Source organism: Microcebus murinus, chromosome 3, assembly GCF_040939455.1.
Source record: "Microcebus murinus isolate Inina chromosome 3, M.murinus_Inina_mat1.0, whole genome shotgun sequence".
In the NCBI taxonomy this organism is placed as follows: Eukaryota; Metazoa; Chordata; class Mammalia; order Primates; family Cheirogaleidae; genus Microcebus; species Microcebus murinus.
Genome location: NC_134106.1, coordinates 90,095,813 through 90,239,991, shown reverse-complemented (window position 1 = coordinate 90,239,991; position 144,179 = coordinate 90,095,813). Strand labels below are relative to the sequence as shown.

General features: G+C 36.0%; 1 protein-coding gene across 2 annotated transcripts; it reads left to right on the top strand.

Moving 5' to 3' along the window:
• Positions 1-31,657: 31,657 nt before the first annotated feature.
• On the top strand, positions 31,658-118,898 carry RAB28 (RAB28, member RAS oncogene family). 2 transcript variants are annotated; one of them, XM_012737586.3, is made up of 8 exons: positions 31,658-31,920; positions 36,530-36,626; positions 41,713-41,801; positions 56,589-56,718; positions 105,142-105,245; positions 110,152-110,229; positions 116,651-116,745; positions 117,962-118,898. In XM_012737586.3, the coding sequence occupies exons 1-7, from the start codon at positions 31,846-31,848 to the stop codon at positions 116,738-116,740; spliced, it is 663 nt and encodes a 220-aa protein (XP_012593040.1). In that variant the 5' UTR covers positions 31,658-31,845; the 3' UTR covers positions 116,741-116,745; positions 117,962-118,898. The 2 variants fall into 2 exon arrangements, with proteins under 2 accessions (XP_012593040.1, XP_012593039.1); XM_012737585.3 differs by lacking the exon at positions 116,651-116,745.
• Positions 118,899-144,179: the final 25,281 nt, after the last annotated feature.

The following is a 144,179-nucleotide window of genomic DNA, read 5'->3' as shown; positions in this document are numbered from 1 at the left end:
GGAGGCCGAGGCTGGCGGATTGCTCAAGGTCAGGAGTTTGAAACCAGCCTGAGCGAGACCCCGTCTCTACCAAAAATAGAAATAAATTAATTGACCAACTAAAAATATATATACAAAAAATTAGCCGGGCATGGTGGCGCATGCCTGTAGTCCCAGCTACTCGGGAGGCTGAGGCAGTAGGATCGCTGAGCCCCGGAGATTGAGGTTGCTGTGAGCCAGGCTAATGCCACGGCACTCACTCTAGCCTGGGCAACAAAGTGAGACTCTGTCTCAAAAAAAAAAAAAAGAAGAAAAAGAAAAAAAAAAAAAGAAAATGAGTTGATAAAAATATTGATGTCTTCAGAGGAAGAAAGTGTTAGTACAAAGTAAAGCAAATTTTACATTTTAATTAATTACATATGAGCACATATAAATGAAAAAATTAAAATGTGGAATGGTATATACAATATTTGTATTGAGAATGAATGAATTGTATATCAGTTTCCTATGGCTGCTGTAACAAAGTGCCACAAACTGGGTGACTTAAAAATCACAGAAATCTGTTGTCTCAGGTCTGGAGGTGAGAAGTGCAAAATAAAGTTGTCAATAGAGCCACATTCTCTCTGAAGCCTGCAGGAGAGACTCCTTCCTTGTCTCTTCCACCTTCTGATATAGCTCCAGGCATTCCTTGGCTTGTGGCAGCATAACTCCAATCTCTGTTTCTGATTCTAAAATCGACTTTTCTCTGTGTGTCTCTCTCTGTGTTTTCACATGACATTCTCCTCTCTTTCCTTCTCATAAGAACATCTGTTACAATGAATTAAGCACCCACCCTAATGACTTGATCTTAACACCATCATCTGCAAAAATCCTATTTCCAAATAAGGACATATTCACAGGGCTACAACATATCTTTGTGGAGGATGCAATTCAGCCTGTCACAAACTGCATGAAAATATATGTTTCATTATTCAGTAGACAAATGTTTTTCAAACTGTGGATGTGATAGATCATATTTTCCAAAGAGTGCTACAACAATGTTTTCTATCCCAGGAACTCTTCTGCAGTGTGTCCTTGCCACTCTCCCATTGATAGATGGAGTGTTATTTTTCTCCCCTTGGATCAGGGCCAGCTTTAATGACTTGCCTGTATCCAATAGAATGCAGCAGAGGTGATATCAGATGACTTCTGAGGCTCTGTCAGAAGTTTGCAGCTTCTGCCTGGGTCTTAGGAATGTGTACTTCCTGCTCACACCTTCCTGGGAGACTCCCTCTGGGAATACAGCTACTATCCTGGGAGAAGCCCAAGGCACACTGACAGGGGACAAATGCCAAAAAGGGATTTTTGACAGTGGACAAAAGAGAAAGAAAAATATTTGTTGGGGGAACAAATTCTAGTTTGCATAGTGAGCTGGAGGATGATAAGAGGAATTTGTTCTTGATAGACCACATATAAGAACACTGGCAAAAACAGAAAGTTTAGCAGAGTGATTAAGAAGGAAGGCTCTCAAGATAGATATGGCTTGGTTTGAATTTTTGCTCTGATATTTTAATCTGGAAACTTGTAAAAATTTTACCGTGACTCCGAAATTCAGTATTGTACCTATTTCATAGAGTTGTTAAGAGATTAAATAAACTAATATGCACCACCTAGCAAAATGTCCAGTCCATAGAATGATCCCAAATATAGACAAGTTAAAAAGTAGAATACTCTATACTCTAGTTTAATTCTAAACTACTGGTAAAATTAGTTGGTGTGGAATTATATTTTAAAATGACTCTCAAGAACCCTACCCAATCTCTGGTGTACAAACTATGTATATGACTATCCTGAGAGAGTCTCTCTCAGGATTAGGCTCTGTTCTAAGGTACAGTTGACTTTATGAACAGAAACTTATTCTGGGTAGACCTAAGCTAATCAGATGAATCCTTAAAAGGGATTGGATTCTTCTTCATTAAAGGGATTCTATGTGTGAAAGGGATTCAACACTCTTGCTGGCTTTGAAGATGGAGAAAGCTACATGATAAAAGGAAGTGAATATTTCATTTCTACATCTGCAAGGAACTTAACTCTGCCACAACCACATGAACTTGAAAGAGGACCCTGGGCTCCAGATGAAAAAAGTAGGCTCGTCAACACTTCGTCTTAGACTCATGAGACCCTGTATAGAGAATCCAGCCATATTATGCACAGATTTTTAATCAGCAAAACTGTGAGCACCAAAATGGGTGTTGCTTCAAGCCGCAAAGTTTGTAGTCACTTGTTATGTACTGAAAGAAGACTAATATAGTTGAATTTCATAATTGATGGGAACTTTGGAAGAAAATGACTATGTCATTTTGGAATTTGAAGCAGATATTGAGTATGGCAGGCACTGTACATTATAAGGAAACAAATTTTTAAACATTCAAGGTAAAGTATATATAATCCCATGATTTAAGACTGAAAAAAACCTGTTTCAAGAGATAGGAGTGAGTCATGAAATTCTATAAGATGTGGTATATGTATACCATGGAGCACTCTTCAGTTATGAGAAACAATGGTGATATAGCACCTCTTGTATTTTCCTGGATAGAGCTGGAACCCATTCTATTAAGTGAAGTATCCCAAGAATGAAAAAATAAGCACCACATGTACTCACCAGCAAATTGGTATTAACTGATCAACACCTATGTGGATATATAGGAATAACATTTACTGGGCATCGGGCAGATGGGAGGGGGGAGGAGGGGATGGGTATATACATACATAATGAGTGCGATGCGCACCAACTGAGGGATGGACATGCTTGAAGCTCTGACTCGAGGGGGGAGGGGGGCAAGGGCAATATATGTAACCTTAACACTTGTACCCTCATAATATGCTGAAAAAATAATAAAAAAATTTTTTGATAGTTCAATTGTGAATCACACTAATGGTGATAAAAAGAAGCCATTTTTAAAATGAATATTCACATAGAGAACTTTCTGAGGACCTTAAATGTAAAAAGAACATGTGAAACACAAAATGGAAGGAGGGCCCATAATAAAGGATAAAAATGAAATGCATAGAACCGAATTGTAAGAATATGAGAAAGACAACAGAGTAAAAATTTGTTTCAAAATTTAAGTTTTAAAAGTATGTTTGGAGGTAGAAGCAATATAAAGGGAAAACAAACCACCCAGCAGAGAGATGAGAAAAGGTTAACAGATGATAAGGGAACAACTACTCAACATCTATGGTTTTGCTCAAAGAGAATAACTTTCATTTAAATATTGAACCTGATGAAATTTGTCCTTGGTGTTGAGTGTCTCTCCTATATACCGTCTTCTTATTTTCTTTTGCTGTATGGTCTAGAATTAACAATAAAGAATATTACTTTTAGTGAGGGAGAACAAAAATCAAGTACATACTACATATATGTATTTAACTATATATATTAATAGTTAACAAATAATAATTATGAACTAGACACCTGTGTAAAGACTACAGATATGACAAAACAGAATATTGCCAATATTATCAGAACCTTGGAAGTCCCTCATAAAGTTGGCACCATCACATCACCTCACTTCTCCCCTCTATAGTACCTACTCTGTTTTGTTGTTTTTTTTTTAACTAATGATACTTATTTGCTTTTCTTTAAAGTCTTGCCATGTATGGGTGCTTCCTTATACACTATAGATTTATATTCCTTGACCTTAAACTTTATGTACATGGAATAATTCTATCTCTGTGTTTTCTTTTATGACTTGCCTCTCTAGCTCAATATTGTATCTCTGAGTTTCAGTAATATCAGGAGTAGTTGTAGTTTTCAAAAAATTATTTTGTAGAATACCATTTTATAATATACATCAATCTGTTGATTCTTTAGGGGATGGACATTTTTATTAGTTTTGGGCTATTTTGAACAACGTCGCAATACACCTTCTTGCATATATTTCCTTGTGATTGTGAGCAGGAGATTTCCAAGACTTAACTAGAAGTGGAATTACTAGATCATAGTGTGTGCATCTTCAACATTGTTATAAAAGCTAAACCAAGAACGTTATATCAAGTTACATTGCCATCAGCAGTGTATAATAGCACCTGTTACTCTACATTCTCTTCATGATTTGTTATTGTCAAACTTTAAAATTTTTTCCCATCTCTGGGTACAAAGTGATAACTAGTCATTGTTTTAAATTTACATTGCCTTGATTTCGAAGGAGGTTGATAAAATTTTCATATGTTTATCGACTATTTGAATTTCTCCTGTTTTGAAGTACCAATTCCAAATCTGTTGCTCGTTTGCTTATTGATATATGTACTATATATTGTGAATACAAGTGAGTCCTTTTTTAGTTTCTTACTCATACTTAAAAGTTCTATATGCACTACAAATACTCCTCATTCTGGTTTGTCTTTTCACTCTCCTTATGGTGTCTTCTGGTAGAAGTTCATGGTTTGATGCAATTTTATTTATCATGTTTTTTTGTTTATAGTTAATATTTATTTGCTTTAGTTTATAAAATATTTCTTTCTTCTGAGCTCATAAAGATGTTTTCCCTATATTAGCTTCTAAAACTTTATAGTTTTGCTATTTATATTGACGTCCTTAAGCTACCTAAAATTTGTTACGTGTAAGGTATGAGATATGGGGTTCTGTTTTATTTTTCTTTTGTTTGAATAGCTTATTGAACTCCTTTTAATAACAACCTAGGCCGGGTGCTGTGGCTCACGCCTGTAATCCTAGCTCTCTGGGAGGCCGAGGCGGGCGGATTGCTCAAGGTCAGGAGTTCGAAACCAGCCTGAGCAAGAGCGAGACCTCGTCTCTACTATAAATAGAAAGAAATTAATTGGCCAACTAATATATACAAAAAATTAGCCGGGCATGGTGGCGAATGCCTGTAGTCCCAGCTACTTGGGAGGCTGAGGCAGGAGGATTGCTTGAGCCAGGAGTTTGAGGTTGCTGTGAGCTAGGCTGACGCCACGGCACTCACTCTAGCCTGGGCAACAGAGTGAGACTCTGTCTCAAAAAAACAACAACAAAAAAACAAAAAAAAAACAACCTATATAATTTCAACCTTTTGCTATGGAAATTTTGAAGTACCATATAAAAATAATCTTGTACATCTTCTGTTAGACATATTCTTAAATGCATTATTTTTATTATTGTGAACGTTATTGTTAAAGTTATCTTTTTCTTTTCACTTAATTTTCTAGTTTGTTGCTAGTATATAGAACTGCAATTGATTCTTGAATATTGATTTTTTTTATCTAGGAGACTTGCTAAATTCACTTATTAAAGTTAATAATTCATCTATAATTCTTTTGGATTTTCATTGCATGTAATTATATCAACTTTAGATAAAGAAAGCTTTGTTTCTTCATTTCTGATCATTATAATTACTTCTTTTTTGGAAGTTATGTTGCTAGCTAGTATTTCCAGGACATCAATGAATAGTGTTAGTAATAATGGGAATCCTTTTCTTCCCAAATCTCAAAGGGGATGCTTTCAACATTTTACCACTAAGTAAAATATTTGCTGTAGATTTTTATAAATTCCGTTATCAGGTTAGGGGAGTTCCCTCCTATTTCTAGTTTGCTAAACAGATTTTTAAAAAATCATGAATGTATGTTGAATTTTATTAAATTATAATCTTTTACTCCATCTGTTGAGATGGTCATAAGTTTTATTCTTTAATCTTTAAGTTGTATATTACATTGTTTCTTTTATTGTGTCAAACCAACCTTGCACTACTTCATTACAACTTTGTTTTTAAGAGACAAGATCTTGCTACGATGCCCAGATTAGAGTGTAGTGGCTACTCACAGGTGTGATTGTAGCATACTACACTAATAACTCAAACTCCTGGGCTTAAGGAATCTCCTGCCTCAGCCTCCCAAGTAGCTGTGACTAAAGGTGCATGCCACTGTGCCTGGCTGTGACTTTAAGCCACTTTATTCCATTTATATACAGTTCTTTCTTGAACTTACATGTTACTGTTGTCATGTATTTTAATTATACCCTTTCAAACAGCCCAGGATATTATTATTAATATCTTATATACTCAATGTTAACTTATGAAGAGCAAATGCTTCATATTAGTTTACCTTTTCCCTGCCTAAAGTATTTCTTTTAAAATTTTCTTTAGAGTCAGTCTAATGATGGTACATCATTTTTTGTTAGCCTGAAAATATCTTTATTTTATCTCCCTTCTTGTACAATATTTTTTCTGTTTAGAGAAATCTACTAAGGCTGTTATTTTCTGATAGAACATTGAAGATTCCAATAGTTTGACTTCCACTGGGGCTGTTGAGAAGTCAAGGTTAGTATGCCACTTCTTCAGTGACAACCTTTAAGGTCTTCTCTTTGTCTTTGAATTTCTGTATTTTCACAGGATGTCTGGGTATGGATTTCTTCTTATTTAACTTGTTCAAGATTCATTGAGATTCTTGAATCAGTAGATGAATATCTTTCATCAATTTTTAGAAACCCCTCCCTTTTTATCACTACAAATGTTGCAACTGCCTTGTTTTTTTTTTTTCACTGTGTTCTGGAACTTAGATTCTATATTTGTCAGATATTTTCACTTTATTCTACATCTTTTTCAACATTTGTTTTGTATTTTTCTTCTCTTTTCTTTCTGTACTTCATTCAAGATACTGTCATCTGGAGCATCATTTAATTCACAAATTCTTTTTTTTTTTTTAAATCCATTTCAAATCTTTTGTGCTTTAAATCTCAATTATTTTATCTTTCATGTTAATAAATGCTACTTGGGCTGGGCATAGTGTAATCCTAGCACTCTGGGAGGCCAAGGCGGAATGATCCCTCAAGGTCAGGAGTTTGAAACCAGCCTGAGCAAGAGCGAGATCCCATCTCTACTAAAAATAGAAAGAAATTAGCCAGACAACTAAAAATACATAGAAAAAATTAGCCAGGCATGGTGGTGAATGCCTGTAGTCCCAGCTACTCTGGAGGCCGAGGCAGAAGGATTGCTTGAGCCCAGAAGTTTAGGGGTAGTGTGAGCTAGGCTGATGCCATGGCACTCTAGCCCTGGCAACAGAGTGAGACTTTGTCTCAAAAAAAAAAACAAAAAAAACCTGCTATTTGATTTTTTTAGATCTGCTATGTTATTTTTAAATAAATTCCCCTTCACTATAAATATATTCAAGCCTTTTATTTCTAAAGATAAGCACAATTTCTTCCTAATATGTATTAATAATTTCATTGTACTAGTCATTTTAGATCTGTTTATGCTGTTCGTGGTTTCAGCTGATTGTCATTTACAGGGCCTTATTTCCAGGTGTTCAGAGATATCTTTGTCTGTGAACTGCCCATTTCTCTTAGAAAATTAATTTTGGATTTGTTGTGGCATAGGGTAAAAGTGCCTTCCTGCTGAGATCATTGTGTTTCTTCTGTGTGGCTAGGGGCACTAAGATTGGAGACCCATTTTAAGCTAAATAGTTGGCTTGAATTTATCAGTTATATATATGGCATGTATCTTCCCTCAGAGTTTATCTTTTAACTTTGTGTTTATAGTGTTTTTTTTTTTTTTTTGGAGACAGAGTCTCACTTTGTTGTCCAGGCTAGAGTGAGTGCCGTGGCGTCCTAGCTCACAGCAACCTCAAACTCCTGGGCTCGAGTGATCCTTCTGCCTCAGCCTCCCGGGTAGCTAGGACTACAGGCATGCGCCACCATGCCCGGCTAATTTTTTTATATATATATATCAGTTGGCCAATTAATTTCTTTCTATTTATAGTAGAGACGGGGTCTCGCTCTTGCTCAGGCTGGTTTTGAACTCCTGACCTTAAGCAATCCGCCTGCCTCGGCCTCCCAAGAGCTAGGATTACAGGCGTGAGCCACAGCGCCCGGCCTATAGTGTTTTTTAAAAACTGAATTAAAGGGTTTTTTTTCAACTTTATGGTAGACATTAGCATCTTCTTTTATAGTTTTATTTTTTTTATGTCTAAAGAGCTCTTTCCCTAATCCAAGTTATAGTCCTTATTTTCTTCTACAATATTTTAAAGTTTTGATTTTTGTATTTGTGAATTATTTGTATTTATACTGTGAGGTAGAAAATTTATTTATTTTTTCCTTATGAATATCCAATAGTCCAAGCACCATTTATTAAATACATCATCCTTTCCTCACTGATTTGAAATACCATGTTCCCGTGTATGTCCAAGTCTATTTCGGGGCTCTATGTTCTGTTCCACTGATACCTTTACCTCTACATTGCCTGCAGGCCTTGTTCTTCTTTTTCAAAATTATTTGGCAACCAAAATTTAGGATCATTGCACCAAGTACCACATTAAAAATAGTTTGAAATTGAATTGCAGTTGAATTTATACAGATTTTGTGTAGATTTGGGCTTATTTTTTATCATAATAACTTTTTAAAAAATATTGAGTCTTTCCATCTATGAATATGGTATATATTGTCATCTATTTCTTCAATGATGTGTTATAGTTGTTCCACAAAGTTTTTGAACATATTTTGTTTCTCATTACCTTATAATTTTGCGTTTCTTTGTGAATGTCATCTTTTTGTTTTTCTTTATACTTCCTAGTTGATTTAGCTGGTGTTTAGAAATATCATTACTTTTTTGTATGTTTATCTTTTATCCAGCAATCTTAATGAGCTCTTTTTAGTTATGTGAGTTTATTAGGAGATTTTCTTGTCTTTTCTATGTAGGCAATCATATCATCTACAGAGACAATGTTGTCTTTCCAATGTTTATTACTCTTACAGTGCTGAATAGAAAAGATAATGGCAAGCTTCCTTGCTTGTTTATTCCCAACTTAAAAATGCTTCAAAAGTTTTACCATTTAGTGTGATGTTTACAAAAGGCTTTGAGAGTTTTTTTTTAAAAAAATCAGATTAAAAAAGTTCCCTTTTAGAAGTTTTCCTTTGTAATTACAAATCAATACAGATTTTGTTGAACATACTTTTGATCTCTGTGATTTTTTATGACCAGGTTGATTATTTCAGAAATAATCAATTCAATGTACTATATAAAAATATTGATGACAATCCTCATTGAAAAAATGTTTGATAAAATATAGCATTTACTTAGAGTTAGGACTAGAAATGAAATTTTTAATTTTGAAAACTTTCTGATATCTGGACAATACAAGGATGGATACCCACCATTAACACTGCATTGCACTATAGGTATTATTTGTGTCTATAATCTTTAAAGAGTTAAATTGTTCAGTCTTTTTATGACCTAAAATGATTTATGCCTGTAGTTTCAGTTCTATTTACTGCTTTAATCTTCTGATACACTATGATTTGTACCTTAAATTCTTTTTTATATTTTCTATATTTAATTTTATATGTATATAGTAAAGGAAATTGCCTCAAATCAAAAGCTTATAGAACTATTTTAACTAGAACTCTGATTGATAGGTATAGTGGGTTGAATGGGAACCCTCCTCCAAAAGATGTGCTCATGTCCTAACCTCTTAAACCTGTGAATGTGACCTGATTTGAAAATGCATCTTTGTATATACAATTTAGTTCAAAGTTTTAAGACAAGATCATTTTTGATTATCTGGGTTCTAAATCCATGATAAGTATCTTTCTAAGAGACACACAGAGGAGGAACCTATGGGGAAAAGGAGGAGAGGGTCCTTCTCTGAAGATGGAGACAGAGATAGGAATAATGCAGCCAGGAGCTAAGGAGTGCCTAGAGCCACCAGAAGCTTGAAAAGGCAAGGAAGGATTTTCCTCCAGAGCCTTCAGAGGAAAGTGCAGCTCTATTGACAGCTTGATTTTGAACTTACTGCCTCTAGAACTGTGAGAGAACACATTTATGTTGTTTTAAACCACTAAATATTTGGTAATTTGTTATACCAGCCCTAAAAAAGCCTATCACAGTAGGCATTCTTTATTTATTCTGGTTATTAATTATTTTTTAATAATTAACTATTTATTAGTTAATTATTTAATATTATTAACTATTTAATAGTTAATAGTTAACTATTAAATAGTTAATTAACTATTAACTATTTAATTATTAACTATTTTAAAAATTAACTATTTTGTATGTTGCAAACCTCTTCTATGGTCTCCCGTCTTTCTTAAATTTCAGAATATCATGGGCGTACAAATGTTTTGTTCTTCCATCCTTGTGATGCTTCACTTAGAAGAATGGTCTCTAGTTCTATCCAGGTTGTTACAAAAGGTATTAGTTCACCGTTTTTATGGTTGAGTAATACTCCATGTATACATATACCAAATTTTATTACTCCACTCGTGTATTGATCAATACTTGGGTTGTTTCCACACCTTTGCAATTGTGAATTCTACTGATATTAACATTCAAATATAAATGTCTTTTTTATAAAATGTCTTCTTTTCCTTTGGGTAAATACTCAGAGCGGGATTGCTGGATCAAATGGTACATCTACTTTTAGTGCTTTCAGGTATCTCCATACTACTTTCCATAGGGGTCGAACTAGTTAGCAAACCCACTAATAGTGTATAAATGTTCCTCTCTCCACATCCATGCCAGCATTTGTTGTTTGGGGACTTTTTGATAAAAGCCATTCTCACTGGAGTTAGGTGATATACCATTGGGGTTTTCATTTGCATTTCCCTGATGATTAGTGACATTGAACATTTTTTCATATGTTTATTGGCCATTAGTCTGTTTTCTTTTGAAAGCTTCTGTTCATGTCTTTTGTCCATTGTTTAATGGGGTTGTTGGATGTTTCGTTGCTGATTTCCTTGATTTTTTTTGTAGATTGTGGTTATTTTCCTTTTATCAGATATATAGCATGCAAATATTTTCTCCCATTCTGTAGGGTGTCTATTCACTTTATTGATTGTTTCCTTGGCTACGCAGAAGCTTATTTTTTATTTGATCAGGTCCCATTTATGTATTTTTGTTGTTGCTGTCATTGCCTTCAGGGTCTTCTTCGTAAATTCTTTGCCTAGGTTAATATCTGTAAGAGTTTTTCCAACCTCTTCTTCTAGAATTCTCATAGTTTCATGCCTTAGGTTTAAGTCTTATCCATCATGAACTAATTTTTGTGAGTGATGAGAGGTGCAGATGTTGTTTCAGTCTTCTACGTCTGGCTATCTGATTTTCCCCAGCACCATTTATTGAATAAGGATTCTTTTCCCCAGTATATGTTTCTGTCTGCTTTATTAAAGATCAAATGGCAATACAAGGATGGTTTTATGTTTGGGATCTCTGTTCTGATCCATTGGTCTAGGTCTCTGTTCTTATGCCAGTACAATGCTGTTATGGTTACTATAGTCTTGTAACATAGCTGGAAATCTGGTAAAGTGGTGCCTCCCAATTTTTTCTTTTTGCTTAAAGTTGTTTTAGCTATTCAGGGTCTTTTCTGGTTACATATGAAGGATAGAATTATTTTTTCTAGATCTGCAAAACCTGACATTGGTACTTTAATGCGGATTGCATTGAATCTGTAAATAACTTTGGGTACTATAGACATTTTAACAATGTTGATTTTGCTGATCCAGAAGCATGATATGTCTTTCCATTGGTTTATATCCTCTGTGATTTCTGTGGTATTTGTTGTAATATTTCATTCTTCATTTCTGATCGAGCTTATTAGGGTCCTTTCTTTTCTGTTTCTGGTTAATCTAGGGAAAGCCCTGTAGATTGTGTTCACCTTTTCAAAGAACCAACATTTTCTTTCATTAATCTTCTGTATAATTCCTTTGTTATTGATTTCATTTAGTTCTGCTCTGACCTTAGTTATTTCTTTTCTTTTGCTGGGTTTGGGATTGGTTTGCTTCTCCTTTTCCAATTCCTTGGGATGATTCATTAGATTGTTGATTTGTGACCTTTCTGTCTTTGTGTATGTAGGCATTTATCACTATGAATTTTCCTCTTATGACTGCTTTTGTTGAATCACACATATTTTGATAACTCTTATACACTTTGTCATTTAGTTCAAAGAATCTTTTGATTTCCATCTTAATTTCCACATTGAGCCAATAAGTATTGAGCAGTAGGTTGTTAATTTTCATGACTTTGTATAGAGTTGAGCATTTCTGTTGGAATTGATTTTAATTCCACTGTGGTCTGAGAAGATACATGGTATAAATTTCAATTTTTTAAAATTAGTTGAGACATGTTTTGTGGCCTAGGCTGTGATCATTCTTAGAGAATGTTCCATGAGCTGATGAGAAGAACATATATTCAGTTGTTTTGGGTAGAATGTTCTGTACATATCTTGTAGGCCCATTTTTTCTAGAGTTCCATTTAAGTCCATCATTTCTTTGCTTATTTTCTTCTTCGAGGATCTGTCCTATTCTGTCAGTGGGGAGTTGAAGTCCCCAGTTATTTCAATGCTTCTGTTTATCATTTTGTTTAGATCAAGTAGGGTTTGCATTATGAATCTGGGTGCATCTGTGTTAGATGCATACATATTTAGGATTGTTATGTCTTTTTGTTGAATTGTTCCCTTCACCATTATATAATGACATCTTTGTCTTTCTTTACTTTTGCTGATTTGAAGTTTATGTTATTTTATATGATACACTACATTAGCTTACCTTTTGGTTTCCGTTTGTATGGAATATTGTTTTCCATCCCTTCACCTTGAGTCTGAATGAGCCCTTGTGGTTTAGATGTGTTTCCTGGAGAGAGCAGATACTTGGCTTGTATTTTTTTATTCATTCAGCCAACCTATGTCTCTTGAGTGGTGAATTCAAGCCATTCCCATTTACTGAAAGAATTGATACGTGGGGTGGATTTCTGTTCATCGTATTGAATAGAACTTTATTGCCTTGTTTTACCTATTGAGCCATTGTGGTATCTGGGTCTGACCTTTAGCTTTTGAGTGATTTTACACTGGTGGGTGTCTGTTATGCTAATCAATGTATAATGTAGAACTGAGTACTTCCTGCAGGGCAGGTCTAATCTTGATAAATTATTTCAGTATTTGCTTGTCTGAGAAAGTCTTTATTTCTCCCTAATATAAGAAACTTAATTTTGAAGGATACATAATTCTAGTCTGGCCATTATTCTGTTTGAGAAGACTGAGAATGTGGCCCCAATCCCTCTGGCTTATAAGGTCTCAGTTGACAATTCTACAGTTAGCCTGATGGGTTTTCCTTTGTAAGTTACCTGCTGCTTTCACCTTATGGTTCATAGGAGGACCTCTTTCATGTTTTCTTTGGTCAGTCTGATGACGATGTGTCATGGCAATTGCCTCTTCACAATAAATCTCCCAGGGGTCTTTCGATCTTTTTGTACCTGGGTATCTAGATTTATAGCAAGGCCAGGGGAAGTTTCCTCAATTATTCCCTCAAATAAGTTTTACAACTGTGGTGTGTTTTTTCTTTGTCCTCAGGGATGCCTAGATTCTTATGTTAGGCATCTTTACATAATCCCATATTTCTTGTAGGTTTCATTTGTTCCTCATGTTTCTCTGATCTTTCTCTTTGACTGACTTATTTTACTCAAAGGTGTCATCTTCAAGCTCTGAGGTGCTTTCTTTTGCCTGATCTAGCCTATTCTTAAGGCTTTCTACTGTGCTTTGTACTTCCTTGAATGAGTTTTTCACTTTAAGAAGTTCTGTTTTATTTTAAATAATACATTTTCCTCAGTAAATTTTTCATTCATTTCCTGCATTGCTTTTGTGGTTTCTTTGTGTTGGGTTTCTATTTTCTCTTGCATTTTATTGAACTTCCTTACAATACATACTCGGAATTCTTCATCTGTCATTTCAATCTTTTCATTTTGGTTGGTATCCATTGGTAATAAGTTATTTTTCTTCTCTTGGGAGTGTCCTTTCACTCTGATTTTTCATGTTTCTAAAGTTCTTTCACTGATTCTTTCTCATCTGGCCTCTCGGTCAAGACCTGAAGGTGTTAGGCCTGGCTTATGAGCCTGTCTGTTGGTCCCCAAAGATTTATCCCTGAGCATGCCAGGGAGAGAAGCACTAGTCCTGAGTTGACTATGAGGTGTTCTAGCAGGTTTGGTGTGCCTCTTGGATTACCTGTGACCTGCTGTCTTCACCTCTTCCCAACAGCATTTAGAGAATTATGTCCCCCAGTTTACTCTTCCTGATGGAATGTGTTACTTGTGTGAATCAGCCACACTCTGTTTGCTTGAGTCAGAAGATTCTATGATGTGCTATAGCATTGTTCTCCCTGTCATTGGTTGATGTTTGTGTGATAGAGCTAGCTGCCATGATGCTCTTTTGTGTCCGTGTTAGACTCTGGTACCCCAGGGGGAGTACTTGAGTGCCCCAAGCTTTAGAAGGGACCTTGTAGCTCCCAGGGGGTTTCTTGATCTCCACCACCACTAAGGTAGGGAGGAAAAAGGCAGTTCATGGCTAGGTTGTGGGAGCCTGAAAGGCTTTGCCAAGCCTTGGAGGGCTTAGAAGTTGCTTTTCTGGCCACTCCGGGGAGCTGCTGATAGGAGGGTCCAGGCAAGCTGGGAGGGCTGTTCATGGGGGAGAAGGCTAAAGACTTGTATTCCAAGGTCCTGGGCTTGGTTCTTTCTACCCTTATCCATTAGCACAGTTTTTCTGTGGGGAGTTGTAGGCAGTCCCCCAAAGGGCCACTCCTTTTACCCCTTCATCCTGTAAAATTGAGTCAGTAAATGCTGTAAAGGGCATGGAAATTGACCTCCTTGTCAGTAGGAGGCACTTGCCATAGGTAACAATCTGCAATGTTCTTTTTGGGTCCTGTGACTGTCTCTAGTCTCTCAGAAGAAGCACTCAAATGCCCCAGTTGATGGGTGGGGCCCTGGAACTTCCCACTGAACTCTTATTCTCTGCCACAGCAGAGGTGGGTGGGGAAGCATGGCTGGGCCGGGCTGGGTTGGGTGGGCTTGCCCTCAGGCTGCACAAAAGCTGGCAAGATAGATGTTTTGGCAAGGGTCAAAGGTCTGCTTTCACTTGCTGGGCAGAGCCACTAGAGAGGGACTGAAGTGGCCCCACCCAACCAAAAAGTCTGCTGTGGAAGCAGCTCTGTCTGAGATTCACAAACTAGCAGTCTGCAGTGGGCCTCACTGTTCTCTTCCCTCCTTTGCTCCACAGTCTTCCCCTAGCATCTGCTGGCAGGCTGGAGCCCAAGACAGCTGAGCTTTCCCATGACTGTGTTGTGGGCTTGGAGGTTCCCCACCCAGGATCCCAGCCTGAGCTGATAGTGTGGCCCTCTCATGGGGGAAGTGGTGCCTCACCAGCATGCCACAGTTAGCCCTCTGCCCCCAGATCTGCCTATGTGGGCTTCCTCACCTCCCAAAACCCAGAAGTTCAATCCCTGACCATGGCAGGGAAAAGCACATGGGTCTTAAGCCGTCCATGGGGTGCCTGAGCAGGATCATTGTCCCTCCACATTGGGCCATACCCTGCTCTGATGGAGTCACCAGGCAAGCAGCACCAGAGAGGGACAGCGAGCAGGGAGTTCACAGTCTGAGCACCCTTCTGTCCACTTCAAGACCCCAAGAAGAAAGGCCTGAGCTCCATTCTCCATGGAAGCCTCAATGTGGTAGCTCACTTGTCTCTCTCAGTAGCTGTGGTGGGGGAAATGAAGGGGAGAAAAACAGTCTGGCTGGAAGAAAGCTAGCACTCCGGTCATCTCCAACCCTCTCTCTGGGAGGCAGTCTGCCCAGGATGTCCAGGCTCTGGAGTCATGCAGATCACCCAGGACCCACTGAATGCCCATGGCTCCTGTAGTCTGGACCTAATTTGGGAAGTGTCTGTGTGGGAATGAGCAGGATGCACCTAAGGAGTTGAAGTGCCCTGGGGAGGCCAAAGGTGTATAGTGGGTGGGGAGGCAAGGTGGTGCCTGCCATCCTGGCTCAGGTCTATGGGGGTGGAAAGTGTCCCAAGGGGGCTGAGAGTCTTGTGCTCTGTCCACAAGAAGTTCCTAGCTCACTGGCTGCAGCAGCCTCTGGTCTTATGTGGGCAGAAATTCTCTCCAGCAGCTCAGGAAGCCTTCAACTGTCAGAGATGTGAGGAAGAGAGAAATAAACCACTTCACCTGCCCTTCTCGCTGGTCTCCAAACCTCTCAGGGGTTAATCTTTGCCAATACCTTGCTCCTTCTTATTCTGCACTGCAATTTCTTCCTGTGGAGTCTCCTGGAGGCTCTGGCACCCTTCCTTCAGACCCACATCCGATCTATGTTTTTCTGTCTGTTCGTTTTTTCTCTTTCATTTAAAACTTCTCCTTCTTATTGTGATGGTCTAGCAGCTGGTGTCTCTCTGGTCAGCCATCTTGCCCAGAATCCCCACTTGACTCTGGTCTCTTGTCTTTTAATGTGGAATAGGGAGAATCGTCATCTTTTTTTACACAATAAGAATCTCATTGTCCAAAATAAAACAAAACAAAACAAAAAATAAACAAATGAAAAAAAAAAAACTCATTGTCTTTTAAAATGTTTTTTTTCCAGAAAGATTTGAATTTTTTTAAAAATTAAGATAAAAATATTCCTAATGGTCTCATGGAAAGGTACATTTAGTTAGACACACTTAAAATAAAGAAGTTAACATTGTTTCTTGGCATATATACAAATCAATTTCATATTTGATATAACGTTATTGACAGTATCAAATGAGGAAGAACTGAACTTTCACATGGAACATGAATACAGCATTTTAGAAGAATAGAAGAATCAAGGAGGGAAGATAAATGTATAAGAGTTATGAAAAGGTTGCTGAAATCTATACATTCAGCTAGTGTCCAGGTGAAAAATTCTGTGTGTGTTTCTGTGTTTGTGTGTGTTTTAAAGTGCCATTGTTTCTAGTATTTAAGATGTAGCCTTTTCTAATTCCCTGTATCTTATGTTTCTCAGTATGACATATAAGTTTATATTTTCCTTTGGAATGACTTTAACTGCAAAATCTCAAATAATATGTCTCCACTAACTGTTGATAGATGACTGTTCCAGTAGCTCAGAAATTAAGTGCATTATCTAATACAAAGAAAATCATTTTCAAGATTTCTAGGATGAGTTTTAAATTGCGTGTACTCACTGAAAGCACGGATCTTCCCCTGCCATGGGTCACCAGTAGGGGACCTGCACGTTTTTACATCATTAAATATTTTTCTCAGTAACTAACAAGAATATTGGTCTTTATGGTGAGGGCTTCAGAGGGGAGAAGCAGGAGTCTTTTTGCTTAGTGTGTCATACAGTGGAGCTCAGAGATAGGTATTTTTCCCTCTAGTCCTTCAGCTGTGACCTAACTACTGGAGTTCAGCTTCAACATAATTGCAGCACAGCAAGGAGTCCCTTCTGGAAACCAGCTGCTTGATCAGGGATTCATTTATCAGGGGGATTATGACTCCAAACATTTTTCTAGACTGTTGTGGCCATTTAAAGGGGAGAAAAAAGAGGAGTCTGGGGAACTAATTAGGAAGGAGTGGCTCCCCTCAGAGTCCTGACCTTAACCCCATTGAGAAAGTATGGGATTTACTTTACCTAAGTAAGGAAAGAACATAAATAGTTGGGGAAAATGCTTTGTGCTATATAACTTCTAGCATGCAATGAATTGGCCTGATACAGAGAGAAAGAGAGAAAAAATTTAAAAAACACAGGACCAAATGCTTTAAAAATAGCACTTAAATGCATCATCACACATGATATTATAATATTTTGCATTTTCCTGGTTACAGAAAAATTAATTAATTTGAGTCTGTGATTAGCATATACAAAATATAACAAAGTTTTTTCCCAGTTTTTGGTAAGTTGTGGAGTGTTACCACAATGAATCTAGGTGTCACTTTCTATTATTATTTATTATATTATAATGCCTTTATCTGCATTTTAATTCCTTTCATTAGTTCTAGAAAATCCTCAGGCTTTAATTTATTGCTTCTTCCACATTCTGTCTCTCTTCTCTTTCTCCAGCTCTAGTTATATGTTATAACTTCTCATTGTATTCTCCATGTTTCTTAATTCTGCTTTCATTTTAAAAATATATATATTTAATAAAATTTGTGTTACATTCTGGGTAATTTCATTATATCTATCTTCCAGTTACAGAGCTGTTTCAAATGTACCATTTAATCCATTTACTAAGATTTTAAATTCAATGATTGTAATTTTCAATTCTGAAAGTTCCATTTTTTTAAAAAAGCAGAGTTTTAGTTTTTAAAAGTCATTAGTTTTAGTTGGGAGAAATTTATAGAATTTGTAGTTTGTAAAAGTGCTAGAATCAGAATTTAGTTTCTTCTTAAATCTCTGGTAGTACATGCAAAGTACATGCAAAGAAAATAAAATAACCAGGAAGTTCAAATGAACAAAACCAACAAGTACATACATATCCTTGTATACTTACAGAGTTACTTTTTAAATATTTAATCTTTTGCTTAAGATGCCTGTTTATTGTGAGGAGCATGCATACAAGATTACCAAAATGAAATGCAATAAATTCTTATTGCAGACTATACACATGAGTTTAAAGAATTTAGAAAGATTGACACCTAGCCATGTCTGGACATAGTGGTTTAATGAATGTAAGGGACTGATAGTTGATAAGTCTATTTAGTATTGTTGAAATATACCATGGTTTGCATAATACAGATCCTCTTTATCTAGTATTTATATTTATTTATTTTTATTCTGTTGTGATGACCCCTCATAATACTAAATCCTCCTGGGTGCGGTCAGTTGCTACCACCACACACATTGTAGTTCTTTAACAAGATCAGAAAACCTGAAATATCTATGCTATCTAAGGCTTTTATTGAGAGCACGGTGCTGTCGTCTCCCTTGGAATTCTTTAAAATAGCAGTATTTAATTTGATCTTCATAGTACTCTTGTGAGGTCTTTTATTTCTATTTTATGGGTAAAAAAACTGAAGCTAAGAGGTCTATCCAAGACTTCCAAGTTAGTAATAAGTAGAGCTGAAATTAAGTCCATGTTTTTTTACTTTCATTATACTTTTTCTAGTATATATCCTTAAATAACTTTTATGAATATGCCATGGAGCAGCAGAGGGTCAAGTAATTAGGAAAATGTGTGCTTTAATCCATTATATATAATAGAAATTAAACCTTTTTTTTTGGAAAAAGCTAATTAGGCTCAGCCTAAGAGAACTCAAAATGTTTCCTGAGTAAATGACAATGGATTTTCAAGGTAATTTCTTTTTTCCTACTTATTTTGTTCATTTCTACATTACCTTATTTCCTGCTTTATTTTTTCCTCCATTTCCACTGCTTCTTTCAGGGATTTATGTTCTGTAAAGCAATTAATAAATTACAATTTATAAATGAAATAATTTATAAGTTGTAAATAGTTTATAAATTATAAACTAATTTAAGATCTACTTCATCTTACTTTTGTTGGATTAGTATGAAGGAAGTTAGATAATGTACGTCCTAGTTCTTCATGAGGTGTGTGGTTCACAATGGGTGCTGAAGAAAAGAAAAATTGGGAAATTCTTTTATTTGCAAAGAGCATACCTACTAATCAAATGAAGTCATAGTTCATCTTTGTATCTCTCATAGCACGTGCCTGTCAGGATTCTTCAGAGAAAAAGAACCACTAGTGTGGTGTGTCTATGTGTGTGTGTGTGTGTGTGTGTGTGTGTGTGTGTGTGTGTGTGAGTGTGTGTGTAAGAGAGAGAGAGAGAGAGAGAAAGAAAGAAAGAAAGAAATTTTAAAGAATTGGTTTATGTAATTTTGGACACTGGAAAGTCTGAAATTTGTAGAGCAGGCTGCTGGCTGGAAACTCAGTCAGGATTTCTAAACTGTTGCTATCTTAAGCTAGAATTTCTTCTTCTCCAGGAAACCTCAGTTTTTGAACATTAACCATCACACAGCATGTAGTATATTAATCCACGGCTTTATGTGTACATGAACTATATACAATGTTTTTATTGAATTCATTTACATTTCTTTAGGAAAATGACTCTCCCGTATCACACCAAACTTTATTCATATTTAGTCAGAAACCTTACTCTATCTCCCCCTTCACTCACCTTGTAAAAAAGATATTTGGAAAATATTAGCGCCACTGGCTTAACTGGATAACCTGCCATCGTGAATTCTTTACAGACAAAACTCATTTGAATATTTATGTTCTAATGTGTTTACTTGATCAAAATAAGACATTTTAATAATAGGTTCTAGCATACATTTAGTGTTATACACAGCATACCATATGTGTATTGTTGATAAACTTCATAAAAATCCTATGAAGTAAGTACTATTACTATAATTTCTGTTTTTATAGATGAGAAAATTGAAGCTCTCAAAATATAGATTATTTGTTCGAGGTCATAAACATGACTATAAATGAAAATCAGATCTATTCAAATCTAAGCTACTGTTTTAACCACTATGCTTGAACATCTGTTCATAATCTTATGATACACTAATTTGTTTTAGTAATAATGACTAAGGCACTGAGAAAGCTTTAAACACATTGTGAATCAAAATATTTGTATATCATAAAACTGAACTCTCCATATATTTAGGGGCACACTGAAGCCTTTTGCATATGAGCCCTTCTGTAATGAGGATTTAGATATTAGAAATCAGTTTCTTCACTATGTGTAACATTTCTTTCTCTCCTGGAGTTTTTTAGTTTTAAAGCATGGTTTCTGAAATGATGTTTTATGCAATATTAATTCCATATAATATTAGTAAATATTACTTGGGGAAAGGTTTCTTTGGTCAAGTAAGTTTGGGAAATTTCCAGAAACTTATTTGGCCAAAGAACCCTTTTTCCAAGTAATATCAGGTTAAAAAGGTACAAAGATATTATTTATTGCAATATTTCTCTGACTATGATCTGTTTAATTGTATTGTCACTTTCCAAATGTGGGCTAGCTATAGCTGTTTTCAAACTTTATTTGAACAGCAATTCATGCAATCAGTGTCCAAAGAACTTACTTTTGGGAAATGTCATCCCAACATTAAGATAACATTTTATAATAACACCCCACTTGTCTGAATGTCTTAAACCTAAATTTACCCACACAGATAAACTGGAAACCCAGATGACACAGCTAAAGGATATCATAGGTAATGCAGTTATGCAATAGAGAGGTCTGTAAAACAAGGTTTCAGAAGGGATCAAAGGAAGGGATATTGTGACTTACAGAACATTTGTAGCACTGCCCTCATATGGACTCTGGAAATGAGAGTTTCCCTAGAATCACTGAATTCTTTATGCTGGTTCTTGATGGTCAAGGAAATTCACGTCCTGAAAGCTCCCACAATCAAGCTTCAAATAATATTTTGCATTTGTACCACAATTCCTATTTTTCAAAACACTTCTACACATATTACCTTATTTAACCATTCCAGCTTTGCCAGTGAGTTCTGTTAGGTCTTTTTTCACAGCTGTAGAGGTGATTTGAGAACTCTCCTGCTCTACAGATTTTTAGTTTTGTCTGGAGCTATGCTTTAGGAATCAATGAAGCACATCCCCAAGCAATGAGGCAGAACTGTGGACAGCTGGAAAATTGCAGCTCACAAACCAGCTTGGGGTTCTGTTACAAGTAAGAGTTTTTCTTTTCAAACAAAGGCATTTAGATGGTTATTAAACGAACAGGTTTTGTATGTATTAGCAGAATTTACTGCTAATTAATGTGATTAAAATGACCAAGTCCTTTTCCACCCACTGAGAAAAGGACTGTTGTTAATATTAGTCTTTCATTATTGTTGACCTATTGATTAATTTTCTTTTCCAATTTCAAATCAAATTTGTGTTCACTGTAAAAAATCCATACAATACCAAAATGTAACATGAAAAAAGATAGCTTCCTATAACCTCACTGCTATTAATACCCATTCATAATTTGGTTTGTATTCTTCTAGATTTAATTTTATATACATTTACTATCAACCATATATGTATTATTTATAATTTTAATGTAAGTAAAACATACAGAAAATTGTACAAATCTTAAGTGCATATTCTTAGTGAATTATAATAAGCTAGACACACCCATGTGACCACCACCCAAGTCAAGAACTAGAACATTACCAGTAATTCTAAAGCTTCTCAATCAGAGGTAGCTATTACTTTGCTAATACTAGTGGTTTTTTTTAATAAACTTTATTTTATAAATGGAACCACAGAGGATGCTCTCCTTAGTTTGGCTTCTTTCATTCAATATTATATTGATGTGATTCTTTGGTATTGTAACATATAACCATTCATTCATTTTCATTGTTGCATAATATCCCACTGTGTGAATATGCCACAACTGAATTATTTGTATTTATTTATTTATGTTGCTGTAATATTTTTATTTTTTTATTTTAGCGTATTAAGGGAGTACAAGTGTACCCCCATGCCTCCCCTGCAACTACTGATGGACACTTGAACTGGTTCCAGTTTTGGGGTTATGCATAATGCCATTATGAACATTCTCATACATATCCTTGGATGTATTTTTTAGGGTAGGTACTAAGAAATAAAATTGCTAGACTACAGGATGCATATATTCAGCTTTACTAGATAATGCCAAACAGATTTCCAAAGTGGTTACAGAAATTTCTGTTCCTATGAGTAATGCATGGACAATTTACTGGCTCCACATCTTCTCCAATACTTGGCAATGTCAACTTTTGAATTTTAGCCATTCTGGTGGATATGTAGTATAGCTAATTGCAGTTTTAATTTCCATTTATCTGATTACTAATGAAGTTGAGAACCTTTTCATAGTACTGTCTATTTTCTGAAGTGCCTCTCTAGCTTCATGTCCAATATTCTATTGGGTTATTTGTGTCTATTTCTTATTGATGCAGGTGTACTTTCTACTTCTAGACACAAATATCTGTGAGTTATATGTATTGAAAATAACTTCTCCTGCTCTGAAGTTTTCATTTAAATTTACTTAAAGGTATCTTCTGATGAGCAGAATTTTAAAATAATTTTAATGTTACTCATTTAATCCACTTTCCCCTTAAAGGTTGTTTTGTGTGTGTGTATGTGTGTCTCCTTTAAGAAATTTTTGGCCAGTCCAAAATATTTCATGTAATCTTTTAAAAGATTTCTCACCTTTATACTTAATTTTATGAAATGGCTAGAATTGATTTTGATTTTTGAATATGGTATAAGGTAGGATTCAAGATTCATTTTTGTTCTATATGATATCCAATTGGCCCAAGACCATATATTGAAAAGAAAGTCCTTCTCTCACTCACTACTATGGAGTGCCAACTTTGTGATGAGTCAAGAAAAAACATATATCTTCTGGAACTCCAGTTACACATTTTGACCATACTCTATATGTTTATCATATTTTCTATGTTTTTATTCTATTATTTTTGTGTCCTTCAGTTTGGGTATTTTCTTCCAATTTATTTCTACCTTATTATTCCTCTCTTTAATTGTATCTAACCAGTTGTAACACTTATTTATTTATTGGGTTAATTTCAGGTATTATATTTTTATCAGTAATTTCCATTTGATTCTTTTTTATAGTTTCAACTTCCTTGACAGAATTCTCAGTCTTGTTGTTTAATACTTTAAACATATTAGGGTCTTAAAGCCCATATTTTATATCTCCATTATCTGGATTCCTGTGGTATATCTGGATTCCTTTTGTTCGTAAATTCTTTCGATTTCAAGTCACAAAGTTTTGCTCCTCATACTACAAGTTTTGGACTGAGTATCATATATTGATTATGGAAAATTGTAAAGATAGTTTGATATTATATTCATCCAGAGAGACTGTACCTTTGCTTCTCTGGTTCACTTAGGGACACCAGCAACCCCCAGATCATCTTAATTTAATCAGAAATTAAGATAACTCAAAAATTGGCTTCAGTTCCCATGGAGACCATCTATTTCTGGTACATCCACTCTTTCTTTTAAGATGTTGCTTTTCAGGGGCCCAATCTAAAGAACAGGGGTCTAATTTACTAAGACCCCTCCTCCTTGATGTGCCTTTAATTCCATTGGTAAGCTCTTCTCCTCCCAGTTTTATGAGGGTGTTAAAAGTTCTACTTATCTTCTCTATCTCTCAGCTCTACTTTTTGAATCTGCAGATACTGTCTGGGAAGAGTTGCCCCCAATGCTGCTTTTTGAGCTTTTATCCTCACCTAAATTTTAGCCCCACAATTTCTCATACTATAATTTATTAGCTCTCTGATAATTTCAAACAGAATAAAAAATATTATGTCTAGATTTTCTAGGTGTCCTCAGTGGGAAGATTGGTACAAATCATCTAATCTATCTTTGCTCGAAGTTTATATGATCCTAATAGTGCTTTTGGCTACATGGATGTGTAAAATTTTATATACAAAAATTATTGGTCTTTAATTTTGTGACTTGAGCTTCATGCCATGGTTAGAGGAGATATTTCCACGTCAGATTATAAATACTCATCTACTTTTTTCTAGTTTGTTATGGTTTCATTTTTAAAATATGCTTTAATTTCGTGCAGAATTCATTTTGAAGTGAGGAATGAGGTAGATACTCCATTGTTAGAGTGCAGTGGCATCATCTTAAGTCATTGCAGCCTCAAACTTCTGGGCTCAAGTGATCCTCCTGCCTCAGTCTCTCAAATAGCTAGGACTATGGGCATGACACCACTTCCTGCTAATTTTTTTTTTTTTTTTTTCGTAGATATGCAGTCGATCTTGCTCAGGCTGGTCTCAAACCCCTGGCCTCAAGCAATCTTCCTGCCTTGGCCTCCAACAATGCTAGCATTATAGGCATAAAGCACCACCCCTAGCCCAGGATACTTAGTTTTAAAAATTATTCCCGTGTTTTCCCCACTGATTAGAAACACTACCATTACTAATCAGTTAATTTCTTCATACATTGGGACCTTTTTAAACTTTTCTGTTGAAAGAATACATCTATCTACTCTGGTGTCTATTCCACACAATTTTAATTTTGGTAGTTTAATAATATTTTTAAAAACATCTTGAAGTTCTCATTTGTTTTCAATACTTAAAAGATTACACAGGCATCATTTTTCTATTACATATATAGAAAATAATTTAAGATATAAATAAGTTACATAACATGATCAAATAATGAATTTGTACAACCACCATCTACTATGGTTCGAATGTTTCCTCCAAAACTCATGTTGAAACTTAATCACCAATGTGGCAGCATTAAGAGGTGGGGCCTTTAAGAAGTGATCTGATCATAAGGCTCTGCCTTCATTAATGGATTAATCCACTCATGGATTAATGGGAGGGAACTGGTGCTTTATAAGAAGAGGAAGAGACCCCTGAGCTAGCACATTAGCACATAAGCACACTCAGTCTTTCCCCGCGTGGTGCCCTGTACCAACTCAGGATTATGCAGAGTCCCCACCAGCAAGAAGGATCTTACTGGATTCAGCCCATCAACCTTGAACTTTTCAGCCTTAACTGTAAGAAATAATTTGTTTCTTTATAAATTATTCAGTTTCTGGTATTCTGTTATAAACAACAGAAAATGACTAAGACATTAACCCCCAAAATAAATAATTATAACCCGTATCTCCCCCTCTGTTCCTTTTCTGTTTCATCCACTTTCTTTTTTTTTTTTGACAGAGTCTTGCGTTGTTGCCCAGACTAGACTGAGTGCTGTGGCGTCAGCAACCTCAAACTCCTGGGCTCAAGCAATCCTCCTGCCTCAGCCTCCCAAGTAGCTGGGACTATAGGCATGCGCCACCATGCCCGGCTAATTTTTTGTATATATATTAGTTGGCCAATTAATTTCTTTCTATTTATAGTAGAGACGGGGTCTCGCTCTTGCTCAGGCTGGCTTTGAACTCTTGACCTCGAGCAATCCTCCCGCCTCGAGCAATCCTCCCGCCTCGGCCTCCCAGAGTGCTAGGATTACAGGCGTGAGCTACCGCGCCCGGCCTTCATCCACTTTCTTTTACCATTCTCTTTTTGGATTTTTTTTCATTACACACATACATACATATATATTTACATTTAATTTTGAGTTCTTGTTTTAGAGCTTTATAAATATGGTATCATACCTTGTGAGGTCTTTTCAGATTAGCTTTTTTTTTCACTCAATATTGTGTTTCTATGATAAACCCACATAGCTGTAGTGCGTTCATTTTTTTAATGCTCTATAATATTTTCTTGTGTGAATATGCCAAAATCTATTTTTGAAAGGCTTTTGGATTATTTTTCTAATGCAAATGAGCTTATGACAATTCTTGCACATTTCTCCTGCTGTATATATACATGAGATTTCCAGGGTGCATGCTTAGGAGTGGAATTGCTGGGTCACAGGTCATGCAGATCTTTAACTTTACGAAGTAATGACAAGTTGTTTTTCAAGTGGTTGCAAGTGCTCTCTACAAGAAGTGAATAAGAGTTCCTGTTGATCTACATGCTCCTTAACAATTGGTATTGTGCCAGTTATAAAGGTATTGGCTTTAACCTCCAAACTTACATATATTCTGTACTGACTTAAGATGGGGCTAATACTTTCCAAATTTACATTTTTCTTTTGCCAGCTTGCTTCCTTTTAGTTTCTGCTAATGGGGGCCACAAGAGGGAGTTTGGAAAGTAGGAGGAGGCAGAAGGGGCTTTCTTCCCTGTTTGCTTGGTATTCCTATTAGTGTTCTTCCAAAAGTGGCATTTTGCCTGAGCAGCAGTAGCTGGTTATAGCGGTGATTATTGCCACATTCCCTGAATCAGCCTCACTGCGCTCATTTAGAGGCACCAGAAGCAGCTGAGCAGGGTCCTCTCCTTAGGGGTGAGTTCTAGCTCTGTGGGACCCCTAAATATTGGATCTACCAATGTATGGCCAGTAGCAGCCAATGCAATTTCGTCCTCACAATTCTGGGTCTCGGCCCTTGGATCCTTCCTGCATATTCGTAAAGAACAGCAGCAGCAAAATTCTGGGTCTCAAATCTCCAAGCCTTCTCCTTTCAGCTTCAAAGTTATGATAACCCAAACCTCTTCCCTTTGTTCCCCTAGTCTAAAAGGTTGTAACTGCTTCTTGCAGTAACTTTGTGCTACCCCGTTTTCCTTTTTGTTTTTTTCTGCCTTTCAACACCTTGTAACCAATTCCCTGTATTATTTCTGTTTGTTAACCTACCTGTGTGTTTTTTATTTTCTTGACTGATGAAGAAATTGTTGGACTTTTTAGTTTTTGCTAATATACTAGGTATGAAATGGTATCTCATGAAGACCCTTTTTGTTTTTCTGATTATATTATATTAACTTATATTTTTGTATAAGTTTATTCACCGTACGTTTTTTCTTCTCTAAAGTGTTGTTTCATTTTGTTTGCTCATTTTCAAAAAAATTCTTGAGAATTTTTTTTCTCAAGGATTTGTAGCTTTTTGTAGATTCTGGATACCAATAGGCTATAAGCTTTTTTTTTTTTTTTTTCTTTTTGAAACAGTGTCTCACTCTGCTGCCTGGGCTAGAGTGCGGTGGTGTCCGCCTAGCTTGCAGCAACCTCAAACTCCTGAGTGCAAGTAATCCTACTGCTTCAGCCTCCTGAGTAGCTCTGACTACAGGCATGTACCACCATGCCCAGCTAATTTTTTTAATCTATATTTTTAGCTTTCCAGCTAATTTCTTACCTATTTTTTTTTTAGTGGACACGGGGTCTTGCTCTTGCTTAGGCTGGTCTTGAACTCCTGAGCTCAAACAATGGCTATAAGTTTTATATATTGAATATATCTCCTCCTAGTTTGTGGTTTATACTTTCACTTTTTAATATGCTTTGATGAACAGTTTTTAATTTTAATGCAATTTTCTTGAATTTTTTCTTTTATGAGGAACTCTGTGTTTTGATCAAGAAATCCTTCTCAATCCTAAGATAAGATAGCCTCCTCCTAGTATTTTTATTTTTCACATTTAGATTCTTATTTAAATGGAATTTATTAATTTGTGTGTATAATGAAATGTAGAATTCCAATTTTATTTCTTTTCCAATATGGTTTCCAACTGTCACCTCTTCCCTCTTTGATATACTATTATACACACACTCTGTGATTTATCAAAGTTTCCATGATTTCACCATCCTTCTGTTCAACCTTCATTATCAATTTGATATTTGTCCTTCTTTCAATTTCAGTAGAATTCATGTTGTTCTGATAGGGTTTCCTTTCAAACTGATGGCCTGGGCTTCTTTGCGCCTGAAACTAGATCCTGTTTAGCCAAGTTATAACAAGTTTACTATAAGTTATTTTGGTGTAAAAATTTTTTTGAAATTTATGCATAGATTTTCATAATATGGACTTTCTATGAACTTTTTGAAGATCTCCTGTATTACTGTTCTGTGGCTGTTGTAACAAATTACCATTAATTTGGTAGCTTAAAACAACATGAATTTATTTTCTCACAGTTCTGGAGGACAGACGTCCTAAATCAATGTCACTAGACTGAAATCAAGGAGTCAGCAGGGTTGTGTTCCCTCCAGAAGTTCCAGGAGAGAATTTGTTTTGCGTTTTCCAGCTACTAGTAGCTGCCAGCATTTCTTACCTTGTGGCTGTATCACTGCAGTCTCTGTCTCTATGTTTATATTGCCTTCTTTTCTGTCTGGGCCAAATCTTCTTCTACTTCTCTCTAATAAGGATACATGTGATTGCATTCAGGGTCTATTCAGATAATCCAGGATAGCCTCCCCATCTAGAGGCTTAATTTAATCACATCTGAAAGATGCTTTTTTTTTTTTTTAAAATAAAAGAACAAAGTAACATTTATAGATTCCAATGATTAGGGCCTGATATCTCTGCATGGCTATTATTCAGCTTACTAGACCTCTCTACCAGTTTATACATTCCATGGGAGCAGAGTCCTTGTATGTTTTGTTCACTTTTGTGCATCAGTGCTTAGAAGAGTTGTGAATAAGAATCCTAATACAAAATAGGCATTCATTAAACATTTATCACATTAATCACTAATTATTAATGAATCACTCTGAACATCTTCCTATAGAATGGGGAGATTTTGTTTTACTCCAGAGGACATACCTAATACCATTAGCTGGAATTTATAATTATAAACTTTGGCTTATCATCAAAGAGATTATTCTAATGACCAAGCCAATCCATCATAGTCCAGGTTGCTTCATGAAGGAATAAACTCCTTGAATATTGATGTATTCAAATAAAATTTGGATGATTATCTGTCAGGGATGCTAGGGAATATATTTTAAAATTAGGGTTCTAAAGAAGCCTAATTTCTTGAAATGTCTAGAATACTTATCTAAACCTTTTGTTTATTTGTTTTAAAACCACAGAAAACCATTCTTCTAGTCTATGACCCTGTTATGGGTATTATACCTGAAAATCTACACAGACATTTCCTTTCCTGTGGATCAGTTCTATTTTTCTTTAGAATGTTAAAGTACCATACTGGAAACTCTCAATATTAATATGGTCCTCTATGCAGAAGATATTTTTCTTTTTAATTTTCAAAAATGGCTCTAAGTCTTCACATTCTAACTTTAAACCCAGAAACTTGCCATATATGTGTAAAGTAGGGTCACTAAAATAATGCAACTGACTTCTTGCTTTATATAGCAATACCCCCCAGATATACCCATATCCACATAAAAGTTGTCTTTCCATCAGGGCAGTCATCTTGGAAGTTGATGATAAGAATACTGCAAGTTTTCTTCTAGATTTCTCTTCATATAATTCCACACATGAAAATCAGTCCTATGACTTTAGCTGAATATAGATTTTGGCCAAAGTAGTATAGTTGTGCCAGTTGGGATGTTTTTGTTTGCAAGTAATAGAATACATCACTACAGTGTCTTAGTATTATTTCCCATAACAAGAAGCCTAGATGACAGGCTGAAGAAGCTGTGGTAGTTCCAAATGTCCTCTTTTCACCCAATAATGAAAGCAAGGGAAGGGAGGAGGAAGGCTCTTCTGCATCTCTCCTGTTTTCCTTTTCTTTAAAAAAAAAAACCTGGGGGGGGTAGGGTTGGGGGATATCTTTTTCAAATGTATCCCAAAGGACACTGTCTTCTATCTCATTGGTCAGGTGGATCACATAGCCATCTCCATCAAGGAAGGGTGGAAAAGCAAATTTCTGGCATTTTAACTTTCCGCATGGACAAGAATGGGTTAAGTCTGTCCTCACTAAAAAGCAGATTCCTCAAACCAACAATAATAAAGAAGTTTACAAAGCCTTTCACATACTCTCTTTCTTCTGATTCTCATTAACAAATCCAGTGATTAGAAAGGTTGGTGGTGGCAGCAGTAGTGGGAGAGTGGGGAAATAACTGGGTGCTAATACCAACTGGGTACCTTTTATCGTGGCCCAGACATATCTGCAGATGAGGAGACCGAGGCTCTACATAAGAAACTTGTCTAAGGTAACATGGCTAGAAAGTAGTGGTGCTTCCAACATGGTTAATGATGATGATAAGGGTGTTAAATCACACTGGTTAATACTAAGTGTTTACTACATGCCAGGCATCATGATCTGTATGCTACTTTATACTGATTATTTCATTTAATTCTCAACCCTACAGAGGCAGTAGTCTATTTTACAGATGAGGAAATTGTGGCTCCAGGGAACATATGTAGGAAGTGCAGGTCGGTGAATACAACTCCAGTGCTGCCTCCAGGGCTGGGCATTTCGTTAAACTGTCCTGCTTTCCGATTCTAATTCCCATATTCTCTCCAGGGCCATTGAGTCTGAGCTAAGTTTCCTGCAACTTAAGCTTCCTCATCTGTAAAATGGGTATACTTCTACGTACTTTTTTGGATTCCTATAAGAAGTAAAGGTAATAATCCATGTAAAGTGATTAACAAGACAAACATAGTGGGCTTGCATTATTATTGTAGAATTTATCTCACTATATTGTAATTTTCAAGGATGCCATTTACTCACCCTCTTGAACTGAGATCATTCAGGGCTGCAGTTATCAAATTTTTCGGACTCAGGGTCCCTCCATACGCTTAAGAATTACCGTGGAATCCAAAGAGCTTATGTTTATGTGGGTTATACCTATCTTTACTGCATTGAAATTAAAATTGAGAAATGTTTAAACACAGAATAACAAGCACACGCCCCCTTAGCTGTGATGACGTCATACACTACGCGTATTCTCCGGAAAACTGCAAGCTTGTTAGAGAATGAATGTGAAAAGGGCAAAGAAAGTGTCTGTATTCTTATCAAAATTGTTTTGACTTTATCCCCGGACCACACTTTGAGAACTGCTGTCCTAGAATCCGAGGGCTACGGGGTTAGCGCTTGGTAATGCTCGATGAATGAACGAGAAACCGAGAGTCTGAGAGGCCTCACGGCCGCCACTGCAGCCTCCCTGCAGCCTCGGCCCTTAGCCGCCCGCTTCTCCGGCCGGCCGCGCCCTCTTCCCAGACGTTACTCTTCCGGCACGCGAGCTCCCGAGCCCGCACCAGCTCCAGGGGCCTCTCCCCTGAGCGCTCCGCGGGGCAACCCACGTCCAGGGTGCCCGGACAGACGCCGCCCAGCCGCCTCTCCGCGGACTCCTGGCTTCCATGGCAACCGTGGTGCGCAGCCAAGGCGTCCCTCCTCCGCCCCCCTCGGGCTAAACCATTCACGTCAGGGACCTGATAAAGTGGGGAGGGAAACAAGGGAACTGGATAGAACGCCTACGAGCTACTCTGCTCCCATTTTTTCCCACGTAATCTGAAAGATACACTTCTATTTCCCCCCTAGCCGACCACTTCTGCAAAGAGCGCATCGGCTCTTCTCTCCCGCTCGAGCGTTTCCCCCAGCCCCGGGCGGCGAGTGGTGCGGCTCTCCAGGGAGCCCCGCGGTCCTCGCGGGTTGGTGCCGAGGCGGGGGCGCGCGCCCGACGTGACGCGCAGGGGGCGGGACCCGAGCAGGGGGGAGGGGCGGAGGGCAAGATGGCGTCCGGCGAGTAATTCTCTCCAATCCTTCCAGCGGCTGCTGAGACACCGGGGCGGGGGGTCCTGCCCCCACTGCTTCCCTTCCTCCTCTCCCCCGCCCCTGGAGGCCTCCTCCTTCCCTTCCTCACTCCACCTCGGGGGGCGGGCCTGGTTCCCGGGACACCATGTCGGACTCTGAGGAGGAGAGCCAGGACCGGCAACTGAAAATCGTCGTGCTGGGGGACGGCACCTCCGGGAAGGTCAGTCCTCAAGCGGGCCCGCCGTCCCACGCCTGCAGGAACCCCGGCGCGGCCCCGGCGCCCCCCAGCCTCTTCCCCGCCTCCCGGCGTCGTCTCGTTAACCCGAGCCCTGGGGCCTCTAGGCCCGGGCCCGTCTGGTTAAGACCTGGGGCCGGACACCAAGTGGGCGCTCGGTGAAACCCGACGAGAGCTATCCAGCGCCCCCTTAAAAAAAAAAAAAGTCACTTCCCAGCTCCCTGCCTTCACATTGCGAACTCCTTCAAGACTCTGGCCAGCATCGCGCCTCCCTGGGCAGCTTTGCAGCTTCTCGCCTCTCAGGACTGGCAAGGATCTGCCAGGGCATCTTACTACCTCCTTTTACTTGCAGACCGGGTCACACTTTGCTCCTCCCTCCCTCTCCCCCTCACCGTGTCTGATGCCTCCTCTGTACTGTGAGCTCCCAAGAGGTTGGCTCTGGAATCAGATTCCCTGGGTGAGGATTGGGGCTCCATCACTTACTGGATGGGTGATTGAAGTGCAAATTGCTAAGCTGTTTGTGCTTCATCTGTAAGATGGGTATTGATGGGGGCCACCGCGAGGGGAGAAATGAGGAAATGCACATTAAATGTGAAAATACACATAAAACTGTGAGAACACAGTGTGCACTTAATAAACGTTGGTTGCTGTTTTGGTATTATACCTGTTCATCATCTCTGTTCCCAGCACAGCACCTGTGCGTACAAGCATTCATTCAACAAACGTTTGTTGAACTTTTCTTCTGGGCTGGATGCTGAGGTAGAGCTGCCAGCATAGCAGAGAGAATCCCAGCCTTAAAGTCTAGCCCCTTGTGAGGGCCGGTTGAATGAATGGGTGCGTGAGAATGTCAGGCAGCTAGTCAGTCCCCATTAACTCCTCAGCAGGGTTTCTTAACCCATGGTTGTGGAACTCCTGAAATGAAGTAAACGTTGCCCGGTACTTGCTTTGGGAAAAGGGAACATAAGATCTCAGAGGGGTCTATGATCCCTTTTTCCCAAATAAAGTGAAGAGCCCTCCCTTGGGATGCCTTCATACCTGTGCTTCTGTCAAAGGTGCCAAAACTCTTTCTGGGAATATTGCTAAAGTTTGTTTTCTTTCTATTCCTCTCCCTTTCCCCAACCATAGTCTTCAGAAATGTAGGTTCTTATTCCTGCCAGTTTCCTGTTCTCAGCTTCACATTTCCGTGTTGCTGGTGTAGTTTGGACCCTGGTTTCTGTGGCGACGACTTCTCTTTGCATTCTCCCTGGCAATTGGCATTGAACAGCTGCTTCTGCCTTTGGTTCTGACGTTTGAGGGCCCCTGGGAAAGATGTCATTCACATGCAAAATTTCGAGTATTCTGTGTATTTCTTTCTTGTCTTCCCAGATACTTTGTTATCAGTTTTTAATAATGAGGAAAACAACTTAATATGCTCTGATTGTGTTTAAACATTTTGGGGAAAAAGAGAACTTGGAGTCGTTATAAAGTATTATATGGATTTTTATGCTTAAATTTTTTTAATGATTAAGTATATAAGTAAATCAGCATTGTTTCTGACAACTTAATTGAATAAAAATTTTACATTACATTTTTATAATTTTCTTATCATTTAGGTTTTCTTTTGAAGGATGCCTAATTTTTCAAAATCTTATTGCACAACCAAATTTATTTTGCATTTAAAATCATAATGACTATAACATAATACATTTATAAAAAGACACAAATTTTCCTGTTATTCTACATGTTATTATAATTTTTTAAACTTTTGTTCATTTTTCTTCCAGTATTTATCATACTTATATCACTCAGTTGATACTTGTTCATAATTTTGTATCTGAGTTTTTGCTTTAGTCTATCATACGTGCTTTCCCTTTATTGCTTATTTAGTGTGAATAATTATGGTTTTTTCATCTCTGTTTAAAATTCTGCTTGGTGTAGGGTAAAGCATAGTTTTTTCACTTCCATAATGTTGAATTAGGACTATCTTTCTGCTTCAAAGAATAGCAGTGCTATTTTTTATGGTGCTCTGACTTAAGTCTTCATCATCTTGACAAAATAATCTATTTTAAAACTGGAACAGCTTTTTCTGCCAGAAATTTCCTGACATAAGCATCTGACACCTAATCTTTCATTATTTTTATACCCCGCATTTTTTTCCTCCGTACCTTATTCAGCTCTCAAATTATTGGCAGCTACAAACGTTCCTATTGTTTCCTTTACTGTCCTTTTCTATGAATTGAACCTCTCTTTCATCATTGTTTGTATCCCGAGGTAACTCTTAGCCATTTTTTCTAGTATTAGTTTTTTCCTACTGGTTCTAACTCTGGCATTTTTGTACACACTGATAGAAGCAATAGAATATTGAGATGACTACTAACAGTTTCTTCCAGAGAAATTTAGCTCCTCCTTCTAGTAACATGTGTTTCTCTTTCTTTCCTGTTCTGATTCATACTTTTGCTTTTCTTACACATTTTCTCAAGTTTGTTTGAGGCAAAATATTCTATTTTGTTATCTTTTCAGTGTTGGTAAATGTGGTATGGTTGTATAAAGAATCAGATACAAATATTTCAGATATGGTATCTGGTTGTTCACTTCATACATATAGTTATTTAAGAAGGGTATTTATACAGTGACTTGTGAGAAATCATTGAATGTGAAAGATGGCATGAAATCTAAATTATTGAAGAGGAAGTGACCCCACTGATTCAGTTGATTCTCTGTTTAATTTTTTAGCAAGATGTCAGGAAATAGTATAATAAGAACTTATTTTAATACTCTGTGTGATCCAATGACCTATACTTTTGACACTTTATACTCTATTTCAATTGAAAATCATAACTTTATGTTTGCCTCAGAAGCGCGAGGGCAGGGCTGTTAAAATCTAGATGTCCTTTTTCTAAGAAAAGAACCTTACTTAGCATTTTTATGAATATTCCTAAATATAAAAATATTGAACTCTGAGAATCTTTAATGAGAGTAAAAAATTATCTTAAATGATATGATTATGATGATGTTACATGTCTCCTCAATTTGTCTTTGATTTTTAAGTGTTTCAGTCATCTATATATTAAACATTTTGAAATACCTGTAATGGTGTATGTAGTGATAGTTACTTCTCTCTAAAATTCTGAACCTGTTCACAGATGATTTTGTGCTCTAAGTTAGACAAGCACAATGGCATAATTAAGGTAAATGAAAAACAGAAGTCTTTAAAAAGAGATTCTGACCTTTTCAATTCTTATCTCTCAGTTTTGGTATCGTTACATGCTTCAAGGATATTTTTACATGATTCAAGGATGTAACATGTAGTGAGTTTTTTCTAAATGTCTCCCAGAACATCTTTCATATGGTAGTACTCAATAAATACTTGGCAAAATATCCTATACATTTATTACAAAATAAGGATATACAAAATATTCTATACATTTATTACATATTTTTAAATATTAAAAAATTTGGAGTGAGGGTGTGCATATTGCCATTTGTGTGAAAAATGTGGTTTGATGTAAAAGGAATTTTAGATCATGTTAAAAGGAATTGAAATATGACCAAGTGTTCTTTTGCACTGCTGTACTTATATCAAAATTAACTATACTAAGCTATCCTGAAAATTTTATCTTAGTTTTCATTAAGAGTTGACATCTAATTTTAACTTTTAAAATTGAAAAAGGGCTATTTCCTTCTAAGTTTGGGAGTCTATCTTGGCGAACATAAAAGTTTAATGAAGCTGCCTTTCTCTTTTTGGGGGGGAAGTTTACAAATAATAGTGAATTTAAAATGTTTAAGAAGTCTTTGAGTTATTGAGTTATTTTAGTTACCAGAATGATTAATGATGATTTTGCTTTGATAAGAAATGCTACTCTCAAAGTAAGATTCAGAGTTTTTGAATAAAACTTTGAATTGTTATTAAAAAACAGTAAATGTATATCTGATGTGGTTATATCTTGTGACTTCTTCATATTATGGTTCTTGGATAGAAAATATTTATTGGGCCTGCTAAATATTAATCTTAAAAGTACCAACTTCTTTATTTAAAAGATGCGTATTATCACAATCATTCTATAGAATAATTTTCACTTAACATCTTTAATGTAGAGAAAAATTAGACACTTAGGTTGCTTTTCTTGTGGGACAAAAGAAAAGAAATTCTGTAAGCAGGTTTTCCTTTCCTTAATTAGTGCTGCTTATTATTAACTGAAGATACAACTACCCTCAGATTATTTAACCTCAGAAATGAAACTTATTAGTGTTCTCTGAAATTTTTATTGAACTTATGTGTAAGGTTCTGATCTTTAAGTATGTTGTTTTCAATTTTTCTGTTGATAATTCTCAAATTCTAATTTACAGCAAGGAGAAGGAGCTTGGCAATCAGGGGATTTAAAGAGATCTAACTGATTAGTCTGTTGTCCCCACGGATAGCTACTGGCAAGTGAAATTTATCTGGTGGTATCAAGTCCCTCCTCCCCTTGTAATTGATTAGAACTGCTTAAAGTTGCTTGTTGGATTAATTGCAGTATAAATGTTAAGATTACTTAATAAGATTTAGTAGTGGTTTTATGTTTACATTTCTTAAACAAAGAAATTAATTTTGATATTCTGTGCATCAATTTTTTAGACCTCCTTAGCTACGTGTTTTGCTCAAGAAACTTTTGGGAAACAGTACAAACAAACTATAGGACTGGATTTCTTTTTGAGAAGGATAACATTGCCAGGTAAGAGACTAAAAAGTCTTGACATAGAAGACTGTATAAATCTTGCAATAAGTGGCATAAGGCAGAAATGTGTAAAGTAAATTTTGGGGCTCTTTTGCATGAAAATATATGTAACCAGTAAATTTATCTTAGAGAGGTTAACTTTCATCAAAATCTACTGTGAAGACATATTGTGCATGGGTATGAGAAAAAGCTTTTACACTCCCCCACCCCCTCACTGTTTTTGGCTTCTATACATTTTTCAAGAATAAACAATAGGTCCTTATAAAATTCTAAAAAGCTTTTAAAACATTAAATGCTATGTATTTGTCAACAGATATTATATTAACTAAATGTGAAAAGATTGGGAAGGATTATTTTTTAAAATATTATTTTGTTTCACCTCTGCTTCAGTTTTTTGTTTAAATGTTGGAACAGAAGTATAATGTAGCTATGGAACTACTGTGCTCTAATATGTGAATGCTGTTTTATGCAAGGCAGCATGAAATTGCTGGCATTTAATAGACCACTAAAATTTAGGGTCCCTAGGCACTCATAAAAATACAGTTTGAGCATTCAAGATGTTTCAGTTCACCATGCAAAGAAACTATTTAGATGCCAGTTGCAGCACATTTTGGGGGAAATACAGGGAAATAATAACAACAAAAAAGAGTGGTTTATGTTTTAAGTTAGTTTCTGAACAATTGGGGCTTTAAAATGCTCTATCCATTCAATTTCAATGGTTAAATTATATGTTTATGGTATTTTATTAAAGGCAGTTTATCTTGATTGACTTTAAAAGCTGTCCATCCCTCTCCTCTGTGAGGAAACACATTTGAATAAAACAGTTGCAAGGGTAATGTAATGTCAGATTCATATACTGGAACGTGAGTGATGTAGTGGCAAGGAGTTTAATAAATTCCAATATTATTGAAATATGTTAAGCTCTGAAACACTCCATCTATCAGACAACTCCAAATGAAAGTTTTCGAGCAGCTAATGAAAACTCTTGGTAATTGGAGGTATTCTTCATATCTTATTAGTAATATACTCTGTTATATTTTGTGATGGCTTGTACTTGGCTACCAAAGAAAAACAGATTAGGAGATATAGCATGACAAAAAAATTCCAATTTTTCCATTAGTAAGTTTTTGTTCAACAAGAGGTTTGTTCATGAGAAACGTGTATTTTGTTTCATGTGTATTTTCTTTTAATGTATTCAAAACTGCAAATCTCATTTCAGTTTTATTCTCACCATTATGGATAATCATTGCTACATTCAGAATATTTACAACAGTTACTAGAAGAATACATGTATAAATCACATAATATACATGCTGAAAACTTATTTTTAAAGAAATAATTTTTTTAGATATGAAGTTGTTATACACAGACAGCTTCACAGTAGTATTTAGTTAGTAGCTGTTTTGTTTTGATGCTTAATTGGCAGAAGCACCAATTTTTTGTCTCATTGGTTTTCATTTTTCTGATTTTTTAGTTGAAAGGCTTAAGTAAAAGAACAAGAACCTACTCAAATATTAAAAACAAAGACTGGTTTTAGACATTTTATACATGTGTTTATGTGATGATTTCTGACCTGTTGCAGAGTACTACCAATTCTAAAATTTTGATTACTTTGTAAAAAACAATTTGAGATTCTTGAAATCCAAATTTACAGTATAATATTTTAGACTTAGTATTTAAGTTAAAAAATGACATCAGGACATGTATATTCTTAATGTACATTTTAATTTTTCTGATTAAGTTTTTATTTTGATGGGCAGAGTTCCAGGAAAAAAAGTTCTATATTTTTTAAAAGCACTTGGTTTTATGCTACATAATAGAGTCAAAATTATAGTCAAAATTTCAGTAGGAAAAAATTGTTTTAATTTATCTTGTTTTATCTAATTAGTAGGTATATTAAGAAATGAGGTGAATAAATTACAAGGTTTATAGTATATCCTTTATATACTTTAATCCTAATTTTAATTCATTGTAAGTATCAAATGTAGGGTGATTAATATTTGTATCACTTACTAAGTAAAACATTATGGGCAGCATTATTGAATTTATAGTAAAGCAGCATAGTTGATGAATTTAGTGTTTGTTAGTAGTCTTGTTAAGTCTTCTGACCAGTCAGATTATTAGGGATGTAAACCTCTTGTCCATCTATTCACATTCTCTTCGTGCAGGTTTTCAAGGTCATTACTTTGGAAATATTCCTCCATTTTAGTATATTTCATGATCCGGTATGCTGTATAGTCTGGCTGCAACCACTGTGCAGATTTTACTGCTTAAAATAGTGTATCTGTTAGTCAGAGATTCTGCTGATAGAGCTTCTTAAGAGCCTTAGTCAAAATACTTTCAGGAAGCTTGTGGGTACAGTCCAGTAAACAGCGTTCTACTGTGAAAAGGATTTCTGAGTCTTTAGTACAAGAAGTGGGCAGACTTGTGTTTTTAGTTCCATCTTGACTATGCAGCACTTTAAGTAAGGTTAACCAAGGCACCAAGTGTACTTTTACAGGGTCACTGTTGGATCCTCTTGGTGGCTTTGATTCATACCAAAAGCAACTTACCTGTGTTTTGTCACCTCATTTATTTTATTTTTTCCTCTAGTTACATGCCATTTCTTACAGAGGAGCAGGAATTTTGTAGCATTTTGCATTTGGGATTAGATTTCTGACAATTTCTTTAATGTTCTTTATTAGACAGAAATTTGCATTAGAGGGATTCTTGATTTAAAAAAATTCATAATGTTTATTTGAATATTCTTATATAGCTTTATAGGAATGTTATCTTGAAAACATACTAGGAGACTTCATATGTTTATTCCTGCAAAAATTAAAATGAATATCGATTTGTATCATATCTTTTATGTGATTTTTGTTCCTCAAATAGGGAATCCACATTTTATTTTTAATTTTATGTGTTAATAAGCCTACAATTCAAATGTAGAAGTTAGAAAATATATTTCTAGATATATGAAACAACATGAAATTATTTGTTGAAGCTATAATGATAGTAATTTTTTTCTAGCATTCTATATTAGTGGATTATTAGTAGTACATAGCTGTTTTTATTTATGAGTCACTAAAATTTATGTATTTAAAAAAAACAAGCAAATAACAATAGCAAGAGTGTTTATTGGGAAAGGTATGGATTTAAAAAGTACCCTTAACACATGAATATGAACTTCTTAGATGGGAGACAATTTTGATTATAGTCAGAATTTGGAAACACATAATGAATATCATGTTCTGAAAGTTATAGTTGCAGTGTTCACAATACCTAATTCAGGTAGGATCTAAGTATCAGAACTTAAAAGGAAAGAAAAAAAGTTGTCTTGATGCAAGATTAAGTGATAGGGATTATTGGCCTTGAAGAAATGGAAATAAATACCTTTTAATAATTATATTAAATTGTTGCCTGAAATCTTACTCTGTGAAAGTTAGTATTGTTAAACACTGTCTTTTGAAATAGGCAAATGACTACAAAGAGTTGTGCAAGTAAAATGAATAGACCACTGCCCATCCAGGAGGGGCAGGGGCATCTGAAAGTACTTTAAATACTCCTAGTAATGGCTAGCCCTTTCTCACCTGCTTAATTTGAGACAGCATTATAGGAGAATGATTTTATCTTTGAATCTCAAAAAATTTAGGTTTTTAAGAAATTGGGTTTGTACAAGATGTTGAACAAATCTTAGTCTGTGACATTTTGGTTTTCGTATTCATAGAGCTTTAAGAACGTTTTGGTCATTACTCTGTGAGCGTTGAAAGTGTGTGTCTGTGGGAATGATGACGGGTGATAAACTTCAGTAACTCTCATTAATGCTAATGGAAGTTCCTCATGGAAATCCTCTGCATGGTATATAGAACAGACCTATGTTTAAATAATGGAGAGATTGTAATACAAACCCACAAAAATTTAGAGTTAAGGTAAAACTGTGCTGGTTAATCCGGTGTCTTACATTTTTTTCAGTTGTGTAGTTAAATGATGTGACTAACATTCTCTGATTTTTCTGTTTTACATTGATATATAAATTTATGTCTTTATAATTGTTTTTTGTTTTTGAAGTGAGATCATTTATTCAGTTTCTAAGTTTTTATTTTGAATTTTTTTGATTTGCAAATCATTCAGAAACTGGTAATTGAGACTTTGGAGCCAACTACATAATTTTATGAGAAAGTTTGAAATGTTAAACTCAAAAGCATATCAGACATGCTCCTTGCCTTTTGTAGCTCATTCATTAGTTGCATTGATAAGAGAGAATAGCTTATCTCAAATTTTTATAAGAATCAAATATCTTGCAAAATGCACAAAAGAATTTTAAAGATTTCCTTTTAGTGTTTTAGAATGCTTTTATAGTGCTTGTATGGGGAAGAAGATTATTTTATGAAGGCTTGGAAGCACATATAATTTGTTTCAAAGGAAATGCTTTGAACAGGTATGAATGCATCACAATATTTAGTGATATACTCGGTATGTCTCCTTCATTATTTCTGAACAGGGCTATCAAAGGTGTTTCTATTTTATGGTTTACCTTTGAAAACATGTACTTTTAAAATTTTGTTTGCCATCATATATAATAGCTGACATTCAAATTAAAAAAAAGATTTATTCATTTGAGTTGAAATTATGAGTACATTTTTGTAGTCTGCTATTATTCTGTAAGTTTTAGAACCCATGGAGTTTAGAACCTACATCAAAATTCATATGTACAGTTGGGTGGGTGAATATATCAAGCTTCAATTTTTATTTTTAAAGTGTATTTCTTACTCCATGCACATGAGCTTTATTGTTGTAGTTTCTAAGAGAAAAAATTTAAGGTATTAAGTTTATAAGTTAAAGCTTACTTTATTTTCTTTTGTTTTGAAGGTGATTATAAGTGTGGTTCCATGGAAGTGAAAGGATCAATGTAGATTCCCTACTATGATTTCTTTTGACAGCATTATATTCACAATTCTAAACATCTGATCATAGGAGCCTGCAGAATAAAGGCAAATTGGGTTCAGAGTTTATCATTGTGACTTAGTGTTCTGTGAAACTGTGTTCAGTTGTTATATTGTTACTTAACTTTTTTTTTTGTATTGTTATTTTTATATTCTAGGAAACCTGAATGTTACTCTTCAAGTTTGGGATATAGGAGGGCAGACAATAGGAGGCAAAATGTTGGATAAATATATCTATGGAGCACAGGTATGACGTGAACTCTATGATCATTCCAATAATGAAAATACTCCCCTTAATAAGCGCACATGCTGATGTACACACATATACACGTTCTTTCTTACTGGATTTTTGTCTTATATGTAGAAAGACTAATTTTATATTTGTGATAATCCTTTGGTTTGATTCTCCTCAAATTATGTTTGGAATGATTTGGGTGATGAAATTGGTATAAATTGAAAAACTTTTAACAACATTCATATGCTACTTGTATTACTAGATATTATTGTTAGCAATCGAATAAATGCAGTGATAAATGGTATTTTGATATTTATTAGCTGATTTTGTTGTAGTTACTACTTGCATATAAACTGAATGAAAAGAGAAAATTTAATTTCATTTTAAGTTGCAAGGATGAAAAGCATATCTATGTGTCTATATTTTTGTGCTATGAATTCTACTAAATAATCATTTTTCAGATTTAATAGAATATCAATATTTTATATCAAACAACTAAGTATGACTAATTATATATATGAAGCACTTATAATAATTTAATATGCTAATGCTGTATTTTCAGAAGAAAATCTATGTAGAACAAGAAAAATCACTTGAATAATTACATAATTCTTTGGCAACATGATGTTATATAGACATAATTTTTGAGTTTTTATACAAAAGTATTATATATATAGAAAGTATACATAGTTGTAATATACTTGAAAACTTTAATTATTTCTCTCTGAACATGTTCAGTGAAGAATAATTGTCTTCTTAATGCTTTGGCAGAGTACTTTGGACTTAATGACAAAGACTTTAGAAATATGGTAATGCAATTGAATGTAATCATCTGATGATGTAGCAGGGGTCCTCAAACTTTTTAAACAGGGGGCCAGTTCACTGTCCCTCAGACTGTTGGAGGGCCGTTGGAGAGTGTGGCGCACATTCCACACATGTGCACTGTGATCCCAGGAAGAGTCAGTGGCTAAGCAGGACAGGCAGCAGAGGCAAAAACACCCGGCTGGCAGGATAAATGTCCTTGGCAGGCTGCATGTGGCCAGCGGGCCGTAGTTTGAGGACGCCTGATGTAGAGTATATGGTATATAGCTGAATATGGAGTACATGGTACTTATGAGGCTCTGTATATAATACTCTGTGATATGCTATTTCTTTATTTTTGCTTTTTCTTCCGCTTTTAATTAGTGTGTATCTTCACATCATCATGAGACATTATAAGGATAATACTTCAAAATTTTCATTTAGGTCCTTATTGGACTTATTTTCAGTGGCACAAGCATAACTTGGTGATGTGGAGTTATGTTGCTCATAAGTAATGAATCTGTAGGAAAAAGATAGAGAATGTTAAGCACTTTGCTGTACAAAGTTGGGTTCTTGTCAAATACCACTGCCTTAATTTTAGATGGAAACTAGATTCTGACTTATTTTGTAAAATATGCAGAGAAGGATAAATGAGGCTAATATGGTTCTGAATCATGTATAAAGGCCCTAGAGTTTTGTGTTTTGAATTTTTGATATATAGATTTGGTTCTTACAACTCTTTCTTCTTTGTCTTCTCTCTCTCTTTTTTTTTTTATTTCGGCATATTATGGAGGTACAGATTTTAAGGTTTCAATAAATGCCCTTTCCCCCTCTCCCCCCCACAAGTCTGATTTTCCAGCATGACCATCCCTCAGATGGTGCACATGTCACTCATTATGTATGTATATACCCGCCCCCTCCCCCCTCCCCTGTCTTCTCTTTTACATTAATGTCTCCTACAAAATCTTTCTGCTCATGTTTAAGATTTTCATCTGTGATCAAATGACTTGATATTTTGTGCATGTCATTTTTCTTTTAAAAAGTACATTTCAGATTTTTGTGTCTGGCTTTTTTGTTGTTGTTTAATTTTTTCTGTTTTAAACTGATTAGGTTTAAAGTGGTTACTAATCCGAAGAAAAGTACAGTCCATGTTTCACTCACATGGTTGAAAAAATGGGATTTGAAAATAACACTCTTTTCTCTTTGCTTCATAAAATTTGTCTTCAAGGCCATATATAGGATTTTAAAAAGATGTAAAATTAGATTGGCCTAACTTCTAATGATGTTTGACTCTTGGTGTCAAATAGAATAGCCTTTTATGATTTATAAGTATAGCTAGAGTTAGTGGAGAATAGGAGGACTTTATGCCTCTTAGGGTAAATAATAATATAAAATTCAATTAATGTATATTTCTTCACTTAAAAATTAGGGGAATATAATGCCCATTAATTAGATTCTGTTAATTTCACCTTATTACAAATCATTTAAAAATTTATTATTTAATTTATTCAAATTATTTAAAATGTCTTACTATTATATAAAAATTAATATATTGATGTGAAAATCACATCATAAAATTAATCATTCCAAAATGGGATTTAGTTCACAGTATTGGGTAACCATCTCCTTAAATCAGTTTTTGGCAGTGTATATTTTATGTTATTACATAGCTGCCTATATTCAGCAGGCATTAATGGAAAAATTTGTAGAAATCTGAAGGATTTTCATCTTTTCCAAGAGTATGTAAGTTTAGTAAAATGTCTCTATTTTCTTCTAAGTTTCTTTATTTCTTAGGGGAAAGTAAATGTTACAGTCCTTCTTAGAACTTGTTATATAAGGTTTCTTGAAGGTACATGTTGACTTTTTTCTCTTTTGCTGATACTTTGTTTTGTTTACACTTATGCGATTTCTGTGACTGTTACAAGCATATACTCTGTTTTTATTAAACAATAGTGTAGTACAGTATTTCTGAGAAATTCATGAACATTTTCATGAAATTATCCCAGATAACTAGGAATTCTGAGATGATGAATTGTCATAAATTTATGCTAATATAATAACTTTTTTCTGCTTTCCAGGATTCCAAATTAAATGTTATATAAAGTATGTGAAGTATATTACCAGTAGTCTGTTTTGTTAAAATGTATTTAAATTATATATCCAGGGCACAGAAACTCTGACTCATTATTTACTACCATAAATTAGGAAAAATGTTACTTTTCAAAAATAATACTTTCAAAACATTCTAATAGTATTTTAATATACTTAATAACTTTATATTTTACAGTCATATAATTATTCTTCATAGGAGATCTATATTGCTTCTAGAATTGCAGATGCTTTATTTATATTGCCTATCTCGTGAATACTTTGTTTTTTGGTACCCATGCTACAGGACAGAAATATTTCACAAGTAAATTTAGACAAGCTGTTTTGAGGATATCAGTTTAATGTGTTATTTAGGATTTTGTTTTAGGATCTCTAATTTCTATATTACATATAGAAATAATTATATGGATCTGTGCTATTAAACTAAGGAATCCACTTTTTAAAATCATTTATTAACATCCAGAGAAAAGCTTATTTGTAGGCTACAAGTTAACTTGGATCCAAATAAAACTGATTATTTTACCCTCTTTACTCCCTCCCCACCCTTGGTTAGCATTAAACTTTAGTAATAGTCTATTGAAAGTGTTGGGTGAAACCAAATTGAATTGACACCCAAAAAAGAATTAGGGAGGTATTTTGACAAGAACTAGTTGTAAGAATTGAAATATATCCCAGTTAAAGTCCCAGATTTAAATTAACTTAAAAATTTCTAGGAGTCTTTAGAAAGATGTTATAGGTTATTTTTCATAGTGGTTAGGAGCAAACACACAGTACATAGTGTTTAGTGCCCTGTAACCTTTGGCTAACAGAGGCTAATAACAAACCTCAGAAAAGGACTGGATGTTTCATTTTTTTGTAGCTCTTTCTGCTCTGGAATCTAAGTAGTTTGCAAACACTGCTCCACTGAGCATAGACTCAATGAAGTGTAGTATTTGTGAGGTAGAACACAACTACTATTGTGTGCCAGTTTCCCACATAGATGAACCTGCCTATTAATTATCAGCAAAAGAGTTTGGTGCTTATAGGACGACTGGGGAGAGAACACATGTCAAAACGGGACTCCTTGAGACCCATCGTTTTACTGTGAACTTTTGGTGTATATTTGCCAACATATAACTAATTATGTTTATAGGCCTCTTTTGCATTAGTGTTTCTTACAGGTTGCACTTTTATACAGCAAGGTATATATTTTATGGCTATTATATAATATATATGATTCATTTCATTTCTGCTTATGACTACAAACTAGATTATTTATTTTGTAGATTAGGGGAAAAAATAACCCACATTTTGGGAATGGGGGAACTTTTCATTTTTGAGAAAGATAAATAGTGTGTGTACTGTGTTTAGCGCCTATTAAGGTTATAGAACTAAATCTCTGCAGTACCTTACAAGACTATTAAATGTTGCCACCAGTATTGATTCCTTAAAAAACTTCTGCCAGTTATTACTTTGAAAATGGTATCCATTTGATTTACTGACTCTTCATTCTTATTACATATGGTGATAAGCGAAGGAGATGAAAAGAAAGTACTGCATAAACTAACCTTACATAATATTTACTAACAGTATTGAAGTTTACAAAGAGAAGGGGTGGTAGTATCTTCTGGGAATTGAAAGTGCCAGTAGGGCAGGGGGAAGTGCAGTTAAAGCATAAAAAATGGAGGAGATTGAAGATTTTTAAAACTTGAAATCTAGTTTCCAAAGGTCATGTAAAGGTTTGGGGAGAGAAGCAGTTGAAGGATAGATTGGGAAGAGGAAGCACAAGGTGGTGTGAGGATGAAGACATAGGAGAAAGATAAACAGCAGATAGATGGGTGATAACAGAAGTATCTGGGACATGGGACATGGTGATAGGTTTAGATGACCATAAGTTTGCCAAGAAAATTAGATCCAGTGATCCCCAAGTAGATTGTTCACAGACTTCAGTTGAGGCCAAAGTATGGTTTTTCTGAGAGAGTTGTACTTTCTTGTAGCTGGGAATATTCTCATAGTTTTCTGGAGGAGTCAGAAGAGTTCTGGATTGATGTGGTGAGAGATGTAGTAGGGATTTGAGGGTCCTTGTATTATAGGCTTCCAAAGAGGTAAGTACCTAGAAGTCTGGCCTTTTTGTGCTGAGACTGGTGAGTAGAGGCCCTAGAAGCCAATAGTTTTGGTAATATGTGTCCTCTAAAAATTGGTTCCTTTTATTTATATTATCAAATTTGTGGCCGTAAAGTTGTTCATATTACTGTCCTTTTAATGTTTATGGTATCAGTAATGATGACCATTCATTTCATTGGTAATACGTGTCTTCCCCCACCCCCAGCTTTTTTCTTCCATTAGCTTGGGTAGAAGTTTGTCTGTTTTATTGATCTTTTTAAAGAACCAGCTTTTGGTTTTATTAATTTTCTTTATTGTCTTCATCTTTTCAATTTCAATGACTTCTGCTCTAATTTTTATTATTATTTTCTTCTGCTTGCTTTAGGCTGAAATTGCTCTTCTTTTTTTAGTGGAAGCTTAGATTAATGACCTTTCTTTTTTTCTATTATATGCATTCAGTGCTAAACATTTTCCTATAATCCCTGCTTTTGCTGCATCCCACAAGTTTTGGTAGATTGTATTTTTATCAGTTCAAAATATGTAAAAATTAATCTTGAGACTTCTTTGATTCATGTGTTATTTAGAAATATATTCTTTAATCTCCAAATGTTTTGAGTTCTTCAAGCTATTTTTCTGTTATTGATTTCTAGTTTAATTCCACTGTAGTTTGAGAACATACTTTGCACAATATTTAGTCTTATACATTTGTTAAGAGGTATGTTTTATAGCCCAGAATGTAGTTTATCTTGGTGAATGTTCCATGAGAGCTTGAGAAGAGTGAATATTCTGATGTGGTTGGATTGAATATTCTGTAAATGTCAATTAGATGAAGTTGCGTGTTAGTGCTATTTAGGTCAACTATCTCCTTGCTGATTTTCTGTTTGTATAATGTGTCAATGAAAAAGGGTGTATGTCGAGCTGTAATAGTGGATCTGTGGATTTGGAATTCCTTGAACTTCTGTCAGTTTTGACCTCATGTAACTTGATGGTCTGTTGTTATGTGCATATACATAGAGGATTATTATATCTTCTTGGACAAGTGACCTCTTTATTGTTATGCCAATCTTTATATTTGATCATTTTCCTTATTCTGAAGTCTTCTTTGTCTGAAATTAATATGGCTACTCCAGCTTTCTTTTCATTAATGTTCTCATGGTATTTTTTTTATCCCTTTACTTACAACCTGTCTGTTTTTTCATATTTAAAGTGAGTTTTCTGTAGGCAACATATAGTTGAGACTTGTTTTCCTCAACTATTCTGATATCTCTGTCTTTTAATTGGTGCATTTAGACCATTCAGATTCAAAGTAGTTATTGGTTAACATCTATCATGTTTGTTTTCTGTTTTTTTGCATGTGTTCTTCATTTCTTATCCTCCCTCTTTTTTTGCCTTCTCTGGTTTTATTTGAGTATTTTATCTCCTCTTAACATAGCAATTATCCTTCTTTATAATTGTTTTTAGTAGTTATCCTAGAGTTTGCAATATGCATTTTTAACTAATCTAAGTCCACCTTTGAATAACCCTATGTTGCTTCACATATAGTGCAGATAGCTCAGAATATTCTTTTTTTTTTTTTTTTTTTTAATCAGAATCTCACTCTGTTGCCTAGGCTAGAGTGCCGTGGCATGGACCTAGCTCACAGAAACCTCAAACTCCTGGGCTCAAGCGATCTTACTGCCTCAGCCTCCTGAGTAGCTGGGACTATAGGCACGCGCCACCATGCTTGGCTAATTTTTGCTCAGCGTATTCTTAATTCATTCTTTCTGTCCCTTATGACACTGCTGTTATTCATATCACTTATCTATATGCTATAATCATCCAATGCATTGTTGCTATTATTTCTTTAAACAGTTCCATTTTAGATCAATTAACAACAAAAAAAATTTTACTCTCATTTATTCCTTCTCTAATGCTCTTTCTGTCTTTTTACATTCTGTGTGCTTCTATGTTTTTATTTTATTGTCAATAGATAATTTATAGTTGTATTTATGGGATACAAAGTGAAGTTATGATTTATGAATTCAGTGTGGAATAATTAATTCAGGCTAATTTACATACTCTCTACTTCAAACACTTATTTTTGTGTATGTTGAGAACATTTGAAATTCACTCTTTTAGCAGTTTGGAAATGTACATTGTGCCATTATTAACTATATTCACCATGTTCTGCAACAGATGTAAGAAACCCAAAAAACCTTTATTTCTCTTGTCTTAGATTTTGTACCTTTTGATTATTATCTCCCCATCTCTGCCTCCCTCCCCCAGCCTCTGTAACCTCCATTCTACTCTCTGCTTGTATGAGTTTGATTGCTTTAGATTGCATATGTATGTGAGAACATATGGTATTTATCTTTTAGTGCCTATTTCACTTAGCATAATGTTCCCAAATTCCATCCATGTTGTCACAAATGACAGAATTTCCCTTTTGTAAGGCTGAAAACATTCCTTTGTGTTTATGTGCCACATTTTGTTTATCTGTTCATCCATTAATAGACACCTAGATTGATTCCATAACTTGTCTATTGTGAATAGTGCCTCAATAAACATGGGAGGGCAGACAGATCTTGGACAAACTGATTTCAGATCTTTTGGGTGAATATCCAGAAGTGGGATTGCTGGATCATATGGTAATTCTATTTTTAGTTTTTAAAGGAACCTCCATATAGTTTTCCTTAATGTACTAATTTACATTTCCACCAATAATGTAAAAGCCTTCCCTTTTCTTCACATTGTGTCCCGTGTTTATCTTTTATCTTTTTGATAATAGTCATTCTGAAAGGTATGAGAAAATATCTCATTGTGATTTTAATATGCATTTCTCTGATGATTAATGATGTTGATCATTTTTTTATGTATCTGTTGGCTGTATGTCTTCTGAGAAATGTCTATTCAGGTCTCTTGCCCATTTTTATTTTATTTTATTTTATTTTATTTTTTTCTTTTTAGCCTAAAACTATGGTGTTCAAAATCTTGCCCATTTTTAAATTGGATTTTTTGTTTTCTAGCTATTGAGTTGTTTGAGCTCAATGTATATTTTTGATATTAATCCCTTACTGGATGTATGGCTTGCAAATAATTTCTCCTAATCCTTAGTTTATCTTTGTACACTGTTAATTGTTTCCTTTGTTATACAAAAGCTTTTTAGTTTTATGCAATCCCATTTGTTATTTTTGCCTTTGTTGCCTATGCTTTTGAGGTCAAATCCAAAAAATTATTGCCCAGACCAATGTTGTTTGGTTTTCCCCCTATGTTTTCTTCTAGTGGTTTTATAGTTTTTGGTCTTATGTTTAAGTCTTTAAACCATTTTGAGATGATATTTGTATATGGTATGAGATAAGGGTCCATTTTCTTCTGCATGTAGATATCTAGTTTTTCTAAAAACATTTATGGAACAGACTATGCTTTTCCCATTGTGTATTCTAGGCACCTTTGTCAAAAATCTATTGAGTGTACATGTTGATTGATGTGTCAGTTTTTTTGCAAGTACCATACTGCTGTAGTTACTATAGCTTGTAGTATAGTTTGAAATCAGGTAGCGTGATCCCTCAGATTTGTTTTTTGTTTTGTTTTTTGCTCATGTTTGCTTTGGTTATTTGTTTTTTCTTCCCATGTACAACTTAGTTTCTGACCCATATCATTTTCCTTTTCCCTGAAAAATCTCTTTTACTATTACATATTTCTTCTAGAGCAGATTTCCTGGTGATAAATTTCTTCAGTTTTTTTTTTTTTTTTTTTTTTTTTTGAGACAGAGTCTCACTTGTTGACCAGCTAGAGTGAGTGCCGTGTCGTCAGCCTAGCTCACAGCAATCTCAAACTCCTGGGCTCAAGCAATCCTCCTGCCTCAGCCTCCCGAGTAGCTGGGACTACAGGCATGCGCCACCATGCCCGGCTAATTTTTTTATATATATATATATTAGTTGGCCAATTAATTTCTTTCTCTTTATAGTAGAGACGGGGTCTTGCTCTTGCTCAGGCTGGTTTCGAACTCCTGACCTCGAGCAATCCGCCCGCCTCAGCCTCCCAGAGTGCTAGGATTACAGGCGTGAGCCACCGCGCCCGGCTCAGTTTTTGTTTTTTATGAGAGTCTTTATTTCTCATTTACTTCTGATAGTTTTGCTGGATATAAAATTCTAGGTCAGTTTTTTTTTTTCTTTCTGTCAACACTTTAATATTTCACCTTATCCTCTTCTTATTTGATGAGAATTTTTTTGTAATTCTTATCCTTGTTCATTTATAGATAAGGTGTTTTTTCCCCTCCTTTGGTTTCTTTCAAGATTTTTTAATTGTCTTTTGTGCAGTTTGAATATGCAAAAAGATAAATTTTGGTATTTATCCTAGTTGGTATTCTCTGAAATTCATGGATATGTGGCTTGGTGTCTGTAATTAATTTTAATAATTTCTTGGCAAATATCACTACAGATATTTCTTAAGCTGAACTTTCTGTTCTTCTTGTATTCTAGTTATCTGTGTGATAGTCCACTTAGGGTTGGGATTGTCACACTTTTCTTTGATGTCCTGTTCAGTTTTATTCATTTTTTTTTTTGAACATTTAAGTTTTGGAAGTTTTTATAGTTCTATCTTTAAGCCCACTGATTCTTTCCTAGGCTGTGTCCAATGACATTCTTTATTTCTATTATAATGTTTTTGATATTTACCATTCCCTTTTATTATTCCTTAGTATTTCTATCTCTCTGCTTACATTACCCACCTGTTGGTTGTATGTTGTCTACCTTTTCATTTAGAATCTTAACATATTAATCATAGTTATTTTAAATTGCTTGTCTAGTAATTGTAGTCTATATCATATCTGAGTCTGGTTCTGATACTGGCTTTTTCTCTTCAAACTGCCTTTTGGAATGCTTCATAATCTTATATTGAAAGCTGGACATGATGTTTTGAATAATAAGAATTCACATAAATAGGCCTGGAATGTGAGGTTTTATGTTGATTTGGCCAGAAATACTCTGCATTTAATGTTTACTATAGCTGTAGGTACCAACAGGTATCAGATTCCTCTAGTGTCCTTGTTGTTTTCTCCCAGTTCTTTTTGGATATCTTAAAGAACTCCTCCATAGCTGAAGTCTGTGTCTTGCAGCTCTTTCAGCCATAATCCACTGCTATTATACTGGTAACCTGTTGGCATTGTGGTAAAGTATGGGGGAGGGTAAAGATTCTATATTCTTATTATAAAGTCTCAGTCTTTTAGTGGACCTTTGTCTCTGGGCTTTGATTCACAAGTGTTTCTTTGCTTCTCCCACTTAGATGAGACAGAATGGCTAGAGGGGGCTGGAATTGGGAACTTCCCTTACCTCATACCCTGTAAGGTTCTAATTAAGCCTTTTCTTTTGGAGAGTATGCCTTTTTTATGGATAATGCTATGGGTATATTTCACAATGGTTACCTTCTCCCTCTTCATGCCAGAGTCATGAGGGGATTTTTTTTTCTATTGGTTTTTATTTTGTTTTGTTTTTGACCAAAAACTGTAGATTTCTTCCCTTACTGAATTAACCAATTTTAGTGAAATCAAATTAATTGACTAATATTTATTAACATCAGACATCAGACTGCCTAAATGTCTGCCTTCTTTTTTCTATTATTTCAAGAAAATATAAGAGTACAAACATTTTGGTTGCATTTTATATCTTTGCCTCTCCCTATGAAGTGTTAAAGGTGTGCCCTTCCCCTCCACAATGCTCACCACATCCCTCAGATGTGGGTCTACCCCCAACTCCTGAATCCACCACCATTTGAGCACCATAGTGTTAATCAGTCAGTACCAATTTGATGGTGAGTGCACGTGGAGCCCATTCTTCCGATCTTGTGTCACCTCACTTTGGATAATGGGCTTAAGCTCAATCCAGGATAATATAAGCGGTGCTAGCTCACTGTCATTTCTTAGAATTGAGTAATATTCTATTGTAAACATATACCAAATTTTAATAATCCACTCATGAATTGATGGGCATTTGGGTTGTTTCCACTTTCTTGCAATAGTGAATTGTGCTGCCATAAACATTCGGATAAAGATGTCTTTGTTATAGAATGTCTTATGCTCTTTTGGGTAGATGCCTAATAATGCTATTGCTGGATTGAATGGTATTTCTATTTTTAGCTCTTTGACTTCTTTTCCACAAAGGTTGCACTAATTTGCAGTACCACCAGCAGTGTAAGGGTGTTCCTGTCTCTCCACTTCCTTGTCAGCATTTGTTGTTTTGGGATTTTTTGATAGAGGCCAATCTCACTGGAGTTAGGTGATATCTCATTGTGGTTTTGATTTACATTTCTCTGATGATTAGAGATGTTGAGCATTTTTGTATATCTTTGCTGGCCATTATTCTGTCTTCTTTGGAAAAGTTTCTATTCATTTCTGTTGCCCATTTCTTGATGGGGTTGTTTGATTTTTTCTTGTTAAATCTTTTGAGTTCTAGATAGATTCTTATCGGACCTTTATCAGAAGTGTAGAGAGCAAATATTTTCTCCCATTCTGTAGGTTGTCTGTTTGCTCTAATGATAGTTTCCTTGGCTGTGCAGAAGATTTTTAATTTGATCAGATCATGAGGGGATCTTTCTTTCTTTTTTTTTTTTTTTGAGGGGATCTTTCTTGATCCTTTACCATGAGGATATGGTGGAGTTTCTGAAGACAAAGCCCATAAAAATGTGGGGTTGCCCCTAAGACTGTTGGGCTCCTAGGAGTTTCTCACTCTTAAGGTAGACCACAGACAGCCTCCAGCAATTGGTTAAAATACCATTTAGATGTTCCTATCATTTACTACCTCTAGTGGCTGCTGCTCCAGGGAAACAGATCTTGGCTATAACTCTCTGGGTTTGCCTGTCTCTACACATTTCAGGGTGGCGATTTGCCCTGCAATCTCAGTTCCCTGCTGAGTCCAAGAAAGTCCTTCATTTTCAGTTTATTCAGACTTTTTCTTATTGTAAGGACAAGGGTGATGACTTGCAAGCTTTCAGCAGTCAAGGCTGAAACCGAAAGTCCTGAAATTCCTTTTATATTTTAATATTTTTGGTTTTCTCATTTTCCTTCTCAGATTTTCACCACAGTGGTAGAGATCAAAACTGGTACTATTTGTGATGGTAAGAGCAAAGACAAAATAATAGTTTTTACACTAAACAGTACTGAGAATATGAACACAGAGATGTTTGGGTTAGTGGATAGCTAGATGAGTGAATAGGAGTTTTTCCTTCTATCTTTTTTATGAATCCTGAAAGATTCATAGGAATCACTGACTGAAAAATATTGGGACATACTGGTCTAGATCAGGGATTAGCAGAGTTTTCCTAAAAAGAGCTAGATAGCAAATAATTTTAAGCTTCTCAGGTCATACTGTCTCTGTTGCAACTATTCAACTCTGCAGTTATAGCATAAAAGCAGCCGCTGATAATACTTAAACAAATGAGTGTGACCATGTTTCAATAAAAGTTTATAAATACAAGCTGTGAGCCAGATTTGACCTGTGGGCCATATTTTACGACCTGTGGTCTAGATCAGTAGTTTTTAATTTGTTTCATATCTTTGGTCTAATACTGATTATCAATAGATGGTGGCCATGTTTTATTTGCATATAGTTTCTCATATTTAGATATTATCCTGTGTTGGGATGAAGATTTTTGCATGTTAATCAGCAGGGTTCCAAAAATATTAAAGTTTAAGAATCGTAGGTCTAGGCTCTATTTATGAGTTTAAAGCCGATCTCAAAGTTGCCAAAATATGTAATTCTCATTCACTCAGAATAATAACAACAACAAAAAAGCCCCTGCAATTGTTTGTATATTAATTTAAAAATAAGTCTATTTTTATTATTTCATTTTACCACATAGGCATGTCCATTATTTTGAAAGTGAAATAACAGGAGCGTTGCCCAAGATCAGTAGATGGTGGGGCCAGGACTGGCATCCAATAGTGACTTGAATTCCAGGGTAGGGCTCTTTTCAACAAACAATATATACCTAGTATCACTCCTGGCAACTGGAGATGGGGTCAGTAGATTGAAGATTAGGCTTTTTCAGAGGTCAGTTTTGGGGCTTTATTCTTAATAAAAAAAAGTGATATTATTCTTATTATTTTAGGTAATTCTATGTTGGATAGTATTTCAAAGCATCATGGGAGACAGAAATATTATTAATAATAGATGTCCAAGGTACCAAAATGAACTTGACAAGTGATTTTGCATAAAAATAATCATAAATTATATTGAAACAAAGATATATGTTCAAAAGATAGCATTTACCAATTATTTTGGTATATATTTCTGTTATCTATGCTCTTGAGGTTTTTTACATGTATATCTGTCTGGTAGAAATGTTATATAATGGTGTCTTAACTAACTCCATGTTCAGTGATGTCATACTGATAGCTTAAAAATGGCCACAGGGCAGTATTCAAACCATGCAAATTGGCAAATGTAACAAATAATACTCCCACCCTACCCCAATGTGCCCTGAATCCCAAGCCAGTCAATTAATATTTACTGGCATATCACTGGCCGTGACTATGGTCTTAAATACTTGTCTGGTTTTGCTGCAAGACTGTGAGTTCCTTGAGGCTTGGAACTTATGTTCCTAGCATCCAGCACAATGCTTGGAGTATAGTTACAAAGTGTTTTTATTCATTTAGTCTTTGATTCAAATCCTGGCTTCATCACTTACCTATTTGTGTAACTTTGGTTATTTTAACCTCTGTTTTATTAGTAAAATGGGAATAATAATACCAACCTTTCATGATTGTTATAAGCACAAATGAAAAGACCTAGACATATTTCTTGTACATAGTAGGTGCAAAAAAGTAGTTGATTTTTATTTTTATAATCTGAAAAGTAGACATAAGTGCCATTAGGGTCCAGACTTACATGTAGAGCTTTGTATTAAGTTTTTGACTACAAACTGGATGAGAATCAAGAATGTGGTACTGTTATTTTTGTGTGTGTATGCATTCTTCATCCTTCCCATACAAAATAATGGGATAAATTAAAAGGAATATGATATATAAGAGGCAGGAAGCAATCTCTCTATTATATTTGGCTTTGCTCAGACTCTTATTACAGTATTATGTCCAGTTTTACATTGCTCATTTTAAAGAGGATGTCAAGAAACTATATGTAGTGTGTCCTGGGAAGAATCAACAACTGTGATTAAAGGGACAGAAAATAGGCCCTTTGAGGAAAGCATAAGGAACTGAGTTTGTTTACTCTGGAAAGGAGACTGTAAAGGAGTTACTTAACTATCTTCAAGTATATGAAGGGTTATTATAAAAAGGATACTCTCAAGTTTTTCTCCAAATGCACAGAGGACTAAAAGAGGAAATCGACATTTCATTTAAAGAAAACTGTGTTAAATACTACAATTGACTATCAAGGGATATCATGGAATATCCATTTTTGAAAACATTTAAAAAGAATAGCAGCAGATGGTTATTTATTGAAAAGTTTAAATGTTTGACATCATGAAAGTGAGAGGCAGGTTTGTAAGCCTTTCAGCCTTTTCAACTTATGTGATATGATTTTCTTATATTTACTGTAACTTACCAAACATATTCCAGATATCTTATTGGGAAACCACTTATAGTTTTGATAAAATTATATTTCAGCTTGCATTGCATCCTCATTGCTGGATTTATCTTGAATAAAAACTTTTAGTATTATTTATCTGCTAGAAACTAAATTGAAATCAATTTGTATATAAAACATTCAATTTATAATTTTATACTCAATTTGACATATCTGAAGCATTACTTAGGAGTATTCTTTTTTTCCCCAAGTAGCACTTCACAAATATTTTGTAATTCTTTTGTGACAGGGAATCCTCTTGGTATATGATATTACAAATCATCAAAGCTTTGAGAATTTAGAAGATTGGTATACTGTGGTGAAGAAAGTGAGCGAGGAGTCAGAAGCTCAACCACTGGTTGCCTTGGTTGGAAATAAAAGTAAGTTGTTCCTGCTTATTTATGTATAGTAAACTTTATTTGCTATTACGGACTGAATGTGTCCTCCTACCTCCCTGATTCATAAGTTGAAGACCCAATCCTTAATGTGATGGTATTTAGAGGTGGGGCCTTTATGGGATATTAGATTATGAGAACAGAGCCATTGTGGATAGGATTAATGCTTTTGTAAGAGGAGACATGAGAGAGATAATGTCTCTGTGTGCCATGTGAGAGTACGGCAAGAAGATGGCCATCTGTAAACCAGGAAGAGTGCCCTCATTAGACGCTGAATCTGCCTGCACCTTCATCTTGATCTTCCCGGTCTTCAGAACTGTGAGAAATAATGTTTGTTTTTCGGGTCACCAGAACTTAAAACTTACTAAGACATTTTTGCGTATCCCGCGGTTTTTATTCCTGAAAAAAAGATTTTATATTTAGAAACAGTATTTCTGGAGTGAGCAAATTGAATAGAAAATTACTAAGGGTGTATATGATCTTTTTGATAACTCTTTTGATGCGTGATCTATCATAACTGCTCTGCTGCTTTGGCCAATTCCTGTAAAGGTAAATTCGGTTCTGAAACTATGTGTTTTGGCTTCCTGTGGTCTAAGGAAGCAGCATGGACTATTAAGAGCAGTAACACAGCTGCAGATTTTATGATATTATATTGCAATTTCAGCTGTGTCCCAGAGGTGTTGAGAGATATATTTCATTAAATGATCCCTTATTTTAGGGAAAGAAGCGGTGTCTACATAGAATTTTATAAGCATTGTGTCTTGCTCCCATCTCTTATAAATTTCCTTTTCTGAAATTTTGAGGTTTGTTCTGAATATAGATAATTCTTTTTGAGGAAGAGTAGATTATATTAGGGAGAGGAGCAGTTCTTGGTAAAAATTATAGATAAGTAATTTTTGAGATCCATCTCTTGGGCTATGATATATAGCATATAAAAATCATAAAACTGAACACAGTACATGACTGTTATTTGGTTCATAGTTCTACAATGCAGTAACTTGGAAAAGGAGACACTAATAAGGGTTTTCAGATACAGTCTTGTGCCACATAACAGTGGGGATACATACTGAGAATGCGTTCATAGGCAATTTTGTTGTGTGCTATCACCATAGAGTGTACTTACACAAACCTAGATGGTACAGCCTACTATAAACCAAGGCTATGTGGTATAGCCTGTTGATCCTAGGCTATAAACCTGTATAGCATGTTACTGTACTGAATACAGCAGGCAATTGTAACACAATGGTAAATATTTGTATATCTAAACATAGAAAATGTATAGTAAAAATGCAGTATAAAAGCTTCATTATAATTTTATGGGATCACCATCATATAATGCCAGTCCATTGCTGATGGAAACATCATTATGTAGTACATGACTGTATGTGAAATATTATGATATAACCTGATCTACAACTTATTTGAGGTCAGAAAAAGAGAAAATGAATTCAAATTGTACCATGGAGGATTTAGGTCAGGAACTATTTCCTGACTACAAGCACTGTTAAATAAATACTTATACTACCATGAGAATTATCTTCTCCAAAGGTCTTTAAAATATAGTACATTTTTCCCTCTGTAACTGTTTAGAAAATAGTGCTTCCTGAAGGACCAAACCCAGATTTCTGCATTATGTAGTTTTGTGCACTGATATGAGCATTTAATAAATCCAGGCCTTGATTTAAAATCATTGTGAAACAGGTGCAAATGTCATTTCTCTGAAGACTGAAAAATACAGACATTGTCATGCACTCTAGAAAACAGTATTACAATATCACAAAATGGGGTGGCTTGGGTAGAAATTCTAGTTTGCTTTTTTTTTTCCCATACCAGTTATTAACTTTAATTTCTGCATGATTCACTTGAATTTCATTGTTTAAATATAATTATGCAGTTACAATTGCTTAGAATACAAATTAATTTCCAATTATCTATTGAAATCATATTATTCTTTTTGCATTTCAGAGATTATATTCTGAATACTTTTATGCTTTACGATAGGGATTTTTATTTCTAATCTTCTGTTTTTAATAGCTTTTTCCTTAAACCAGGATTAAAGTTTTGTACCTTTTAGGAAACTTTCTGTTTAATATTCTTTTTTTTTTATTTCAGGAAATTATGAGACTACAAACATTTTGATTACATTTTATATCTTTGCCTCTCCCTAGCAAGGGTTAGAGGTATACCCTTCCCCTCTAGAATGCTCACTGTGTCCTTTGCTGTGAGTTTACCCTCAACCCCAACCCAATCCCTGGAGAATGTTACTGTCATGTGAGCACCATAGTGTTAATCAGTCAGTACCAATTTGATGGCGAGTACATGTGGAGCCTATTCTTCCAATCTTGTGTTACCTCACTTCGGATGATGGGCTCAAGCTCAATCCAGGAAAATATAAGCGATGCTAGATCACTAGTTTGCTTTTTTTAAAGCTTTAGTTCAATTTTACTCATCTGTTTTATAAATAATTCTTTTTAATTGAGTGAATTAGATGATTTTTATTTCATTGAAAATCCTCTTTTACAAATTGTAAGTTTTGATGAACTTAAGTTCTGTTTCTGGGTGCAGCTTTTCATTTTAGGAGATATTTCTTTTGTCGGTTGTCATATAAAGCATTGGCTTACATTAGGGTTGAATTTGTGCCTTATTGGAGATTTCCCATCACCTTATGGGGAATTATAGAGTAGAGCAGGGAGAGAGGGGTTGGGATTTATTTTCACTTCTTTCAGTGTATATTCTAACCACTATTTGGGATAAAGGTATAGTGGTGTATAATCACATACATTATGTTATATATTTATTCTATCCCGTGAAGCATCTACCTTAAAAGTCAAGAGTTTTGTCACTTTTGACTTAGCTATAACCCTTTTCTTGTATGTATTCATAATACTGTCTTTCAGAATGAGATCATATAACAGAGTATGCAGTCACACAGAATGTTGTATGTAAAATGAAGAGATAGATGAATATTTTCCTGGATAGTATTTACTGCATAATCTGTCACTGGCCCAATTTCATGTGATCACGTAATGAAAGATCCTTCTGTGGTTAAGCCTATTAGGGATTTAACTCTGAGTCTCCTGAATATTTTATGATTTCTGTTTTCAAATTGATGTTATATTAGTATAGCATCATAGTATGGGGATATAATTATATTAAAAAGCAGGAAAATTAAACACTTTTCACATTGGTTAAAGGCAAAGCAGGAGACACATGGAAAGACATCTGAAACCAGATTACTATGCCCATTATCTAAACATAAGATTTGGAGGGGACAAATATCCAAACTATATCAATATATTAAGTTAGCCATTGTTAATTTGCTCAAATGTTGAGCCAAAGATAATTCTTAAGGTATGATTGGGAACTGCCAACCTAGATTTTAAATTTATTTATTTTTTGTCTGCCATCTTCAAGTTCTTTAAAAATCTGACTGCCTTTCTTTTCCTCTGTCTGGTTGTTGAGATTAATCATTACAGTTATGGATGTTAACAATAAGGCTGACTGAAAATGCCTGGCACTTGTTCCTTCCACAAGAAAGGACCAACGCAGTGAATAAACAGCTAAGATTTGATTAGAGTGTTAAAGGGAAAGTGTTAGAGTTCAGCAGGGGAATCGTGAAGCTCCTTTGGTGATTGGTAGCACAGGAGGGCAGCATGAAGGCATTCAGCCTGTGCAGCCCCTTCTCTGTTTGGATCAAATCGGCCCTGAGACAGGAGAAAAGATAAGCAGAACTTCTCCAGCTCACATTGCCACTGCAAATACCTACAGTCCTTACTGTAGGAGAATCCTGCAGTCCTTGCAATCCCTGAGCTGCTAGGAATTCATGCAGCTGCATTGCTCTGGATTAGGAGCACAGGTATGTACTCCCCACCCCCTACCCACACTCTGTGAGTAGCCAAGCTGCTGCAGTATGGTACCATCTTGAAACCAGAGCCACCTTTGGAGTGTGTCTTCCTTTGTGGGTCATTAGCCACTGCACCTCTCCAGCACTGGGGCACCATATGCATTCCAGCAACCTCATGTATGTGGCTGCACACCACAGTCCCAGCTGCTCAGAGTCTGGGCTGAGGATTGACTGTGACTTTGGTCTTACACAGAAGGGAAACTGACCCCCTTTGCTTGCACTTCAAGTCAGGGGAACAGTATGGCAGTCCTGCCCAGGGTGAACCTACCTTAGAGCCAGCCAAACAGTTGCATACCCAGGCAGGAAAGGTTTCTGAGCTACTGAGCAGCTAATACCCTCAGGCTGGTGGAATGGTTTACACATTTGCTCCCAGAGCCTGAGAAACAGCCCTGTGGCACCCCCACCTATCCACATGCCCATGACCTGCGGAAAGGCCTCGCACCTACAATCAGGGCATGAGAAATAGCTTCATGGGCCATCCCTGGCAGACATGCCCCCAGGTTGGCTGAGCAGCCATGTCCCTGAGAAACAGCACTGCAGGCTGTCCCTGGCAAATATAGTCCCAGACTGGCTGAGCAGCAGTGTACCCTTTTTCCGGTCCTGAGAAACTACCTTGCCCATGGCAATTATGCTCCCAGGCCAGCCAAGCAGTCTTGAGCTAGCAATTCTGACCTGAGAAGCAGCCCTATCAGATATGCATTCAGCCAGCTAGAAAGCACACAGCCATATCCTGGGTCTTAAAAACAGCCCCACAGGTTGCCCTTAGCAGGCGTGTCCCCAGCCTGGCCAAGCAGCCATGTGCCTATGCCTTAAGCCAGAGTAACAGTCACATGGCTCCAACCCCCAGTGAGCCAGACCCAAAGTTGGCTGACCTACTGTGTCCACACATGCACCCTTGAGCTGAGTAACAGCCCAGCAAGCCCACCCCTAACCAAACTGCACCACCATCATAAACTCTCTTAGCCTAAGACACTGAGTTACTTGCAAATGTCACTAGCATGGATTACAATTGAAGAAACTACATAGAGAGTACACTGCTATGCTCACCTAGAACCAAAGCTAATACACCCTTGCTGAAACAGCCCTTATCAGATATGCACGTAGGGCTTTTTATAAATAAGTCTTTCCCTACAAAACCTACTCCATAAAGATGAAAGAGGTGATTCGTCTACCAGCCAAAATATACATGAAAAAATGTTCAACATCACTAGTCATCAGGCAAATGCAAATCAAGACCACAATGAGGTATTTATCATTCCACCCCAGTTTAGAAGCATCAAAAAGAAAAAAAAATAACAAATGCTGTCAAGGATGTGGAGAATTGTGAACTCTTATGCACTGTTGGCAGGGATATAGACTATAATAGTACAGCCACTATGGAGAATAGTATGGAGGTTCCTCAAAAAACAGTTCTAAGCAGAAATACCATATTATCCAGCAATCCCATTAGTTAACATTTATCCAAAGGAAAGGAAATAAATATATTGAAGAGACATCTGCACCCCCATGTTTATTTCAGAACTATTCACAATAAGCAAGACATGGAGTCAACCTAGGTGTTCAATAACAGATGAAAGATAAAGAAAATGTGGTATATATACATAATGGAATACTCTTCAGCCATAAAAAGGAATGGAAATCCTATCATTTGTAGCAACATGGATGGAACTGGCAGACATTATGTTAAGTGAAATAAGTCAAGAATGGAGAGTTAAATACCACACGTTGTCACTCATATGTGGAAAGTAAAAACAGTTGATCTCACGGAAGTAAAATAGGAAAGTAGAAGCTGGAAAGGTAAGGGAGAAGAGGGGGATAGGGAGAGATTTGTTAGAGGATACAAAATTATAGCTAGATAGGAAGAATATGTCCTAGTGTTTTATACCACTATAGGATGACTATAGGTAATAGTATATAGTTTCAAATATCTAAAAGGAGGATATTGAATATTCCCAACAATAAGAGATGATAAATGCTTGAGGTGATGGGTATGTTAATTACCTTGATTTGATTACTATATATTATATATATCAAAGCACCATTATGTATCCTGTTAATATGTACATTTATATTTCAATTTTTTAATTGAACTTATTTTTTAATAAGAAAAAACCAGTTATTTTTAAATCTTAATGAAAGGCCATACTTTTACTTTAGTAAGGTAAAAAATAAATTCCTGGTAGGTAAATTTCAGATTGGGAAAGAGGATAAGTCATCTACTTATTCTATGCGTATCACAGTTTGACTGAATTTAATGATCTCTGCAGCCCCATATGGAGTGAGATATCTGAAAGGTCACAGATCCAGCCTTTCAGATAGCACCTGAAGACGATTACTAATATATTGCCATGTAAGGCTACTTCTGCAAGGCAGGGAGCCAAATCTGTGAGGTTTAATACCTGGTTTCCTGGCTTTGAAAGTTTTGTTCTTCCAACTTTGCGGCATTCTCATTTGATCAGAGCCTGCACTGCAGAGCCTAGGGGTTTTTAATTGATGTCCACCTAACCTCTTATCATGGGTAGGCCTGGCCATGGCCTAACATACCAACATCACCACTCATGCAAACTACTACAGTAGCTTCCTAAGTGGTCTTCTTGCTCCTAGCTTTGCTTTCCTACAATCCAGTTCCCAAATGGCAAATCACATTATATAACTCTTCTGTTTAAAACCCTTTGGTGGTTTTTCATTATACATTGAATGAAATCCTAACTCCTTATCCTAGTTTACCAAGGTCTATTTAATCTGGCTCTTACCTACTTCACAGACCTCATCTTCTACACACTTCCTTGCCTGCTATAAGTGCAAAGCACATTTATCTCTTTTTTTTTTTCTGTTTCTAAAATATTCCAAGTTCATTTGTACTTAGAGTTTCTTTTGCTTTGAAATACCTTTATTTTCTCACTAAAATCTAAGCTTTGTGAAAGCTAAGGACCTTATCACTTAAAACAATGCCTGAATGAATACTGAATGAATGAATAAAAGCCTTTTCATGAAGATTGTTGAAATTAGAAGTGTTTATGACCCTCGATGTGATATTCAGGGAAAATGATTTTCTTAATGAGGAAAAATACATATGTAGCTATAGGGAATCTATTAGATGGCCCTCAGTGCCAACTGTCCTGCTGAATTCCACCCTGGTGAATAATGTCAGTGACTTTCTTAGGAAATATATCGCAGTTGTATTATACTAGATCATATATGAGATAAAATGTCATAGATTTTATGTCATGATTTTAGGTTAAATAAATGTAAAAGTTTTAGGAAGTTTGCTTTTTTTCCTAACTTGAGACTTTTACATAATATTAGAAACTTACACATTTGGCTTTTTATTTACAAGGGTTTTATTTTTGTGTTTAATTTGAAAAATCATAATCTCCACTGAAGTACAGTTTTAATTTTTCTTTCATTGTTTCAGGCAAAGATACAATTGAAATGAAAATTTAGATGTGTTATTTTTTAAAAGATTAATTTTAAATTTAATCCATATTTTATAATCACATGGCTGGTGTTTTAATGTGTCATTTTGTTATTTTCTATCTTTAATCTGTTATGGTTTTCTACTATCTGATCCATCAGCTAGTTTCTCTACTGACTAGCTAACATTCTCAGTTGGATAGATTGTAAACAGAATTAACAGGGGTTGCATAGAAGCTGCCCTCTTCTTGATTTATAGCTTCTTAGTTAGTGGAGGGGTGGTGGTTATCAGTAACTTGTATTGGAGGTAGGAATTATCACGCTCCAGTATAGAGTGGATGGATGAGTGATTTCTACTCTTAAAGATATTAACCAGATCCTTTCGCAAATAAAGACTAATAACTCAGATTTTTAAACAATCTTCATGACAGATGAGGGCATAGAGAAGAGTGCATCAACACTAATTAACAATGTTGAGTGTATATTCTTCTTAACAGTGATTGATTGTTCTTAGAGTACTATCTCTGCTCAGGAAGTGATGTTTTACATTGGGAGGTTTAAAGGTTACATTTTAATGTATCCTGTAAGTTGTATTCCTAAACTCAATGGAAATGTATTAGTAAAACAAGTAAATTTCAAGTTGAAAATTTTACTGATGCTCTCAATAAAATTATCAGCAGGCTTTTAAAAGACTGTTCTTTTTTTTCTCAGTAATAGAGAAATATAAGAAATGGTTATACATCCAATTTGAAAAGCTTCATTGGAATTTACATGAAAGTACTTGCCTATACTGTGACTTTTTTGAGTATTCAAAAGTTCTTATCTGTAGAGAAGACATGTGAAACTATTAAATATATAATATTTAATTTGATTCTTATTTTGAAGGATTAATATCAAGTTCTATAAAATTCATCCCCTACAATATTATACCAAAGTGAACAAGTCATTGTTACCAATATTTTTTAACAGAGCTTGTAATTTATAAAGGACAAACAAAAACTCTTTCGAGGATTTGAAAAGTTCATTCTGTTTGTATATTTTAAACTAAAACATTCTGCCTATCCCCCATTTCTTTTATTACTTTGCTTCTTTTTTGTTCCAGATAATAGTAGTCCCAAAGTATCAGATTCAAGTATCTTTTGAAGATGGACCCAATATTTCTATTTCTGCTGCATTTTCTTTTCTTTCTCTCTCTCTCTCTCTCTCTTTAAAACTTCTTTCTACATGTAAATTTTTCAAATGAGCATTTACTTACTGGAAAATACTGAGAGAATTTTTATAAATCGAGTGAGAAAATATTTTAACATATATACTTAAGCTGTTCTTTAAGTTCTTTACATGATACTTCACACTCCTACTGTACTTTCAGAACATGTTGATAGCATTTCAAGTTTAATTGGTTAGTAGAATCTCCAAGTCAAATGCATGAGCTTACCTTCAGACTGGTGGTATTATTGACAACTATTGGGGAACTATTGGGGAAGAGTATATCAAATGAGTGCTATTTCATAATATTAATCAAAAACTAATTTTCACTTGACCATTGTTGAAGTGATGCTCTTTTGTTATTTCATAGTTGCTTTTTTGATAGCCTACCCCATACCATTTTGACAGTACTATAATTTACTTAGCCTAAGAAGTACTATGGTTTTTGTGGTTTTGTTTTCTTTGGTTTTGGGGAGTTGTGTAAGCATTTTGGTCATAACAGTCTGTTTAGATTATTTCTATCCATCTTCCCTTTGTCACAAAGAGAAGGTTTATTAAATGCTAGATGCTTTAAAAAAACATAATCCATCTTATTTTTGTTTCTTTTATGATGAATCTCAGATTTTAAATTTTAGAAGCAATTATTAAATACTAAATTAATATTAAATAAACAGAGTTATAAAAACAGATTTTTTTGTGAAAAGAGAATTTTGAAATTTTCATTAATATAATTTAAGCCCCTTCGATAATATATTTTAATTTTTACTTGCAATGATTGTGGAACAAAGTCAATATAATTTTTTAAAAAATTTCAGAATATTATGGGGGATATACATGTTTTGGTTACATGATTTGCTTTTGTACAGTTTGAGTCAAAGTTGTAAGTGCACCTTTCATCCAGATAGTGTACATTGTACCCATAAGGTATGAATTTACTCATCCCCTCCTCCCCCTCCCACCTGCTTGATTTCCATTGAGTTTTGCTTCCATATGTGCATGTAGTGTTGATTGAGATTAGTTCCAATTTAGTATACATGTGGTGTTTGTGTTTTCATTCTTGCAATACTTCACTTAGAAGAATGGTATCCAGTTCCATCCAAGTTGTTACAAAAGATAATAGATCACCATTTTTATGGCTGAGTAGTACTCCCTGGTATACAAAGTCAGTATAATTTAAAGGAACAGTATATTGGGAATCAGAAAACTTGAGATTTCTGGTGTTGTCATTTTATTTAGCTGTGTGAGCATGAGCAATTTATGTAACCACTTAGGGTCATCCCCATGTATAAAATGAGGAGTTTGTATAAGGTAATCCCTAAGTAACTTCCACTACTAAAATTTGATGACCCAACTATGTTTAGTTATAAGCTTGCTTAATTGAACATGGTTATTAACAGTTTGTAAAAGAGTTTAATTTTAACCTGTTCTTTTAATTTTTATAGAGATGATTTCTTTGACACATGTTTCATTCAATTGATTATTATTAAGAATCCTGTTTATATATAGTACATGGGTATATATATATATACACACAATATAACTATTTAATAATAATAAACCTACAGCTATTGAATTCTCACTATTTGTCAGGCACACTCTGAAATACTACCAACTTTGGGGCATTTGGGAGAGCTCTAAAAATAGCTTTTCTTTCTTTTTTTTCTTAAAATTGTTCCTGAATTTAGAATTTAATTACTTTCCATTTTATGTGACATTATTTTCTGAAACTTCAAATGAATGTCTAGTTTTTCAGTGTAAATAAAGCAATACAACAAGTATTTTCTTTTTTAATTAAACAACAGAAAATTATTATATCAAGGCTCAGAAGCATAAAACCAAGACCAGAAATATGAAACCAAGATATAAGCAAGGCCTTTCTGCCTCTTAAGATTCTAAAAGAGAATCCTTCCTTAGCTCTTCTAGATTCTGGTGACTACTGCTTTCCTTGGTTTGTGGTAGCATAACTCCAATCTCTGTCTGCTTCGATCTTCATGTGGCTTCCTGCATGTGTCAAATCTCCCTCTCCTTTCAATTATAAGAACACCAGTCATGGGATTTAAATCCAGAATAATCGCATCTTAAGATCTTTAGCTTAGTTATATCTCAGCAAGTATTTTCTTTGTTTCTTTACTTTTTTATTTCTTTTCTCATTCATTCATTCAATAAATATTTATTTAGCACATATCCCTCTAGGTCTTAAGGATACAGAAATGAACAGACAAACAAAAATCCCTGACTTAATCAAGCTGTATTCCAGTGGGGAAGACAGGCACTAAAGAAATAAGTAAAATACATAATATGTCAAATTGTGATAAGTACTATAGAGATAGATAAAGCAGAAAAAGGAGAAAAAGAAAGTTTTGGGGGAAAGTGTTAAGATTTTAAATATGGAAGTCAGGGAGAGCCTGAGAAGGTAACCTCTGACCAAAGAGGTAAAGGAAGTTGAGAGTGGGGGGAGGAGAGAGAGAGAGAGACAGACAGACAGACAGACAGGCAGGCAGGCAGGCAGGCATGCTGGGAAACAGATACCTGGGAGACAGTTATCCAAGTAGAGAGGAACAATAGGTGCAAGGCATTGAGGTAGTATTTTGGTTGTTGATTCCCTGCCCCCCACCCCCAACTATAAAGGGTGTGTTTTCCATGAAAGGAATAGTATAGGAGAAGAAGTTAAAGATATTTGGGAAGGATCTAGGTAGAGGACAGATCAAGAAATACTTTGTAGGCCATTGTAAGTGCTTTGGCTTTTACTCTAAATGAGATAGAAAGGCCCTGAGAGTTTTGAGAAGAGTGAAGTGATTTAACTTGTATTTGTAAAGGATCACTACAGCTCTTATTTTGAATGTACTATAGTGGAAAATAGTGGAAGCAGGGAAACTAGATAGTAGGCTTTTAACATAATCCAGATGACAAATAATGGTCACATGGACCAGGGTGACAGCAGTGGAAATAGTGAGAAGTGGTTGGCTTTTGGAAATATTTTAAAGGTATTGCTGGTAGATTTTCTCAAAGATTGGTTTGGAGGAGAGGGGAAAAGAAACAAGAGAATACTTTGGCCCAAGGATCTGGAAGGCTAAAGTATTTATTGAGATGAGGAAGATTACAGGAGGAATAAGTTTTAAGTAAGGATCAAAAGTTTTGCTTTGGAAATACTAAGTTTGAGGTGCTTAGTAAGCATCTTTTTGAAGATCCTTAGTAGGTGGTTGAATATATGAGTCTGTCTAGAGTAAAAGTTGGGGCATCAACAATATCTTGATGATATTTAAAGCTATGAGACTGTATGAACTTTACCAAACAAGTGAGTTTAAGAAGAGAGATTTAACTTTGGGTTATACCCATGCTTTAGAGTATTAAGACCATAAAAAATATCACTAAACACTTCTTAGAATGGCTATTCCAAGAAAGACAAAAGATAAGTGTTGGTAAGGATGTGGAGGAAAAGGAACCCTTGTCCACTGTTGGAAATATAAATTAGTACAGCCATTATGGAAAACAATATGGAGGTTCTTCCAAAAATATGATCCAGCAACTTTACTTGTGGTTATATATCTAAAGGAAATGAAAACAGTGGGTTAAAGAGATAATCTTTACTCCCATGTTCATTGCAGTATCATTTACAATAGCCAAGATATGGAGTCAGCTTCAGTGTCCACCAATGGACGAATGGCTAAAAATAAAAAAAGGTCAGATATGGAATACTGTTCAAGCCTAAAAGAAGGAAATACTGTCATTTGGGGCAACATAGATGGACTTAGAGGACATCATGCTATGTGAAATAAGCCAGACACAGAAAGACAATGTTATAGTATATTATTTATATGTGGAATCTTAAAAAAGTTGAAAAAAGAAGCAGAGAGTAGAATAGTGGTTTTCAGGGACTGGGAGGCAGGGAATGGGGAAATGTTGGTCTAAGGGTACAAAGTTTCACTTGGACAGGGTGAGTAAATTCTGGGAGACTGTTGTACAGTATGGTAACTATAGTTAACAATAATGCATACTTGAAAATTGCTAAGAGAGTAGATCTTAAATGTTCTCACCATAAAAACATAAGTATGTAAGGTGATGGATATGTTAATTAGTTTGATTTAATCATTTACAACTATACATATACTAATCATGTTGTACAAGATAAATATAAAAACATAAGTATGTAAGGTGATGGATATGTTAATTAGTTTGATTTAATCATTTACAACTATACATATACTAATCATGTTGTACAAGATAAATATAAACAATTTTTATTTGTCAATTATACTTTAATAAATCTGGGGAAAATAATAAGAGCCTAACTTAGTGTTTATGACTTAGCACCACATAAGATCATGTGAAAAGCATTTTACATTACACACATAGCTGTTTTGATAACTAAACTCTTAACCCTAATTAATCTCTTAATTTTCATTCACAATTTCAAGTTTAAAAAGATGAGAAATTATATTTTTCTTTAAGGCTATTTATTTTATAGTGTATTCTCCTACTTTAATATCTAATAGAGGGAGACAGTATGAGTAGTATGGTTAAGGGCACAGATTCCTAAATAAGACCACTTAGATTCTGATATGAGTTTAATGTATTAACTCTGTGACTGTGGTAAGGTACTCACCCTTTTTGTATCTCAGTTTTCTCATCTGTAAAGTGGGACTAATAATGGTATCTACCTCATAAGGAAGTTGTAAAAATTAAATGTATATAAAGCTCCTAAAACCATGGTTGTTATATAATAGGGCTATATGTGTTAGCTGTTACTGTCTTGCCTATTCTAACTTCAAATCCTGTTTTCTACTTACGAGTAATGGGAGGAGGTCCTATTAAATATATGTATTTTTCTAATGTAAGGATTTAAAAATCAAAGACTTTAAAAATCTTGTGAAATGTCTATGATATGAAATGCATACATAATGATTAAAATGTTTGTTATAATTAATGTTTAGAAGCTAAACTACCAGTTAACTTATAGCTTAAAAGTATATTTTCCTGAAAATTTGTTTAAATTCAATTGATGGAGATGATATAATTTTGATATCTAATCTGAATGGTGAAAGGTGTTGTACTGTTGCCATGAATTTTTATCTTAAGTTTATTTTGCTATGTAGACATTTGTCTAATAAAAAAAAAAAGATGCTGCATAAACCATCATTTGAGTTTGAATGTGCTTCTGTTTTTGGTTGAGGTATAAATGTTATTTCTGGCTGTGTCCTTCACACTTAGCTCCTCTTACAACAAATGGAAAGTCCTTAATTGTACCTAAGGGAATAGTTAATCCGCAGTGGACATATGGTGGACAAAAGCTAAGTCTAGTAAATGAAATAAAATTATAAATGGTAAATATGTGAATGCCTACAAAGTCTGGCAGCTATGAAAGATTGAGTATTTGAGATCAGCAAATTTTGTGTACTGCATAATTTTTTTTTTCTGGTGTATTTGTATTGGATTTATATATATAAATTTGATTAAAAGATATGCTCTAAAGTTATATGTAAAGCATATTTGTCTTAGTGTTTTTTAAGCTTTGTGATGTGACTTTGATGTCAGCAATAGAGGCTGATGATCTCAAATTTTTGGAAAGTTACTGCTCTTTTGATTGGGGGCAGTTAATTAGCATTAACCCAGAACAGCTCTTGGGCTTTATGGATTTGAACATTATATGTGGTTGCACTGCTCCAGCAAAAGGTTAAGTATTAATGGAAAATGGTCATAGCCCTTTTACTTAAAGAAAACATGTTACTTGTAAGTTTTCTTTTGATTTTACTTTTACAGTTACATTGAATGTCTTCATTCATTTAGCCATCCATAAAGCAAATATTGTTGCACATGCAATGGATAATAAGTCTTTTTAGGACTTCTTGTGTGGTATGTCACAGATCATTAACTGCAAGTAACCACCTGACTTTAGGGAAGCCTGGAAGCATCATTATAGTGAAATAAGCTTTTATTTAGGTATCATTGTAGCACATTGATTTATAGAAATGTCACCAATTGCTACTGTGAAAATATATTATCATTCAGGGAATGGTAGAGATTACTGTAGACTATAACAGAGATATATAGCTAACAATGGAAAAAATAAGAATAAATATTATGGTCTGTATTTTATCTAATAATTACTTTTAAACAATTATTAGGTGATTAATTAGGCTAAATGAAGTGATTCTTCAGTATGCTTTCAACTCTGTGTGTGATTATATATATATATATATTAAATTAAAGGCATAGTCTGAGTTCTCCCTTATTTGAAATACGTTGTTTTAAAATGTTTTTTCAGCATATTATGTGAGTACAAATGTTAAGGTTACGTATATTGTCCTTGTCCCCCCTCCCCCCTGAAGTCAGAGCTTCAAGCATGTCCATCCCCCAGTTGGTGCGCATCGCACTCATTATGTATGTATATACCCATCCCCTCCGCCCCACCTGCCCTACACCTGATAAATGTTATTTTTATATGTCCACTTAGGTATTGATCAGTTAATACCAATTTGCTAACAGAAACTTTTCAAAAGAAGACAGAATAATGGCCCCCAAAAATATGAAAAAATGCTCAACATCTCTAATCATGAGGGAAATGCAGATCAAAACCACAATGAGATATCACTTATCTCCAGTGAGAATGGCCTTTATTAACAAGTCCTAAAACAATAAATGAAATACTTTTAAATTAAGCAGAAAAGCCAGTAGCAAACTTCCTTTTTTTTGGAGACAAAGTCTTGCTCTTTCGCCCTAGCTAGAGTGCAGTGGTGTCATGATAGCTCACTGTAATCTCAAACTCTTGGTGATCCTCCTGCCTCAGCCTCCCAAGTAGCTGGGACTACAGGAGCACACCACCACACCAGGCTAATTTTTCTGTTTTTAGTAGAGACAGGGTATAACTCTTACTCAGGCTGGTCCTGTACTCCTGAGCTCAAATGATCCTCCTGCTTCAGTCTCCTGAGTAGCTGGGACTACAGGCATGAGCCACCACGCCTGGCTAATTTTTTCTATTTTTAGTTGCCTGGCTAATTTTTGTTTCTATTTTTAGTAGAGATGGGGTCTCATACTTGCTCAGGCTGGTCTCGAACTCTTGAACCCAAGCTATCCTCTCGCTTTGGCCGCCCAGAGTGCTGGGATTGATTACAGATGTCAGCCACCACGCCCAGCCACTTTTCTTGGATTCAATAAATATGAAGCATATGGAACATCACCTTTAAATCATTTTTGGAAGATGGTGAGGTATAAATTAACAATCCAAGAATCTATTGGACACATATAAAGGGTAACTTTTTAATAAGATGCTCTACTTAAATCAGTATTGTTATAACTTTTCAGTCTCTACATAACCAAATATTTTGATGTTGATAGCTTTTTTCCCCCAAATGGATTGTCCCAGAGAAAATTATCAGGTGTAACAGGGCAGTCATGACACACTTGGTATGTTATGATTAGTTGTGTTCTGTACTACAAATAATGTAATAATAATAAAGTAGATATAAATCTATCAATACCTTGTATTCCGATATACTTTCTAAACAGAGAGAGGGAGAAGAGGATGGAGATACATCTAGTGCTTTGGGAATTGTATATATAATATATAATTATGTTTGGGGGTATTATTCATCATGTTTGTATTTAAAATTTGAAGATTAAGAGAGGTCTTAGGAGTTTTGTTTACATAATTTAAAGTTTTGTTGTCCTGTATTAATCCATATTGGTAAAATATGAATCAAAATATTTTCTATCATACCATGAGACTGTTAACTGTATTATACCTTAAAAATTTTAAGATGCTATAGTTATGGGATCTTTTTTTGTTGAGATATAATTGATATATCATAAAATTCAACATTTTGCAGTATACAGTTTTTAGCGTATTCACTAGGTTGTACAACCATTACCACTATCCAATTCCAAATCATTTTATCACCCCAAAAAGAAACCTTACAGCTATTAGCAATCACTTACCTTTCCCTCCCCTTCTCCTCATCTCCCTGGCCCCTAGTCTACTTTTTGTTTTATGGATTTAATTATTCTGGACATTTCATATAAATGGAATCATGAAATATGTGGCCTTTTGTGTCTGGGTTCTTTTATTTATAATAATATTTTAAAAATTCATCCATGTTATAGCATATATCAGTACTTCATTTCTTTTTATGGCCAAATAATCCATTTTTCCCCATTTATCCATTCATCACTTGATAAACATTTGGGTTGTTTCTACTTTTTGGCTATTATAAATAATACTGTTTTGAACATTTCTCTTAGAAAGATACCTAGGAGTGGAATTGCTGGGTCATGTAGCTCTCCTTCTTTTTAAGGAACTGCCCAACTGCAACATCTTGAGGAATTGCCAAACCGTTTTCCATAGCTGCTGCGCTATTTTATGTTTCTACCAGCAATGTGTGAGGGCTGCAATTTATCCACAGCCTTACTAGCACTTGTTATTTTACTCTTTTTTTGATTTTAGCCATCCTAGCAGGTGTGAAGTGCTATCTCATTGTAGTTTTGATTTGCATTTCCCTAATGATTAATGATGATTATCTTTTCGTGTATTTTTATTTAAAAAAATCCTTCCTTCCTTCCTTCCTTCCTTCCTTCCTTCCTTCCTTCCTTCCTTCCTTCCTTCCTTCCTTCCTTCCTTCCTTCCTTCCTTCCTCCCTCCCTCCCTCCCTCCCTCCCTCCCTCCCTCCCTCCCTCCCTCCCTCCCTCCCTCCCTCCCTCCTTTCTTTGCTTTCTTTTGTTCCCTTTCTTCCTTTCTTTCCTTTCTTCTACGTTGCCCAGGCTAGTCTCAAACTCCTGGCCTTAAGTGGTCCTCCTGCTTCAGCCTCCCAAGTAGTTGGGATTACATGCGTGTGAACCACCTCGCACAGCTCTTTCTTTCTTTTTTTTTTTTACACTTAGTGGCTATTTGTATATCTTCTTTGGAGAAATCCTCTGTCCATTTAAAAATTTTTTTTGTCCTTTTATTGTTGAATATTAAATGTTCTTTATAGGATATTATATTATTATCAGATATATGATTTATAAGTATTTTTTCTCTCCACTGCCTTTTTCATTTTCTTGGTAATGTCCTGTGATGCACAGAATTTTTAATTTATTTTTTCTTTGGTTGCTTATGCTTTAGATATTATGTTAATATTTAAGACACTGTTGCCTGGCTCAGTGACTTATACCTGTAATCCCAGCAACTCAGAAGGCTGAGACAAGAGGATCACTTGAGCCCAGAAATTTAAGGCTGCAATAAGCTATGATCACACCACTGAACTCCAGCCTAGGCAACAGGAGATCCCTTCTCTAAAAAGATAAAAAACAAAAAAGCCCAAAAAACAAAACACTTGCCTAATCCAAGGTCATGATGATTTATACTTGTGTTTTCTTGTAAGAGAAGTATGGTTTAGCCCTTATGTTTAGGTCTTTGATCCATTTTGAGTATATTTTTTTATATGGTGTGAGTAGGGGTCCAAATTCATTCTTTTGCATGTGGACATCCTATTGTGCTGGCATCATTTGTTGAAATGACTGTTTCTTCCCCATTAAATGGTCTTCAAACGCTTGAAGTTCTGGCATGGCGGGTGAGGGAGGGGTGGCAGGGGCAATATATGTAACCCTAATAATATTTGTACCCCCATAATATGAGGCAATAAAAGGAAAAATTATTTAAAAAATCAATTGACTATTGATGTATGGGTTTATTTTAGAACTCTGATATTTCATTAATTTATCTGTCCTTATATCAGTATAATACTATCTTGGTTAGTGTAATTTACTTTAGATTACTGTAGTTAAGTTTTGAAATTAATTTGATTAAGTAGTTTTGAATTAAGTAGATTGCTGCAGTAAGTTTGAAATCAGGAAGTATGATTCTTTCTACTTTTCTTTTCCCTGTTGTTTTGACTATTCTGTATCCCATGTATTTTCATATGAATTTAGGATGAGCTTGTCACTTTATGAAGAAGTCAGCTGGGAATTTGATCATTATTGTATTGAATATATAGATCATTTGGGGAGTATTGCCATCTTAACAATATTGTCTTCTAGTCCGTCAACATGGGAAATCTTTCCACTCATACAGTTTTAAAAAAGATTTTTTTCAACAATGTTTTATAGTCTTAAAAGTATATAATTTGCACTTCTTTTTTTAAATTTATTCCTAAGTAATTTATTCTTTTTACAATAATCCTGATAACAATGCTGTTGTAATATTGTAAATGAAAATATTTTCTTAATTTTGTTTTGAATTGTTTGTTGATAGTGTATACCGTGTTTCCCTGAAGATAAGACAGGTTCTTATATTTATTTTTCCTCAAGAAGACACCCTAGGGCTTATTTTCAGGGGATGTGTTATGATACAACAATCTACATTTATTCAAATATAGTTGTCATCTTCTTCTGGAGCATCATCATAACTCTCCATCCTGAATTTTTTGTGACTCTATTTCCTTTAGAACCATTGGCCCCAATCTGTCATGTCGAGCAATAGAGCTGTCATGGGACAGATGAGAAGGGCTGCTTGTCTTCTTTACCGATCCACGATGAAATGCATGGGTTGTGCAAATATGCTGTGTAGCCACACTCATCACTAGGTCTCATTTTCAGGGAAACACAGTAGAAACAAGACTGAATTTTGTGAATGGTTCTTATATCTACAACCTTGCTGAAGGTTTATTAGTTTATTAGCTCTAAAATTTTTTTTTTGTGGATTCTGAAAGATTTTCAATATATAAGATTAAAGTGTTAGATTTTTTTATCAGATGCTTTTTATATATCGATTGAGATAATCATTTGTTTTATTTTTCCTTTATTTCAGTTAGATTATGATGTGTCTAGGTATAGATCTCTTTGAGTTTGCTGAGCTTCCTAGATGTGTGGATTAATGTTTTCCATCAAATTTGGGAAGTTTTTGGCCATTATTTTCTAAAATAGTCTTTCTGCCTTTTTCTTGTATTTCAAGTATTTCTTGAAATACTTGTATTTCAAGTATTCCTGGAAAGGGATACTTGGTGGTGTCCCACAGTTCTCTAAGGCTTTGTTAATTTTTCCTAATTTGTTTTTTCTTTCTGTTCCTCTGACTGGATAATCTCAGTTGATCTATCTTCAGATCCACAGATTATTTCATCTGTCTGCTGGTATTTGCTATTTAGCTCCTGTAGTGAATTTTTCCTTTAAAAAGTGCTTGTTAGTTAATTCCATGATTTTTGTCATTTCTAGATCTGTGTCTCTGATTGATTTTTGTCCTGGTTTGTTGCTCATTTTTATTTTCTTCACGTGTAATAATCCTTTATTGAGTTTTAGACATTTTATATTCTTGAGTGCTGGATTTTTTTCTCTTTTGTACTTTGGCAAGCACTTAATTATTTGTAACTTGTTATTGCAAGGCTTGTTTTCACCCTTTGTTGGAGTGCCAACTCTAGGCCTAGATTAGCCCCATTCCAAAGGTTTTGCTGTTCTCTGTTTTCCATTGAATACCCTGAGTATTGAATGAATTCTTTCCTCTTTCCCAGTTAAGTATCTCTCAGATCTGTTTGCATTCTGAGAATTTTTCTGGTTGTAGCTCCCTAGTTCTTCTTTGCCCAGTCTCATGGAGTTTTGCCATATACATATGCTGCTTAGTAGTCAAGAGCAGACTGAAGGAAACTCTTATAAAGATTTCAGGACCTTTTTTTCTTTGTACAACTTTCCTTTCTGGTAATCTGCTTCACAAAATCCCAGGTATTTCCACTGATTTGAACTGCAATTTCATCTCCCTGTATTTAGCAAGCTCACCATATTCTTGTGTTCTCTTTAGTATGGTAAGCACCTCTAGGTACTAAGTCAAAGTGATTATAAAGCTCATTTTGTTTGTTTCTTATCTCTCAGGGTTCATATGCTTATCTTGCCTGATGTTCAGTTTCTGAAAACAATTGCTTTATATATTTTGTCCAATTTTCTAGTTGTTTACACCAAGAGGAGAATTTTATCCTAGTTATTCTATCAAAACTGTAAGCAGTAGTATTTTAAAGTTTTTAAATCTTCAAATATTTTGTATTTTCAAAATGTTTTGTATCGTCCGATCTACATTTCAAATAAATTATGAATTATACCTACATTTGGGGATAGCTGTTTTCAATGAACAAATTTCAAAAATTAGAAACAATTAGAAAACCTCAGTAGTAGATCAATTCATTTTAGAATATCAGGTCTATGGGGAATTCTGATCATTTGGATTGTGAGACTGAGCCATTTTCTTAATCATACACATCCCAATTTCATGCAAAATTAAGATGAAAAGTAGGATGTTAATGATGGTTAAAAACCCACACAAACCAAAACATTTTTAAAGGAATGGCTGGCCTTGAAAACCCAAACCTCTAAAGTACATGTTGCAGCCTCTGGATGAAGTTAGACTAGCCATAGGGTAAAAATATTCTCATTACTCATTATGTTGAAAATAAAGGTTACCAAGATTAAAACTAACAAGATATTTTAAAGGCCAACCAAATGGTTTTATTAACCCTATTGCATAATGTGAATGTAATTTCATCAGTACGGTAAGGTAGTATGTTTATTTAGCAAACATCTGTGGAGGGCCTATTATATCCAGAAATCATGCTAAATGCTGGGAATTTAAAAAGTGCTGGAAGTCCTGGCTACAGCAGTCAGACAGGAAAGTGGAATCAAAGGTATCCAAATAGGGCAGAAGAGATCAAACTTTCACTGTTTGCTGATGATATGATATTATATTTAGAAAACCCCAAATATTCAACCAAGAAACTCCTGGAACTGATAAATGAATTTAGTAAAGTCTCAGGATACAAAATCAATACACAGAAATCAGAGGCATTCATATACGCCAACAACAATCAAATTGAGAACCAAATCAAAGACTCAATTCCCTTTACAATAGCAACAAAGAAATTAAAGTACCCAGGAATATACTTAACCAAGGAGGTAAAAAGACCTGTACAGGGAGAACTATGAAACACTGAGGAAGGAAATAGCAGAGGATGTAAACAGATGGAAACCCATACCATGCTCGTGACTCAACATCATTAAAATGTCTATACTACCCAAACTGATCTACAGATTCAATGCAATACCTATTAAAATCCCATCAGCATTCTTCACAGATATAGAAAAAATAATTTTACGCTTCGTATGGAACCAAAGAAGACCCCGAATATCAAGAGCAATTCTAGGCAACAAAAACAAAATGGGAGGTATTAATATGCCAGATATCAAACTATACTACAAAGCTGTAGGAATTAAATCAATCTGGTATTGGCACAAAAATAGGAATATTGACCAGTGGAACAGATCTGAGAATCCCAATATAAAACCATCCTCATATAGCCATCTAATCTTTGACAAAGCAGACAAAAACATAGGCTGGGGAAAAGAATCCCTTTTCAATAAATGGTGCTGGGAAAACTGGATAGCCACCTGTAGAAGGCTAAAACAGGACCCACACCTCTCACCTCTCACAAAAATCAACTCACGCTGGATAACAGACTTAAACCTAAGGTATGAAACTAATAGAATTCTAGAGGAAAAAGTTGGAAACACTCTCCTAGACATCGGCCTAGGCAAAGAGTTTATGAAGAAGTCCCCAAAGGCAATCACAGCAGCAACAAAAATAAAATGGGACATGATCAAACTAAAAAGCTTCTGCACAGCCAAAGAAACAGTCATGAAAGTAAACAGATAACTTACAGAATGGGAGGAAATTTTTGCATCCTATGCATCCGATAAGGGGCTGATAACTAGAATATACTTAGAACTCAAGAAAATCAGCAAGAAAAAAATCAAATAACCCTATTAAAAAATGGGCAAAGGACTTGAACAGAAACTTTTCTAAAGAAGACAGAAGAATGGCCAACAAACATATGAAAAAATGCTCAACATCTCTAATCATCAGGGAAATGCAAATCAAAACCACAATGAGATATCACTTAACTTCAGTGAGAATGGCCTTTATCAGAAAGTCTCCAAACAATAAATGCTGGCGTGGATGTGGAGAGAGAGGAACACTCCTACACTGCTGGTGGGACTGCAAACTAGTTCAACCTCTGTGGAAAGCAATATGGAGATACCTTAAAGCGATACAAGTGAATCTACCATTTGATCCAGCAATCCCTTTGCTGGGCATCTACCCAAAAGATCCAATGACACTCTACAAAAAAGACACCTGCACTCGAATGTTTATAGCAGCACAATTCATAATTGCAAGGCTGTGGAAACAGCCCAAGTGCCCATCAATCCAAGAATGGATTAATAAAATGTGGTATATGTATACCATGGAGTACTATTCAGCTCTAAGAAACAATGGTGATATAACACATCTTATATTTTCCTGGTTAGAGCTGAAACCCATACTACTAAGTGAAGTATCCCAAAAATGGAAAAGCAAGCACCACATATACTCACCAGCAAACTGGTATTAACTGAGCAGCAGCTAAGTGGACACATATGTACTATAGTAATAAGGTATTGGGCAGGTGGGGGGGTGAGGGGGGGTATATACATACATAATGAGTGAGATGTGCACCATCTGGGGGATGGTCATGTTGGAAACTCAGACTTGTGGGGGGAGGGGGAGAAAGGGCATTTATTGAAACCTTAAAATTTGTATCCCCATAATATGCCGAAATAAAAAAAGACTGTAAAGTAAAAAGAATATGACATGGTCTGTACACTTAAGGACAACATTTTCAAGGTATAGCCATAAAATTATGAGGAAGGTTGGATTTGTCGGATTAAAAATAGAAAGTGGCAAGTTTATGGACAAGGAAGAGGGGAAGGTGGGATATTAAATGGGGATTGAGGTATAGGATCAGTGCCATGTAACTATTGTAGAACAAAAGTCAAAATCATAGACATGAATAGAGCATTGTTTGGTGTCTTATGAAAGCATCTAAACTTTTTCCTCATGGTTCTCATTGTATCAAGGTCTCCCTCCATGGTCCCCTCCTCAGAGATTCTTTTTCAAGATTGCATCCAAATAAGTACATGAATCCTATCAGATTGGATGAGACTAGCTGGTAACCTGAGACTAAAAAGAGGATGAATTCTGCTTTGCCCTATTTTCCCCATTAAGGCTTTTGCATTGAATATGAAAATCTCATGGGAATTTTATCAAAAAGATGAGAATGTTTCAAAGAGCCGGTCTTTAGTTTGAAGCTAAGCAATCAGGCAAATTTTTGCTCTCCTCGTTTTAGAACATTATCATATTTAAATCTCCAGAGATATTGAATGTGATTATAATTGTAATATGATAGTCATAAAACTTAAAGTTATTGGTGTGACCTTTTAAATCCAATCTTGCCTTTAAACTTTAATTTCTATCTCTTTTTATTTTGTATTCCACTACAATAATACAATAATACAAGCAGGCGTTCAACAGAAATGGAAGGAGGAAGTAGTACCTCAAACTGCTAATCCTATGAGGATGGTCACTTGTATATTGTTTACAACTGATGCAAATTCAAAGTGTGATTGCTGTACTGTCAGATTTGTGTTGCCAAAGAAGTGTATATATTCATGTGTTAAATTTAAATAAGACTACCAGGACCTATAAAAGCCAAGAACTTTGCTAGAGGTTAAAAGTTTTTATTAATCCTCCTGTAATTCCAAAATCATCAGGATCTTGAGAAAATGGATATGGACCAAATTTGGCTTTAAGAATTCCTTCTCAATTGCATGTGTACATATGTGTGCCCATGCACACACATACCGCTCTAATGCAGGGATCTTGGGTCCTTTTCATTATGCTAGAAATTGAATCTGCTAATGTTGGAGTTTCTAAAGCAGAAAGATCTGTATTAACTTACTGTGAAGGATTTCAGGAAAACATTCGTTGAAATAGTTTTACATGAGATTCAGTCCTTAAGTTTAGTATTAATTTAAGGGAAATTATATAATTTCTGAATTAGTTGCCAGGCTTGCTGATCTTCTTGATAAAATTCATATTGTAACATCAAAGAATGCTTTAAAGGTACTACATTTCATTTTACTTCTAGAACACAGCAAATAATTTTGGTTTTTTTGGTTTTGATAACAAAGAGTATTATATCCTGGAAATGCGGTGAAGAGAATGTTTTAAGGAGGGAGAAATCAGTATGTCAAATGCTGCTGATAGATAAAAGAGGATCAATAATTTACTATAGGATTTAGCAACAATTCATTGCTTATGTTTATAAGAAGAATTTTGGTGACGTGGTGAGAACAAAAGGCAGATTGGCAGCAATAAGTATAGAGGATACTTCTGAGGATTTTGCTATCAAAAAAGCAGAGAAATAGAAGGGAGGGAGCTGGGTTAGGAATTATAAAATTGTTTTGCTTTCATTTTTAAGATGGAAGAAATATGTTTGCATGCTGATAGAAATGAAATAGTAGAGAAGAATTGATGATCTAGGTAGAGTTTACTATTGTTTGAGTGATGGAGAGGAGATGGGATCTAGTGTACAAATAGATGGTTTGGCTTTATTAGGTAACAGCATAGATCACTTATTGATCCATAGCAACAGGAGTATAGGTAATTGTCTTTACTATGTTTGGTGTGTAGATATGGTGACATGTAAAAGGTCTCTTGACTGTTTCTAATTTCTCAGTGAAATAGAAGTCATAGTCTTTGTTGTGGGTTGATTTGTGTCTTCCCAAAAGATATATTGAAGTACTAACCTCTAGTACCTGTGGATGTGACCTTTTTTGGTAATAGGGTCTTTGCAAATGTAATCAGTTAAGATGAGGTAATACTTGATTAGGGTAAGCCCTAAATCCAATGACTAATAAGAAGAGAGAAATTTTGACCAAGACACAGACACATAGAAAGAAAGTCATGAAGATGGAGGCAGAGGTTAGAGTGTTGAAGCTACAGGCCAAGGAATGCCAAGGTTTGTGGGTAACCACAAGTAGCTAGGAAGAGGCATGGAGGATTCTTCTCTAGAGCCTTCAGAGGGAACGTGGCCCTGTAAACACCTTGATTTGTGACTTCTGGTTTCTGGAACTATGAGAAAATAAATTTCTGTTGTTTTAAACCACCAGTTTGTAATACTTTGTTATAGCAGCCCTAGGAAACTATTAGTACAGTTATATATATTGAGAATAAGAAAGGGGGAAAGGCTTGATGTTCTGATTTCTTATGGATATTTGAAGAAACTTTCTTTGACCTAAGGCTTGATGGTAAGCTTGCTTGACATTTTCATTGGCTGATGTATAGAATTTCTTATAGATTCATGGCTTTTACTAGTCTTGGTTTTAGTTTTCTCACCTTTTGCAACTCCAAGCACATGACTTCTTCCAGGAAAATTTGCAGTATATTTTACGCTGACTATAAAGTATCAGTAGCATATTGGCAATCAAGCTCCTAATGTGGATATGTAGGCAGGCAATAGGTTGGCAAACAGAGACACCCCCCCCCCCCAGACCATTATAGAAGGTAGGAAGGAATTACCTTGGACTGATTTAGGGTATATTACCACTGTGTCCAGTTGCTCTTTCTTTATTTTTTATTACTTTTTTAATAGCTTTAGGTTACATGGACACTGAATTGTTTCTCTCTTTGATGACACTGTTATGTTTTAGGTAAACTTGGCTATCTGGAAACACATTCTCAGAATTTTCTTATCTGTATTTTTCTGGTTATTTTTCTGGTTAGTGTTAGCCAGAAGAGACATTTTGCACAAAATTTGTAAGGAGGAAGTGAAGTATCAGGCATACTTTTTGACTCTCTGAGGGTCAGTGCTAAGTACCAGGTATGGTAGTAGCTCTCACACCGTGTAACGGATTTGTTAGCTCACGTTGTAAGTGTGAGAAAGCATGTGGACCAGCATTTCCTCTAGCTCCTGCCATATCTACCCCTTTAGCTTCTCTGAGTACTTGCCCCGCATGTGCAACTCCCTAGTGAGTGATGCAAGCTTCTCCCTTAGGTCACTGTTAGCATCAGGGTTGGAGATGTTGAGAGATGATATGTGAGTTCCTGTTTGTCATTGCTAGTTCCTGTTGTCCTCACAGGTTCTAGTTTGTTCTTGTGGATTTCAGTTGTCTTTATCAGTTCCATTTTATCCTTGCAGGTTCTAATTTGTCCTTGTTCTTCTCCCTTACCCAGTTCCCTTTCTGCTTGCTGATCTAGCTGACCTATAGTGGCTTCAGGCTCAAGAATATATGCAGAAGAAATAGCCTACATCTGCTCTGCCAGTTCTGATAATTGTGGAAGGTCTAACCCTATTAAAAAGATTCTTCTTTTTTTAATCACTCATAATGGTTCTACATCTTTAATAGAACCCTAATTGATACGCTTTACCTATTTCTAGGGTTTATAATATACCTTTATATTAGATCCCCTACTTAGAGAATATTTCTACCAGCTAATTTTATCTTCCAGAAATTGTTCATGTTTCTCTTCTGTTCTTGGCACCTTTTCTATTTTTTTTCAGTGCTGCTATCCTCATGTTCAATATTTCATCTGGTTTATCATTAGTATTTTGAACCTTGATTATTTTAATAGTTTACATTAAAAATTATCATTGTGCTTGATTATTAGTTTTTAAAACATTTAAACAGATGTAACAATCGTAAAAACCATTGTAGTCTTTCCAAGATAAAGACTCATTTAACAAAACAGTGAGCTAGAGATTGTAAAAAGAAGCCGAAAGAAGTTTTTACATTTAAATGGCCTAGAGTGAGGTAGAAGTGTCATTTTAAATCAGCACTATGATAAAGGTTTAGTGAATGGTGTTTGACAACCAACATTCAGATGTATTTTCACATTATGCTGTATATATATAATGTAATGTGATGCAATCAATTATAAAGTAGTATCTAAAACTTTTCCCTGGTGTATGTTTTTGTCTGCTTTGAAGTTAGGTGATATCTCATTGTGATTTTTTTTTTTTTTTTTTTTTTTTTTTGAGACAGAGTCTCACTCTCTTGCCTGGGCTAGAGTGCCATGGCGTCAGCCTAGCTCACAGCAACCTCAAACTCCTGGGCCGAAGCAGTCCTACTGCCTCAGCCTCAGGAGTAGCTGGGACTACAAGCATGTGCCACCATACGCAGCTAATTTTTTCTATATACTTTTAGTTGTCCAATTAATTTCTTTCTATTTTTAGTAGAAATGGGGTCTTGCTTTTGCTAAGGCTGGTCTCGAACTCCTGACCTTGAACGATCCTCCTGCCTCAGCCTCCCAGAGAGCTAGGATTACAGGCATGAGCCATCGAGCCTAGCCTCTTTGTGATTTTGATTTCCATTTCCCTAATGATTAGAGGTGATGAGTATTTTTTCATGTGCTTATTGGCCATTCTGTCTTTTTTCAAAAAGCTTCTGTTCATGCCGTCTGCCCACTTTTTAATGGGATTGTTTGATATTTTCTTGCTGGTTTGCTTGAGTTCTTTGTGGATCGTGGTTATTAGCTCTTCATTGGATCTATAGCATGCAAATATTTTCTCCCATTCTGTAGTTTGTCTATTCGCTCTATTCATTGTTTCCTTGGCTGTGCAGAAGGATTTTAATTTGATCATGTCCCATTTATTTAGTTTTATTGTTGTTATGATTGCCTTTGTAGTCTTCTTCATAAATTCTTTGCCTAGGCTGATATTTGTTAGGTTTTTTTCCAATCTCTTCTTCTAGAATTATAGTTTCCTTCCTTAGGTTTATGTCTGTTATCCATCATGAATTAATTTTTGTGAGTAGTGAGAGGTGCAGATCCTGTTTCAGTTTGCTACATGTGGCTATCTGATTTTCCCAGCACCATGTATTGATTAGGGCTTCTTTTCCCCAGTGTGTGTTTTAGTCTGCTTTGTCAAAGATCAGATGGCAATATGAAGATGGTTTTATATCTGGGTTCTCTGTTCTGATCCATTGGTCTAGCTCTCTGTTCTTGTGCCAGTGTAATGCCCTCTGGTTACTATAGCCTTGTAGTATAACTTAAAGTCTGGTAAAGTGATGCCTCCCAATTTTTTCCTTTTGCTTAAGGTTGCTTTGGCTATTCAGGGTCTTTTCTGGTCCCACAGTCAACATCATACTGAATGGGAAAAAATTGAGAGCATTCCTGCTGCTTAGACCTGGAACCAGACAAGGTTACTCACTGTCACCACTTCTGTTCAACATGGTGCTAGAAGTCCTAGCCAGAACAATTAAGCAAGAGAAGGAAATCAGAGGTATCCAAATGGGGAAAGAAGAAGTCAAACTGTTGCTCTTTGCTGAGGATGTGATCTTATATTTATAAAACCCCAAATATTCTGCTAACATACTGTGGAACTGATAAATAATTCAGCAAAATCTTAGCTTACAGAATCAATGTACAGTCAAACAACCCCATCAATAAATGGGCAAAGGACATGAATAGAAACTTTTCAAAAGAAAACAGACTAATGGCCAGCAAACATATTAAAAAGTGCTTAACATCTCTAATCTTTAGGGAAATGCAAATCAAAACTACAATGAGATATCACCTAACTCCAGTAAGAATGGCCTCTATCAAAAAGTACCAAAATAACAAATGCTGGTGTGGATGTGGAGAGACTGGAACACTCTTACACTGCTTGTGAGACTGCAAATTAGTACAATCCCTGTGGAAAGTAATTTGGAGATACCTCAAAGAGCTAAAAATAGAAATACCATTTGATCCAGCAATCCTACTACTAGGCATCTATCCAAAGGAAAAAACACATTCTGTAATAAAGACATGTGCACTTGACTGATTATAACAGCACACTTCACCATTGCAAAGATCTGGAAACAATCCATGTGCCCATAAATACATGAGTGGATTAATAAAATGTGGTATATGTATACCATGAAATATTACTCAACTACAAAAAATAATGATGAACTAGCACCTCTTATAGTATCCTGGGTAGAGATTGAGCCCATCCTTCGAAGTGAGGTATCATAAGGATGGAAAAACATGTACCACATGTACTCACCATCAAATTGGTACTAACTGATCAACACTAAGGTGTTCACATGGTACTAATACTCACTGGTTGCTGGTCAGTTGTGCGGGTTGGGGGATTGGGGAGGTAAACCCACAGCTAATGGAAGCGGAGCACACCGTATGGGGGAAGGACGTGTTTGTAGCCCTGGCTTGGGCGAGGCAAACACATTACATGTAACCAAAATGTTTGTTATCCCATAATATCCTGAATTAAAACAAAAAATCAATGTATACATATCAGTACCATTGGTATACGCCAACAACAGTCAAGCTGAGAATCAAAGATGAAGTACCTTTCACAATAGCAACAAAGAAAATAAAATACCTAGGAATATATTTAACCAAGGTGGTGAAAGACCTGTACATGGAAAACTATGAAACACTGAGGAAGGAAATCACAGAGGGTGTAAACAAATGGAAAAGCATATCATGTTCATGGATTGGCAGAATCAACATTGTTAAAATATCTACACTTCCCAAAGTGATTTACAGACTTAATGCAATCTCCATTAAAATACCAATGTCATTTTTTTCAGATCTATTTTTGCTTTTTCAGAGTGCATTGGATTTGTTGGAAATAGGCAGAATTGTTTGTCTATACAGGTTAATTAATGTCACTTTTGGCCCCAAATAAAATTTTATTATAATGCTTTATTTTCTTCTGAGGTACTTATGTCTAAAAGAGAGTGTAATAAATAATTGTTGACTGCATTAATTCCAAATTGGGGGGGGGTGCCAAAAATATTATTAAATTTAATTAAAATCCTATTAAATATTGGTGAAATGGCTTCCTAACTTCTTAACATGTAAGACATTACTGATTGCTTATTTTAAAAGGACTTTTATTTACATATATCTGTGACTCTTGAAATATTAGCATAGCAAATTATTTAAAATATATCACTTGTGTAATAAATTTTAAGATATTGATGCAGTGGGAATTATTTTCTAATATATATATTTTAGGATTTATATATGTATTTTTTTAATAATTGTAAAGTAGAGAGTTACCAGTACATATTCAATTTATAAAATCTGGAAAATGCAGAAACCTAGGAAGAAAAAAATAATCACTTATAGTTCTATCCCACAGAGCCAACCATTTGTTAATATATATGTGTACTTTTTCAATCTTTTTCATGTATATGTGTTTTTTAATTCAAGGGTTTTAACCTACATATTTTATATCGTTATAGAGGTTCCTTAAAAGGTTTGTTTTGAAGAGCTACCTAAAATGTTCTTTGATTGGATTGCCCATACTTTTTTCATTTTTCTGTTTGTAATTATTTCTGAATTTAAAAAATAACTTTGATAATGTATTATCAAGAGGAAAATGTATCAAGAGTCAAACTTAAATGAATAATAGATCGCAGTAAACTGAGAAAGTAAGACAATTAGCTGCTGAGGAATGGAAAATACTTGTTAGTACTCTAACCTGAAAAGCTGTAATGCTTATTTGTTCTGAATTCTCACAGTGTAGTCTTCCTCTATTCTTCAAATAGTGAATATTCTGCAAAAGGAGAATCAGCGTTCAGTAGCTCTCCTTTCATTGCTCCCCTATGTTTATAGAACTAATTAAGAAATTTATGAATTTTATCTGTAAACACTGATAGTATTTGTCTTTCTTTCTTTCTTTCTTTTTTTTTTAGAGACAGGGTCTAGCTCTGTTGCCCAGGCTAGAGTGCAGTGGTATTATCTTAGCTCACTGCAGCCTCAAACTCCTGGCCTGAAGTGATCCTCCCATCTTGACCTCACAAAGCACTGGGACTGCAGGCATGAGCCACTATGCCTGGCCCATAAATAATGATTGTATTTTTTATATATAATGGGAAGGAAGCTTGTCAACTTTTCTGATTAAAAGTTTTTTTCTTGCAGTAGTCAGTAAAAGTAGTGTATTTTATGACAGTCTCAATTAAAACTGGATGATTCATTAACATAAGAACAGTTACCTATCCAAAGAACTGTAGTTTTCAAGTGTTTTTTCTGTGGTCTCTTTAATTTACTATGTATTTCTTATAAGTGGATAGCTTTCTTTTGTTTCTTTTAAGTGTAAATGCATATGTTTATTGTTTCAGCTCCATAGAACATATTGCACCCATGAGATATGCTTCTGAGGTTTAATTTTAAATGAGAAATACCATGTGCTATATTTGAATGTATTTCAGAGGTATAGTGTATCATTTAGTAACACACCCCAGTAAAAGAAAGACTACTAGTTTTAAATCAGATATTCTTAGATTGAGATTTTGACTATGTATATTTGTCTCCTCCCAAGTCAGCAAATTTTCAGTTGATCTTCCAGAATAAGCCATTTACTTCTCAAATATGGATTAAAATTCTCATTAGGAGTCAGAAATACTGTACAAAAATGCTGAATCTTTTGAAAATGAATACTTGCATGTGGAGTTTTAACAATCTTCAGGAGTGATTATCAAATTCTATTTTAGAATTTTCTGCAATTTGGGATTAACCAAAAAGTACAAAGTGGCCAGTTCAGTTTTAACAAAACCCAAACAAAATGGTGGGTATCTGAAAACAAACAAGAAACAGATTAGTATTGTTAAAACTTAACAACTGAATTTGTCCATTTTAGTTTCTGTAAAAAGGTATTCTTTGGTTTAAAACTGGACATCAGAATTGGCTGGTGTAATTTTGTTTCCTTCCTATTCCAACTTCTTCCTCACCACTGCCATTTATATCCATAAAGTTATAATTTGATATGCTAATGTATTGAGACTATGAACTGAATTCTTTGCAATGGAGATGTTTCAAACCAAGAATGTTTTCTAGGATTGAAATCAAGTTCCCTCTTTCTTTAAGATCTTTTCCTTTTTAAGCACTAAAGTTTACTGATCCTTATTCTATGTTTTGATAAAAATTGATATTTTATATTTAGTCTTAGGTTGAGGAATGGATTTTTCCTCTTTCAAAAGAGGTTTACTGTTAGAAAATTATCTTTACTTGTGCCTTTTCCTTAAACAGATCCACTATTGTTTTTGGAGGATGCATTTTTCTTGAACAGTTGTCTTATTATTTATTTCTCTGCTTATTAATGTATTGGGCTAGCACCATCTTCTGAGAATTTGTTACATTACAGTAACAATCTAAGGGATATCTTATAATTGAGAAAATGATTTCAGTTTGGGAATTTAAAAGTTTTTAAAAATTAGTTTGGTTAAAATGCATTTTGATGATTTTAAATACATAATATATGTTGGAATTTTAGTTTGTTCTTATGTATTCTAAGCATTTGTACATATTTTCCTTTTATATTTTAAAATATTTATTCATTCATGAGTACCTTTTATATATGAAGCACAATGATAAGAAAGACAGTATGATAAGTGTTGTCTTAGAGTGACATACTTAGTATATAAAGGCATTTTATAGGAAGTAGTGATAAGGGAAGGTTCCTTTACAGCAGAAAGAATACTTAAACAGAAACTTAAGGGATATGTGGAAATATGCCATAAAGAGAAGGGTTAGAAAGGACAGTCCAGGAAGAAGTAAAAGAATGAATAGAACTACAGAAGTTAGGAGATAGTCTGGAATATAAGGAGAATTTATAACATTTTTCCACAGCTGGAGCAGAAAGTACAAGGCAGAAAGAGTTGAGAAACAGAGACGAAATTATTTAAGTAGTTTGGATTGTATCATAAGCGCTATAGTACCAATGAAGGTTTATAGGCAGAGAGGTGATTTGAGCAGTTAGAGCAAAAGTCAGCAAACTATGGCCCGTGACCTGTTTCGGTATGGCCCACTATCTAAGAATGGGTTTTACATTTTTAAATGGTTGGGGGAAAAGATCAAAAGCAGTATAATAATTAATGAAACCTGAAAATAATTTGAAAATCAAAATTTTATGTCCATAAATAGTTTTACTGGAACAGAGTCAACATCTGTTTACATCTTTTCTATGGCTGCTTTTAGAGGAGTCAAGTAGTTGCTTCAAAGAATGTATGACCCACAGAGCCTAAAATAATTTGCTATCTGGCTCTTTACAGAAAAATATTTCTGGTATCTGGCTTAAATATAACAATTGAAATATAGAGATAGTATAAATCTCCACATTGGATAGAAAAGCAAGACCCAACTACTATATGCTGTTTATACGACACCCACTGTAACTATAAGGATACAGTAGTTTAAAAGATATAACAGGTAACAGCAAAAAGATGGGAAAAGATATATTTTGGAAACACTAATCAAAAGAAAGTTGGAGTAGCTATATTAACACCAGAAACAAGGAATATAGTAGAGATAAAGGATATTACAAAATGATCTAAAGGTCAACTCACAAAAACATAATTCTAAATGTATGTAAAGCTACTGACAGAACTTCAAAATACATAAAGTAAAAACTGATAAAACAGAAAGAAATAGACAAACCCATCATTATTGCAGCTGAAATTTCAATGCTCCTTTCAATAACAGAACATGTAGACAGATAATCAATAGAGATATAGAAGCTGTGAATATCATCAACCACCTGGATCTAACTGACATTTATAGAACATTCCATCTGATAACAAGAGAATACATGTTGCTTTTAAGTGTAAATGGCACATTTGTCACGATAGACCATATTTTGGCCTATAAAAAGAGCATTAACAAATTTAAAAGAATTTAATATATTCTCTGACAATAATGGAACTAAACCAGAAATCAGAAACAGAAAATTATAGAACAACTTACTTCTAAATAGCCAATGGTTCATAGAGGAAGTCATGAAAAACTTGAAAAAGTTTTGAATTGAACAAAAATGAGAACACTATACCAGATGTCAAAATTTATGGCATGTAGTTAAAATGTTGCTTAAAGAAATATGTTTAGCATTATTAAATGTTTATATTTGAAAAGAAAGAACTTCTTAAAATCAGTGACCTAAGTTTCCACTTAAGAAAAATGGACAAATTAAACCCAAAGCAAGCAGAAGAAAGGAAAAAGTAAAAGAATACAAATAAAAACAATAAAGAAATCAATGAAACCAAAAGCTTGTCTTTTGAAAAAATCAATAAAATTAATAAACCTCTAGCCAAACTGACCATGAAAAAAAGAAAAAAAGATACAAATTATAATATCAGAAATGAAAGTGGGGAAATCACTACAAATCCTTCAGGCAATAAAAAGAGAGTAAGGGAATACTATGAAAAATTACACTTTCACTGATTGACAATTTAGATTAGGTGAACAAACTATTTTAAAGACACAAACTGACAAAGTTCACTCAAGAAGAAATAGGTAATATGAATACTGCTGTATGTATGCAGAAGTTTGAATTCATAATTTAAGGTGTTCCCACAAAGAAAATTATAGTATTTATTGATGAATTCTTTCAAAAATGTATGAAATAAATAATACTCATTGTATGCAAACTCTTCCAGAAAACAGATGGTTTTACTGGTAAATGCTATCAAACATGTATGCGATAATACTATTTGTATACAAATTCTCCCAGAAAACCAAAGGTGGTGGAGCACTTCCCAACTCATTTTATGATACTATTGAGATAATTAATCTGATATTAAAATCAGATAAAGACACTATAAGAAAACCACAGGCCAACTTCCCTCATGAACATAGATGCAAAGATACCTTTATAAAATATTAACAGATTGAATTCAGCAATATTTAAAAAGGGTACTATATCATGACCAAGTGGGGTTTGTCCTGGAAATGCAGGGCTAATATAATATTTGAAATCATTTAATGTAATTTACCATATCAGTAGGCTAAATAAGAAAAAAAACATATGCTGATTAAATAGATACATAAAAAGCATTTAATAAAATTCAACACCCATGATTAGAAAAAGCAAAACACTCAGCAAACCAGGAATGAGAAGAAACTTCTTCAACTTGATAAATGGCATTTGTGAAAAACCTATGGTTAATGTCATACTTAATGGTGAAAGAGTAAATCAGCTTTTCACTTAGGATGAGGTACAAGGCAAGGAAATCCACTTTAACCACTCATATTCAACACTATTCATAAGGTCGTGGTATTACAAAACAGCAAGAAAAAGATATATAAGACATACAGATTGAAAAGGAAGAAATAAAACTACTAGATTCTCAGATGGTATAATTAGCTACATAGAGATATTATACAATTTTAATATAAGGCATAAAAACAAAAATAAGATGTAAATGAAAGATGGCAAATACCATATTCAAAGATACAAAGACTTAATATAAAGATGTCAGTTTTCCTCAAATTGATTTATCCATTCAGCAGAATTTCAATAAAAAGCTTAAATGGTATTTGTGTGTGTGGTGTTTAAGCCAACTGGATCCAAAATGTATGTGGAAGAATAGAGGATGAAGAATAGTCAGTAGGCTCCTGAAATATTAATACAAGTAAGGAGCATTTGCCATGCTGATTATCAAGACTTTTTAGCAATAGCTTGTTATAAAGTTAATAGAGAATTCTTCCAAGGAAACAGAATTGAGACATTGGAAACAGATCCTCATGTTGAATATTATAGTGGAGGTGGCATCAAAAATCTTTGAGAAAGAAGAAAAGAAGAGAATGTTTAATAAGTAGTTTATTTTTATGGAGAAAAATAAGATGAGTATTACATCATACACGAAAATCAGTTCCAAATAGATTAAAAGTTGCAATCTTAATGGCACAACTTTTTAGAAGAAAAAAAATATCTTTCCTATGTTGGGGTGTGGAAAGATTTCTTAAACAAGATGCAGTTGCTAAATTTAAATATTTAATATATCAACTACAGAAGATAAACACATTTGATTCTATGAAATGACACAGTAGAAAATTCACAAAGACTACAAACTGGGAGAAGGTTTCTATAACACAAATAACAGGCAAATAATAATTGTATACTTTTTACTTTTACAAATCAGAGAAAGGCAACTCATTAAAAAAAGGACATAAAGCATAAAAAGGAATTTAACAGAAGAAGAAAGACAGATAGCCCAAAGACATGAAAAAATAAGTGAGATCTCATCATGAATCAAAGAAATACAACATAAGACCAGAATGAGATACTTAAACTTACTATATTGGCACAAATCTAGAAGCCTAAAAATAACCAGTGATATTAATGTGAATCTGCAGGAACTCATATTCATGGCTAGATAGATTATAAATTGTACAACTACTTTGAAAGCAATTTGGCATTCTGTAAAGTTGAACATTTATAGACTATGATTCAGTAGTTCTACTCTGCTATATATTTTAGAGAGCCAGCTATACATGTTGTTAGGTGACATGTGCTAAGAAATTCATTCCTTGTTAGTACTTAACAGTTGGAAACAATTTAAGTGCTCGTCAACTGGAGAAGAGATGTATAGATTGCATTAGATTCATACAAAAGTGTGTTATATGACAATGACAATGAATGAACTATACTTCATTGGGATGACATGGATGAAATAATACTGTGTGGAAAACACCAGACCCAAAAGACTACACATATGAAGAAAAAGCAGTGGGTAGTTAAGAATGCAGACTCTGGAGCTAGAGTGCCTGGAGGTTAAGTTGTGACTGTACCACTTACTGGACGTGTAACATTATATAAGTCGTTATCCTCTCCATACCTCAGTTTTCTCATTTGTCAAATGATGCTTGTTGTGAGGATTAAATGATTTAATACACGTAAAGTTCCTATGTGTGGCGCTATACAACTGTCATTACTCTGAATTCTTTTATTTGGGGGGCAGTTTTCTGTTTACTCTTTACTTTTCAGTGTTATTTTAAATTATGTTCTATTACTCCTCCCCTCCCAATAGATCTAATATATGGTCATTGTTGGTAATTGGAAAATAGAAAACTTTTTGAAAAGAATTAAACAGCCGTAATATAATTGCCCAATCGAGACAGTTGTTACTTTGGCTTCTGTTCTTTGCAGGATGCCAGGGTATAATAGTGTCTAGGCAGGACAATGCACTTCTTTTTTTTTTTTTTTTTTCATGTAAGTCTATGTATGAATGGTGTAAGAGAATTTAGGCCTTATTATATCTACCTATTATATAGAACTTTGCAAATAAATCTATATAGTACTGTGCCTCTATGAAATTGTCTAATAAGAATTCCTATGGGAAATGTATAATATATGAATTAAAATAAGTAAAGGCAATTTATTAATTTTCCAGTTCCTTTAGGCATTTGGTATGTGAGCAAATGATAATCTTCATGATTGATTTATGCACAAATGTTATACAAAGCAACAAAAGTTGTAGACAGCCACAAACATAGAAAGATTTACTTACTAGATAGTGCTGTGTCCTCATTTAGACTTATTTCATTTTAACTTGAGATGAGAGGAGAAGTAGTTATGCATTACCCATTACTAGAAGAGATTTAGGTATCCTGATTAGTGAAATTGAGGAAATATGAATTCTTATGTACTCCTTTCTTTGTTCTCTTGATAATGGCTGCTGTTGGTATTGTTTGGGTGACTCTACGGAGTTAAGAATATTCATTATTATTCTCTCAGAATCCTTATAAGTTGGTTTGTGGATACTTATGTGACTGTACAGTATAAATACAATGCAAATTGATTAGGCAAATCTTACAACAATTTGCAAAATCTATTAAAGTGTTGGAGAATTGCTAGAAGCAAAGAAATTAACAAATGAGATCTGGCAGATAATAATCGAAGAGAAAACTCACAAGGTTCATGACATACATAGGTAGGTCAAAAGAGTACAATATGATTATTATTGATCAGTACAGGTCTTTGGAAAAAATGAAAACCATAATTATTTTTGCAACAATGACTTATGATTATATGAAAAATTAGATTTGAAGAGAAGAATGTGATATTATTATAATTTTAGTAGGGCTTTTTAATATAATGAGATATACATACAGAAAAGTATGCAAAATATGTATATAGTTTAAAGAATAACTATTTCCAGGTCAGGAAATAGAACATCCCAGAGGCCTACCAGGTGCCTTTATCCATCTCCTTTCTACCCTCAAAAGCAGCTGTTATCCTTTGTCCTGAATTTGCCCTTGCTTTTCTTTTTAGTTTCATTATCTGTGTTATGTGTCACCAAATAATACTTAGTTTTGCCATTTAAAAATTTCACATAAATGTAATCATTTATGTATATTCCTTTGTGTCTTGCATATCTCACTACATTTGTGAAATTCATTCTTGTTGTAGTGTGACAGTCTAGTTCTGCGGTCCCCAACTCCCAGGCTGCTGCCTGGTACCAGTCCCCGGTCCTTGGCCTGTTAGGAAACGGGTTGCACATTGCCCCCTGAGCTCCGCACCTGCACTACCACCCCAAAGACAACCCCACCCCCGCCAGTCTGTGGAACAATTGTTTTCCATAAAACTAGTCCCTGGTGCCAAAAAGGTTGGGGACTGCTGCTCTAGTTCATTGATTTTCAGTCCTGTATAATATTCCTGTAAAGTGAAGAAATAAATATTAGACAAATTGACAATTTTTATTTATTTTAAGAGACTAAAAGTATTTTTCTTCACTCAACAAATACTTTGTGAGTGGCTATTATGTGCTTTTTTTGTTTCTTTTTGTTTTTAGTTGCATGTAACAATAGAACCAAGTAAGCATAGCTTAAACAGTAGTGAACTTGTTAATATTATCTTAGAGCATTTGACTTCATGAAATTTTAATTTCTGTGTTTCAAAAGCCCCATGAAACATTCAAAAGGAGAATCTTAACCTGAGGGGAATGTTTGGAACAAATATGGCACGTGTCCTTATTATAGAAAATGTTTAGACAAATTGATTACATAAACCTTTAAAACTCAGTAGAAAATGGGAATAGGAAGGAAGAGACATTTCACAAAGAAATATAAAAGCTAGTATACAGAAAAAATGTTAAACTGCATTGAGGTCTTTATATTAAAAATTAATTTCTTTGATGACTTTTTTTTTTTTATCTTTATCTGTTTGTAGAACCCAGTGATCTTCAGGCAGTTAGATTTGTAAGAAGGTTAGTTTAAGAATCTACAAAGTCAATTTCTGGTAGTTTTTTAATTTTTTGCATTAGCAATTCTTTTAATATGGCCTAATTTACTATGCCATCATATTATAGAAAGACAGCATTAGAAGAGTGTACATGACATGGTAAAGTTAAACACATGCTCACAATCAAATTAATGTATTTCATCTGTCTTCAACTAATAACAATCTGTCATGTTATCTATCTGAGTAGGGGCATAAACAGTTTATTTTGTGTTTGGAGTAACTTCCTGGAGGTAGTTAATGTGACAAGTAGTTTGTTTGAATTGAGTATAACCAGATCAACACTCTAGATGTTTCCTTGATAACCTAAAAATTACTGTGAAAATCTGTACAAGTGCTATATTTATATTTTGCTTTTACTTCTTTTAAGTTAGACAGTGACATTTTTCACACTCATTTCACCAAGAATATTCTATTCCTGCCATTGTATATGGACTGAGGAGCAAAAGTAGTTTATACTTTTAATGCTTTCTTTCCATTGACAGGGAGTAGACAATAATAATATAATTAATTAACATAATATAATGCTTTCTCCTTTTAAAAATATGAACTAATCTAGTTTGAATGAAAAAAGTCATATTTATTATAGAATATGTTCTTTACAGCATGTTGAAAAATAAATATTTGGGAAAATAGAAACATTATAATGCCTCAGGCCAAATAATATAGATACTATTGTAAAGTGTTTCAGAATTATAAAATTTTACTTAACTTAAAACTTTACACCATTTAGTCTGATCAGTAGCCCTGATTATAATACATTTGATGTATCTAGGTTTTTAAAAAGCTATTACATTTAATACTGTATCTTTAGAGACTGTTCTGTCCATTGTTACCAGTAATCATATAGGTGGATGCAATGGAGATCCTGAATAAGGAAGGAATCCTGAATGCCAGTAAACAAATAGGACTTAAGCAGAGAAGTTGTCATATACTCGGCTGTTAGCATTAGTGTGTGTTTTAGAAGTCAAAATATATACATAATTTTAAGTACATGTAAATCAAATTTAATAACTTGTTAAGGGAATTTTACATGTCATGCTTGGGCTAATCATGATGGATCATTTTTAAACATTATGTAATTTCACAACTTGTATGTACAGCTGCAAGTACTTTGTAAAAGACTTTATATAATCAAGCGCTAAGGCAAAGCATATCTTATATTCTTCCATAATGCTTATGGCCTCAGTTTTATGATTTATTGTTATTAATTAATACTCTTAAAGCACTAAGAGGTAAACCACCAGCTATATAATAGTTCACTTTTTAAATTAGTGATTATGTAAGATTTATATATCTTTATTATTTTAATTAAAATTCTAAATAAAAGTCAGTTGTAAAGTGATCATCCCTAAACTTGATACTCTTTCTTCTTTGGGAGCATCTAACTGGATTTGAACCATGCTATCTGCTTCAAATCTGGTGCTACCAATGACTAGATTTGGGACTTTGCTTAAGTCACCCTACACCTTGTTTTTTTGCATGTGAAATTAGAACAATACTTATCTCTTTGCCAAACTTGTTATGAAGTCCCAAAGGGTTCTGAAAATTTTAAAAGAATTTAGGTTGTTTCAGAAATCTCCTAAAGTGGTTTCTCTTCTTCTGTTTTTACCCTTGGACATCCTTTCTCCTCAAAACATCCAGAGTAATTTTTAAAATGCAAAGATTATATTGTGCCTTTGGTTACTACCTTCCAATGGCTTTCCATTGCTATATTTGAGTAATATCCTCATTATACTACAGGTACCACTCCTATTCGTTATGCTTCTTTGTTTTCCTCAGTTCTACTCAATCTTTTTCTTCATCCAGGTTTTTGACCTTGTCCCAGTAATTGAAACATTTTTTTTCCCTCCTATCTCCTATTAACTTGTTTGGCTTATTCTTGTCCTTTAGATCTCAGATTAAAAGGTCTTCCATGGCTACCTTATATGAAATTGTCATAATTGCTATCTTGGCTCCTGTCCTTCTCTTTCTCTGTTACTTTCTATCTGGTTATCTTCCTATCCCACCACCCCCATTTCAGATTATGATCATTGTAATTGCCTCAGTTATTTACATCTTTACATATTTTACTTATTTATGATTTTTTCTTCCTCATGAATCTGAGGGTAAAGGCAATGTCTATATTGTTCCTGAATTTATTGCTTGTGTATTAGCATAGTATTTGGCATATAATAGATACTTATATTTATTTAATAAATTTGAGAAATAGTTTTACCTCTTTTAAAGGAGTGTGTGGACTTTTTTTTTTCTTCTTCTAGGAATTTTATAGTTTTGGATTTTACATTTAGGTCTTTAATTAATTTTGAGTTAATTTTTGTACCTAGTATAAGATAAGGGTCTAACTTCTTTTTGTGCGTGTGTGGATATTCGGGTTTCCCAACATCATTTGTTGAAGACTGTCCTTTTCCCATTGAATGGTCTTGGCTTCCTTGTGGAAGATCATTTGACCATATACATGAGGTTTATTTCTGGGCTCTCTGTTCTATTTGGAAGGCTATGGCATTTCTTTTATGACTTATTTGGCTCTCCAAGTAAATCTTGCTGTCTAGAAGCATATTAGAATAACACCACATTTATTAAGAGATTTTACAAGAGACTGAGTGATAGTGATGGGTGAAAATGGGCATTGGGATTTCTTGGGTTATGAAGTTCATAATTTGACTTGGGGAAAAGCAGGAAAGAAAAATGAGCAGTTCCCTTAACTATTTTTTCATTGAATGGGCAGTGTCTTTAGAAGGACATATACTTTCTGGTACTCAAAAAGTGGTCATGCTGTCTTTTCAGAATTGTATTTTCATTCCACTCAAAGTAGCCACTCCATCCAAATAATTTTTTTAATTGAATAATTAATCGTCTTGAGAACATACAACATTTTTTCTTTATTTCTACACAAAAAGGCATCTTCTTTAGACTTCATTGTTGGAGGAGAATCTAGCGAATACTCTAAGTTGATGTGTTCAAGCCATCTCTACTTTCATTTAAATGTATAGCACACCTTCCACACTGTATATTAGCTTCTAATACTCCAGCTTTGCTTTCCTTGTATCTTCCAACAAAATGTGTTGTCAATGGAGAATGTGTTTTTGTTTTCATGCTATTTTTCATGTATCATTTAAGCCATTTAATGCCAGAGGAAAGAACATTTCTCTAATAATATAAGTTTTGTTTGTTTTATTTTTCCCTATTAAGTAAAAAACACAAAAGAGGTTATACAGTTTATAATTAAATTTATGTAATTTTATGATTATTTGATTGCATATAACATGACCAGAATCACAGAGGCAATTGTAATGCTTAATTTCCTTGTCTTGCTAATCATGATAATTTTGTATTAGCATTAGTTCATAACTCAAACCCTAATACAGGCATACCTCATTTTACTGTGCTTTACTTTATTGTGCTTTATAGATACTACATCTTTTACAAAGTGAAGGTTTGTGAAAACCCTTCATCAAGCAAGTCTACCATTGCCATTTCTTCAACAGCATGTACTTATTTGTGTCTTTGTGTCACATTTTGGTAATTCTTGCAAAATTTCAAACTTTGTCATTGTTACTATATGTTATAGTGATCTGTGGTGTTACTATTGCAGTCATTTTGGAGTGCTGCAAACTGCATCCATGTAAGATGGCAAATTTAATTTATAAATGCTGTATGTGTTCTGACTGCTCCACTGACTGGCCATTCTCCCCATTTCTTTCCCTCTCCTTGGGCCTCCTTATTCCCTGAGACACAATATTATTCAGGTTAGGTCAAATAATAACCCTATAGTGATCTCTAAGTGTTCAAGTGAAAGGAAGAATCATATATCTCTCACTTTAAGTCAAAGGCTAGAAAGGATTAACTTTTCTGAAGAAGGCTTGCAGAAATATGAGATAGCCTGAAAGCTAGGCCTCTAGTGCCAAACAGTTAGCCAAGTTGTAAATGCAAAGAAAAAGTTCTTGAAGGAATTTCAAAGTGCTACTTCAGTGAACACACGAATGATAAGAAAGTAAAACAACCTTATTGCTGGTATGGAGTAAGTTTTAGTCATCTGGATAGAAGATCAAACCTGTCACAACATTTCCTTAAACCAAAACCAAATCCAGAGCAAGGCCCTACCTCTCTTCAATTCTGTGAAAGCTGAGAGAGGTGAGGAAGCTGCAGAAGTTTAGAGCTAGAATAGGTTGGGTTCATGAGGTTTTAGGAAAGAGGTCATCTCCATAACATAAAGGTGTAAGGTGAAGTAGTAAGTACTGATGGAGGAGCTGTAGCAAGTTATCCAGAAGATCTAGCTAAGATCATTGATGAAGGTAGCTACACTAAACAACAGGTTTTCAGTGTGGACAAACCAGCTTTCTATTGGAAGAAGATTACATCTAGGACTTTCATAGGTAGAGAGGAATAGTCAATGTCTGGCATCAAAGCTTCAAAGGACAGACTGACTCTTTTGTTAGACGGTAATGCAGCTGGTAACTTTAAGTAGGAGTCAATGCTCATTTACCATTCTGAAAACCCTAGAACTCTTACGAATGATGTTAAATCAACTCTGCTTGTGCTCTGTAAATGAAATAACAAAGCCTGGATGACAGACAGCACATGTTTCTACAGCGTAGTTTACTGAATATTTTAAGGACACTATTAATACCTACTCCTCAGAAAGAAAGATTCCTTTAAAAATATTACTGCTCATTAACAATGCACCTAGTCACCCAAGAGCTCTGATAGAGATGTACAAGGAAAACTAGAAAACTTGTTGTTTTCAAGACTGCTAATACAGTGTCTATTCTGTAGCCCATGGATCAAAGAGTGATTTTGACTTTCAAGTCTTATTATTTAAGAAATACATTTTGTAAGGCTGTAACTGCCATAGATAGTGATTCCTCTGATGGATCTGGAAAAAGTAATTGAAAACCTTCTGGAAAGAAATCACCATTTTAGATGCCATTAAGAACATTGATGACTCATTGGAGGAGGTCAAAATATCAACTTGAACAAGAGTTTGGAAGAAGTTGATTCCAACCCTCATGGATGATTTTGAGGGGTTCAAGACTTTAGTGGAGGAAGTAACTGCAGATGTGGTGGAAATAGTAAAAGAATTAGAATTAGAAGTGGAGCCTGAAATGTCACTGAATTGCTGCAACCCCCTAATAAAGCTTAAACGAATGATGAATTCCTTCTTATTGATGAGCAGAGAAAGTGGTTTCTTGAGGTAGAATCTACTACTGGTGAAGATGCTGTGAACATTGTTGATATGACTACAAAGGGTGTAGAATATTACATAAACTTAGTTGTTAAAGCAGTGACAGAGTTTGAAAGGATGAACTCTTCTCTGGATTTTTATAGTAGCCTCCTCAGTGGTTTCTTTGCTTTACATTTGGCCTTCTGTAGTTTAATTTCAACAAAGCAGTCAAAGTGGACCTTTTAAAATATGTCAGATAACATCTTCTTTTTTCTCCCCTTTTTGTTCAAAACCCTCCAGTAACTTCCCATCTCTATTATAGTGGCCTTTGTGCCCTATGTGATCTGGTTCTTGGCTTACTACCCCTCTGTCCTAGTCTGGTTTTTGTTGCTAAAACAGAAACCTGAGACAGGATAATTTATAAAGAAAAGAGGTTTAATTGATTCACAATTCTGGGGGCTAGTGAGTCCAAGATTGGGCAGCCAATCTGGTGAGGGTCTCATGCTGCTTCACCTTATGGTAGAAAGCAGAAGAGGGACTGTGTGTGTGCAAAGAGGCCCAACACAAGCAGAAACAACCATCTCTCATTGTATCTAATCCAGTCCTGTGAGAGGAAGAACTCACTTCTACAAGCTGGCATTAACCTATTTATGAGGAATCTGCCCCTGTGACCCAAACACTTCACCTCCCAACACTGTCGCATTGAGAATCAAATTTCAACATGAGTTTTGGAGGGGACAAACCACATCCAAACCTTAGGAGCTTCTAACCTCATTTTTCACTTTTCCCCTTTCCTGCTAACATTTTAGCCATCCTGACCTCCTGGCATTTTTTGAATCTGCCTGGCATAATCCTGCATTAGGGGCTGTGTCATTGTGGTTTGCTCTGCTTGGAAGGCTTCCCTCAGATTTACTTGCTCCCTAGCCTGCTTAAGATCTTTGACCTATCAATTTAAAATAGTAGTTTCCCTCACGTACCTTTTTTTTTCTCCATAACATTTGTCAGCATTAACCATGTTATATATTTTACTTGTTGTTCTTTTGTCTTCATTAAAATGTAAGTTCATCATTATATCTGCAACACCCAGAATAGTACCTGGCCATAGAAGACACACAAATATTTGTTGAATGAATGATCAGTAAGGCAGTTGACCATTGGAATTATTAAGCATGTATTTAAGTATGGGGTAGTAATGTTGAAGTAAAAGAAATTACATATATACAATATTAATGCCCTTGTCTCTTTAGTTGCTTAGATATTAGAAGGATATATGCCAAAATGTTAATTGTAGTTGTCTTTAGTTAATGGCATTTTTTATTTCATTTTTATAATTGTTTTTCTGAATATTTGAGAAATGAGCATATATTACTGTTACCAAGAAATTTTAATTCCATTTGAAAAATAAAATGTAAGATCTAGAAAAATGACGTAGTTAACTGAAGGATGTAAGGAAATTAAATCATTATAACAGTAAGTATGTTATCACATGTTTGATAGGTACTGGAAAATAATTTTAAGGATGCTCTTAAAAATATATGAAAAGAAAGAACTCTTAAAAGTAAAAGAAAAGAAAGATTTTTCTAGTGTCTCTCTGTAACTTCATTTCCATAATGTACATCTCTGGATTATTTAGAATGAGGTACTCTAGTTACTTAGGCTTAGCACTGCCATAACAAAATACATAAGATTGGGTAATTTATAAGTAACAGAAATTTATTTCTCATACTTCTGGAAACTGAAAAGTCCAAGATCAAGGCATTGGCTGGTCTGGTGTCTGGTAAGGGTCTCATCTCTGCTTCCAGGATAGCACCTTGAACACTATGTTCTCATATGGCAGAAGAGCAGAAGAGAGCAAGCACATTCCTTCAAGCCCTTTTATACGGGTCTAATCCCATCCATGAAGGCTCAGCCCTTGTGGCTTAATCACTTCCTAAAGGTTCCACCTCTTAATACTATCATGTTGGTGATTACATTTTAGTATATGAATTTTGGGGAACACATTCAGACTATAGCATCTGGTAACTGAGTCCTCTTAGGTGTTGCCTACTGAATACGAACACAACAGAGGAAAATTTTGTAGGAAAGTGCTATGAGGGCCTTTTCTTTTATATCTACTATCTCATTTGTGAGAATCTCAGCTATTTAAAATAATTTTTATGATTCTTAATGTTCTTTTATGTTCATAATACTGGTGGTGACTTTTTGAGGTACTGGATTATGTTATTTTTCATGTTTGGATTCTCACTGACTACCACCATACCAATAGGTGCTCAATAAACGTTTATTTAATAAGTAATTTCTTTTGGTTGAGCAGTGATAGTATGATTCTCTTCATGGTTATAATTATTAGGAAAAAAACTTTTGTTTGAATAGTAAAATCCCTCAGTGCTATACATAAACTTATGTGATGGATGGAGAGTTGGGAGGAGGGAGAGAGAAAAAAACGGAAAGAAAAAACAACAAAGATAGACTATTCCATTAGAAAGACAAATGCACACACACATTAAAAGACACAACTTTATGTCTTTTTAATTGGATAGTGACCTCATTGGAGATTTTTCCTAGTGACATGATTTGTTCTTACTCTTATTGAGTTAGGAAAGTATTTTAATGTCAATATTATGATAAACTAGATGTATAAATGTCAGTGCTAATAGATTAGTATTTTAGTCTTCCACAAATTGATGCCTGCGGTATCTGGACGTTTTTCGGCCTGTTCTTATAAAGTTTCAGTGATGTTTAAGGAACAGAAACTTGTGTCCAGGAAAGAAAAAAAACTACGTATTTTCCAAAGTAAGCAACATAAATGGGGCTCAGGCATCCCCCCACCAGATCAAAAATCTCCTAGAGAAATATCTCTTGAGCCTACAAACTGCAGGCCTTCAATATAATTTTACATAAAGCCTTTTATGTAGTATGAGAGCATATTTTAGTTGATAATCAATTGCCACTATTATGTAGGCTTACTAGATTTGCAAATTTACAAGTTTTTACAAGTCAGTTGGGTCCCTTCCTCAGGAAATCAGTTTAAGTTTTTTTCTTATGTTGACTCAAAGAGCCTAGTTGTCCTTAAATTCTATGAATATATTTGCCTTATAATTGACAGCATTGAGTCAACACCCTTATAGGATCTGTAGTGTTGTAAAAAGAAAACTGTTCAATAAAGGATCACATTTGAAAAAATAGACTGTCCCGGATACAAGTAATATTGGATATGAGTACCATGCTTTGCTTTAAAGCACCTACAGCTATTCCAGGAAATATATCTTTGCCCATTATTTTCAAAATTGGTACTTTAGTTTGGAAAGCAACTGAAATGTATTTTTGTGAAATTAAACCATGGCGGCTATAAACAAATTAAATATGCAATGTAATTTTGATTGCTTTTTAGCAGAAAATTAATTATATATTTGTGTTAACACTAAAGTTTATAGAGATTATATAACTCTTGTAATTATTAAAGTGATTAAACTGTTTCAAACTAAATATGCTTGGGTAAGCACACCTTGACTTCAATTAATCACCATGTTTAAATGTACTATATTAAGTAGATCTTTTTTGAACAACATCAATGTGCCTGAACCTATATAGATAATAATGATAGCACCACTTTTTTTTTTAGCAGTTATGTGCTAGTCATTGTGTACTATACATGGATTAATTCTCAAAGAACTCTATACAAGATAGATATATTTATTATTCTCATTTTATAGATGTGGAAACTGAAGTATAAAGATGTTAAATAAGTTGCCCAAGATTACATAGCTAGTGTCAAAGCTGGGATGTGATATTGGAAAGTAAGTCAAATTTAAACATGTTAAAAATGTTTTGATTGACTAATATTGAGTTCTGTTCTCTCTTTAACACCTTTCTAGTTGATTTGGAGCATATGCGAACAGTAAAACTTGAAAAACACTTACGGTTTTGCCAGGAAAATGGTTTTAGTAGTCACTTTGTCTCAGCCAAGACAGGAGACTCTGTAAGTAAAATAATGAATATTGCATTTTAAAACTGTTGTTCTACATTTATTTACTAACATTCATAGAAAGTATGTTTCCATTACTTTTGGAGCAAATTAATTCCTATTGAAGACTTAAAATAGGTGAGCTATAACATGTCTATTCTGTTTATATTCTTTTATAATTCATTTAACATAATTTTATGGTTATTTTAGGGAATTTTAAAATGCAGAGAATTAAAATGAATGTAACCACTCATAATCCCAGCGTGTACAGATGACCATTCATAATCTCATATGATTTCATCTAATCTTTTTCTGATACTCAAAAATACTAGTGCTCTTGATTGCTGCTGCTAGCAGATGGCATTTATTGAGTGTTTACTTTGTTATAGGCACTAGCTACTCTGATTGTCTCCATTTTAGAGAAGTTATGTAATGGGGTCCAGGTTACACAGCTATAGGATTTATGAACCCAAATAGTGACACTCCAGGGCTCACCGTCTTAACCACAATTAATGTTTATTTAAAAAGTTAGGATCATAATAGAAATATAATTTGTTTTACTTTTTTTTTTTCTTTTGAGACAAAGTCTAACTCTATCACCCCAGAGTAGAGTGCAGTGGCATCATCATAGCTCACTGCAACCTCAAACTCCTGGGTTCAAAGGATCCTCCTGCGTCAGCCTTCTGAGTAGCTGGCTCACGTACCCACCATGAGGCCGGCTAATTTTTTCTCTTTTTGGTAGATATGGGTTTTTGCTCTTGCTCAGGCTGGTCTTGAACTGCTGACCTCAAGCGATCCTCCTGCCTCAGCGTTGGCCTCTCAGAGTGCTAGAATTATAGGCGTGAGCCACCGTGCCCAGTCTGTTTAACTTTTTTACTTAATATTTTTGTATGTAGAAAAATTTTCTATGTTATTTAACATCATTAAATAGATTTAATAATCTATTAAATAAATGTTCAAAAATTTATTCAACCATGTTCCTATTCTTGAACTATAGGGTGTTTCTAAGTTTTGAACCTAATGTTCTAAATATAAAATTTTATGCATAAGCTTTTGATATTTTGGTTATTTTCTTTAGATAAAGTCCTTAAAAGGGGATTGAACATTACAAAATTATCACCAGAAAGGCTAAATTAATTTATACTATCACTAGCATTGTGTATTGCCTTTTTAACATTCAGGATTCATTTATTTATTTATTTTTAAATCTTTGTCACATTGGTAGGCCAAATATGTGTGTGTGTGTGTATATATATATATATATATATGTACACCACTTCAGTTTTTAAATTCTGATTACAGTTGAGGTTGAAATTTTAAAAAATTTATTAACTATTTTCTGCTTATTACCGTTTTTTTTAATTTTCTATTTTTTAGAAAAATTAATTTCTATGACCATTTTTATGTTAGGGATAACAGCCATTTGTCATAATTTTTGCAAATATTCCCCACTGCCCCATTTTTTGTTAATTTCCCTGATATTTTTCAACCAAAAGAAGTTTGAAATTTTTCTATGGTTTAATCTTTTTGATGTTTTATATTTATGATATCCTTTATAATTTTTATGCATAGGATAAATATTAAATAATATAAAAGGTGTTTAATTTTTTTGGGGGGGTCAAACCCATTAAAAATATGGCCTTCTGGAAGCCATTCTGCCAGGATAATATGTACATGGGCACATACCCACACATGCCATTTAAAAAAATTCAATATCAATAATTCTTGATAAACTCATTCATGAATTGATTGGACTTCTACCCTCACTTAACTTCCTAGGGGTCTTTTGCTGTTTTAGAATTATTTTAATGTTTAGTATTTTAGCTTGTTTTTAGCTACTTGATATTTTTTGTGTACTTATGTTTAACCACTATTAAAAAGTCTCATTGTTTTCTTTTTAAGTGCTACTTTGAATTGATTTGTTCTTGTGGAATCACATTAAGACTGGTAATCATTTCCAGATCCAGGTTACTGTCCTTCATTGCTTGAGGAGTTGAGCTCCTAGCTTACTATACTTTCTCTCGTACTACCTCTGTCATAATTCTTAGTGATTTCAGTACCCTTGTTTCTCGTCCACATCACCACAGCCACTCACTCCCATGTATACCACAGATCTTATCGTTACAAATTACTACTGCCCTTCTATTATCTCAATATAAGGCATCCTATTCTCTAACCACCAACCATCCTCTGTCTCACATTCTTGGAGACAGAGAACCCAATCATTCTTTAAGCCTAGCAAGACCTACAATACGTTGATCCTAAAACTTTTTCGAAATCTCTAACCACATTCCATTCTTCATTTTCCTCTCTTCAAAACTTAAATCTCATGGCAGTCAAAATTATTGCCATGCATACATACACCCTCAACTCTCTTCCCCTCTTTTACTTTGTCAGACTCACTTGGCTAAACCTTAATTCTGATGTAAACCAAGCTTCCACTTTTCTATGGCTGCATCCATGAACATACCAGAGAAAAATACAGAGGCATGCTGGACGTTTCACTTTACATCACAATCAGTAACCTCAAGTGGACGCTTAATGTTGCTTGGTAAATATACCATATATCCGTAGTCTATCATTCTCCCCGTCACCTAAGTGACTGTTTTCATAGCTTCTCTTTTGTCTTCAAATGTTCAGAACATCTTCATCTGTTCTTTCAGATGATGACCTTATTCCGTTTCCTATTTTATAAGAAATTTGAAACAAACAGAAGACAATTTCCACATACTCCAGCTACCACATCTACCCTCATCCTACCCCCCAACCCCATCTGTTCTCATATCTTCTATCTTCCGTTTGGTTACCATGGGATCTATGCTCCTAGCTAGGGCCAACTCCTCCATTATGTAATAGTTCCATTTCTCTTTGCCTAATCAAAGCATATTGCTTTAGTAATTCTCTCTCTTTCCTGCATCAGATTTTTTTCCATCTGCTGAATAATTCTTTCAGCATACAAAATATTATGACTTATTTTAAAAACAAGAAAACTCTTGATCTCACATCTTTCTTTTGCTATTGCTTTATTTCTTTCCTTCACTTTCCAGCAGGATGTGTTGAAAGACTTGTCTCCAGTTCCTCTCCTTCCAATTTCTCTTCAACATTTCCGGCAGGCTTTTGCCCCAGTATTTTACCCAAACTCCTGTTATCCTTTTTGCTGAATCCAATGGTCAGTTTTCAGTCCTCATCTTGATTTAGTAGCAGCATATAAAATAGTTGATCACATTCTCCTCTTTGAAATACTTTAATCGCTTCACTTCCAGAATACTTCATCTCCTGGGTTTTCCTCTGACCTCATTAACTACTCTCTCAGTTCCCTTGACTAATTCCTTCCTATCTCTCCAACCCCTAAATATAGGTTCAGTCCTTGGATATTCCTTTTCCTAAACTTATTCCCTTAGTGACTTGATTTAGTCTCACAGCTTTGCCCAGACCTCCCCTGAACTACAAACTCATGTATCCTCAGCATCTTCACTTAGATGTGTATTAGGCTGTAGGTTTAACACATCCAGAACTGAGCTCTTACTGTTCCCTCCTCAGATCTCTCACAACCTTCCCCACTTCAACAAATAATAGATCTATTCTACCAGTTGCTTGGGCCAAGGAGTTGTCCTTGACTCCTCTCCTTCTCTCATACCCCACATCTATCTATCACCAAATCCTGCTGGCTCTACTTAAAAAATATATCCAGAACCTGGTGACCACATCTTATCATCTCTTCTTCTCCCACTTTGGTTTAGCCTGCATAATCTCTTACATTAGTCTCCTTGCTGATTTTTCTTTTTGTACTCTTGATCTTCTCTAGTGATGTTCAATACAACAGCTAGGTTGATCCCGTTAAAATAAAAATCACATTGGGTTACTCTCCCGTGGGTTTCGTTTCACTCACAGTAAATGCCAGAGTCTTTCAATAGCCTGCCAGATCGTACATGCATTGTAGTCTCTTCATCTCTTTGCTCACCTTCTTCTATAATGACTCTCCTTGTCTCCACTTCACCACAGTAGCTTTCCTGTTGTTCTTTGAATATTGACCATCAGTGAACTAAAATATATTATGTTTTCTGGGGTACAAATGGTATAAGCCTTTCAGGGATATGTATCTCTTTTTGATTAGAAATAAAATTAGTAAACTTGTGGTAAATATTCAGTAAGTATTCGTGAGATGAATAGAGGTAAGAATATGGCAGGGCATTTATGAAGCAAAGGTAAGTTATAGTAAGTGTCAGATTGGAGCTCTAATACTCATAGTTGACCCCACATGAGCTGACTATGAAAGGCTGTTTATGGAAAAGTATTTGTAGATTTTTGTTCAAGTATAATGGAATATATTGTTTCTGTTTTTTGAACTGATAAAATACAGTAAAGGATAAATACCAAAGTTGCTTTACTCAATAGATATGGTGACTTTTGAGTTGAAATTGACATGAAAGCCACAAAGATTATTAAAGGGTTAGCAAATAAGACCTTTTAAGATAGGCTAAAATTAGCTCAAAAGGCAAACATAGAACTGGTAGGGAAAAACCAGGGTAGTAAAGTACAGATTGATTTATTTTCATGTTACTCAGGAATTATGGGAATTTGTTATGCTGGTAGGTGTGGAGTTTTTAGTTGTTTTTTGCTGTTTTTTAAAGTGGTAGCTGAAATTGTCATGTTAAATCTTTAAAAGTGTGTGTTTTAGAGATAGATGTAAGTTTAGAGCAATGCAGTGAATTGCTTAGAGTTTCAAATTATGGTTTAATCATTTAAAAAAATTATTACATTTAAAATGTCTGTATATTTGACAGATTAAAGCTATTTTTGGAATCACTACATTTTATTTTTGCAATTCTTGCTGTTTATCATTTTTCAGAAAATTAAATTTATTTGAAGGTAACTTAAACATGCCTGTTTTAAATCACTTAAACCTATTTTTGTTATGTAGGTCTTCCTGTGTTTTCAGAAAGTTGCTGCTGAAATCCTTGGAATCAAATTAAACAAAGCAGAAATAGAGCAGTCACAGGTGATTATCTAGAACTTATATTTAAAAATTTAATTGATTTATTGCTAGACATTAATTTCCACCTATGAATCCTTTCCCATTTATGTATTCTATGTACATATCCCTAAAAGATTTGTGTGTGTATGATCAGTCTTTATTGTAGAAGATGAAGAATGTTAACTTTTTGTCAAATTATGATACCCTCAAAACCTCATTTTGTCCCTTTTGTTGGAAAAAAAGATACTAATATAATAAATATTTCATCAGTGGTTAATTAATGGGTTAAGGTACTGACCATATTGATTTGTACTTCTTTATGTAAGTTCTTTCAGAGCTTAATCATCCTCCACTGTAATAGGAATTCTTAATATATTTTATTGTTTAATAGTATTGTTAATTATTGTGGATTTCTGAGTTCTTTCACTATTCCTAGATAGTCTGTGAGACTAAGAAATAAACATGCATACCAACAGTCAAGAACTTAAAAATACCAGTATAATTGCACACTAATTCATATGTTTGATAGAATGAAAAATCAGAGAAAGAGCTTATAGTTTAAAGTTAAGTTTCAGAAGCAGTTTGGTTAGAAGCAGCAAACTAATTATATTTTCCCTCAATTTCCTCTACCCTATCCCCACCCAATGCAGCTAAAAAGGTATAATTATCTTTTCCCATCTTTAAATTTTTCTTTAATTCTTCTGGAGTTAGTTCTGTGTCTTATTCTCATGGTTACTGTATATATATGTGTGTGTGTGTGTGTGTGTGTGTGTGTGTGTGTGTGTATTAAAGCAATTAAAGCTAATATCAGTTGAAAATTGTTATACTGCCTGTTTCTAGAACTTGATTAAAATATTTGGATCTCTGGGACTTTAATACTTTTAATTCTCATCATTCAAAGACATTTATTTCAGTATTTGCTATGGCCAGACACAGCGCTAAGATATTTTGTGCTGTTTAAATAACTCCCGGATACATAAAGGTTTTGGCCTAGAGAATACAAGAAAGAGAAATCACCATGATCTGCTTGATCACACAGACCTCAGCAGACCCTAGAGGTCAAGTGATTGCTCTCCTTTTAACTTCTCTTTCTGAATGTTGTTTGTTTTTGATGAGAGAGTCTATGAATGATTATTAAGCAATCATAAATAATTTATTGATCATATATACTCAGTATATTGGTGGGTCTAAAGAAGATTTAAAGGACTTTAAAATGTAGTTCCTGACTTCAGTGAAGAAAATTAATATATTATATACCAGGACTGTGTTATCTTATTTAATCCTTATAATAACTTGGTGGGGCAGATGAAATGTCATTATTTTATGGTCAGGAAACTGAAACTTTGGAGAGGTTAAGTAACTTGATCAGTTAGTCAGTGCTAGGCAGTAGTGGTGCTAGAATTTGAACCTACATCTATCTGACACAGTGCCCTAGCATTTCCCCTCCAGGGAAAGTGTACTGGGCAGTTTGGAGTGAAGAGGAAGAAAAGGGCTGAAAGAGGAGCTGGTATGAACAATATTCCTGGCTAGAAAAGCTTAGGTTGTATTTTGGGAACAGAAGAGCACTTTGGTTAAAATAAATGACCATTCATTGTTAGAAAATAAAGACAGTTTGAGAACGGATTATGGGGATTTATGAATGCCAAGTTGATGAATTTTATCTAACCTATGGACAGTGGGAAATCATTTTTAGGCAGGGAAATAAACAGCAGCAGTTTTTAGATAGGTTAATATAATGGGCTATTTTTGTGTGTGATTGGATGGGAAGGAGATCAAACAAGGAGACTGAGTTCCTGCTATCATCTGGTAAGGACCAGATTCAAGATGATAGGGAAAGGATGTAAGAGACATTTCTGAGAAGAATCAATAGGGCTTATGGAATGATTGGATAAGAGAAAGAAGGAGAAGTCTAAGATAACCCTGAAATTTCTTGCCTGGAAGAATGGAAAAAGGCGAAAAACAGTGATTGGTGAACTCTTTCTCAAGAGGAAGGTGTGCTGGTGCATCACAGGTGAGCAAGCTGTCAGAAGGAAGAATTCCATGTGCTGCCTGAGCTGTACAGCGGTACTCAGATACAGGGAGACCTCCAGAGTGAGGGAGTAACCAAAGTATTTTTGAAAGGCAATATTTTGGAGAAGCTTTATTAGTATTGTCAGCTCTCTCTTGTCACAAAAGCTACAAAGTTACTATTTTGACTTTAGAGATGAAGTTAATATCCAGGCATACTTTAAAGAGATATTAGATGTGTTAACTACGTAGTTCTCAACCATCCCTGCACACCCACCTTGTTTATTATGCTTTGAGGTTTAATTCTGTCTTTAGTTTGCTGGTGGAATTTACTTTGAAGTTGAATTCAAGCTACTAGAGCCCTCCTCCATGCTTGTCAAATTCCTTATATATAGCAGGAAGCCTTATTAGTTTTTTACCATTAAATTATATATTTCACAATTGATATTTCTCAGTGGAAACATTTTTGAAAGTTCATTTAAAACAGTAGGAAGTTCAGACAGCATATATATATATTGCATGTTTTCTGTGTTTTTTATGACATTTGAAAAATTACTGAGGGGATTTGAAAATACTTTATATTGTTTTATAGAGAAGGAGTTAAATGGCAGACCAGTCACCAGTCACATTGAAATTGATGTTGTACTGTGGTAATTTAGCTTGTGACATAAATATTTATAATGAGGTTTCAGTCTTAGTTCCATTCTCTGATTATTTAAAGAGATTCTGCTGTTTTATTTCTAATCTAGATTGTTCTTGTTTGGGAGTCATATAAAATGAGTTATCAGCAAATTTTGCGAGCTCTGCAAGAAAGAAAAAGAAGAGGGAGGAAAAAAAAGTGAATGTAGTTTATTATTGCTGTAAACATATTTTGAGGGTCGACTTTATGCCATGGACCATACCAAAATCTAAAGATACAGAGACCCTGTCCTCAAGGAGATGTCAGAATAAATGGAGCAGCCAAACATTTAAACAACCAGGTGTACTATAGACTCATTTTTCACACTCCTCAATTTAGTTAATAGTTTTATTTGCATTATTTATCTAGTCTCCCCCTTTTTCCTCCCAACTATTGTAAAAATTGGGACTATTGTTACCAAGTGTTCTAGTTTCTCAGATTGTTCAGATGCTTTTTATTTGTAAGGTGATCAAACTTTAGAGAAAAAAATAAATGTATAACTGCTGTTGTCTGGGAAGTCCAGCATTCAGCTCTTTAATAACATATTAGATAATCTATGAAGACAATGTATAGTGTTGTATCATGTCTTTTTCAGTCTGAATTGCAAGGAGGTTTTGGCATATATGCTTGGTGTTAACAGGTCTTAATACCTTTGTAAGCCTTGACATTTTTGTTTGCCAGTTAATAAACTGTGAATTTCTGTTTGGTTTGAACTAGGTATGCATTAGTTTCTTAAAAACAAAAATTTCTGTCATGTCTAAGATATTCACTAAACTTGCTAAAAATATGTACTTCTTATTGTCCCTTCAGATTATTTTCATATTATAGTGTCTAACATAGGGCCTGGCATATAATAGGAGGTATGCTCAAGATTTTAGTTGAGTCATAATTAGCACAGAACTGTACAAAAAAAGCACCCATTTAACCCTTGATCCTCCCTACTTTTCAGCTTTACTGAATATTGACTTTTCTTAAGGACTCCTTAAGGAACTTAGTTTCTTCTTACCCAGATGTTAATGTTTTTTATTATTTTCTCCAATATATTTATGAAAACTGTACTAGAATTCTTTTCTTATCCTAAACACCACTTGTCTTCCTTGAAGAATATACTTACTCATATCTTACATACTACTCTAACCTTCAGATATTGAACATTGCTTAATGGGTTTCCATATCCCATTTTTATTTTTTTCTATTCATCTTTTAAATTTTTTAAATAAAATTTCAAAAGCAGATGGGACTTCAGAGATCATCTAGATATACCTTGTTTTTATAGATTAGGAGATTGTGAAGACCGAAGAGGTGAAATAACTTTCCCAAAGTTATGAATGTTCCTGCTAACATAAAATGGCTCATTTATTATATGGAAGAAGAAGAGTAGCTTTTTTTTAAGCTCCTACTGTGTGCAACAAAGTATGCTTTTTAACATGCTATCTCCATGCTTTAACTGGTGATCTATAATCTTGTTGTACTTTTAATGTATATCAATCAGAACATTCTTTAATGATTTACTGTTTTCCATGCTAGATTCTTAGGCATCTCAAAAACAGAGATCATGCATTATTTACCTGAATGTCTACCATACCTAGGATAGTGACAGGTTTTGAATGAATGATAGTGACAAATGGTTTAGCTTTCAAGGTGTGTGACTCCATGACAAACTATGGCTTTTGCAATGATAAATACGTTACTACTACGTGGATTAAGATGTAAGTGCATGATTGACCAAATTTATCTTTTTAGTGTCTTTCCAAGAGTCCACATATACTCCTTGCACTTTTTTGTTGTGCTTAAATATTATATTTCATATTTCTGGATAGCTACCACTTCCATTTCCAGTATCCACTTGCAAATGCTCTAACAAAATCAGGAGTAAGCTGGTATTTACCCACACAACTCCTTTCTTCTGTGACTACTTCATTATTTTTACTCCATTGACTAATAGCAGAGAATAATTAAGTGTGCTTTGTGGTGCCGAAAATAAACATTGGTGTTTTATAGGTAACATTATCTCTGAAAACTTGAGTAAGTGACTCATAAACAAGCGAACTACAGTGAAACCACCTACCATGAAGTTTATGATATGGAAATTATTTTTTCTACTCATAGAAAGCAAAGTCTTAAATTTGTAGAGCCTTAAGTATGATGAGTTCTAGTTCAGAAACATTGTACAAAGCTTTACGTTGAACAGTCAAGACCCTTGAGAAAGACGCTGCCTTGTTAATTCCTCATTAATTTGATGAAAATTAATAATGAAAATCCAAGTCATTTATGTTAGTCAGTACTTTGACCAAAATGTCTTGAGCACCAGATCAGCAACCTGGTTGTGTTTATAGGATAGAGTTTAAACCAACATTTTGTTGGATTAATGAGTTGCTTACTGATTATGAAAATCCCTTCTCTTCATTGCAACCCATAATTTGGCATGAAACAATTAGGTTTGCGGAGGTCAGATAGTGGTGTACAATATTTCACTGATGTACCCCTCTCATACCTCATTTGGCAGTTGGTAATGCTTCTGTTGATAGCATCAGGCAGAGTGCCTAGTAAATCATGAGTCTTGTCCAAAAGTTAATACTGCTTGCTAGAGAACTTAAGCAGAAGCCACCTAAGGCTAATTAATGTATGTTAGCACCCTCTTGATTTACTCTCAATTGTTTATTGAATCTTTATTTATGAATGTCATCACAAACAGCAGCCCATATCAAGATACTTTTCTATACATGCTAATAAATTAATAGATGCTATTATGAAGGGCAGGTTTCTAAAATAAGATATTTATAATCATATGGAAAAGCAAAGATAGTTTCAAATCTAAAAACATTGGGCAGCATGTTATGTCTATATACATATTTGTCCCATGTGGTCTTTTCATCCTAAGGGTTATAGCCATTAAAAATATAACAATGTAATAAAAAATAATTCTTTAGCAAAACTCTTAGATATTTGAAAGCAACAGCTATTGTGCTTAAATATTATATTTCATGAATTTTTTTTACATGACCTACAACCACATTTTTAATTTATTTCTTTATGGACTTTGGAAGCATGGAGGTTAGAATTAGGATGAATGGGGGAGTGACCATAGAAAGCAAGTCTTGGACAAATAAATAATTATTAAACATAAAATTATAAATAGCATATGGCATTCCTCTTCTCACCTTCAAAAATAATTACTCCTCCCTCTGTGTTCCCACAACATATTATAAACCTGCTAGTAAAGTGCTTAATTAACTTGTGTGACAATTAGTAGTGTGTGTGTTTCTCATCCCATTAGACTCTGTAATTGACCCGTACATTCCCAGTCTGGAGTGATGGGCACTTGGTGGATCCTCAGTCAAGTTTGTGAAAGGAATTAATATTTTTACAAAGGAATTAATACTTTTACAAGTTGAATTAATACTTTTTCTATACTTTACTATAGAAAAACCCCATAATTCTTCATAGTTCTCTTAAAGACTGGGCATTATGCATGTTGTATAGAATTGTTATCAAAAATGGAACTCACAGTGTAGGAAGGTCAGTGGATATATCTATTTCAATAATTAAATAGAATTATAAACAATAATGTTTCTTGGGTCGTTCATTTTCTTTCCTTTTTTATGCATTCTGCTGTTTCTTTGGTGACGTGTTTAAATTTGTGTGTTAATTTTCTTTTTCTACTTTGGTCTTGTCTTCTATTTTTAATCATTGAACATACTTTCCGTTTTATCTTTTTTTTTTCTTCTTTGTCTTGTTTATGTTGTACGGAATTGACAGCGTATTGTCAGGGCAGAAATAGTGAAGTATCCGGAAGAAGATAATCAACATACCAGCTCTGCTCAGAGCAGAATCTGTTCAGTACAGTAGTGCAGGTATTAATAGATAAATTATTACAATTTTGTGGGGGGGGAGAACTAGTGAATGCTATTTTGTTCTTTATTCCTTATAAATAGGGAAGTTCAGATTATTATACATTATTGGGAATTAATACTGCATAAGTCCTGTTTTAGAATTGAAAAATTGGTCCTTTGCCAGGAGACTTATGAATTATACAAGAAATTGGGAACAAATTAAAATAACATTTCAGTTACTTTCAAACATGTTTGTCTTTATGGTTGTGTTTATTACACATACAGTGAAGTGGAGAATTGAGACAGTTATTTCATTATTTATTCCTTACCGTTTTTGAAATAGCCTGGTAATTGAAAGAGTATTTTTAAAATTTGCCTTGAATTGCTCTTTTTTTGTCTGCTTCTGTGTGCAGACTTAGTAAAATAGTTGAAAACAGTAAAGGATTTGTTTTAATTTAAATTATTACTTAGAGATGAATATTAGGACATACTGCTAAATTCATCGGTTCAGACTTTCCTTGAAGTGTGAGTTAGAGAAAGAGGGAAGAGTTAAAAGTATCTTTTAGTTTCAGTTATTTTAAAAACATGAATATGAGGTAATTTAAAAAATTTTTCATTATATCATACTTTGTTAAGAGTTGTTATTCATAACCCAATAGTGAACTATTTGGAAGTAAGTTAGGAATTTGGAAGGAAAGTTTTAAAAATGGCTTGCTCCAAACATTTCTGCTTTATATGTGAGTCTTCTTTAACATTTATACCTTTTCTCACTAACTCACAAACTGCTATAAACATTCCAAGAAAAGTTATGGCTAAGTATAATGACTTATGGAAATATTAATAAACAATGACATTACTTTCAAACAATGAGTACTTGTCTATGAATTCAAATATGTGTGAATGATTAATTTTAATTTCTCTGCTTTAAATTATAATCAGAGTTTGATTTTTCATATTGATTTGTCACTTTTTTATGATACTTGTGATAACCTCAAGTTAATGTCATAAAACCAGGGAAGACTCAATAACAGGGTTGCTATTGCCTCCTTTATTTAAAAAGAAAAATCCAACTCTCCATTAGTTTGTTCTAGTTGATTCTTTTAATATCAGTTCCTGCGTCATTTATGATATCTATCATCAGGAGTTCACCAAAGTTCAGAAAATAAAAATATACTTTAAGGAGCTCTTTCTAAATGTTCTGATGTCCTGATAATAACTCTGTTTTCTTTTATGACAGAGGGTGGTGAAGGCAGATATTGTAAACTACAACCAGGAACCTCTGTCAAGAACTGTTAACCCTCCTAGAAGCTCTATGTGTGCAGTTCAGTGAGCGCATTTTTCTTTTGTGTTGATAGTTCTGGCTGCCCTTCACCTCTGGGTGGGCCTGAGGACTTCTAGGAACTTGTTTTATCAGTGACCATCTCTGTAGTTCAGTTAACACTTTCCTCCCAACTCGCTTCATCATTAAGTGTTGCCTCACAGCCGCAGCTCCTTGGATTCAAAAGAATTCAACATTGGGACCACACACTTTGAATTCAAAATGCAAAGCCCATTCTCTGGAATTAGACTGCTTCATTGAAAAAGAATGATGTTGCTTTCTATATGTCCTGGCTTCTTTTTTTCCTGATGTAAATTTTTTAACTAAATACGAAAACTCTACAAGTCTTTGATCGCCAGCCAGGATTTTGCCACAGCGCAGTTTCATGCTTTTATCTGAACTCATACGTGTTGAAGTATACTTTAGAGTGCAAACATGAAACAAGTAATATATTTTACCTACCTTAAGAAGGCATTCTTTTGCTATCTATTGTAAGTGAAAATATGTAAAGCTGTATCTAACTGAAAATGCTTGAAATAAGGCTGTAACAGAAATATTTTTTCATTTTTTAAAAAGGGGCCTAAATTGTTTATATTATAGTTTGTAACTGACAAAGTAGTGAGTATTTGATATTGTATTTTTATTACTGTATCATGTTCATTATGTACTGTGTAATAGGTTAGATGGCTGTATGAATTTTGATAAATGTTCAGCTGATGCTCCACGTGGAATTTCTCCTGCAAACTGCATAAGAGTACTCCCAGAATGAGTTCTGACATGTCGTTGGATCATTGTGGGTCAGACTGTACCTGATGTTCAGATGTTTTTCTCTCACAAATAAATTTATTTAAATTACTGTTTTAGGGAATTTCTTTTCAGCCACCTACAGAAAAATGAAGTATTAGATGCAAATTATATTTGGATACAAAGTGATCCTATGAAGTTTAATATACAGTCTGCCACTTAGAATTGTTAGGTTATCTTCTTGAACAGATTGAAATCCGGAGTCCATAGCCTGGCATTTCAGGGCTCCATACTAGTTGCATGCTCCCTTTCTATCTTTTCTCATGCCACTTCACTATGCACTCCTTACCTCTGTGCAGGCAGAGCAAGGGGCTTATTCCTATTTGCTTTGTGATGCCCTGCTTTCTTTGCTCCTGTTTTCTTTGATCCTTCTTCTGGGGATTCCTCCCCCATCTCCAAGTGTCTACTTCCTGCTAGCCAGCCTTTAGGCATCTTGAGGGCAAGGCTTTGTTTGTCTTGGTCATACGTGTGCGGTTTGTTTGTTTATTTATTTATTTATTTATTTATTTTTGTGCTAAGGCACAGTGCCTGGCATGATGGGTGCTCTGTATTTGCTACATTGAAGCAGTAACTAATTCCATACCCTCCACAAAGCCAGCATCTCCACAGCTAAAAGTTTCATGTTAGGACCTCTCAGATGGCCACTACCTCTTCCTGCCTTGAATCACAGCTGTTTGTGTCCCTGTCTTTTGTTTATAAGACATGAGCTCATTGAAGGGCAGCTGTGGGTCTCTTTTCTTTCCTGTGTCTTAGAGTGCCTAGCAGAATGCTTTTCTCATAAGAGATTTGCCACAGGTGTGTGTAGAAATTTGGACACTTAATCTTAGAGCTGAAAGGTATTTTGGAAAACTTATTTTACATCCTTGTGTAGCTAAGCAAACTGAAGTGTGGAGAGAAAAAGCAATTTACCAGAGGTCATGGAATCACAGAACTAGAACTGATCTGTCTCTAGGTCCAGAGATTTTAAAAATTAAAAAAAGAAATGTAATGAAGAAAAGATGTTAAAAATTGTAATTCTACTCATTAGGCAGTGGGTCCAACCTCTCTCTATTTTGATTTTTTTTTTTTTGAGACAGAGTCTCGCTTTGTTGTCCAGGCTAGAGTGAGTGCCGTGGCATCAGCCTAGCTCACAGCAACCTCAAACTCCTGGGCTTGAGTGATCCTTCTGCCTCAGCCTCCCGAGTAGCTGGGACTACAGGCATGCGCCATCATGCCCGGCTAATTTTTTTTTATATATATATCAGTTGGCCAATTAATTTCTTTCTATTTATAGTAGAGACGGGGTCTCACTCTTGCTCAGGCTGGTTTTGAACTCCTGACCTTGAGCAATCCGCCCGCCTCAGCCTCCCAAGAGCTAGGATTACAGGCGTGAGCCACAGCGCCCGGCCTTACTTTGATTTTTTTATATTTTTCATTTAATAACAATTTAGTAGCCATTTTAGCCCTCTAAGATGATAAACCCTTCAAGCTAGCACAATTTATCCTTCCTTTCTACATCTTTCTGCTATATGCTGGCCAGTTGGCTAGGACCTTTAGGAAAATATAAATGAGATCTCAGCCCTCAAGGATGTTACAATCAAGTGGTAGAGGTGTTTATTGTTAGTGGTGCTATTTTAAAAGCTGTGATTGATTGAAGCCAACTATTAAACTAAACTTGCCCATGGTTTACATTCAGTATGGGGTGAAGCCATGCTCTTTCTAGTCATTTTGTGTTGTTTTTACATCTATGTGAAAACTTGAGGATTTTTAAAAGTTCCTTTTTCTCCTCAGTACAGTTATTGTGGTACTTTAAGGTGTGACTTAACATATACATATGATTGTATAAGCTGTGCTACAGGCATTCAGAGGAAGCAGAGAGAAATTGCAAAAGGTCTATGAGGCCAAAATTCTTTAGTTGTGTGTTTACAAAGTTAGAGCATTGAATGGGACTGAGTAGGGGGCAGGGAAGAAAATGACCTTCATAGGTTTGTTCTGTCCTGGACATTTCTAGGGACTTGTCACATAGGCTGTTTTATTTTCACACTAATCTGTGAGAGGGAAATCATCGTCCCCTCTGATAGGAGAAACTGAAGCTAAGAGTAAGTTGTTATACAAAATGTCTCCTTGAGTAAGTGGTAGAGCCAGGAGTCACACAAATGTTTCTGAGAGAGAATGGACTAGACCGACACCAGTTTTAGGCTGCCTTTCATTTGTGAAGATCACACAACCAGTGTCCTTCCTGGGAGTTAGACAGGCTTGGGTTTAAGTTGCCTTTTGAGAAGTGGTGATGAGCCTGTGTTGGGTCATGTACCCTCTCATACCAGCCACATTGGCTAGCTGCACATGTCCACAGGGGCTGGCGGTAAGTTTTCTCTCTGATAACTGAAGTGAAGACAAAAGTTGCCCCCACCCTGCACCCCCTTCCTGCCTTCATTGGTTTCATGTCTTTTTTAGCTAAGCATGACCAGTCATTGAGAGTCTTTTAGCTCAAGGAAGGCAGTCACAATGAACATGCAATACAGCATAGGGCCAAAGCAGATTTCTGAATTCCATATTGCAATTTTCCCCATACCTCGGGTTTTATTTTTAAAACAAAAACGTAGGATTCATGCTTATTTTACTTTGACTGTTACCTCTCCTGTCTACAGTTTTTAATTTAAAAAATTATAAGTCTTTCTATCTAGTTTTAGGCACTTTGTCTCCTGAAGACATATGCTATAGAGTTTCAAACACATTGTGGTCACTTCTGCTGCTTATTGAGCTTTTGAAAAACACAAAAGTCTTCAACCAGAACTGGTTATTGGACACTGCCTTTCAAGTGCACCCTCTATTATGTGCGGCCAACCGCTCTGGAGTGGTTTTCGGAGTGGCCCAAAGAACTCCTGTGACTGCTTTTATTATTCCAGGAGGAGGTAAGCCAGGGTCCTTTAAAGTTGATCACTGAAACAATGTGATGGAGCATGAGAATTTTTCATGTCATTTCAAAATAGAAAAGTTTTCTGGCCATAACCTGTGCTAGTGATTGCTGTAATGTTGGGTATCCTGAAGACAGCTGCAAGATTCAAAGGAAACTGAAATGCAGACCCGGTAAGCATTAGGGAAGACATCTATGAGTTGCCTCCCTAGTGTGCATGTCACTTCTCCCAACATCAGTTTCATGATTTCCTGAGGGAGCCTTCCTCCATTTTTAGCCACACCTACCTCACTAATGAGTGGATCCTCACTAATTTAAACCCATTAGGATATTAATCCACCCTTACAGCAGTGGTTGTCTCAGAAAGGAGTTGAGATCTCTCCCCTCAGAGCTAGTGAAACCGGAGGGGATGTTTGCTGAGGTTTCTGAAAAAGGAAAGAAAAAACAAAAAAGCTTCTATCTTAGAAGCGTTCAGAAGACTCTTTGCCAACTGGGCTAGAGTATGAAAGGATGTAGCCCTGAGTGACACTGGCAGCCATCTCGAGGCCACAGGAGAGCCTGCCCGAGGACGGGGCTGACACCAAGGAAGCAGAGGTAGAGAGTGGGAAAGGCCTGAGTCCTGTCACCATGTTTGAGCCCAGGATCAAGCCATGCCTTGAACTGTTTAATAGCATGTGTCAATTTTCCTTTATCATCTAAGCTAGTGTTTATCTTATTTTTTTGGTTTCTTCTGCCATAAGCAACAATTATTTACCAGGGCCTTTGCTTGATACCAAAGACAGAGATGAACACAGTCTGTGTTTTCCCTCAAGATCTTAGTCTAGGCACATGTATAACTCATTAAAATGTAATCAGACTAATACATGAATCAATAAAACTGTGATACAATATAAGAAGATGTGGCTTAGCAGTAAATGTTGGAAAACCCAGAAATTTCAGATAATAAGAAACAGAGTCAACAGTGCAACATAATTGCCCTCCAAAGCTAATACAATTTTAGGCTACATTAACGCAAAAGGAGTTTCTGTTCTTTGAATAGGTGTGTGCATATGGATCACCTGGGGAATCTTGATTCAGTAGATCTGGGGTGGGTCTGCGGTTCTGTATTTATAATAAGCTCCCAAATGATGCAAATGCTTTCTGGCTTTTGGTTTACACTTCGAATTGCAAAGGATTAGACCCTGCCTGCAAAATTTTTCCCTTTACAGATGCCCTTCTTTAAGAAGATAATAAAACACATTTTGATTATAGTGAGGGGATTCAGTGTCATAAGAAACAGTTGAAAGAAGACAACATTCTTAATATAGAAAAGAGGAGGTCTCAAAGAGACTCTATTGGTAGTCTTCAAATAGATAAGAGGGTGTGTGCTTTAGAAAATGATTCATTTTACTGTAAGTCCTACAGAGTACCCCAGAAATAGGATGGATAGGTAGAAGCTATGTGAAGATTTCAATTCAGCCTAAGAAAGAACCTTGCAAACATGTGCTTCCCAAAGATGGAAGGATTAGATTATGTGTCTTTTTTTTTATTTCAGTGTATTACAGGGATACAAATTTTAGGTTACATATATTGCCTTTGCCCCACTCGAGTCAGAGCCTCAATCATGTCCATCTCCCAGGCAGTGCACACTGCACCCATTAGGTATGAATATACCCACCGCTTACCCCTCCCTCCCACCTGCCCAACACCTGATGAATGTTATGCTTCATGAGGTGTTGTATGGTGTTGCAGGGTTGCAAATTTAATGCCTTCAGAGGCTAGGTCAGTGAGTAAATAGCAGTCAAGCACCTAAGACAATAGGATGTGTGACTGAGGAGCTGGAGGGCATGTGCCCTGTCTAAAGCCATTCCAATCCAGTTTTAAAGTTATATTGGCCAACTAACACCAGTGTACAAATAGGTCACTCCTAGCCCATACAGAACCTTCATGCCAGTTAGAAAACATGGGTTTCTTTGTCATGTCTCTTTATATCCCTCTTGTAGAAAATTGTCTTACTATTTTGTTACAACAAGACATTTTAATTCCTGAAAACGTGGTAAATCTACAACACTGGTGATGTGAATAGATTCAGCCCTCTAGAGGCCAGATTACAACCCTGGTGACTGTCAACCTTAGTTTCTGGATCCATAAAACTGATGAAATTAGGAGAGAAAAGTATTTGTCGAACTTTTTCAGAGAGCGAAATCACAGTGTCCAGGCAAGGCCCTGGCGATGTGGGACTGCAGGGGCACAGTGTCTGCCCTCAGGGGGCTTCCACATTGGGGAGGAAGCAGACTAGTTGGCAGGGCATTGCAGCATCCTAAGTCTCAGGAGAAAATCCATTTGTAGTAAATGTGGTCAGAGCAGATTTGAAAGGAAAGATGTGGCTTGGACTGATAGCCTTGAGTGTGACAACTCTCCCACTGTTGCATCCTCAGCCCTGGGAAGTGAGCCTTTCAGTAGAGTGGGGCCCTTTGAGCTGAGCTCAGAACATTTTATTCTGGCTAGCCCTTCATCACATTGGTTTTCCACGCTGGAGAGCTGAAAACAAGAGGAAAAGCGGACTATTTGTTTTAAAGTCCTGCTTCCAAGTCGTATTGAATGTTCTTGGGCCTCCCACGCTGCAGATTAAAGCAGACTCAGGGCTGTAGGCTGGCTGGAGGGAGGCAGACATTGCTAGCACTGTCCATAGACCAGCTCATTTATTCGCCCTCACCTAAGCCTTTGGACTTGGCCCCTCAATTTTTAATTAATCTGGAGTCCACATATCACCATGGATGTAATTCCCAGATACTGTGTATCTCAGGCCCCTTCTTTCCTGCTACGGCTGCCTGCACCTCCTGATGCCTGGATCACTCCAACAGCCTCTTCCTTCAGAGATCACCACAGTCTGCTGCACTCACAGCTGTGAGAATGAGTTAAGTCGCTTTCAAAGTCAAAACTCCTCAGTGGCTCCCTATAGCCATTTCCATCAAAGGAAAATGAATTCCTCAGCCTGACATGCAGAATCCTCTAACAGCTTCCTCACTGTTCCTTTTAAAACATCTGTTCATCCCAACTCTGCTGAGCACTTTGTTCTAGCAAGTGGTCCCTCACCTCTGCATCTTTTCTGAGATTTCATCTAGGGAAAGAGGGACCCTGAAGAGGCAAGGTAGAAAACCTGCCTTTTCTCCAAGCTCAGAAACCAGCTGCCTATATGACTAGTCAAATCACTTAACCTCTCTGGGCTCATTGTCTTCATCTTTAAAACCAGAACTTTGGACCAGAACTGGTATCTGGGGCCCATTTGTTGAGAGCAGAAATGTGTGTTCTTTACCACCACCATGGCTTGTTGTGGGTGCAGTACAGGCCCACTGAGCTCGTTGTAAACCTTTTCTCATTTGATGTATTCAAGAAGGCTCCTATAAAGCCCGCCTTTAGGCATTCACAGCTTTCTGTTATCCCCTCTCACATTAAATCAGTGCTAACCCATGACTCATAGAATACTTACAGACCTGAGGGTGTGTGATTTCCAAGACAAGGTCATAAAAGGCATTGCAACGTCCACCTTGGTGATTTGTATGGCTCCTTCTGAGAGAAGCTGGACACCATGCTGTAAGGACACTCAAGCAGCAATGCGGAGAGGGCCATGGAGGGAAGACATTACACCAAGAGTCAACACCAACTTGCCCACCCTTTGGTATAGCTAGCTTGGAAGCAAATCCCCCAGCTCTAGTTAAGCCTTCATGTGACTGTAACTTCATGGAAGACCCTGAGCGAGACACACTCAGCTTAGCTGCCCCCAAATTCCTGACACACAGAAACTATGAGATGTAATAATAATAAATTATTATCATTGTTTTAAGCCCCTAAATCTTAGGGTAATTTCCTTCACAGCAATAGATAAACTAATACAGTGGGTATTTGTGTGATCGCTGACAGGTGAGGAAACTGATGCTCAGAGCAGTTTCAGAGCCCATCTGAGGTGGTGGAGCTGGGGAGGGATGCAACGGGGATGCAGATCCAGGTGTGCCTGGCCCAGAAACCCGACTTCTTACCGTCATACTGCGCTCCTCACTCCTCGGTGTCCATGTGCCCAGATCATAGTAGGTGCTGATTAAATGGTCACGCCTAAGTGAACAAACCGTTTTTATGACTGAATATAGAAATGAGTGAAATGAGTATAAGTTTTTAAGGAAAGCCTGTAAAAATAAAGAGTGAATATTATAATCTCCATTAAATCAGGTTGGAGTTTCTTGTTGCCTTGGACTAGACATCTTCAAAAATTTTAATCTCCAAGTGAAAGGAACCCTGTTATTTGTTCTGATTATATAAATATTATAAAATAATACAGAGAAAAATAAAGAAATTAAAATCATCATCTCCCTTATGCAGTATGGTTGACATTCTGGTGAAAAACCATCTTCAAGATGTCTCACTATGCATAAATACACATAACTGGAAACTATACTTACCTATAAGTCGTGTTAAATATCTAATTTGAAATTTGCTTTTTGTACCAAATGACATTTTAACATTTTCCTACACCCATAAGCATAAATACATATCACCATTATTAATGACATCATTATTTTCAAATGTGTAGTTGCATGATCATCTATTTCATCATACTTTTATCTATGGACATTTGCTTTTTTTTTCCCCATGTTTCACTATTATTATAAACTATGCTTTGCTGAACATCCTATTTGTATTTTTTTTTATGTTTGCCTTTATGTATTTACCCTCAGGTTAAATTCCTAGAAGTAGAACGGCTGGTTCAAAGGATATTTTGAAAATATTTATTTTCATAAATTTTTCCAAACTGTCCTTCAGAAATATTGTCCTAACTTATCTTGCTAATCACGGATGAAAGTGTCCACTTCCCTGTGACCTTGGCAACACTAGAAACAGTAAATTCCTCGCGTAAATTTAGTGGATGGGCTGACCTGTCTAGTCACCTGCACAGCGCTGATGAGGGCTGATTGTCATCAACAATCGTGAGCAAAGACAGATATGACCTCACAGTAGTGAAGATCCATGTCCAGAGGGAGGTTTTCCTGGTGTCTCTGTTTTGGTCCTATCATATTTTAGTAATGTCAGATTGTTTCTTATATACCCAGTAAATATCCTTAGAAACCTTTCACTCAAAATCATTTATTCTAACTTGAGTTGTATAAAGTCACAGCACACAAGTGGCTTATTAAAACAAAAGTAACCAACCTCCCCTATAAGGAGCCTTTGTTTTGCTTATTTTTTTGACTCCCTTCCTCTGAAGCCCACTAGACAGAAGTTACTAACCCTACTCTGTGCCCCCGGCTTGTATATCAAGCTTCCTCCTCTCATGGGACCACCATCCCTGCTGCAGCAATGAGGGTGGTGTGTCCCATTCTCCTTCAGACCATGAACTCTCTAAGACCAAAAACCTGCCACCTGGCACCAAAATGCCCCCAGTAAAGGTTTATTGAATGAATGAAACCTGTCTATATGCAGGTTGTCATGAATAACTAAACAGCCTATGGGGTGAAACTGGGAAGATCTCTGTTCTGAAGATAGTAGGCTGAAGGAGGGACTAAGCTTGTCTTGGCCACTAACCAGCTGAGTGACGTTGGGCAGTTTCCTCCCTCTCTCAGGCTCCTTTTCTTTGTCTGCAGTGAGTTTGTTGGATGGTATCAGTGATTCCCAAACCTGGGTGATCATCCGAAGAGTCACCTGGGCTCCACCCTAGAGGCAGGGCCCTGGATTCTATTTGGGAACCACTAGACAAACTCTCTGTACAGCTACCTCTCCAAGATCGTATTGCCAGCCGTGAGCCTTGGTTTGCAAATTCCATAAAATGGGATGGTAACCATGGTGACTACCCTGAGAACTTCATGAGGTAGAAATGAGGCTCCAATTATGAGGGGGAAGGGCCTGAAAAACATACCAGTTCCAAGCAAGTATGTGAACTATTGGTCTTTTCTGTCTGCCTTGTTCAGTGCAACTTGGAGTGCAGTTTTGGCTAACCAACCCCAATAGAGAACTAACAGGTCCCCATTAGATTGTGGACAGGTAATCCCCTGCCGAGGCCTGTCTTTTGCTTCTCCCACTAGCAGTCCAGATTGCCTTGAAATCCCCTCACTTGTCGAAATCCACTCTAACTTGGGTGTGGGCAAGTGTCTCTTTCCAGCTTCCCAGAGAACGCTTGGCTCTTGCGCCAGTTTTACCATTTCCTCTCGCTCCCCAGCCCTTGTTCTGTTCCTTGCTCTGATCCTATGACTTTTTCTCACATTTGTCTTCCAAATTGGCAGGTGGCCCGCTAACGGCCTGGCTAGCTGCCCTATGCAGGGTCAGGGTGTAGGGATGATGCTGTGAAAAGCTGCCAGAATGCTGAGCAAACCAAGATGTGGGTGTTGTCTTCTTACTCCTTCCATAACCAAGTATGGAGGGGGTCTGTTCCAGTTTGGTTTTGGTGCTGTGTTTGGGAGCCCATCCCTGAAGACAATTGAAGATGAGGAACAGAAGAGGGAAGATAGAGGGAAGGGATCAAAGGTGTATTGAATAGCCACCGTGCACCAGGTACCATATTAGGCCTTTTGTGTATGTTTTTAATAACAGCCAACCCTTATAGCATTTTAGATGGTATCAGTGATTCCCAAACCTGGGTGATCATCAGAAGAGTCACCTGGGCTCCACCCTAGAGGCAGTTTGCCATACAAGTTTACACAGGCTATCTGATTTAATCCTCATCCCAGGCAGGCAGTGGGACTTGCAATTCTCATCTTACAGATTATGAAGCTGAGACTTGGAGGATGGAAGTGTCTTGTCCAAGGTCACGTGATCAGCGAGAGGCAGAGCCAGGATTTGAACCGGGCCCTTACTGACTCTGGAGTCTGCCCTGCGTGACAGAATTGGTGCTTATTCAGCCTCCATATTTAGCAATTTAATTTCCAGGGAAATACTTGAACCCAGAATGGGATTTCTTTTACGTTTCTGGAGCCAAAATTATTTTAATTTTATGGCTAGGAAAAATGTAAACTTACATTTCCAGCAGACCAGAGATGATAAAGTATGCATTTGTCAAATAAAATTCTTTGCTGTGATAAAGTAAATCATTCCTTGGCCTTGTGAAAAATTAGGCCTCACTTGAACTGTTTTCACTTCGGCCTTTGCTAATATTTCTGTTATCTCCATTAGGGATTACAATGATGAATGCCTTTTATTCGAATCGTTAAGCACTTTGGTGAATGTGTGAACACACAGAGCTTCATATGTCATAGGGAAATGAAACAACACGGTCTCCTGGAAAGAAGAAATATCTTGAGAGTCTGACGGATTGGGGTTAGCATCCTGTCTCTGCCACTCACGAGCTATGCAACCGTGGTCAAATTCCTTAGCTTCTCTGGGTCTCAGTTTCCTAATGTGTAAAACATGAAAAATAATACTTATCTCCTTAGGTAATTTTAAGGATGGAATAAGATGGCATGCTTACAGCACTTTGCTTTGTATGCTCCCTGGCACGAAGTGAGTGCATAATAAATGTCACAGTTATTATTGGAATAGCTCTCAAGGTAACTAGTTGTTTAATGGCAATGCCCAGGGCTCACTGCACTCAGTCTTTTGGACAACAGGACTAAGCGTTGGCCTTACTGCGTGGTGGGCCCCAGCTGCTGATGTACTTATTCCCCTGTTAGAAGTAACGCAGGCAGCGAGCAGGTGAAACTTATTAGTGGGTATATCTGTTGAGATTCTTTGGCTGCAATTAACAGAATATCCAACTTAATGTGTCTTAAACAATTTAAGAATATTAATCACCTCCCATAAGAAGTATTCTCAGGATAAGGTGATTCCAGAGTTGTGGAATTTGCCCAAAGATACTACCAAGTTCTCAGGTTCTGTCCTTTCTTCTCTGCCTTCCTTAGCCTGTGGCTGTTAGGATGCTCCCTCATGACCCCAAGACAGCTGCAATAACTCCAAGTTTCACATCTTTACATCACAAAATTCAAAGGTGAGAAAGAAGAATGAGGTCTCCTCCTATCTTCATATCTCTTTTAAAGAAAGAGGAAAACGTTCCCCAAAGAACCACCTCCCAGAAGACTTCTCATCCCTTTCGTTGGCCAGAATTTTACCAAATGTTCATCACAGACCAGTGGTCAGGGAAATGGTTAGGGCCAGTCATTCTCAACTCTGGCTGAGAACAAATTTGGAAACTGTTCAAATAAATACAGATGTCTAAGTTCTACCCTTAGAAGTTGATTTAATTGGGTTCACTTGGGGCCCTGTTGCACACACACACACGTGTGTGTGTATATGTACACATGAACACTCCAGAAAGCTCTGATGAGCTCTCAGCCAAAATATCACAGCCAAGTTGACATTCTAGAAAGGGGAGCATGACTACTGAGTAGACATCCAAAAGAATCTGACAATGAAGGTACAGTTATCGGGTGCTAGTGAAGCTCATGAAAGAAGAAATGGCACGGAAGCAGATAACCCTCTCAGCTGACACCCCACACTCCTGGAGTGAATGGGACTCCCCTGCAGTTGTGAAATGACTTCCAGCCACCAATGCCAGAATCAGTGCAGTGGCTCATTATTGAAAATGCAGCCTTCTGGGCTGAACTACAGGTCCATAGTCTCTAGGTCTAGGGTATTTGCACTTTCAACAAGCTCTCTTATTGATTCTTATGCTCGCTGATGATTAAAAATAACTGCCTGGTGGATTTTGCTGTGAGCTGAGCCCCTTCTACCACAAGGGGTCTGAAAATAACAAGCACTTCCTTTTCCTAGGAAAGTTAGGATACCTGGATTAGGCCATGTGGTATTGTGTTCAAATCTGACAGACCTGAGTCTGAATTCCAGTCTACCATCTGTAAATTGCATTATTTTGGTTCCCTTAATATCTCTGAGCCTCAGTTTTCTTATCCACACAATGAAGGGAGTAATAATACCCACCTCTCAGGGTGGTTCTGAGGTTAAATGAGAACAAGGAAATGAGAGCAGCTGACACAGATTAGGGCACAGTGGCTGTTAGTTAACTTTCCCAGAGGGCAGATTTTCTTAATCCAGATCAGAAATAGAACCGGCCTGCCCTGGGGTCCTTTCAGCCTGTCGGACCTGGTTGTGACCTGAACACTTGACTGAGGCAACAACAGTAAAGTTCCTCTGTGTTGCTTGGACAGGAGCCCTGGTGTGGGTTGTTCAGAAAGGGTCATATAGGCAGGGCTGGATGGAAGGTTTTCTATCACTATTTAGGAAAGAGTGAAGTGTGAGTTCTGGCTGGATTCTAGGGGGTGTAACAGAGCTTGAAGAGCCCATGCTTAACTTCTTAATGGAAGCTCTGGGCATGGCCAGCCTCCTCCCTGCCAACCCAGTGGCCTCTTTATCTGCCTACTGTACAGGAAAAGAGTCAAGTGTAAACTAAAACTTCATGTAAATGGGCTGTCAGGTCACTGAGCCAAGATGGTGCAGTTAATCTGTTAAAAACAGCAAGGTCCCTCCACTTGTAAACATTCCCTTGATAAGCGCTTTATAGCATATACAACCTAGGAAAATGAATGGCGTCCCACCAGCTGCCCTGAAGTCAGTGTGCCTCTGTGTTTGTCCAGATGACCTCCTAATTCAGCTCAGTCCAACCAAACCCAATTCATGTGGACCCACCTGAGCTGAGCTCTGTGCTGCTCCTGGGTTGGGAGGTCAGGGGTTTCCAAGGAGGAGGAGAGGACCTCCAGCTTTAAAAGGCTTAGAGAATGGGGGATGAGGCAACTCTGGGATACATCCTGGTGTAAAGTGCATGACAGTGGACTGAAAAATCAGGCACCCCTGGCCTTGCATCCTGGTTTTGGTAAGTTGATGTGTCACATCCCATATGTGCTTAACCCCTGTAGATTTACCTCCAAATGCTGGGTAAAAGACAATGACAAGCAGAAGGACTACTGTAAATAGCGTGGGAGATTTTGCTGACCTGTCTATTCAGTGCACATGTAACCTGGAGTGAGAGCTGGGAGATGTGAACCTGGGTTATCTGAGTTGTTTTTGGTTCTACTTATCCCTCATGCCCTGAGCACCTTGGGTTGGGTGTGATTCAAGTAGGGCATTTGTAGTTGCCTATAGGCTTTTTTTTGCCTTGCTTGCTAACTTCAGAATCCAAGCCCTGTGTAAGATGGGATTTGATTCTATCTACTCGTGGTAGTGGTTCTTGCTAGGCTGTATTAAATCATTTTCTCTCCCAAAGTGGGAGACTCCTCGAGGGATGAATCTGGAATCTTCTCCAATCTTTTGGTTCCCTCACTGCCCTTCTCTCCCCAAATCTAGCATAGAGCCCTACACCTTAATAAATACTAAAATTAGCACTTGATGCCTACAGTGGACCTCTTTGCCTCTACCTCATCCTCAAATGGAAGCAGAAACTGGAATGTTCCAATGGGACTCACTCTCTCTAGCCACGTTGGTCAGCTAAGGCATGAATCCTTTTCTAGGATTACTGAATTTAAGAATAAAACAGTGGCTTAGAAATGAAAGATGGGAACCGAGTTTTTGACAACATTCGATTCCCTGGTTCCAGTGTGCCCTGGAGTCCAAACACATGTCTGTCCTTAAGTACTGTGAGAAGCAGCATCCTGTAAAGAAACTCATGGGCTTACCTAGGCTAGTTCAGGTAGGTTTCAGTCATTGAAAAAAAGGTAGTGCTAAGCAACACAATAATTTAGATTAGAAATTCCCCCATGTCGCTTGGTTCAAGGATTCAATAGGCTCATTAGCAGAGATTCCCACAGGCAACACTGCCTGAAGAATAAGCCCCATTGAAAGGTTTTGAGGTGGCCACAAAGCTGAAGCAATTAGTAGGTAGTCATAGGCTTGGGCCATCACTACTCGAGCCAAACCTGATACAAGTATACTCTATAGATGCAAATCCCTCAGGCTAACTAGTTGGGATGCACTAGTTTTGTGTCTTCGGACATACTAAGGATAAGATGAAATGTGGAGACTTAGCTTTGCTTTCCCAGGAAGACTTTTCCATTAAGGCTGAAGTGCTAAGTGCACTTTGGGGAAATGGCTCACCTTCAATGCTTGGTTCATTACAAGCTAGGGCATACTGTTCCTAATTCTATTTCTTTTGGAAAAACCAAAATAAACTATTTGCAGGAGCAGTGTGGGCCTGAAAGTCAGAAGACCTAAATTCTAGTTTGGTATGTGATTATGAACAATTTGCTTCATCTCTCTGGGCCTCCATTGAGTAGTTGATAAAATGAGGGCATTAGATCTGGAGTGGATCAAAAGTTGTCTTGCTGTCTGCTCCCACACTGGCCAGCTAGCTCCACTTCTACCTCCCAACCAAATTACCATATGATGTTCAGTACACAAACTCACGAACTCAGGAGTGAAAGAAACATTCCTTTATTTTTTTTTACAATGAACTTAATTTTTGTCTCAAGCCTCTTTTATCCCCGAGTGGTTTGTTGCATCTTTCCCCAGGGTCATGAACAAGTTCTGGAAACTTTCTGAAGAGGTTTATCCATTTGGTCATTACTGTCATCTGTCCTCACCACCGTCTACAGAGGCATCCCCCATTATCCTGTCTTGTCTTCAGTCTGATTAGGTTGCCATGGAGATGTCTCATTGCCATGTGCAAGAGCTCCTCAGTTCAACAGCTCTGTCCTCTACACCCGGGTCACTCCTTGGGCACCATCATGATGCTTCCAAGCAGAGTAGGGCTCGGAGAACTCATGGGTTGTCTCAGCTTTGATTGCTGAGGCATCTCCAGAACCATATCTATTTTGGGATTTAAACCTGACAATGTAAAGAGACATTGTCTTTTGCTCTTTTGTTTTTGAAATTTTTTTTGTTGTTTAAATTCTTTTTTTTAATTTCAAAATATTATGGGAGTACAAATGTTTTTGGTTACATGGATCACTTTTGTAATGCTTGAGTCATGGCTGTAAGTGTGCCTGTCAGGAAGGCTTTCACCCATCCCTCCTCCTCCACCTTCCTTGCTGTTTTACTTCTCACTATGCACATGTGTGCTCATCGGTTAGTTCCAATTTAATGGTGAGTACATGCAGTGTTTGTTTTCCCATTCTTTAGATACTTCATTTAGGATAATGGTCTCCAGTTCCATCCAAATTGTTCCAAAAGGCATTACTTCATCCTTTTTTTATGGCTGAGTAGTACTCCCTGGTTTATGTACCACATTTTGTTAATCCACTCATGAATTGATGAGCACTTAGGTTGATTCCACATCCACGATGCTGTCGTTTATCTCTTTGCTTAGATCTAGTAGAATTTGATTTATGAATCTGGGTGCTCCTGTGTTAGGTGCATAAATATTTAGGAAAATTATGTCTTCTTGTTAATTTGCTCACTTTACCATTATATTATGTAATGACCATCTTTTTTTTTCTTTACCATTGCCATCTTGGCTTGAGTCTATGGTGACCGGCAGCCTGGTGATTTGTCCTCTAGAAGCTCTCAGTTCACTGGTGGCAACAGCTTTGGGGCTTAGGAGGATAAAGGCTCTCCAGCAGCTTGGGAGCCCGCTGATTGCCAGAGATTGGAGGGAGAGAGAAACAAACTACTCCACCTACCCTTTTGCCAGGCTCCAAGCCTCCCATGGGTTGATCTCTGCCTGTATCTTGTACCTTCTTGTTTTTTGCTTTAATTTCTTCTCATGGAATCTCTGGTAGGTTCTGGCACTTTTCCCTTGGAATTACACTTGATCTATTTTTTTAAATTCCTTTTTCATCTAAAACTTTTCCTTCTTTCTCAGATGATCTGGCAGCTGATGTCTCTGGTCTCCCACCTTGTCTCTCTCTGCCTGCCTTTGCCTTTTTTTCTATAACTTCCCTAAAGCAATGGGCACAGACTGGTGCTGCATTTATTGGAATGTAAGAGAGAAAGACACATGTGTAAAAGGAATACCAGAGCAAAATCCCAGTTAATACTTCAAAGTATTATCCCAGGATACAACAAAATGAAATGCGATATGTGCTCTGAGGGAAGCACTCAACCCATTTGCATCGGGCAGCATTTTCAGTTGCAAACAACAAAACCCACCACTCTAAGTAGTTAAAAAGGAAAGGCATCAATTGGGATGCCTTTAGAGTCTTTGGGAGGGACAGAGAACCATGCTCAGGGATGATGCAAGAAGGAACAATCATATCATATCCCTCCATGGTTTGCAGGTTTGATCCCATGGTAGTGGGTCGTAGGACCCATGCCTGGCACCATACATGATGAGTGGGGGGCACTATTGCAAAGATTTTTGCCACTCTGCTGAAAGTGTCTCTGCCACATGCTGCTATTTTAACCTTCAAATTGATTCTGCATGGCACCTCCTTCCTCACATTGCTCCCTCCTAATTTTTCAGAATTAGGTGAGACCTTAGGTAAAGTGTCAAATGGAACATATGCTAACTTTAGGGCTAGCTGGCACTGAAGGAGCATGTCCGATAGATGGAACTGAAATAACATGCTACCTCCTGAGTGCAAGAAAGCCTGGGAAGGCAAGCTTTATGGCTTTGAGCTTGGAGCAGTGGGACTGATAATGTGGAAGTTTACCAGAAAATAGGAAGATATTTGAAAGATGATGAGTGAGTGGGATGATGAGTGGCATTGATAACAAGTGTCACAATGCTTTTCTTTGCAGCCAGGCTCTAATATTTGACCTGATCTAGAGAGATTTCCCCGCATATACCTGCATGCTGTGCTCCCTCTCTCCAGCTTGTCATAGCCTTTACAATCTGGCACTACAGGATTCCACTCTCATTGCTCTCAGATTAGGTCTCTAACACTTCGGCAAGTTGGCATAGTCAGTGTGCTGACTCTAAAACAAAGACAACTTGAGACAAGCTTGGAATCCCTGCTAACTCTGGAGACTTGTTGAGCAGAAGCAGGGAAAAATATATACCTGGCTGTAATTGTATTGCTTTTGTAAGACACACAGCATTATCTATTTTTTTTTTCTCCTTTCATGTGCAACGTTTGTAATAATAAAAGCCATTTATTAAGCATGGCCTATTTCTAGACACTTTTTAGGTTCTTAAAACAACCACAAAGACAGTAATGTTATTCCCCTTGTACAAATGAGAGAATGAAGATACAAAGTAGTTAAGTAACTTGTTTCAGGTCTCACATATTATAGTTTGTAAATGAACACATCCAAGTGCAAACCCCGGGCTGCTAAATTCTAAAGCCAATATAGATATAAATATAGTCATGTCTATAAAACAAAACATGTACATACACACACATACGTGATCCTTTTTTATTTAATTCTCAAAAGTCTGTGAAGTAGGTTTCATTACCTCCATTGAAAAATGCAGAGACAGAAGCTTCACTTCCATAATGGTCTTGTCCTCATAGGAAGGGTTGGAAATTCTAACCCAGTTCTATCTCACTTTGATCCCTTGGTTCTCTCCCTACAGTCCCTGTCTTGATTACATTTCGGAATTAGACAAGACCATAGGCAAAGTGTCAAATGGAACAGACACTAACTTTGGGGCTGGCTGGCACCTAAGCCACCTGCCCTAAGGCGAGCACAGAGGCTTTCCTCTGGGTTGGCCGCAGTTCTTTGGACATGCCAACTGAAGGCCTGTATTCATGCTAGGGGCAGCCTTCACATTCTCCGGGGGAAGTGCTGTGAAGGAAAAGGTGCGGAGTAAGTTATGAGGCAGAAGGGAAGGTCCATTGTGTATAACTTGAAGGTTGGGAGAAAGATTTCTAGAAGAGCGAAATGCTTTCTGAAGCTCTGGTTCTCAGATAAATTAGTGTGAAAGAATGAGATCTATTGCCGATGGAAACCTTGACTATAGAGCCAGTCCAATTTTTGTTTTTGAATTTTCAAAATAAATTCCATACAATTGTAGAAAATAAAAAACAAAGTACTGGAAGCACCCACAAAATCTCTGTACCTTACCACAATCATGGTCGGTATTAATATTTTTATTTGAGAACTTATTCTGAAATATCTTTTTAAAATTAACTGCAGCTCTTGTATTTGTAATCCTCCATCCTTTTAATTTAGTATCACTTTATAACACTTTTTTCATATGGTTACCTATGAAAAATAACTTTTTATGAGTATGAAATGATTCCTTGGGTAGATATGTCATAAGTATATAATCTTTGCCCTATATTTGGACATAGAGCGTTTCTCCACCTTTTTGGCAATGGCCAATAATGCAGATGCCATCCTCTGCACTCACAGACGAATCTCCACACCCAGCCTATATTTTCTCATGGTCTCAGATGAAGCTGTGTCATTCATTCTGTCTCAGGCCATTTCCTGCACTTTTGTTGTCAGTCTGTGGCCCGCAGACCCCCTATGGCATCTTACAGCACAGACAATCCTGCCTCCTGTTTTCCAACTTTTGAACACTTCCCTCCATGTCTGAGGCTGTCCTGCCTTAAAACATCACCCACTTTCCTTTGAGTCTTCCTATTACCCTCTAGAACCCCTCTCCTTGCCCCATATCACATCTCAGGATATTCTAGCTCCTGTCTCCTCCAGCTCAGGGGAATGGCTCTTGCAAAGGCCCCCAGAGGGCTCTTCCAGGCCTTTCTCAGGGTGTGTAGTAGGACGTGTCTTCCCTATCTTTTGATGTCCCTGCTTCCTGGGCCTCTGTCCCACCTCTTCCCCCTGCCTGTGTCCTCAGTCCCTACCTCCTTGCACTCGTCTATCTTGCCTAACACGTTGGTTCTCCCAAGGACCCTGTTTTTGGCTCTCTCCTCTTCTTGCTCTAGAGATTTTCTTCCTCTGGAGTTTTATTCATTCTCATTTTAACCACTCTCAGCGTATTAGTCAGGGTTCTCTGGAGAAACAGAACCAGAGGATATATATAGAAATATAAGAGGGGATTTATTATAGGGATTAGCTCGCACGATTATGAAGGCTAAACTCCCAAGATATGCCGTCTTCAGCTGCAGAATCAGGAAAGTCAGTTATGTAAGTTGGTCCGAGGCTGAAGGCTGAGAAACTGGGAGGTGGTTGATGTGAGCTGTGGAGTCCGAAAGGCTGAGAACCAGAAGCGCCAATGTCTGAGGGCAAAAGTTGGATGTCCCAGTTCAAGAAAAAAGAGCAAATTCTCTCTCCTCTGCCTTTCTGGTTGTTTTGATCCCTCAGTGGATTAGATGGTAACCACCCAGGTTGGGGAGGGCAGATGTTCTTTATTGAGTCTACAACTCAAATGCTAATCACTTCTGGAAACACCCTCGCAGACACACCCAGAAATAACATTTTACCAGCTTTGTGGGTATATCTTATCCCATTCGAGTTGACACATAAAATTAACCACCGTACTAAGTTGGTAACTCCAAAAATCTCTATTTCTACCTCTAACCTAAGATTTATTTAGGCTTCCATCCTTCCATTCTATAAATATTTGTCAAGAGCCTTGTGTGTGCCAGTATTTTCTCTAGGTTGGATTCAAAAATGAATCAAGCAGGGTCTTCCATGAAAACGCCATTTCCCATTGGACATCTCCATCGGGATGGCACACACACAACTATTATTGAACTCATTCTGTAACTCCTCTCCCCCACACACCCACCCCTCCATCATCCAGCCAGGTGCCTGGTCCAGAAACTCAGGGGGCTATTCTAGACTAGCTCTAACCGCAATCCCTATGGCTTATGATCTAGCCCAGCCCAACGTTGAAAAACATCTCTGAATCTATATGCTGACCCTCTGCTCTCTCACATGGCTCCATCCTTGGCCTTCATCTCCTGCCTAATCTTTTGCAATAACCTCTTAATGGATCTCCAGGCCTCTAGTGGGGTTCCCGAACACCAACATGCCTGTACCACCCCCTGATTAAAACTTTTGATGGCTTCCCATTGCATATGGGATATAAAGTCCGGGTGACCCTTGTGTGATATCCAGGTCCTCTGTAGATCCTGGCCCTTGCTTGCCCCTCTAGCTGTTTTTCTGCCATTCTGTGTCTTACACTTTATGGTTTATAATACTGAATGGCTTATAATTTAACCAATTTATTGCTTGCTGGGTGAGTTGTTTCCTTTGCCTATAATCTCCTATTATACTTTCTCATTTATCTGGTTCCATTTTTTTTCTTTAAGCCTAAAGTCAGCCATCTCCTGCAGAAAGCTTTGTCTGCCCTCTTCTCCCCACCTCACCGGGCTTAATCTCCTGCAGGTTCTGTGTGATCCTAGCAGCCTGTACGTAGCATTGTCACTACACACATCACATTGTTTGTCTATTCATGTGTCTGTCTTCCTCAGGAATTCAAATAAATGTTGAATAAATTAATTTAAAATCCCACGTATGTGTCTAGCAAATTTATGTTAGTTAATGATCATCCTAGTTCAGAATAATTTGTGGGGTTTCCCATCATAAAACTAGGGGAGAAACATGTCTGCAGGATTATCCAAGGTTCCCCAACTGGACAAAGAATTGGGGCTTCACCTTTGACCTCCTGACCTCCCATCCCAAGCACTGACTTTGAGACCACAGCAAAGCTCCCAGAATTTCAAGGCACTGGACAAACTCTCTGTCCCACAGATTAATTTTAGAGTCATTGAAATTCTGCCAGCTCTGGGGGCAATGATTGGGAGCCAGGCTGACAACCAGCAAAGGAAGAAATTACTCTCTATTTCAAGATGAGAGACTTGTAACCACGGTGATGCTGTTCAAAAAAACATAAATTTAATACTTTCGTGAAACTCAATCTTCTAACCATAAGTGTTTCTGGGATCTCTTTGATGTTCAGGAAAAGCAGCCTGGTGCCAACGTCTTTTGCACATATGGTAAAGACGCTGCCTTGCACAGGAACCGAGCATTTTGTGCCCCCCCCCCCAACTCTCTAGAATAGTTCCCTTTTGTTTAAATGACTCAACAAATATTTATTCAGGGCCTACCATGTTTGAAACACATTGTGTTGCTGGAGAATGAGCACAGATTTGTGAGTCAGATGAAATCATGTTCAAATTCTATCTTGGCCCCTAACTGGCCCCAGATCATTGGCATATCCCTTGATTATTCTGAATGTTGGTTTTCTCATCTGTAAGATGGGGTTATAAAACTTACCTTCTATGAATGCAATAAGGATCTTGTGAGTTAGACAATGAAAGAACCTGGCTTGTACGGTGCCTAGTAGTACCTAAATGTTCTTAAAAAGAGAAAAACTAGGAGGATCCAATTCTGTATAAATAAAACTTGAGTTGACAATAAAATTTGAGTTGCAGCTCATATCTTACTGTAAGCAGCATGCTCAGTAGGAAGAGTTGTTTGTGTTAGAAATGTGTTAGATATGTATTAATATTTGGTTGTAGAAATACAATACCAGTGGCAGGGCAGTAAATGTTTAATGGATGGACTCTCAAGGGAAAAAAAAAGCCCTGATTTGTAGTGTCTGCCGATTGCCAAAGTGTAAATTGTCCCAACATGGCCGATTTCAACCTACCAATGTGATGCCACTGAATGTGGAGCTGGGAAGATATACAGTATCTAGTATGGTAAGTACTATCATATATAGGGATAGTGTTGGGAGATACATGGTATCTCCAGCATTCAGACAAAAGAGATGCATGTAAACCCAAGCACATAGATAACAGTATATTTTGTAAAATATTTAGCAAGTGGTGAGTTTTGAGTCTTTATTATCTCCATTTTAAATATAATTCATTTAATTATAAGATGCTACAACTTAAGTTTGAATAATGTCTGTGTTTAACAACTGGCTCACAAAGTTCCTGAAAATTTAACCATTTCCTCTCACAAGCTGGTAAGAGTCTGCTCCAGCACACCACTGCACAAAGCCCCACTATAGTGACTTCACCATCATGCATTTCATTTGTCTCATGTGACAAGAAGTTCAGGAATGGACAGATGAGAGCTGGTGGCTCATTGGGGGACCTAGACTCTTTTTGCTCTGATCTCCCAAGCATAAAGGCTTCATTTTCATGTGAATTGCTTCAAGATTGCAAGATGGCTGCAGTCCCCTCCACATCCACATCCCCTGCAGCAAGAAGGGGGGAAGGAGAAAAAGGGTGAATTGTGTCTGTTGGTAAAAGACACTGTCTTAGTTTCCTATTGCTGCTGTGCCAAATTACCACAAAACAACAGGGGGGCTAAAAACAACACACATTTATTATCTTTCTGTTCTGCAGGTCTGAAGACTGGTGTCAGCAGGGCTGGGCTCTTTCTGGAGTCTCTAGGGGTCAGTCTGTTTCCTTGCCTTTACCAGCTTCTAGAGGCTGTCCACATCCCCTGAGTCTTTCTCACATCACTCTGATTCTGGTTTTCTTTTTTTTTTTAGAGACAGGGACTTGCTCTGTTGCCCAAGCTGGAGTGTAGTAGTGCGATCATAGCTCATTGCAACCTCAAACTCCTGGGCTCAAGTGATCCTCCAGCCTCAGCCTCCCAAGTAGCTGGTACTACAGTTATGTGCCACCATGCTGGGCTAATTAAAAAAATTTTGGTAGAGACAGGGCATTGCTATGTTGCCCAAGTTAGTCTCAAACTCCTGGCCTTGAGTGATCCTCCTGCCTTGGCCTCCCAAAGTGCTAGGATTACAGACATGATCCACAATGCCTGTCCTGAGTCTTCTTTTGTTGTCATGTCTCCATGTCTGACTCTCCTTTCTCCCTTTTTCACTTATAATGGCCTGTGTGATTACATTGGGCCCACCTGGGTACTCCAGGGTAATCTCCTTCAAGGTCTTTACCTTAATTCCATCGGCAAAATCCCCTTTGCCAAGGAAGGTAACATATCTGCAGATATGTTCTATAAGTCCCAAAGTTATAGCTAAATAACTCTGGGAATTATTATTCTGCCTACCACAGACACCTTCCCCAGGGGCTGTTTTCTACATCTCATTGGCTGGAGCTGGAGTGTCACAAGGCCACCCCTAGTTTCAGGCTAGGCTGAGAGATCAGGTCTTAGCTTTTGGAGTAATATGAAAACTGTAGATAAGACAGAAGGGGCTGGAAATGCCAGTATGGTTGGGTTGTCCAATAGTGGCTGCTGCACTAGGAAATAATAAATAGCCAAGTGGGTCTACACCTCACAGTCTGTTATTTGACTCAGTGGAATTATTTTTAAAAAATAGACTATTACCCTAAATTAGTCACTGTTGGGTTTACTGTATTAAAGTTTATTGCTCCTGAATGCGTCCTTGCTTGCCCTCCCCTTCCCTCCCCTTCTCTCCTTTCTCCTCTCCCTCTGTAGGCTTTATCTCGAGTTTCCCACCCTGGCTTCTGGCATGTGGTAGACCACGGAGATGAGTTTCTGTGCTCACTGTTGTGTCTGACACAGGGAGAATGGGTGGTCATCTGCTATTCCCTTCAAATCATGGAGCAGGGAATTGAATGCAGCATGTTGAGTAGTTGCCCTCGTCAATCCCGATGAATTATATTGGAAATTTTATCCCACATGACTTTTCTATCCATTTTTCAATTAGTTAGACCCTATAATGGGAGATGGCAGTGGGTAAGGGTTTAGGCAGCCACAGGCATCTGAGAGTCAGATGTGTTGACACTGAGTGTAGGGTTACCGATAGAGGGGAGGACTTCATGGTGTGGGCTGACAAACTCGTTCCTCACTGGATTTGCCAAGGTACCTGCATTTTTCCACATGACAGGACACAGGACAAGAGTTTGTAAGTGGAAGACCTTTTGACTCCCACCTTGGCCACCGCAAAGAAAATAGAATCCAAGAGAAAATGGTCTTGTGGAATCACTCAGCTAAGTCTCCAATATGCAAGCAGAAGAAATTGGAGTGAGACAAAGCCATGTGTAATTTTTCTTATTCCATAGAAGTGTTGACGATGTTTACCATGTCACTCAATGTCCTTTTTACAAGGTGAGAAATTTCAGAATTTACTACCGACAAAATCTTTGCTTCCTTTGGAACTTATATAGGCTTGGACTGACATACCATGTCTAGAAAGATAGGTAGAGCCGTAGAAAACAGGAGGCAATTCTGATACACACTGAAGGAAATTTCAGGGAAAAGACATCATAGGCCAAGAACGTTCATTATTAAGAACTTCCCTTTTGAGCTGCTCTAAACAAGGGCTTCATAAGCATATGGAGTGGAGTGGGATTTTTTTTTTCTGCTGCTTCTCCTTTTTGTAAACTGCATGTGCTACGAAATGAACTGAACATCTATGAGATAGAGCTGAGTAGGCTAAGAAGTTGGTTGATGAGATACCTGCCCCTCCAGTAGACACCGAGCCTCTAATGGCCCTTTCAGCTACTCAAGACAGCAGGGGCTTAACATTTTGACACTGTTGTCTAATATTTCTTTGTCTCTTCCTGTTCTCTGCCATGTGATGGTAGCCTGGGTTGCGCAGGATCATGTGAATCCACTTACTCATGTCTGCAAATGAGAGCCTTCAAAGCATGAACTTTATTCATCAGGGTGACATAAGCCAGGCCTTGGTGACAGGGCATCCATCTAACCAATGGTACAGGGCCAACAAAGGCCAAAGACTGTCGACCTAGATGCATGATCATTATTCAAAGACATGTGACAAGTAGGAAAAGTACATTTTTTTTAATTATGGTAAAATATCCATAACATAAAATTTACTATTTTAACCATTGTATAATTCAGTGGCATTAAGTACATTCATATTATTATTTAACCATCACCACCATTCATCTGCAGAACTTTTTCAGTTTCCCAAACAGAAACTCTGTATCCATTAAATAATTGCCCCCAATTTTCCTCCCTCTACTCTCTGTCAGCCACCATTCTATAACATTTTACTTTCAGTCTCTAAGAATTTGATTACTCTAGGTACCTTATGTAAGTGGAGTTATATAATATTTGTCCTTTTGTGTCTTGTTTATTTCAATTGACATAGTATCTTCAAGCTTCAACCATGTCATAACATGTGTAAGACCTTCATTTCTTTTTATGGTTCAATGATATTCCATTGTATGTATATACCATATTTTGTTGATCCATTTATCTGCTCTGAGATGCAGTATCTCATTGTGGTTTTGTTTTGTGTTTCCTCAATGCTTAGTGATGTTGAACATCTTTTCTTGTGCTTACTGGCCATTTGGATGTCTTCTCTGGATAAATATCTACTCATGTCCTGTGCACCAAACAAACTGGGCTGTTTGTTTTGTGTTGTTGTTGGGTTGCACAAAGTGCAGATTCTTGGATTACAGACCAGGGAATAGTAATAACCAAGACTTGTAAAGTATTCAATCACCAGCAAACAAGCCTGCCCACCCTTCCATCATTTCAAACCCATGGTTTTAAAGTATCATTTACATTGATTTGTGTGTGGAATATTCCAATCTCAATTCATCACCACACTTGACAATCACCAAGTGTGTCAGTACAAAGGTATCCATGCAAACAGTATAGCATCTGTTTAGAAATAGGGAATCCAGAGAGGAGAGACAGTTGGAAATCTGGCAGCTGGTCTCAGTTTGGAGCTCTAATATCAATTTGGGCAGAGGGTCTGAAATGCTAGAACCCAACCCAAGATTTACACATTCTAATTATCTTCTGACCACTGTTGAGCAAAGC

Coding starts and splice junctions, on each gene's coding strand:
- RAB28 (XM_012737585.3), top strand. CDS start 31,846: ATGTCGGACTCTGAGGAGGAGAGCCAGGACCGGCAACTGAAAATCGTC. Junction 41,802..56,588: donor AATATATCTATGGAGCACAG/GTATGACGTGAA, acceptor CTTTTGTGACAG/GGAATCCTCTTGGTATATGA. Junction 105,246..110,151: donor CAGCCAAGACAGGAGACTCT/GTAAGTAAAATA, acceptor TTTGTTATGTAG/GTCTTCCTGTGTTTTCAGAA.